This window comes from Lepisma saccharinum, chromosome 9 (assembly GCF_977018435.1).
Source record: "Lepisma saccharinum chromosome 9, izLepSacc3.1, whole genome shotgun sequence".
NCBI lineage: Eukaryota > Metazoa > Arthropoda > Insecta > Zygentoma > Lepismatidae > Lepisma > Lepisma saccharinum.
The window spans coordinates 33101420-33245598 of record NC_139237.1 but is presented as its reverse complement, the minus strand read 5'-3'; the positions used below and the strand labels follow the sequence as shown (position 1 = coordinate 33245598).

At 38.8% G+C, this 144179-nt stretch overlaps 2 protein-coding genes across 3 annotated transcripts; one reads left to right on the top strand and one right to left on the bottom strand.

The window, feature by feature from the left end:
• The first annotated feature begins 14868 nt into the window (after window positions 1-14868).
• LOC145991988 (E3 SUMO-protein ligase ZBED1-like) lies at window positions 14869-53915 on the top strand. The gene is made up of 2 exons (XM_083127978.1): window positions 14869-15147; window positions 51537-53915. Exons 1-2 carry the CDS (start codon window positions 15066-15068, stop codon window positions 53672-53674), a joined length of 2220 nt encoding a protein of 739 aa, XP_082984104.1. The 5' UTR covers window positions 14869-15065; the 3' UTR covers window positions 53675-53915.
• Window positions 53916-59438: 5523 nt separating this feature from the next.
• Window positions 59439-139363, bottom strand: NdufA3 (NADH:ubiquinone oxidoreductase subunit A3). Of its 2 annotated transcripts, XR_014442182.1 has the most exons (5): window positions 139288-139363; window positions 125107-125178; window positions 116162-116242; window positions 86178-86303; window positions 59439-60280 (listed from the first exon to the last, which is right to left on the bottom strand). XR_014442182.1 is itself a non-coding variant. In XM_083128961.1 (4 exons), exons 1-4 carry the CDS (start codon window positions 139316-139318, stop codon window positions 86260-86262), a joined length of 228 nt encoding a protein of 75 aa, XP_082985087.1. In that variant the 5' UTR covers window positions 139319-139363; the 3' UTR covers window positions 86135-86259. The 2 variants fall into 2 exon arrangements, 1 of the variants encoding a protein (XP_082985087.1); XM_083128961.1 differs by lacking the exon at window positions 59439-60280 and having other exon boundaries at window positions 86135-86303.
• Between the last annotated feature and the right edge of the window lie 4816 nt (window positions 139364-144179).

Sequence of the window (144179 nt, the reverse complement as noted above, 5' to 3'; positions counted from 1 at the left end):
TGAAAGTTTTAGAAATGTGTGAATGACGGGGGATACTGCCGAATAGGGGTATTGCTTTTTTTTTAAAAAAAAAATGGTTAGATCAATGGCACGGTATGCCAGAGACCCGGGTTTGATTCCTGGTCGAGCCTGCATTTCGCGCTGAAAATTTCTACGTGTAATTTAAATGTATGTCAATTACACTGCACACATAGTATTGTATATTTGATGTATTATCGTTAAATACTAAGTGATCGTGAATATGATCAATAACGGGCTCGAAATTTAATATAAAACATAGGGACCTGAGATCAGTATTATCACAGATAAAGTATTATTATTCTACGTGGGCCGTTCAAGTCAATCGGGGACTTTTTTTTTCCAGGTTTAAATAGACGCCTAGGCTGGAGGTTTTGTATGCAGTAGGAACTGGCAACTGTGTGCTGTTACTGGTAGGCGGCGCTCATTTCCCGCGTTTCTGCATAGATCGTTATTCAAGATGGCGGACAACAGTGTGAATGTCTACATGTAACAAGAACATACAAAAAACAAAATTTTCATACTGCAAGCCCAAATAGATATGCATGAAGCTATCGATAGTCTTGCCACAATTCTAACGGCATACATATTTCCATAGAATAATTCCGATGGGATTGGTAGTGCATCTTCATCAACTTATACTGGAAAGTACTCAAAATCAACAGGATCCAAAAGAAGAAAAACAATTGAAAGGCTTGGGTGTAAAACATGGTAAGTGGCATTTTGGTAATTTTTGAGTTACAAAGTAAAATGTATCATCTTTCAATTTTCGAGTGAAATGGCCATGCCATACAATTTGCATTGGACTCAGTGAAGCTTTGTGAAATTGGTAAACACAACACGAAAGCAAGTTATGTACTGTATAGCTTGTAATAACCTTTTTTCTTAATGAACTCGGAAATGACCAAAATGTCACCTACCATGTTTTACACTCGAGCCCTTCAATTCATAGTGAAATCAAATAAATATCGCCTAAGGAAGCTGTCGAATCATAGTACTGCTTAGTTTGCTCTGAGGACAAAGTTCTCGATGTGAGAAGGTCTATACTGTGCAAAATGGACAAAGAAAATTTTGTGTGCCTCACTGCTCATGATTTCAAACGTATATGTACACGATCCCAAGAAATAAAGTTATGATACGACACCCATCTTGGAAAATAGCGCCCGAAAACCTACCTGTTAGGGATATCTCGCCATTTACTTACGTTCTCTCCTTACATTTGACCCAATCATAAATTAGAACTTCTGCGTAAATTACGAAGGAAACCTGTAAGAAAGGCTGCAATACAAATAACTTTACCATATTTTTTCACTCTTGAACTGGAAGCAATTTTAAAATTGAGAAAAGCTGAAAATAAAATTAAATGCGCCAGAAATGAAATATTGTGAGAATTGTTTCACATTCTTTCTGATAGCTGCCCATGCATTTATTTGCATATAATTATTACTTATTTACAATTTTTATAAAAAAGCAAAGCCTGAAGAAAGTTTATTTTCCTTGCCAGAATCGATTAAATCAAGCATACAGAAACTACATTCCAGTGAATATAGGAAAATACTAATTTAATCCTCACACACTTAGTTCTCGTAATTGCCATCAGACAGGAGCTCTTCAGAATCATGCAGGATGTTTCTTACAGTTTCTACACGTATGACAAAGCATTTCAGGCTACATCTACGTATTTCATTCTACCATCCACATCTGGTGGTATAAAAATTAGATTTACAATTGATTTTTACGATAGATGGTAGGCAAAATAAATATAATTAACAATCATGCCTAATCACACCTCTGGCACTCTTACACAGTGGCGGATTCAACACATACTCTCGAAGGGGGGCAGACACCTATTACTGCGCACTCCCCCCTCGAACTTTCGGCACCCAGCACATTTCCTTCCCAAACTAAACTACGGTCCTACCATGCATGTCATAAAATCACTGTCGTATCTCAAACGTTGGAGGCTCAGGTGTGTGTCAAGATCCCCCTCCCCTCTCCATAGTATTTTTATGTGCTATGAGGACGGTTATAAATTTGAATTGTATGCTTATGATGTATTTAAGTCGGAAAATTCACATCGTGTGGCTGATGTTTATCGAAAAAGGTTTTTAATTTACAACAAAACAAGTTATGATGAATGTGCAATTAGCACATATCCAACAATCAAGATACAAGAAACAAGTAACGATATTAAATTCTGCGTAAATTGCAAAAACTAAAAACTTTCGCTTGTGCAATTTGGCATAATCAAAGTATTTCATAGCATGTTCAACGTTTGTTTATCTTTGCTAAGGAGCACTATTCCGCAGATAATATTTAATTATCTGAAGTTTCGAAACTGCGCTTTCTGCAGAGTTCACAGTCACGGGCAAAGTGAATATAATCAAACAAGAAATCCGGGCAACCCTTCTATCTTTTGTTCGTCCCGTGTCTACTGGGCCCCAATGTTTCGTTGCTCTCATCCCTCGTCATCCTTATCTCTGTTCGCCCCCTGACTCTCTTTTCTCTAATCTTTCGTCAACTTATGTCTTCCGTCGCTCCCATCCTTCGTCATTATTATCTTTGGTTGCCCATTGATTCTCGTCGACTCTTATCACCCCCCTACCATACGTCGATTTCTATCATTTCTCCGACTCTCGACTCCTTACAATTAGTTTGATCCTACGTCACACTTATTCTTCATCATCTCCATCGTCTAATCGCCTCCTTATGTTTCCATATATACTATATTTTATCGCCCTTCATCATTCATCGCCCTTATATTTCGTCGCCTCATATTTTTCGTGGCTTACTTATCATTCGTCGCTCGTATTTTAGTCACTCGTTGCACTTAACGTTAAGCTGCCTCCTCCCCATAAGGCCACAAATTAAAAATGTTATGTTATGACCGAGGACATTTTTGTATTACCCACACATACCTGAAACATAACTGTAATGTTTCAATATTTCAGGAGTTACGCCTGAAACAAGGACGTATTTAGATAGAGCAAAGGTGATCCGGACCCTCCCTCGAAAGATTTATCAAGTTCTAAAATTAAGTAATGAAAAATAAATTCTTTTAGCCTTTGTTGTATAATTTACTCTGGACTTATTTGATTTGATTTTGATTCATTTAATTTATTTTTCTTCGCGTTTTGTGCCTCTTGGCTAATTTGCGAAAATGGGGATGAGTGATGACAATATGAAATTGATGAATAGACATTCACAAACAACCAAGCACAAGCGGGATTCAAACCCGGCACCCTTGGCGTCGCAGTGCGATATGCTAACCACTCGGCCACATGGTCCGGCTCTCTGAACTTATTGGAAGACAAGGATTATATTGGGATCATACGGCTTTGCGGGGAAAGAAGGACGTATTTAGGGGGGTCCAGGGGTGCGGACCCCCACGAAGACTTACAAAGTACTAAAATTTAGTAATGAAAATATTAGCATTTGTTGCAAAATCGATGGTCATTAATTTCCTCAACTTTTTAGAACGTGAGGATTATATTGGAATCATACGGCTTTGAATGACATTACAAAGAAGATTTATGTACACTACTACTCAATATGCATTAAGCCGGACCCCGTGGCCAAGTGATTAGCGGTCCCGGGTTCGAATCCCGCTCGGGCTTGGATGTTTGTGATTTTCCACATGATTAGAAACTCAGAAACAATGTAACAATTGAAAAGTATAAAAGTGAGAAAAAGTGTGAATGGTGGGTATTTCCTTTAAAAAAAAAGTGGTTAGCATATCGCGCTGCGACGCCAAGGGTTTCGTGTTCGAATCCCGCTCGGGCTTGGTTGTTTGTGAATGTTCATTCATCAATTTCATCATTTCATCACTCATCCCCATCTTCGTAAATTTGTCAAAAAGCACAAAACGCGAAGTAAAAAAAAATAGAATCAATCAATCAATATGCATAAAATATTAATCAGAAACTTACTTTTCTCCAACTGCATGTATGATCATTTTTGTTATTCGATAAATATTCAATCTATTTGACATTAATTTCATTGCCATTATGTAAATTATTCCGATCTTAACTACAGGTAAGCTACGTAATGAATATGCGCTGTTATATCTCTATTCTGATACAGTCTTTTTACCTATTCGTATAATATTAATATAATATTAATTTATGTATTGTATTTAGTATTTATTTTACTTAATATAATTATTTTAATTTAATCATTATTATTATTTTTGTTATTATTCCTGAGACACTTGGTTCGGACCCTGCTGTATCTGTAGTAGTCTTGATCCTAAATATAGTTTCCTTCTATAACATGACGTCATCAAAGATGGCCGTCACTTGATCACAACATTGATATCACGTCCAATAATCAAGGCCATTCCACCCAACAAACTTAAAATTTTGATGAGATAGTTTGCACATATAGGATGTTTGATGTTCATTCAAAAAATGTAAATTTATTATGATTGTTGAAGGGGTTCAGAGAACCCTGATTTTCGAAATCTCCGTATACGCCTAATGTGCCTCCATTTTGAATGGCACGCATTAACTTTAAATCATTGTATCTTACTACAAGTTTGTCTTAGAACCTTAAACCATTATACTGCGAGCTACTTTCTGTTTTTATTGCGTTCCTATTATTTATTTATTTATTTATTTATTTCCTTCATCAGAGACAAACGTCTCCTTTTACAGAAGGTTTCCAAAACCAAAATCAAAATAAACATATCTAATATTATACAGTGAAACATAACACAAGTATTATTATTATTAAGCGCGTGGGCGTCCCTGATGGCGCAGTGATGGCTTCGTCGCCTTCAAATTAAGAGGTCCCGGTATTCAATAACCGGTGACGACACAGAGTTTGAGCTCATTATACGAAAGTCGCGGAGAAGCTTTATCCCACTTCGCAGATTTTGACATCTTATTGCGTTCTTACTAAACGCGCACAAATGGAATTTTTTGGCGCAAATAAACCCACATAACGAGCACACATATTGGGGACGAAGTTTGAGCTCATTATCTGAAAGTCGCGTAGAGACGTTACCCTGTTCCGCGTATATTGACATCTTATTGCGATCTTATTAAGCACGCACAAATGGAAACTTTTCGCGCAAATAAACGCACATAAGTAGCATATATGGGAGACGAAGTTTGAGCTCATTATCTGAAAGTCGCGTAGAGCGTTACAACGCTCCCCGAAGATAATTTGTGTTCTTATTGCGTTCTTATTAAGCGCGCACAAACGGAAATTTTTGGCGCACATAAACGCACATAAGGAGCACATATGGGGGACGAAGTTTGAACTCATTATCTGGAAGTCGCGGAGAGGCGTTACCCTGCTCCGCGGATTTTGACATCTTATTTCGCTCTTATTAAGCGCGCACAAATGGAAATTTTTGGCGCACATAAACGCACATAAGGAGCACATATGGGGGACGAAGTTTGAACTCATTATCTGGAAGTCGCGGAGAGGCGTTACCCTGCTCCGCGGATTTTGACATCTTATTTCGCTCTTATTAAGCGCGCACAAATGGATTTTTTTGGCGCACATAGACGCACATAAGGAGCACATATGGGGGAAGAAGTTTGAGCTCATTATCTGAAAGTCGCGAAGAGGCGTTACCCTGCTCCGCGGATTTTGACATCTTATTACGTTCTTATTAAGCGCGCACAAAAGGAAATTTTTGGCGCACATAAACGCACATAAGGAGCACATATGGGCGACGAAGTTTGAGCTCATTATCTGAAAGTAACGGAGAGGCGTTACCCTGCTCCGCGGATTTTGACATCTTATTGCGTTCTTATTAAGCGCGCCCAAATGAAAAGTTTTGGCGCACATAAACGCACATAAGGAGCACATATGGGGGACAAAGTTTGAGATCATTATCTGAAAGTCGCGGAGAGCGTTACCCTGCTCCGCGAAGCTATTTTGTGTTGTTATTGCGTTCTTATTAAGCGCGCACAAATGGAAATTTTTGGCGCACATAAACGCACATAAGGAGCACATATGAGGGAAGAAGTTTGAGCTCATTATCTGAAATTCACGGAGAGGCGTTACCCTGCTCCGCGGATTTTGACATCTTATTGCGTTCTTATTAAGCGCGCACAAATGGAAATTTTTGGCGCACATAAACGCACATAAGGGGCACATATGGGGGACAAAGTTTGAGATCATTATCTGAAAGTCGCGGAGAGCGTTACCCTGCTCCGCGAAGCTATTTTGTGTTGTTATTGCGTTCTTATTAAGCGCGCACAAATGGAAATTTTTGGCGCACATAAACGCACATAAGGAGCACATATGAGGGAAGAAGTTTGAGCTCATTATCTGAAATTCACGGAGAGGCGTTACCCTGCTCCGCGGATTTTGACATCTTATTGCGTTCTTATTAAGCGCGCACAAATGGAAATTTTTGGCGCACATAAACGCACATAAGGAGCACATATGGGGGACGAAGTTTGAACTCATTATCTGGAAGTCGCGGAGAGGCGTTACCCTGCTCCGCGGATTTTGACATCTTATTTCGCTCTTATTAAGCGCGCACAAATGGATTTTTTTGGCGCACATAGACGCACATAAGGAGCACATATGGGGGAAGAAGTTTGAGCTCATTATCTGAAAGTCGCGAAGAGGCGTTACCCTGCTCCGCGGATTTTGACATCTTATTACGTTCTTATTAAGCGCGCACAAAAGGAAATTTTTGGCGCACATAAACGCACATAAGGAGCACATATGGGGGACGAAGTTTGAGCTCATTATCTGAAAGTAACGGAGAGGCGTTACCCTGCTCCGCGGATTTTGACATCTTATTGCGTTCTTATTAAGCGCGCCCAAATGAAAAGTTTTGGCGCACATAAACGCACATAAGGAGCACATATGGGGGACAAAGTTTGAGATCATTATCTGAAAGTCGCGGAGAGCGTTACCCTGCTCCGCGAAGCTATTTTGTGTTGTTATTGCGTTCTTATTAAGCGCGCACAAATGGAAATTTTTGGCGCACATAAACGCACATAAGGAGCACATATGAGGGAAGAAGTTTGAGCTCATTATCTGAAATTCACGGAGAGGCGTTACCCTGCTCCGCGGATTTTGACATCTTATTGCGTTCTTATTAAGCGCGCACAAATGGAAATTTTTGGCGCACATAAACGCACATAAGGAGCACATATGGGCGACGAAGTTTGAGATCATTATCTGAAAGTCGCGGAGAGCGTTACCCTGCTCCGCGAAGCTATTTTGTGTTCTTATTGCGTTCTTATTAAGCGCGCACAAATGGAAATTTTTGGCGCACATAAATGCACATAAGGAGCACATATGGGGGACGAAGGAGCTCATTATCTGGAAGTCGCGGAGAGGCGTTACCCTACTCCGCGGATTTTGACATCTTATTGCGTTCTTATTAAGCGCGCACAAATGGAAATTTTTGGCGCACATAGACGCACATAAGGAGCACATATGGGGGACGAAGTTTGCGATCATTATCTGAAAGTCGCGGAGAGCGTTACCCTGCTCCGCGGATTTTGACATCTTATTGCGTTCTTATTAAGCGCGCACAAATGGAAATTTTTGGCGCACATAGACGCACATAAGGAGCACATATGAGGGAAGAAGTTTGAGCTCATTATCTGGAAGTCGCGGAGAGGCGTTACCCTGCTCCGCGGATTTTGTCATCTTATTGCATTCTTATTAAGCGCGCACAAATGGAAATTTTTGCCGCACATAAACGCACATAAGGAGCACATATGGGGGACGAAGTTTGAGATCATTATCTGAAAGTCGCGGAGAGCGTTACCCTGCTCCGCGAAGCTATTTTGTGTTCTTATTGCGTTCTTATTAAGCGAGCACAAATGGAAATTTTTGGCGCACAGAAACGCACATAAGGAGCACATATGGGGGACGAAGTTTGAGCTCATTATCTGAAAGTCGCGGAGAGGCGTTACCCTGCTCCGCGGATTTTGACATCTTATTACGTTCTTATTAAGCGCGCACAAAAGGAAATTTTTGGCGCACATAAACGCACATAAGGAGCACATATGGGGGACGAAGTTTGAGCTCATTATCTGAAAGTAACGGAGAGGCGTTACCCTGCTCCGCGGATTTTGACATCTTATTGCGTTCTTATTAAGCGCGCCCAAATGAAAAGTTTTGGCGCACATAAACGCACATAAGGAGCACATATGGGGGACAAAGTTTGAGATCATTATCTGAAAGTCGCGGAGAGCGTTACCCTGCTCCGCGAAGCTATTTTGTGTTGTTATTGCGTTCTTATTAAGCGCGCACAAATGGAAATTTTTGGCGCACATAAACGCACATAAGGAGCACATATGAGGGAAGAAGTTTGAGCTCATTATCTGAAATTCACGGAGAGGCGTTACCCTGCTCCGCGGATTTTGACATCTTATTGCGTTCTTATTAAGCGCGCACAAATGGAAATTTTTGGCGCACATAAACGCACATAAGGAGCACATATGGGCGACGAAGTTTGAGATCATTATCTGAAAGTCGCGGAGAGCGTTACCCTGCTCCGCGAAGCTATTTTGTGTTCTTATTGCGTTCTTATTAAGCGCGCACAAATGGAAATTTTTGGCGCACATAAATGCACATAAGGAGCACATATGGGGGACGAAGGAGCTCATTATCTGGAAGTCGCGGAGAGGCGTTACCCTACTCCGCGGATTTTGACATCTTATTGCGTTCTTATTAAGCGCGCACAAATGGAAATTTTTGGCGCACATAGACGCACATAAGGAGCACATATGGGGGACGAAGTTTGCGATCATTATCTGAAAGTCGCGGAGAGCGTTACCCTGCTCCGCGGATTTTGACATCTTATTGCGTTCTTATTAAGCGCGCACAAATGGAAATTTTTGGCGCACATAGACGCACATAAGGAGCACATATGAGGGAAGAAGTTTGAGCTCATTATCTGGAAGTCGCGGAGAGGCGTTACCCTGCTCCGCGGATTTTGTCATCTTATTGCATTCTTATTAAGCGCGCACAAATGGAAATTTTTGCCGCACATAAACGCACATAAGGAGCACATATGGGGGACGAAGTTTGAGATCATTATCTGAAAGTCGCGGAGAGCGTTACCCTGCTCCGCGGATTTTGACATCTTATTGCGTTCTTATTAAGCGCGCACAAACGGAAATTTTTGGCGCACATAAACGCACATAAGGAGCACATATGGGGGACGAAGTTTGCGATCATTATCTGAAAGTCGCGGAGAGCGTTACCCTGCTCCGCGGATTTTGACATCTTATTGCGTTCTTATTAAGCGCGCACAAACGGAAATTTTTGGCGCACATAAACGCACATAAGGAGCACATATTGGGGACGAAGTTTCAGTTCATGCTCTGAAAGTCGCGGAGAGGCGTTACCCTGCTCCGCGGATTTTGACATCTTATTGCGTTCTTATTAAGCGCGCACAAACGGAAATTTTTGGCGCACATAAACGCACATAAGGAGCACATATTGGGGACGAAGTTTCAGTTCATGCTCTGAAAGTCGCGGAGAGGCGTTACCCTGCTCCGCGGATTTTGACATCTTATTGCGTTCTTATTAAGCGCGCACAAATGGAAATTTTTGGCGCACATAAACGCACATAAGGAGCACATATGGGGGACGAAGTTTGAACTCATTATCTGGAAGTCGCGGAGAGGCGTTACCCTGCTCCGCGGATTTTGACATCTTATTTCGCTCTTATTAAGCGCGCACAAATGGATTTTTTTGGCGCACATAGACGCACATAAGGAGCACATATGGGGGAAGAAGTTTGAGCTCATTATCTGAAAGTCGCGAAGAGGCGTTACCCTGCTCCGCGGATTTTGACATCTTATTACGTTCTTATTAAGCGCGCACAAAAGGAAATTTTTGGCGCACATAAACGCACATAAGGAGCACATATGGGGGACGAAGTTTGAGCTCATTATCTGAAAGTAACGGAGAGGCGTTACCCTGCTCCGCGGATTTTGACATCTTATTGCGTTCTTATTAAGCGCGCCCAAATGAAAAGTTTTGGCGCACATAAACGCACATAAGGAGCACATATGGGGGACAAAGTTTGAGATCATTATCTGAAAGTCGCGGAGAGCGTTACCCTGCTCCGCGAAGCTATTTTGTGTTGTTATTGCGTTCTTATTAAGCGCGCACAAATGGAAATTTTTGGCGCACATAAACGCACATAAGGAGCACATATGAGGGAAGAAGTTTGAGCTCATTATCTGAAATTCACGGAGAGGCGTTACCCTGCTCCGCGGATTTTGACATCTTATTGCGTTCTTATTAAGCGCGCACAAATGGAAATTTTTGGCGCACATAAACGCACATAAGGAGCACATATGGGGGACGAAGTTTGAACTCATTATCTGGAAGTCGCGGAGAGGCGTTACCCTGCTCCGCGGATTTTGACATCTTATTGCGTTCTTATTAAGCGCGCCCAAATGAAAAGTTTTGGCGCACATAAACGCACATAAGGGGCACATATGGGGGACAAAGTTTGAGATCATTATCTGAAAGTCGCGGAGAGCGTTACCCTGCTCCGCGAAGCTATTTTGTGTTGTTATTGCGTTCTTATTAAGCGCGCACAAATGGAAATTTTTGGCGCACATAAACGCACATAAGGAGCACATATGAGGGAAGAAGTTTGAGCTCATTATCTGAAATTCACGGAGAGGCGTTACCCTGCTCCGCGGATTTTGACATCTTATTGCGTTCTTATTAAGCGCGCACAAATGGAAATTTTTGGCGCACATAAACGCACATAAGGAGCACATATGGGCGACGAAGTTTGAGATCATTATCTGAAAGTCGCGGAGAGCGTTACCCTGCTCCGCGAAGCTATTTTGTGTTCTTATTGCGTTCTTATTAAGCGCGCACAAATGGAAATTTTTGGCGCACATAAATGCACATAAGGAGCACATATGGGGGACGAAGGAGCTCATTATCTGGAAGTCGCGGAGAGGCGTTACCCTACTCCGCGGATTTTGACATCTTATTGCGTTCTTATTAAGCGCGCACAAATGGAAATTTTTGGCGCACATAGACGCACATAAGGAGCACATATGGGGGACGAAGTTTGCGATCATTATCTGAAAGTCGCGGAGAGCGTTACCCTGCTCCGCGGATTTTGACATCTTATTGCGTTCTTATTAAGCGCGCACAAATGGAAATTTTTGGCGCACATAGACGCACATAAGGAGCACATATGAGGGAAGAAGTTTGAGCTCATTATCTGGAAGTCGCGGAGAGGCGTTACCCTGCTCCGCGGATTTTGTCATCTTATTGCATTCTTATTAAGCGCGCACAAATGGAAATTTTTGCCGCACATAAACGCACATAAGGAGCACATATGGGGGACGAAGTTTGAGATCATTATCTGAAAGTCGCGGAGAGCGTTACCCTGCTCCGCGAAGCTATTTTGTGTTCTTATTGCGTTCTTATTAAGCGAGCACAAATGGAAATTTTTGGCGCACAGAAACGCACATAAGGAGCACATATGGGGGACGAAGTTTGAGCTCATTATCTGAAAGTCGCGGAGAGGCGTTACCCTGCTCCGCGGATTTTGACATCTTATTGCGCTCTTATTAAGCGCGCACAAATGGAATTTTTTGGCGCACATAAACGCACATAAGGAGCACATATGAGGGAAGAAGTTTGAGATCATTATCTGAAAGTCGCGGAGAGCGTTACCCTGCTCCGCGAAGCTACTTTGTGTTCGTATTGCGTTCTTATTAAGCGCGCACAAAAGGAATTTTTTGGCGCACATAAACGCACATAAGGAGCACATATGGGGGACGAAGTTTGAGCTCATTATCTGAAAGTCGCGGAGAGGCGTTACCTTGCTCCGCGGATTTTGACATCTTATTGCGTTCTTATTAAGCGCGCACAAATGGAAATGTTTGGCGCACATAAACGCACATAAGGAGCACATATGGCACGCAAAGTTTCGACCGATTCGGCGATGGTCGCGGAGGGGGGTAACGGAGCTCTTCGCAGCCCACGGTTTGAATCTCGCGTTGTCGAGTGGATTGTCCATCCCGTGCGTGAGTAACAGCTTCGTAAAAACACTCGGACACCATAGATGTTTAACCGGCCAAACAAGTTCTGATAAAAATGGCAGCCTTAAACCGTGGCTACACACTATGGCCTCTTGTTGCTAAGCCTTATTTTTCTTCCCCTCCCCCTCGTTTTGGCACCAATAGGCCCCCACTGGCCTTAATCATACACTTGTGAGGTTCTATCTATACCCCTTAAAAATATGTTGTTCACCCCCCCCCCGAAAGGAATTTCTCGATACATGCTTGCCCGGATCCCTTGATTACAAGGCGACGACGCTACCACTGTGCCATCGGAGAGACCATTCAGGAAGAATGAGATAATATTTGGAGGGGGGAGGTGGGGCCATTATAATAATAATCATATTTATTTTTCTCTTTCTTTGTCTGGTATTCTTCTTCCACTCCGTTTCTAACGTTGTTTTCCCTTCTATTTCTTCAGCACACACCAGTGGCGTAGCAGCCGTCCCGCAAACCCCGCGATGTCGGGGGGGGGGCGAGCTGTAGGGGCCCCGCTATGTTCTCTCTCTGTGTTCCTGAAATTTTATATAATCCCAGAAATTCAGCAGTTAGTGTGTCTTATTTTTAAAAAAAAATGGATTTATGAAACAGAAAGTTGGTTCCCAGTAACATATCATATGACGACGTCTGCGATAATAAGCAGTGGTGAGTTGTCTCAGCCAGAGGGGTCCTGGCAACTTGACATTATGAGTCTCCTCCGAAATTCAGAATTATGTTACTGGCTCAAAAATGACAATCGATAGGAAACTTCTCTCATCTCATACCTATATAGCTACGTGGTTTTCGTAATAGTAGTGTAGCGTAGTGAAATACAGTTGTGAATCGAGTAGAAAGATTCAGTTTCTCAACCGGCCGATGCCTTATTGTTACACAATACCTAAACAAACAAACTTCATAATTTATGACCTTTTTTATTACCAGTAATATTACGTGATATTTAAAATGTAACTTCCCACCAAATATCCTCCCCCCCCCCCAGGCCTTAGTACGAGATTGAAATAAGATCTGAGATAAATTTCCCACAACGTTCACGACTCTTATGTTTCACTTCAAAGGAGCCCAAAAATTTAGGAGGGGGAGCCCAGGGGCAATTGTCCCTTTGCCCTTAGGTCCAGTAGCCCCAATTCCGCTACGCAGGGTATACAACGTATACAGTGCTCTAAGTGCTCCAATCCCTCCAATAGGCATTTCATTGAGTGACAAATTTTCAGTGAATATAGTCCAAGACTGGAGTCCGCTGCTATTTCTTCGCAGCAGATTGCAATTAACCTTTTGATGTTAGGTTTGCCATCGACAATCTAGAGATCCAGTTCAAGCCCCGTAACTGAAATGATGTTTGCTCCAGTATATAACTCACTATTAATATTATAAGCGTAATGTGAACGGATTTTACGTTGAAACTTAGTCTGGCATAGCCAGAGGATGGCTTTTTAGGCTTAAGGTGCATCCTCCTCTAAGTCCAAAAAGAGAACTGCGCCACGCCACTGGCACACACAGACCTGCGTGCAAGAGAAGAGTGTCACCTTATTTTCGTCTCCTCCTCCAACATCTTCGATGTTCGAACGCTTCAGGCGCCAGGCTGTAGCTCGCACACTTTTGAGTTTTTGCAATAACTCTTGACACTAACTCTTACACTCGTCAGTGGCGCAACCACATGGGGCAGGGGCCATTGCCCCCCAACCTTGGATGGAAATCGATTCAAGGAGGGGCAAACATTAACGGGCAAGGGCACTTGCAGAGGGCACAGGAGGCAATTGCCCCCCTCGATTTCAAATTTTATGATAGTAAAAATACTGTTCTTAAAATTTTCTTCCTCGCTTCGCTCTCAATACCTGCTTTTCTTGGTCTTATCAAGTTCAGAGCCGTAGATAGGAGCGGCGGGAGTCGGCCCTGGGCGCCGAACGTTCTAAATGGGAAAAGTTGTGATAGAGAGAATGCTATGGCGCCCTATTAAATCAATATTGTTTTCAGTTTGTAACGAATAACCCAAAAATTGTCAAGTTTACTAAATTTAAAAATTAAAGATACTTTTGTCAACCTCTTGGGACAGAAGGGGCAAGGTTTTTACGAGTATTTTTTATGATTGCTCAAATGTAAGTTATTTAGAAAATAGTTCTTTTTGTGGATAGAAGAAGTGTCCATCCTGTCTCCCGAAGTCCCAAGTTTGATTGTGCCCTCGAAACTTAAGTCTCAAGTTTGATTTTGCCCCAGGAAGTTAAGTCCCAATTTCTATTCTGCCCCTCCCCCCTCAAAGTTAGGCCCCAAGTTATATACGCCCATGCGTCGCTCCAAATATATGTTGTACATGAAAGTTATATATGTTATATGCAAAGAAAGAATTAAATTTTAAATGCATTTATCATGCATTTTCTGTCTCTCAAAAACATAGTTTGTGTGCTTGTTTTCCATTCTTAATGTGAAATTGAACGTTTCGAAAAAAAATATTTCACATAGTTTGATCCAACTTCCAACACAAATGCTTCAGCACCGACTTCTCTCCCTTTTTTGTGTAATTTACGAGGATAATAACGTCTTTCATACTACTACTACTAATTATTATTATTGTTATTGTTATTATTATTATTATTGGTACGTTTATCCTGGTTCTTGCACCCCCAGACAAAAAATCGTGGTTACGCCTCTGGCACTCAGGTCTGTGTGTGCTAAATCCATTCAATGGGCCAATCCAACGAGTAACATCGCATCAGGTAAGGCGATGTACCAAAGGCGTTCAAGAGCACACAGCGCCACTCCATTTTTCGCGGTAGTTAACGGCATTAACACATGGCCATTCGGTCGGTTCGTGCCGGAAAGCGGTAGTGGTTGCTCGAATGTCCAACAGATGGTAGCCGCAATCGGTTTGTAAGCGAACGTCGTCTTCCGTCTGATAACGACAAAAAGCAACCAACAAACCGTGTTATTTCCCAACTGCCTGCAAAGTTGGAGCGAAAGTTGTGGCCCAGCAGCAGTTGATTGAAAAAAACTGCTTTTTGCAGGACGTCTTGAAGCATGTCGTCTCAAACTTCGTCACAACCGGAGGGAAAAGCTGACACACCGACAGCTACAAGCGAAGAGAAGTTTCAAGTAGCAGGTAATTATGTTAGCAGCATGCTCTTTGACGCGTACACGGTTACCGGTTTCTTACAAGCATGACAGAGCGTGTGTGTGCATGGCAGTGTATGATGGAGTAATTAATAGTCGTATGGGATTGTTATGAAACTAAACGTGGCATTAACATTATAACATTTTGAGCTAAATTTAAGTGCAAGATATGTATTATTGCAATTGGTAATTCCAAAATTGACTGTTAGTGTTAGTAATGCCAAGTTAGTGCGTGTTGAAACTTTTGTTCTTTTGTCAAGTGCGTGCAGTATTTGCTATTCGAAACTAGGAAAGAACTATTTGAATGTGTTTACTAGATTGTAAGCTACGGTTCCGTTGTTACTGCACGCTCTGTGGCCAAGGTCAATGTTAGCCGACTTCCCCCTCCCTCTTGCTCAACCGGAAACTCCGGCTTGTCGCTCGTTTCATCGCAGTGTTGCAAACTTGTTCGCATTTAAAAACCGCAACCTCCAGTGACTGCACCAAAAATTTGATTTCTGTTATTTTGTGTTGCGGTTGTTTTACGAGGCATTCCTACCTCTTGTGTTATTGGCGACGACGGGGATGGATGGTGAACGGATGAGTTTGGTGATGGGACAAACACGTTCATACCCGACCAGGGTTCGAACCCGAGACCTCTGGCTTGATAGTGCGTTACGCTGACAATTCTCCCATGAATAGTGAGGATACAGAACAGGGATATGTTCTGGGATTAAGTCATCAATGGCAAACAATTGGGTCAGTATCGAGAGTTGGCGTCACTAGGTTCAAATTATTGGTGCACTCTTTCATGCAAGGGAAGGAGGCAGCATATTTTCCAAACTGAAAGAAAAACACAAGTTTTTTTTTCGAATAATTTTCATGATCATTATCAAAAATAACAATATTTTCCGTCGTTTTCGCAACTAACACGATGAATTGTGGTTACGTGTGTGGATAAAATAAAGAACAAACCAAGAGGCGTATTACAAAATTTGCGATTTTATATAAGATTCCATGAGCTCTGCTGGTCGCTACGAAAACCATAACCATGGAGCCTCACGCGCGCGCACGCACATACACATCGTTGTTGATATATATATATATATAAACTTCCTAAAAAAAACGAGAATATTTTTGATACGCTTGATGGTTATAATGACAAAATACATCGAAACACACCGAAATAGTTTACAGAAAAGAAAAATAGTTGTGCATGTGAATCAATACACCTTAATTTCATAAGGAAATGTAGGATCATAACCCCTGGCGCAACAGCCCTTGAGGCAGTGTCGGATGCATAAGTTACAGTTGGGGGCGGCGAATTTAGGTCGGATACATCACCTCACTGAGAAACAATGTTACCCTACACTTGCACTGTTGTATGAAAGGAATATGTAGTACTGAGGCATTCCACGGGTGGGACAGGCGGACTACATACTCTAGATTTAACCTTTAAAATACTTTCCCAGATTTGTAGCTATAAGTAGGCAATTTTGTGTCACGGGGTGGGACAGACAAAATATGAAATTTATTTTCATTTGTCTGAATTGTCAAATGATGAAAAATAAATTATTTAAGACAAGGAGAGAAAGTAATTGACCTTTTAATAATTCTAGTTGAGTTGAAACGCATTAAAACGATCAGCTGAGAGGAGTAAAGTGAATAATGAAAGAAAACAGACATATTCTTTCATGGGATCTCGTGTTGGGTCTGCTTTTGAGACGCAGTGTTTCACTTCGAAATTTAAACTCTAGCTCCAGTTCAGATTAGCCTATCATGAAAATGAAGTGGACTTAAATCAAACTAAAAAATATATATTATATTATAAAAGACAGAACATTTGAGTCTTAAAAGAAGAAGTGCAAGAAATAATATATCTTAAAGCCTTTCAGTTGGGATGGACCTGTCGCCCTCATCGTGGATACTGGCTTAAGGACCAGCCGGCCACACTCTCACATGCATCAGCAGAGGTGGGCGTACACTTTTTTTTTTTTTTTTAGTCAGTCCTCATTTTGCCATATTTTCTAGTATCGGTATCGGAAAGTATACGGTTTGAATTTATTAACTGATACCGACCTATACTTTTCCTCGGTCTTTTCGCGGTCTCAATAAAAATGCCTCTCGACTCTTGAGCAGAGTTATCCGGGAAATTATGCGAAATTAGAAGATTCTCTTTTTTTGCACCAGTTTTGTGTGATGCAACTTAATTTTGTGATTATATAACATGTAATTTAATATTGTAATGTAATTTTAAAATATTTTAAAGCAAAAATCTTGGTCAATTGATTCATATAATTAGATTGGAATACTTACACACTATTGTTAATTAACATCTTGAATAACTTTTAATTATCGGTACGGTGGGAATCGGTGAGACTATTGCTATCGGCTGAGCCCTAATATTTTCCTACCTTTGATGTTTTTTCTTCATAAATACTGGGCCAAAGGTGGGTTATGCCCCATCACTCTCCGCATTAGGCACGACACTGACGACGAACCCATAGTCGTTGTTGTAGGTTTACCATGACTGGGTTACGATACTCATTCGTAGCTCCCCAATTTCCTCACGATGGGCCGCCAGTTTCATACACAGACCGAAATCTCTGGAGAAAATTTGTTACGCTTCCCCCCAGGAGATTCAGATCTACTGGATTTCCAGTAGGAATGTCCTAGTTGGCGCTGGACTGGCTACCCATTTGCTAGTTTTTTTGCCTCACACGATACGTGTTTCCGTACTTGTCGATAGACTTTTGTTCCCATAAGACATTGCGCAGAGCAGACAGTCTGTAAAGGTGGACGAGCAATTTGAAGAATGTTGTTACTGCTTTGTGCATTTATTAAAAATGAAAAAAGAAAAGTATGGATTAGAGATTGGCTCGAATAAAGTATGATAATCAATGCGTACCCACCAAGCTTTTAATTAACTCGGGTAGTATTATTCATGCATCACATTCGGAGGATTCATTCACACACACTCGCACCCAAATATCAAACATTTAATACACTTGTAATAACAAGAATTTTCATTTTCCGCTAATCATATTTGTCACGTACACATTTCTTCGCTTTGCATACATACATAAATATTAATGACCTGAACACGAATGCACTGCACGTCATCTATTTACTTTATTTTATCGAGAAACTAACAAAAACAGCCAACACTCGGAAACCGCAGACAAAAAACTCTCCTTTGCAAACTCACAGATTATCTTCACATGGTCAAACTTTGTTCTGATCGGCTGTTCCACAGAATCCAGTCGAAGAAAGCCAGTAGCAATTAGAACATGACCTGTTCCTCAAAACTAGTCAAGCAGCCAGCCAGGCAGCCATCGCTTCCGGTCAGGTCAACTAACTGGAAATCAAGTTCAGTCTGATTACGCCTTTATACAGGTCGACCACGGTGCGGAACTAGGAAATGTAGGATATGTACATAGCTATTTATTAGTACTGTGAAACCTGCAGATCACTAAAACATCTGGTTGTAATAAATCAAATGAGCAATATCAACTTGAACATAATAAGAATCTAGCATGCTATGTTAATTGAGCATTATCCATTGCTTTTAATTATATTTATTTTAATATTACGTTTGGAGAAAACGCTTCTTCTCTCGTCCTCTGGTGAAGAAACCCGGTGCGCTAAGGAGCTACTCCAGGTTTACCCCAAGATTTAAGCATATGTTGTGTATTCTACTTAGAAATAGCACAGCATAAGTGCAACAAAAGTAGAAGGGCCGACGAGAAGTAATTAGGTTTGATCCCCACAACCAACAAAAATAAAATTTGTTCATCTGAAGATGAGAGAAGAGAGGCAATCTCAAAACGTAATTGAATAAGCATAGTTACAACAAGAGAGAATGAGTAATGTTTAGTTAACATTGTATGCTAATAAAGAACAACAGCGGTGGCGCCGAGAGTTACGACGTCGCGGGAGGAGGTGCTACACGCACCTCGTTCCGCATGCTGCCGTGCTTCTCATCTCGCTGGATTGGTCGCTTCTCAGCTCTCCACTTCCCTTGCCAGCATTGAACGCCCGGCGTAAGAGGAGATAAGAGCTATAATATTTCGCAATTACTATTTTTAATCTGTTTTAATAATTGTTCAGAGGCAGAAACCGTAATCTCGGGGATGGTCCTCGAGTTCTTCAGTGCTTTCATTTGAAAATTTTGATTTTTCTCAACATGTCGGAGAGGGCTGTAGCCCCCTTCAGCTTCCCTCCCTACTGCGTGCGCCAGTGCTCACGGGCGAACGAAATATTTTTAGGTGGGTTCTGCTTCGGTCCTCGTGGCTGCTAGAGTTATCCCTTTCTTCGTCTTTCTGCCTACGTATTTCACTCTTTCTTTCTTCACTTGTTTTCTTCTAGTTCTCTACGTCACTTTTTCATCTTTCTTTCTTTCTCTCCTTTCTTTGTGCCTTTCCTCCTTCTCTTTCTCTCTCTCTCACTCTCTCTCTCTCTCTCTCTCAGTATTCATCTGCCTCGCATCATTCTATCCTTTCCTCTAAATCTTCATCCCTCTTCATGTGCGCGTCTCGGTGTACCCTCCATCGACGTTCTCGGGTTCGAATCCAGTCGTGAGTGCTTTGAGAGTCCTCCCTCTTTCGATATGTTTGTAGGGAACGTAAATTTGGACCAGGATTTTAAAATGCTAAAAATAAAGTGTGAAAAGGATGCGTTTTTAAGAAGTCAGAAAAGTGCTTTCGAAAAATTGTTTACGGCCTACAACAGTCTCAGAGGTTTGTTTCATTCTGTTGGCTTCTCTCATAACATGATCAAGTTACCTTAGAGTACTACTTTCAAGTGCAAACTACTTATCTGTAGTGCATGACTGTTTATAAACGTGGAGTTAGGTGGCAAAACAACCGCAGGCTGACCCTCGCCGTTCAATAAAGGAAAATTAAAATTGAAATTGAAATTTGTTTTCAGAGGGCTCGTGGCGCCGAAACAAGACCTCAACTAGCAAAATAGTTAAGAATAGCTGCTTGCCTCGACGTTCTCTACATATACGATAGATCATCCAAAATAAGATTTCAATATGAAGCCTTATAGACTTTTACTTTCTGTATCACCACCTCTAAACATGGACGTCCGCAGGATTTTCCCCCATAATAGTGATGCTTCCTCAAAAAGCACTATTTCAGTCTGAAATTTTCATGTTCCTTCAACGTATTTATAATAATTAACTGTGGCTAAAATGAAATTATGTGTGAAATATATAATTTTCAAGTGAACGTTCATTTTCCAGGGGGGCCGCGCCCCCTCCTTGCCCCCTTCCGGACGTCCATTCCCCTAAATTACAGTGTTTCACCCCCAGAAAGTAGAAAGCCGACAGTGTATAAGCCGACACTGCAGCGAAGCCGTTTTATGCTTTGTGCTCAGTGACTGCGATTGGGTTCCAGACCGGGGGTCAAGGTGCCAAAAGTAAGGGGGGGGGGGGTTAATAGCAGTATATTTCCATTTGTAGGTAAGGTTTAGCATAGGGCGAAAAGTGGGGGACAACCGCCCCACCTAATCGCCGCCACTGTATGTGTTTTATGCACAGATAGGCTAATCTGTATTGTATCAACAGTTTAAAGCTGGATCAGAACCATGTGGCTCCATCGAATGACGAACCCGGGACCCCTTGATTACAAGGCGACGACGAATTATCCCTAATGGACTGATACCTTACGTATAAGAAGTACGTCTTGAAGCTTTTCTGGCGACGAATGATAAATAAATTCTCTCGAGGTATGGGCCCCAGTTCTGGAACAGTTTTTGAAGATTTCGAGAGCTAACGTCACTCATCTTCAGGGCAAATCGAGAGTCTAGGATCGCTATCGTCTTAGTTTAACTATGGTCTGTCCTCGTCAAGTCTCGAAGCATCTCGTTTCTTTTAGACAAGACTCAGGTAGGCGGCGTGATTTGGCCATCGCCGCGAGATGCTGAGAACTAACAAATTATCAATAAACAAAATATTTAATGACTTTCCCCTCATCTTTTGTCGCGTAAAGAGGCGATCATTATATTTTAGTCTAAATTTAAAACATTTCCAGTGTTCGAAGTGGGGGCATGCTACCCTTCAGTTCAGAATACTCGCCCAAGGTATCACCAGCTAGGAATTTCCTCTGCAGATTCCTCCCTATTCCTGAGACGTCCATAACTTCTAAATAATGATATTTTCCACAGAATTTTCATGGGAGGGGTGGAGTTGTGGAATTGATTTCAACAGGGTGTAATGTCAAATTTAGCACAAAAATAACCATAAGGAATGTCCTGAAAATGTTGGTGATGGTTAAGAGGTGTGGAGGGAAGGATAAATTACTGTTTAAATTTTCAAACAACCTGCCGTGCAATATTAATTTGAATATTTTAATTAATGCTATTATTAATTATAATTGCTTTTAATTTAATTATTTTAATTCAAGCTTTATTATTATTATTTTATTATTTTTGAGACACTTTGTTCGGACCCTCCCCCCAAATATATTTCTAGATACGTGCCTGCCTGTGAAGACTTTCGTGAGGCACAGTTTGGAAAGAGCCCAGAACAGGCAGAACCGAGATGTAACCGAAATCTGCTTCACGCTTGGAAACCTTGCAGGGCAGGAGACCGTGGCTGAGAATAGCTCGTTTCCTCCGCCAGTGGAGAGTTGTCTCGAAGGGCAGCCAAACCGGTTTATTTGGTGCGCTTGGAACCGGCAACGAAAGGTCAGGTTGCAGCTTCTCTTGCGGTTTGCTTGGAATACTAATAACCCGCTTTCCTTCAACGTCGAGACTTCTTTTAACGGACGATTATTCCCGCCTCTTTGCTACCTCGTGGCTGTGCGGCGCTTTGCATTGTTGTTAAAACATTTAGCAGGGTGGGTCCCAAGCTTTGGCAATGTGAAATACTGAAGTAACTTCCGATGTATCTGCCACTTGTAAGGGTAGATTTTCGGTGTGGGCCCATGCCTCCCTCCTGTGAGCATGCAATTAACAAGAAGCTTATAGTTACGAATTTCACGACATAACATAATGCAAACAGCAGGCACGTATCCAGAGGGGGGGCTTAGGGGGCTCGAGCCCCCCCCCGAAAGTTTTAGGTTTACACTAGATAAAATGAGTTTTTTTTGTTTCTTGTGGTGTGAAAAAAAATAATGTGACAATAATTTAAGGAAAGAAATAATTATCGAGGTAAGACTGAGAATGTTCCGTAACCCTGTTATTGATAATAGCACGTATCCAAGATGGGTCACAGGGGCTCGACCCTCTCCCAAGAAAATTTTTCACTTTACGTTAGATAAAATTAGGTTTTTCGCTTCTTAAATAATGTGAAAATAATGTAAGGAGAGAGATAATTATCGAGGCAAGACGGAGCATGTTTTATACCCCTGTTATTATTAATAGCTCGAGCCCATCCCCTCAGGAAATTTTTAAATTTACACTAGATAAAATTAGATTTTTGGCGTCTTTAATAATGTGAAGATAATAAATTTATAAATCTGAGAGAAATAATTATCGAGACAAGACGGAGAGTGTTCTATAACCCTATTATTGTCAATAGCACGTATCCAAGGTGGGAATCAGGAGGCTTGAGCCCCCCTTCAGGATTTTTTTTCTGTTTACACTAGATAAAATTAGGATTTTGGCTTCTTGAATAATGTCATGATAATTTGGGAGAAATAATTATCGAGACAAGATGGAGAATGTGCTATAACCCTGTTATTGTTAATAGCACGTATCCAAGGTGGGGTTGATGTGGCTCGACCCCCCCCCCCCAGGATTTTTTTTATTTTACACTAGATAAAATTAGGTTTTTGGCTTTTTGAATAATGTGACGATGATTTAAGGAGATAGACAAGTATCGAGGCAAGACGGAGAAGGTTCTATAACCCTGTTGTTGGTAATATTGCACGTACACTTTCCTTGCGCTTTCGGTGTTGTTTCAGCGCACTTGAGGACTATGTAGAGACTTGTCAGCATTTGGAAGCTGCACAACAAAGGTAGAGCCACACGTAGGGCGATTCGTTGTAATTTCTAATCTCTCGAAGGCGGGAGAGGGTTCGTTCTTGAATGAGAGAAGGAGTCAATTACTGGCGATATTAACGAATCGTTTTATCTGCGGAACGTTCTACAAGATAATGAGGATATAAATACGCCGATTCAATTTTTCGATTGATCTGTACAAAGAATCGGTTAATGAGATTTCAGAGGTAAGTGTGACAATTCATACAGTCGATTGGTGATCAGATCAGTCAGCGTCCTCTGGTTGCTTTATAAGATATAGTGATTCGAAAATGAAGACATTGACGACAGCAGAACTTCCGGGGCCTCAGAGTAGTGCTAGCTCGGTTCGAGGGCCGAAGAGATCAAGGCCTCTCTCTCTTTCTCTCTCTCTAAAGTGAATATTTCATCAGTACCGGATATTAAAACAGAAATAAACTGCATAGATCAACTGAAAATCAAAGTTTTGAGTGATGATTTAGTTTTGCTAGAACTAAATTTCGTATATGCAGTCTGAGAATTTCATGATTTAAAAAAATACTTTTGTTTAAGCCTACTGGGTTCGAAACACATTCAAACACTTAACTACCATAAAGAGACAGCCGAAAATTTTATGAATGTCGAGAAGAGAAAGCAAGAAGATGTTGCATATGTAGACATTTTAGGCGGAAATTGCAGGCTCTACCAGGACCCAAATCAGGGCTCTGCCAACTGAGCCACCTAGTCATCCCTGACTTCAACCGATTTTTCGTTAAAATGTCTACATAGTACATGTCCTGTGTATATCAAATCGTAAGGTGTTGCCTGTATAGTGAACAAGCACAGAAAATATAGGAGAGAGAAGAAAACTGAGGAGCATTATCACCGGTTGAGGATAATTTTTTCTGTGGTCAACAAGAGCTACTACTTCAAGGTGACAATGACAGTGGCCTAATAAGGGAGATTTCACACCGTGTCGCCTGAAGATTAGGTTTGTGCGGCCTTTTGTGTCGCTACGGTGTGAAACGTTGCTGTTGATTGGCCCATTCCAATCGACATGTATCGCGTGTCCCTTCGGTCTGAAACCTTCCTAAGTCTTGAAAATCCAAGTCACAAGGATGAAAAATTAGGGCCTTGTTAAGGTTAGGTGTGAAGGCAGGCAGACGACAGCACCCTAAAGGATCATATTCAAACCTGTAGGGTCAAATGGGGTTATTACCTCACCAACCCTCCCTTGGGCACGTCACTGGAGATAAATGAGTAAGCATTTGATCATACTGGGAGACGAAACATTAGATGTGTTGGGAACGGAAGGGTTTTCATTGTGCATTAATTGTTTCGTGATCCAGCTATATTCGACAAGACTTCCTTTGTTTCGGCCGATATATAACAAGACAGCGGAAGCTGTGACAGGCATTTTTGAACATTTGTGAGTGCTAAGGTCTGAATCTGAACAATTTGGTGGGTTTTATAAGAGCTGAAAAAATGGGAGGACAAGACACGTTAGTGGTGTTCAGGCTCGAATCAGAGAGAAATATTCGAGAGCTGTCTGCGTCCAGTTCGCAACCCACAATTTGAATCTCGCATTGTCGAGTGGATTGTCCATCCCGTGTATGTGTAACAGCTTCGTAAAAACACTCAAAGATACCATAGATGTTTTTATACCTGATGAGAAGAAATGGACAAACACACATACTGAGATGGTTCCGGCACACATTATCAATGCATGGAAACAGAGGAGTCGAGTGGTAAAAAATGTTCCGATTTCACGTTCTGATTAAAATGATAGCCTTACAGTGGCAACGATTTAAGGGATAGTTGCTCCCCATTTTTTATTTTTCTGCTTCAAAATTATGGCCTCTTAATGTTAAGCCTTGGCTACCAAGAGAAAGTAAACTTTCCTTGCAACGCCTTCCGCACCCCTCCCCCCCCCGTTTTGGAACCCAATTGCCACCACTGGTCTTAAACATACAATTGTGAGGTTCTTACTATACCCCTTAAAAAATGGTGTTGAGCCCCCCCCGAAAGGAATTCCTGGATACGTGCCTGGCAAACAGGTCTGTATCGAACTGGCCAATGAATTATCTCAGCACACGCGGATACGGATATTGAGAATTATATGCGTAAGTTACAACAGTATCATCGTTTAAGAAAAAACTTGCTACACATACAGGGGTGCCCACAGGGGGAATTATGGCGCAGGTTGCGCCAACGAGATTTTTTGGGGGGATTTTTTACCTTCAAATAATATAAAATTCAACATTTATATATTTTTCCAAAATATATGTAAAAATTGTACACCTTAAATGCACCATATTTAATCCATTAGATGAAGATAAGAAAGTGTTCAAGGGTATTATCGAATGGGGGGGGGGAGAAATATTCAACTCTTACATGGTCTTAATTGACACGTGGGTTCTGGGGGGGGGGGTTCTGAATTAAACGTTGGGGGTACAGTATCCAATTATAGGTCTTAGATTATGGCGGGTATTTTAGTTAGAGGGGATTGAGCATTAAATTTAGGGGGCATGCAATTCTTGTGTATTACTATTGTGTTATACTGTTGCGAAAATTCTGGTGTGGAGACTGAGAATTATTTTTTTTGGAGGAGGCAATATCCACTCTTCAATATCAACACTAATTCTAAAATTGGAATGGAACTTTTTGTGGGAGGATTGAGTATTAAATTTAAAGGGGGAGATAGGAAGCTCATGATAAAGTGTTAAATTTTAGATTGTCAAGAAATTTCTGTAGTGGCGAGAGAGTTCGAACATTAAATTTTGGAGACTGTATTTAGCGATATGGTATCGACATGTTTCCGACCCGGACCGTGCCAAAAGAGAAACTGGAAAGAGACTAAATATCTCGGGATCCTAAGAAAGTATTGACACCCCATTAAATGAATATTTTTGAAAGCCTGCAAAGAAATGGATGAAAAAATGTTCTTGCTCGCTTCGCCTGCGTAGCGTGGATGCGTGTTTGGGCCATTACTGAAGTGAATGTGAAGTTTTATACTGTAACTGCATTACAAGACATAAATGATATTCTCGATGTTTTTTAATAACATCACTTCTTAAGATATAATTCTTTGGTTAGTTGTATACTGCTTAATTTAAAGCATGTGCATCATTTCGAACAAACACATATCGAATCATCCGCATTTCTAACTTCATGTCACAGGAAATTATTCCTTTAACAAGTTATATTTGCACTGAAAATAAAATCCGCTTAAATATTGTTATGAGTTACTAAAATATATTTATCCCAAGAAAACGTGAGCGGAAGGATGAGGTGTTATTTGAAAGAAAAACGTATTATGTTATTCCCTGAGCTTAGGCATTTCTAGCTAGGTTTCTGTAATGTCTCGTGAAACAGAATTGGTCATGCGGCTGGAGCATGTTATTTGGTTAGTCAAGGTTGAATTTTCTATATTTATCTTAATTTATTACATTTAACCAATCAATGTGCTAGCTATAAGTTTTTCGAAAATCGAACAATAAAAAAATATTGACAGTTTAACATGGTATTTCATTCAAATAAACATAATTTATGTATTCAACAAAAACATTTTGTGGGGATTATGATGAACGATTTTAGGGGCGGTCTTGAGTGATGGGCACCCCTGTTTATGGAGGAGGTGCAGATTAAGTGTGCTCAGTAAAGCTGAGAGAAAAGTTAGTTTCGGTAGACACGATGTCGTAATTAAATACTCTGTCGGGATTACGATGTGGTTTGAGGGCACGAATGATATGATTTTTGGTGTGGGGGAGAGACATGATATGATTTGGGGGGATTGCGCCATTGGCCTTGGGGGGGGGGGGGGATGGGCACCCCTGTGTTACATATAGGCAGAGCTTTCCCAACCCCCGTTTTTGTCATTTACCCTGAAGTAAATTCTCAGTAATGATAAATTCAATAAAAACAAGATGTAACATATATACTCAGGGGTGCCTACATGGGGGCGTCATGGGAATGGGGGGGGGGGACAAAATTTTATAGTTTAGCTACCAATTCTATATATCTTCACACAAAAATGGGGGCATCGTTTCCTTTGATTGTCTTGCCATTGATTTTTAGTTCTGGGTGGTAGTTTTTCTTCTACCTGTGGGTGAACGCGGCAATTGAGTTGAAATGAAACACCACCTCTTATGCCTTTAGAATCCATTTGGAAAGGGGGGGCGTGCTGTTCGCATTAATGCAAGGTTAGTCAAGGAGACAAACTACATTAAGGATAAGGTTGATTCAGTACACTAGCAAGGGCAGTGAGCCTGAGCAGTTGTGCACGTTATATGTTAGCAGACATGAAAGTGAGCCGTGCTTTTTTATATAATTTATCCAATGAAAGGATTCGAATTCCATGCGTCTTTCAATTGTTGGCATCTCGGCCAGCGGTAAACCGTTCGGTGTTTCTCTGTGGTAGTTCCGAGTCGGCTCGGAACTTCCGACATGCGGACTTCAGTTTTAGGTTTCGATGGTTTCAGGTATGATTTGTTTCGCTTGTATGTGTTTAGTGTTGCCCACGAGACGAGACGAGACATGTCCCCTCTCGTCTCGAAAACGGGACGAGACATGAGACGGGACAGGCTTTTTAAAATTCAAGACGAGACGAGACTGACCACCTATCTCGTCTCGGACGAGACGATTCGTGAAAATTCTCATCTCGTCTCGAAAAAATATAAACAAAATAAGTAATCAATTGCAAATATTTATTTATTCGGAATAAAGCACTTTCTTTAGAAACCCAAATCAGCTTCTATTACATGAAAAAGGATCTGCAAGATTCCCCGCGAAAAATCCTAATTGATGACACGTTGTCCGTAACGAATTTGCCCAGACTTTAGCCTCGTGTCCCAGCTATCTTAACTTGCAAAATCCCTACCGCAAGAGTTCTCTTCCATTCATCCTTTGCGCAAAACGATATTGTTTACTACGGCCCTGTTCCAGCCATACTGGCGACAATCGTCATAAAATTTCTCGCCCAAACAGACCCTTCTTTCATTTGCGACCCTCTTCTCAAAATTCACAGCAGCCTCGAGTGCTTGTTGCAAACTCCAAAGATTTCGCACTAAAGGTAAAGTTCCAAGTGCATATAACACAGTGCCATGGAGGCACATTTACGGGATGTGGGGGAAAGGTCATTTTGGAGGCGAAGTGATCAGCACCAGACTCCGGCCGCTTTTGCCCTCCAGGATTGCCCCCATTGATATGAGGCTGGTGAGCCCAGGAGCTGCTTTATGCGGGGACAATGCGGGAAAATTCCGACCTTTATTCACCCACCCCGGGAATCGAACCCGGGTCTCCCGTCTGGCAGTCAGAAGCCATACCCACTACACCAGCGCTTCTCTAAAAACCTAGTATAAAGCTACTGCACTTAAATACTCTACTTTGACGTAAGGAACATAAAATTGCCTGAAGTCGTATGAGTAATAAGCGACATGCGACAGCAACAAGTGCAGCTTGGAAATGAACCCTCAGTAATAAATGCAACCTTTCGAACGGAAGCAACTCGTGTTGCTTTGTTGCTTGCGTGTCGTTCGGACTGGGTCGTTTTCTAATATCGTGCATAGCGTCGCATCTGTATGTTGGTAGTGCAGTCACAGTGAAAGCTTGCTTATAGACTAAGAGAGATTTACATCGAAGCGACACACGACCCGTAACACGTGTCGCTTTAGGATTTCACCAATTGAACGCAGGGGTTTTTCAGCCTGTTCCGTGTGTCTTCTGTTCGAAAGGTTGCATTGACTGACTACTGAAAGTTCGCCTGTAACTTTGGTGTGAAATCTTCCTCACAGGAAACTTTTCGAACCGAAGCGACACAACAAGCTGCACGTCTCGCTTGTCGCTTGCACGTTGTTCTGCTTAAGCCGTTTTTTGGATGCCGTGTATCGTCGCGAGGTTTGTTATCCGCGCATGCGCGGTGAATGCTTGTTTATAAACTGAAGTGTCCCTGTCGTTCGTTGCTTCAGTGTGATACTTTCGTGTCGCTTGTCACGTTCAACAAGCCACAGAAGAGAAGCGACAAGCAACATGTTTCGCTTGGAAACGAACTCTCAGTAAACGCAACCTTCCGAACCAAAGCACCACGTGTCTCTTGTCGCTTGCGTGTCGCTCAAACTTGGTCGAGTGTAGAGTAGCCTCGATCTGTTGGTACTGCCGGTGCGTTGAATACTTTTTACATTATTATTATTATTATTGGTACGTTTATCCTGGTACTTGCCCCCTAGACAGAAATTCGTGGTTGCGCCTCTGGTTGCGATATAGCGTAATTACAGAATAAAATCAAGTAAACGAAGGTAATGTAATATTCCAGTTTTTGTAATTGTATTCAATGAAAGTGTTGTTTATTCCAAGAAATAATAAATATTAAATATACTCCGTAGTTTTGGAAAGTTGTGCAAGGGTGTGAAATGAAAAATATCAGTGCCTTTGAATAATCTGTGATCAATGTGGCTGCGTCGAATGGACCAGATTTCAGTGTTTGAAAAGCTGTTAATTATGGAAATAGAATAGTTGATGTGAACGTTCTTGATTTCTTCAAGCATCTTCAGGTGAGGAGCACAATTTTGTATTTGTTTTCATTTGCTTTCATGAAAGTTCAAGTGAATTATTAAGATACTGTAATGAATAATCTCTTACATAGCTTAAATTCTTTTGTATTCTTGAAAAAACCTTGTCACCATTATAAAATAATAAAATAATTTAGAAACTTAGAATTTGTGTTTTAAGCCACTGTATGCACCTACAGTTTAAATTGCGATCTTACCCATTAAAAATAAATCAAAACAATTAAAGGAACAAAATAACAAAGAATAAATATAAAAACAAAGAAAACATAGTCATGCAGAAAAAAATTAATTAAGCTCGTGAAAGCAGCTAATTTATATATGTTGTAAACAGTGTACAGCACGCGACTGCTCACGTAAGTGAAATAAGCGCGCGTCCCGTAAGGACAAGCACCTAAAAGGTAAAAAAGGTAAAGTGTTCCCCTGTGCATAGCACCACGCCATGAAGGCGTATAGGGGGTGTGGTGGTAACGCCCCACACTTTCTTGATCCGGACAAGCACCTAGAAAAAAGAAATTTACTATCTTCTGCCCTTCGCTCAAATTTTCTGTGTACGTCATTGTGTCAATGCGACTCGACGCCCGTCGACGTTGATCGTGATTACTGTAGTCATAAATACTATATTTTCAAAAATATTTTTCATAGAAGGTGTGCAAAATGTGGTAAACTTCGAGCGAAACGCTAAAATTCCCTTCAAATGCTAAATTTGCATTGTTTCGCTTCTTAGTTTAAATGAAAACATGTGTTAAACACTTATCAGCGGCGGCGCCAAGATTAATCATCTAGGGGTGCTGAGGGAGTGCGGAAAGAAATTAGGGGGTGCGATGTTCAAAATAAGAAAAACATTAGACACGCGTGCGACCTTTAAAAACTGGTGGGAAGGGGGGTTGGGGGGCGAGGACAGTTAATTTCCCTTGGTAGATAAAGTTTAGTATAGTGTGGGAGCAAAATTAGAAACTGCTACCCTAATCGCCGGCAGTAAATTTTTGCTCCAATGTGAGGAAGAACAAGCGGAAAATAAACCGTTTATCAACAATGCAATAAAGAACAAAGGGGGGGGGGGTGAACATAACACATTAAGTTATAGACAATTATCGAAAACCACAAACATACCACTTGAAGAAACAAAAAGAAGAGAATATTCATAACAACACTGCTGACGAGAAGAAAAAACTGTCGCCAATACAGAAAAGCATATATATATGCACTTTCTTAAAAGTGCTTGTCTGTTGCATACGTAATAACTTCAGTATCCAACATTCGGTGGTCAATATGACGACATAACAGTTGAACGCAGGGGGTGCGGAAGAAAATTGAGGGGTGCCCAAGCACCCCCTCGCGGCCTCCTCTCGTCGCCCCTGCCACTTATAAGTAAAGCCCGGATTTTTATGTAATATCAACCCCTAAAATATGTACATAAATATGTAATAAAAATGTCTGAAATATGTAAAAAATATGTAAATTCATAATGAAATATGTACTATAAATATTTATTCCAAACGTTACTTCCTATTTTTGTTACATTTTTTCCTCACAAAGGGATATGTTTATTTCAAAAAGACTTACAAAAATTGAAGTTACAATATTAAAATGCTTACATTAAGTATTTTTTATGTTCTTATAGAGCAAATATATTAACCACAATTTGAATATATTCAATATTTAATATACAATGTCACCAGGTACCATTCAAAATGTTCAGTAGTAAATTTCGTTGCCCAAATTTTTCACTCAAAAAGCACTTACAAAAATTCAGGTTACCTTTGATCTTGGGGCAGGCACTGTATTTAATTATTTAACTTACAATATGTTACCAGGTACATTTCCAAATGTTCAGAAGTAAATGTTTGTCGCCGATCAGATAATATGTTCTTGTACGCAGAGAAACTTCTCTCCACGTCACAAGGAGTAACCGGAGCGTACTTCAGGAGGTGAATGTGGTCGGGGGAAATATCATTGGGAGGGTTAACTGTTTCACCATTGAGAATGCGGCTCACTGTAAATAAGCTGACGTAACCTGGGTTTCTTTCAGTCACTGCGTCAAATTTTCTTCGAGCTTTCTCTCCCACATCTCCTCCAACAGCAGACAGTTCCTTTCTTGCATCCTCATATATATCCATGGCTTCCAGGAGAGGAAGCCCAACAGTTTCAAGTTTTTTTATGCTTGTATCAATCCAACCAAAATTGCTGTTTATGTATGCCATACCGCAAGCAAGTTTGGTGCCCTTGAAGAGATTTTGAGCAGTGCGTACCGATACAGCTGAGTCCGCCGAAAATGAGTCAAGCACAGATTTCACTTCTTCAAAATGTTCGTTGTAAAACTTACTTGCCCGGATCCAAGTGCCCCATCTAGTAAGAATAGGTTCCGGAGGAAGTGGTACACCTGGCAATTGTTCCTTGTAAACTTGCACACGTTGTGGTGCCTTCAGAAACACCTTTTTCGTGGAAGAAATAAGTTGGTTGACTTCCGGGAAATTGCCTCTCACCTCCTCAGCAATGCGTTGGAGAGCATGTGCCAAGCAAGTAAAGTGGATCAAGTTAGGATAAAACACTTTAAGTGCCGTAGCAGCTTTTAACATGTATGACGCACTGTCTGTGAACATGAGAAGAAAACTCTCTTCTTGTACGCCATCCGGATACAACAATTTAAGACTGTCATTCACAAATCGTGCTATGGTGGAATGATTAGTACGCTCTAGAACTTTGCATGCAATGAGATGTGGTGTAGATGGAGAATCAGCAATTAGCGTTCCAACAGTGAAATTACTTACATACCGTCCCAAAGCATCAGTTGTTTCGTCGATGGAAATCCACACATAGGAACTGCCTACTTCTGCCCTAATTGATTCTAAAGTTTCTTTGTAGGAATGTGGAAGATATCGATTTCGAAGGGTTGACTCGTCAGGAAGTTTACGGCCACAATATTTTTCCAGCAAATCCCGGACCTTCGGTACTTGAATTTTATACCAAGGGATGTTTGTTGCAATCATTGCTTCGCACATTTCCTTGTAAAACACACTGAATGAAGAATCCTCTTGCATCTGGGTTAGTAAAACTTGCTTCTTTTCACTCCGTAGTTGTTTGTTTTTCACATGAAGTGAAGTGCGAACATGTTGATCTAATTGAGACTTCATAGTGCACCCAACTTTTTTATCGCACACTCGACAAAAAATAACTTTACCATCCGTAGTAAATGCATCATCGACTGCTATCCAAGATCGCAACTTTTGAGATAACGAGGAGGTAGACGGAGCCATTCCAGCTTTCTACAGCTAAAACACTGTTTAAATACTGAGGCAAGCTCTTCTTAAAACTCCAATGGTTAAAAGGAAAAGGCGACGAAATATACGAAATTCTACGGTTGAGTTAACAATACTTCATTCAAGATTTGTCGCAGCCGGCTGCAAAAATCAAAACGATCACAACAATGTACGGATGAAAGGTAAGTGCCTCTCAGCGTTGTACTTGCCGCCTTCCATTGTTGGTTCTCTTCGTTCGCTGTGTGTTGCTTGCCGCTCCATGTTACAAACTGGAAACTGAAACACTGTCGAATCTGGATGTAATTGTTACGATGTGGCGAATGTAAGTACAACGAAGGCAAATCGCACTTTTAATTTACTATATTTTTTTAGACCTGGAAATGGGGAGGGGAAGTGAGAAGATACTTTTTTAACTAGTACGCCAAAAGTTCATTGGATTTTCCTTTTAACGACTGTTTTATGTAAAAAATATTTCATATCTTAGGAATATGTAACATTTAGTAAAATATGTAAAAATATGTAATATAAAACTTCACTGTGACATCTCTACTGACGTAATTCGTCAATATATTTTAATTCCACGCTTGTACATATAAAGGAAAAATATGTAATTACATAGAAATCCGGGCTTTACTTATAAGCAATTTCGGGCAACGGTTAATGATTTTCCGTGTTATTTTGACTGCAAGAAGCAAGTTTTCTACCTAAAAAAGCAATGTTTTCTCATGCGATGCATCATTTGCAGGTGGTTTCAGTTATATTTCATTCATAACATGAAAACAAGCGAGAATCAATTAGCAACAACTAATGTCATTTTCGAATTCAGCACCCCAAAATGTATAAATTATGGATAATAGGTTTGTTTCTGTAAAAAGTTAATTCCAGAACAGTGTAATTAAAAAAAGTAAGCCCCCGCTCGGCTACGCCAAACATGGGAGTGAAATCAGATAACGAAACCGAGCTTTTCGGAACATCTGGAACCGAGACCAACACAAGAATGTTTTCTATAAAATCGACCAGAATTAAATAGAAATTAATGTTTACATCCTCATCTATGTGACTTGTTGTTGCGTATTAAAAGGGGTGTAGCTCCGTCTTCTTTGGTGTGAACGTAACCTGGGCGCTCAGCGAGAAACGTGAGCGCTCAGCTACTTGACGGCCAAATAGGCGTTGCTCGGCGAACGATGCTCACTTGATCGCTGAGCGAACTTGAACCTTGCTCGCCACAGAATATAGCGTTTTTGTGTTTCGATCTCGTGAGTCAAAGCGAAGAAGAGGAAAACTATGAGGATGGCGGGTTATCGACCAATGAGGAAACGAAATATCAGTGATGATATGATTAACGACTTGCGTTGCGATCAGAGGCGCAACCACAGGGGGCAGGGGACATTTCCTCCAATCTTGGACCGAAATTAGTTCTAGGGGGCAAGGGGGGCAAACATTGACGGCCAAGTGTACCTGCAGGGCCACAACTTCAAATTTTATGCAAATAAAGAAACTTTTGGTAAAATTTTCTTGATCGCTTCGCTCGCAATGCCTGCTTTTCTTAGACTTATCAAGTTCAGAACCGTAGCTAGGGTGGCGGCGGGAGTCGACCCTGGGCACCGAACGATCTAAATGAAAATAAGTTGTAAATTGATTTATTGATTTACGCACAGAAAGGCTAATCGGGATTGAACCTACAGTTTAAAGTGAGATCCGAACCGTGCCTCCACCGGGAATCGAACCCGGGACCCCTTGATTAAAGGGCGACAACGCTACCACTGCGCCATCGGGGAGGCCCTTTAAATGCGTGAATAATTGTTTTGAGGAAAGGGAGCGTGCACATTTGAGAGACAATTTATGTAATGTTTGCTGTTGGTTTATTGTGAAATGGATGAATTGGTTGTGTAATGTATTTAAATAATATATATTGTATATAATATGTATTAAAGAAACTTTGAATACGTACACAATTTAGTGTCCACGTCGCTCCATGTTGCTAATGTGTGAAACATATATCGTGCATGAAAGTTAATGTTAATGTTAAAAAAATAATAATAATATTTGGAATGCATTTATCAAGCATTTTCTGTCTTTCAAAAATAATGTGTGTGCTAATTTTCCATTATTAATGTGAAATTGAACGTGTTGGAAAATAATTCAAATAGTTTGTTGCTATGGAGACAACTTCTACCCCCTTTTTGCATAATTTACGAGTGTAATAACGTATTTGATACTACTACTACTACTACCACTATTACTACTACTAATAATAATAATGTTGGTCCCGGGTTCGAATCCCGGCGTGGGCATTTATGTTTGTGAGTGTCCATTCATTAATTTCATCATATCATCACTCGTCCCCATCTCCACAAATTAGCCAAAAGTGGCACAAAAGCAAAGTAAAATATAGCAAATCAATAATAACAATAATAATGTTATAATAATTACATTATTATTATTATTGGTACGTTTATCCTGGTATTTGCCCCCTAGACAAAAATTCGTGGTTGCGCTTCTGGTTGCGATATAGCGTAATTACAGAATAAAATCAAGTAAACGAAGGTAATGTAATATTCCAGTTTTTGTAATTGTATTCAATGAAAGTGTTGTTTATTCCAAGAAATAATAAATATTAAATATACTCCGTAGTTTTGGAAAGTTGTGCAAGGGTGTGAAATGAAAATTTCGACAGTTTTGTTCACATCAACTATTCTACTTCCATAATTAACAGCTTTTCAAACACTGAAATCTGGTCCACTCGACGCAGCCACATTGATCACAGATTATTCAAAGGCACTGATATTTTGATCAATGAGCAGGAGCACACAGCATCAAGTAAATGATCTGTCTGCTCAACGAGCGAAAATCTTGCTCAGCAAGCATCGCTCAGATACTTGACGGGCCCTTGGTTTGATTCGGATGCTCGTAATTTTCTATCTTCACCCAGCATGGTGAGGACAATTAATAAGCTACTTGAAAGGAAGTACTAGAGGAAACCAGAAAACAGCCACAGTGGGACTCTTATGTGTTTACCATGTGTATGCGCGTCGCCAGAATTTTTTGTAAGGAGGGGGGGCTCAGGCTATTGGGAAAACTTCATAAGCAGAAATAATCTACTAATTATTATTATTATTAGCGCGGTTATAGTTGTTATTTTAGAATAACTATTATAAACTAATAAACTAATTTTATTCCAAATTATTATTATTATTATTATTATTATTATTATGATATTGCTAATGCTTTTAATGAGCTTTTTCACAAATCTTTCTCAAAAATAAGTCATGTAAATTTTAAAAATATTAATCTTCATTCATAAACTAACTTAATTGATGTACCTGTTATTTTGGAAAAGGATGTAAGCAGGGCCGCCGTTAGGAAAAACGACACCCTGTGCGAACTATATTCGCGAGGCCCATGTACCGAGTGATCAAAAAGTCACGAATCCCATAGAGGGACTATAAAAGATGTTGGAAATGGCCACCATTCAGTTCCTCACACATGTGCACCCATTTGATCACGTTCCTGAAGACCCTCTGGAGTGTATCACTTGAAATGTTGTCACAGTACGTTGAATGTTCGTCTTCGGTTCATCCAAAGTGTGTTGATGCGTTACGTAAGGCGTAGACTTCAGAAATCCCCAGAGGAAAAAGTCCGGCGGAGTGAGATCGGGAGAGCTGGGCGGCCATAGTGGATGGCTTCGTAATGATGCGCCCAGGTAACACAATAGAAAACAAATTTTACATGGGTTGCGTGACTTTTTGAACACTCTTTATTATGAAAAGTGAAAATATCGACATCATCAATTTTTCGTAAAATTCTACATAAAGCAAACATGATGATTATTATTATGTAATTACGAGGGCAAATCGGAAAGTATCGCACAATATTTTTTTGCGCAAAAAGTTTAATATGTAACAAAAACCAAACAAATCACAAATGAACTGACATCTTTGACCTACTTTTCTACATAGTCACCAAGTTTCTCAACACATTTCTCCCATCGTGGTACCAGTTTCAATATGCCCTGTTCGTAGAAGTCCGTTTGGTTGGAGTATAGCCATCTGCGGACTGCTGATTTTACTTCCGCATCTGTCGCAAAGTGTTGGCCGGCCAGGAATTTCTTCATGGAACCAAACAGATGAAAGTCCGACGGTGCCAGGTCCGGACTGTATGATGGATGCTGGAGCACCTACCACCCAAATTCGGTGAGTTTCTTACGAACATTAGCAGCAACATGGGGACGGGCATTTTCATGAAGAAGTTTGACACCATCAGCATGAATGTTGCGGCGTTTGTCACGAAGGGCACGACGCAACTTAACCAAAGTTTTAATGTAGGCTGCAGCATTCACAGTGGTCCCGTGTTCATCAAAGTCCACCAATAACACACCAAACATGTCCCAGAACACTGTCACAAGCACTTTCCTTGCATATTGAGTCACTTTGAACTTTTTTCGTACTGAGGAACCAGCATGTTTCCACTCCATAGAGGCGCCCACGACTCATCACCAGTGACAATTCCTTTCAGAAAGTCATGGCCTTCTGCGGCGTAACGCGTTAAGTGATCCATGCTTGTCATCATTCGCTGGCCCTTGTGGTGGTCTGTCAGGTTCTTAGGCACCCAGCTAGCACTAACTTTACGGAATTTCAACGTGTCGTGAACAATGTCGTACGCCACACCATAGGAAAAGTTGAACGTATGCGATAAGGTTCGCAGGTGCGCACGCCGGTCGTTCGCAATTGCTGCCTCAATGGCGCGGATATTCTGCGGAGTTGAAGCTGTAACCGGCCGCCCGGAGCGTGGCGAATCACTAAGGTTCACACGGCCCTCTTGAAAGAATGCACACCACCTGGAGACATTGCTACGGTCCAGACAGTCGTCCCCCTACACGCCACGCAAGTCCCTGTGAATTTCACTCGGTGTATGCCCTTTGGCCCACAAAAATCGAACCACACTTCGCTGCTCTTCACACGTGGACGACAGTAACATGCGCGCCATGTTTGTTTCGTAGTTCAGGCTTCTCTCGCTAGAGCTGCACAGGAAAAAAAATACCCTCTGTGGTGCAAAGTTCAAACTCTCTCGTCGTGTAATTTCAGCATTCCAGCTGCAATACCTGGGGAGGAAAAAATATTGTGCGTTACTTTCCGATCTTCCCTCGTATTATCTAATATTATACCCACGTGCGTGTTCGTAGTATCCCCTTTTATCACCAATGAAATCTAAAATTTGACTCCCTGTATAGAGGAAGGTGACATCAAGGCAAACAACTTTTCTTAATGACTTTTGCTGATTGAGACCTTGTTTCTGCGCTATAAGCCCTAGAAAAAATATAATTTGTGTTTGCAGCCATGTACCGTAAATGTATTGTTTAAAACCGACGGTCACTCACTTGAGTCTAGGCTTCTAGACTCAGGTGAAGCAGAAGCAGAACTAATCTATCATCCAGTGCAAAAGATAAAATACACTCTTCCTCGCAATTTGTTCCTACATTACCATCTGGCTAAATTTAAGATCACCTCTGCCACTGGCATTCACAGCTGCGACTATATCACTAACACTAAACACCAGGATTTGGCCATTATTTTCGTTTATCGATCGTGGCGGAATTTGAAGCAAACTGTATTTAGAGGTAGTAACAATTTTTCGAAGGCGCTCTTCTGGCATTTTAAACCCCCCCTTTCTTTCCTTTTTTATAGCCTTTTGGAATCCTGATTAAAATTTGGTAGTGTCTACTGTGACGTTCTTTTTCTGCTGTAACCTCAAAAGAGAGATGCGCGTGGCAGCAGATTCAGTCTTTTGTTTTATCGTGATTTCATCATGCTATATATGCAATTACGTCTCTAACACGTACTGTGAAGTTTTAGCGATTACGTACACAAAAATGTTTTAAGGTTAGGTAACTTAGCATTCTTCTAATAATAAACCTAACTGCTCTCGTAGTTAGGGTAGGTTCTGTTAGCATTAAAATAATATCGCTAAATGCTTTCTAAAAAAAAAAAAAGTTCTAAATTACCTGTACATTCATTCCCACTAGTCATAAACTTGCATTTTTCTCGTCTTCATCTGTTCTTAAGATTTGTAACATCCTCTAAGCAGACGAATTACGTGGCAGGAACAAATTTGACGCTTTTCTTACTGTTGACACATGCGTGGCAGCAGACTCGGCCTTAAAATTTAGGAAATTTGTCCCGTTCCCTAGACATTTCATTTCCCATAATCGCGATTCTAAACACTCGCACGCACTACTGTCCCAAATAAGAATGACAAGGAAGGTAGAGAATGATTTCATTGACTTGAAACTATTTGGCACCTTTGGCATAGTTGTAGATTTGGAAATATCGGCAAACGCCCGCCCCTTCTCTGTGAGGGTTTCTCAGGAAATAAAAATAAAATATCTCCAGATCTTTATTTCTATTCATCTGAGGGGAATATACCGACCCAAGAGCCGTTGACAGTGGCAGCGTCGTCGCCTTGTAATCAAGGGGGCCCGGGTTCGATACTCGGTGGAGGCACATAGTGGTTCGGATCCCACTTTAAACTGTAGGTCCAGTCCCGATTAGCCTTACTGTGAATAAAGTGGACTTAAAACACCAATTCAATCAATCAATTCAATCAAGAGCCGTTGACCTGCTCACCGCCTCCCTTGAGAAGTCTGTTCATGAAGCCCCTTTTGGAAATGGATAGAGCTGTAAAGTTTGACGTCAGAAGGATGAAAGGTCGCCGCAGAAAATATATGCCTGCTTAGATAGTGAACCAGGGCCGTAGCCAGGCAGGGGCCATGGGGACTCAGCCCCCTCTGAAATTTGATAAAAACTGCATTATAAAATTTGTTTGCAGCGACGAGCGTGTATGGAAGCGTAGATAGCAGATATTATTTTGCTCAAGACTTGATAAACTTAAATTCAGAGAATAAAAAGAACAAATATCACATTCGTTCATGTGATTTACGACCCGAAGTGAAAGTAGCGGGAAGTCATTAGAATATTCTCTTGGCCTCAACTACGAGTGGGAACAAGCGGTGTGTGCAAGATATTGATAAAAGAACTTTATTCGTTGCATGATATTTCTACATTTTCTGTGTCCTATATTAACTTAATAACCCCCTCCCCCCACACACATAATACTGTTAAACTTTTGAAAATGGACTTACTTTATAAAGCCCCTGCTGATAACGCGTGATCTTCCCCCCACCCTGGAGATAAATTCTGGAAGCGGGCCTGAAGTGAAATATGCTTGTGTAATTTTTTTATTACATTCGTTTGTTTCTTCTGAAAAATAAATCTGTCCGCAAGTATATGTTGAAACTACTAAAATATAATTTAGAAAACCTGACACTTATTTTCCATGTTTCCTTACGACAAGAAGTAGCGAAATCTTATTGAAGAGACAAATTTGAGGTAGGAAATTGTAAATTTGCCCTTTATTTTTTCACGAGAGTGCTACGAGCGCTGTTTAAAATCTGAAGTGCTTCGAATATTACCCTATAAGGAAGTAAATAAAGATGGACACCAATCCTGTGTTGCGAATTGCACACCTCGAAAACCCCAAATGAAAACAGAATGAATAAAAATCTTGCAAACTGAGTGCTGTGCAGTCATAAGTAAGAGGCAAATGATTGACTGTTCTCAAACGTACGTACTTTGCGTCATTGTTCTGCCCCTGTAGACAAATTGTAACGATGTGCATGAATGATGGTTAGACGAAATTGAAGAAGGAACACTCAGAAAGAAACACCCATGCCCATAAATTTATGGATACTCACAATAAAATGAAATTAAACACTGAAGCCCAGGCCAGGATTTGAACCAGGAACTTTCGGTGGGGTTGACCGCTCAGCTACCTTGACCACTAAGGTGGGCTCATGTCTTAAAAGCACAATGACTGACTTTCTTACCAGATTTTGTGGGGTTCCCACCGGGACCGGGATCTCTCGCTCCAAAGCTAGAGCGCTTACCACTAAGTTACGAGGGATATATGAATGCCCTAGATAAAATTTTCTTGCAAACTTTGTGGGATGGAGAATTTTCATTTTGAAAAAAAGGAAACTGGATGTTTAGCACACAGATTACCACGCGCCACGACTAATGTAGACAGGTAGACAAAGTCATGTATGATTTATAACCAATGTATTAACCAATTAATCGTGTAGATGATGGCCTTGTGTCTTCATCTACTCGACTATTACAAATTATGACAAGTTGTTAAACTAAATTCACAAAGTTTCGCGGGGAAACACTAACAGAGCAAACGTAATTTGCAGTTTGCTTGAATTCTGAAGAATAAATATTATGAAGATGACAGATTGTTCTAAAAAAATAGTTAGTACATCGCGCTATGACGCCAGGGGTCCCGGGTTCTAATCCCGGCCTGGGCATGAATATTTGTGAGTGTCCATTCATCAATTTCATCACATCATAACTCATCCCCATCTTCGCAAATTAGCCAAAAGTGGCACAAAAAGTGAAGTAAAATAAAGCAAATCAATCAATAAATAAATAGTTTATTAATATAAGTTTATAATAATAATAATAATAATAGTTCTTATTTATACTATACAGTTTTTATTCCAATTGTGAAATTCTAGCCCAAAACCATACCCTACATGCCCCCTTCCCATTTAAAGAAATGAAGTTGGATCCAAGATGATTGTCACCAAGATGGCGGACGTTGTCATGACATGCACCAAAAAATTTCACCCTAGGCCTAACATATTACTACCATGACCAATTGCTGCACTCCCTTTCATTTTATAAGGGGTGGTCATGGACTTTTAACTCACCCTGTACAACGCTTTACGACACCAGGGGTCCTGGGTTCAAATCATGGGCTTGGCATGGGTGTTCTTTGCGAGTGTGCCTTCATGAACTTCATCATGTCACTATTAGTTAAAAGAGGCAGAAAAGCGACGCTAAGCAACAGAAATCAAATCCAATCATCCAATATACGTATATAAAGCCCCTATCCCACCACTGACTGACTGACTGACATAAATGTTCTCCATGAAGGAAGCCCCTGAGGCCAAAAATGCCCGATTACGACCCCCCATGAAATCGTCCCAAAAGACCGAAAAAATTAAGAAATCCCTTATTTGGCCCTTTTTTAAGGGTGAAAATGACCTTTTCACGTCCTTAGCAACCGTTTCCATGGCTTTTCTCTTTTTCTTACACTGTTTCCTTCAATATATTACCTAGGTATATTTCTCACAGATCACACACAGATGAATGAACTCCTGCTTTTGAAAAGGTGCCTGAAACAAGGGTGATATCTACATAAGAAGACTCAGATACAATTACGCATATATTGTTATACTCAATGCGAAAATATCTACATCGTGCTTGTTTTAACTAAATGTTTAGGGGTATAATAAGAGGCAATCCTTTAGAGCTTGGCGTGCTTGTTGTTGTCCATGGAAACGGACGTTGCTAGGGAACTTAAAGAAAGTTTATTTTCACCGCGAAAACTACTGTAAGGGAATTATGCTAGACTTATCGAATTTCAAAACATAAGCATCAAAATTTATTGCAGAGGAGGAGAGGTAGGAATTTGATGGGAATGACGGAAAACAATTACTTTTAAATTACGTTTAAAAATGTGAAAATGACAAAAGACGTAAATACTGCTTTTCTAATATAGTGTCGCTATTCAATTCGTTTATATGAAATATCTAACTATTTTGAAACGGACAATATTTACTCAGTTTATTATTATGAAAATAGACAATAAAGTGTTGAATATTTGTACAATATTAGGGTACACACATAAAGTTAATTTCTAAACTTTTCAAATTAGCTAACTTATACACTTGTTCCCCTTCATCCAATACAACATGCAGATATTTTCAAAGTCATTAAGATCATTGAGGAACCCCATCTATAACGTGATTGCGTCCACGACGTGGCCGAAGGTTATGCATGCGAACGTACCTACATACAAGACGTGGCCACACTTAGTGGCCAAGTGGTTAGCACATCGCGCTGCGACGCCAAGGGTCCCGGGTTCGAATCCCGGTCGGGCTTGGTTGTTTGTGAATGTCCATTCATCAATTTCATCATTTCATCACTCATCCCCATCTTCGCAAATTAGCCAAGAGGCACAAAACGCGAAGTAAAAAATGTACGCGAGTCAATTCAAATATAGGTCGTCACGCTTGTTGGCCATCGTTGGTGAGGTGATAGTATGCTTCGGCCGCCTTTGCAAAACAAATCAAAACTTCGAATTTTCCATAATTCCCAGAATAATAAAACTTTAAGAAAAGGTCATGCAACATTTTTTGCAGATTCCCCCGAAGAAAAAAAAACCGTTGGAAAATTGTTTGATTTGGTTTATTTTACTTCGATTTTCTGCCGCTTTTGACTAATCGCGAAGATGAGTATGAATGACGATATGATGAAATTGATGAAGGGACACTCACAAACGCGCAGGTCCAAACCGGGATTCGAACCCTTGAACCCTGGTAGTGGCTTAAGACAGGTTTTATATGGACATGTTAGATCAAAGGATATTCCCTCTAACAAGGAAGGTTATTTATGTGTCCCCCTCCGATTTCCATGAAACTTGGAAGGTGTACAGAGGGGCCCAAAGGAAGAAATACGTGTTTTTTGTTTCGGCTAAAAAACGATTTTAGGGGGCAAAACCTCATATAATTTGAACACGCACAGCACAGAACTGTAGGATTGTCGGTACCAAACGCAGTGCAATTGTAGAGAGATGCCGAATTCATAGACACCGTTGTTCCCGGATAGGGATGGGCATAACAATAGACGGACCAGAGCAGGGTAACGGAACATCAAAATAACCGCACACAGGAATCATAACCATATCAAGCATGACCTAGATATCATATAGGTGATATCCATAGCCAAGGATACAAGAGGATAGTTCCACAGATGAATACCAGAAAGTAACACGAAACAACGTTATGGTAACCGATCTGCCAACACAAAGTAAAGACAAGCACCCATTCATCACATTGAAAACCGCTCCCATTGTTGCTTCCAGGGTGTCAATGTACATACTCGTCACAGTAATGGTACTCCTAAAAAAAAAATTGATTTAACCATAATGTTCGGTTACACCATGCACATCTGATTACTGCACTGCACCACAAACATCACATATTGGATTACAGTCACCACCAAAACGGAATGCCACCGGATTCTCAAATGGAGGTGGTACCCACTCTTATACCGTGCGTATTGGAAGACGTGTCGAAACCTGGGTGAGGACAACTGGTTATGTGTGAGTGATTGTAGTTTGATAATGTTATTGCATAGGTGGAGATTAATGTCACTGTGTAGTAACAGGACAAGATCGAAAAACAGTCGCACGAAATTTTTCCAAATCCTACATCTTTACACATCTAATGGTTGGAGAGTGCCAGTCAATCCTTTAGGTATTGTCAACAGAGTAATGTTTTTGTCCCGTGGTGCCACCTCTCGCATAACAATATCACTATGTCCACTCCACGAATCCAATAGCAGAGCACCGAAATCACCTGTGTTTGGGAAGTACACCTCCTTGAGCCATGTCTTAAAGTGATTTGTTGTCAGTTTCCCCGATGTAGAGGCTTCAATGAACACATTTGCTGGACGGAACAGTGTTCGGTTGACATAGGGTCCAAAGGTACCTTCAGGTTCCTTCAGAACAACGAAGAGAGGAGACAACACCTCTCCCGCGGCCGAAATAATTGGTTGAATGGTGTAGCTGTGTGTTGTGGATGCAACAGATTGCACGATAGTTTCCACTTTCTTCATTCCCTTAATAGCTAGGGTGCGACCACTGTGTATTTTTAAATTAAAACCACTTTGATCAGACTTAAACACATTTCCGAGAGAGTACTGTGCAATACATCATTTAACAGTATTCACAAAGCCGTCACGTTCGTTCTGAACAAGTTCCCACTTGCCAGCAGATGTGCGTGTAAATGAATTTGGTGACCTTCCGGGAAATGATGTGATGTGCTTTCTTGAATTTCCAAAGCCAAAACCCTGACGCTGTAAACCGAGGAATGTCCAATTCAGCTTTAGCTTGCAGACCCCATCTCCGAATATCAATATCATGAATCAGAACCTGTGCTTGCACGGCATCACTAAAGTTTTCTAAAACGTATTTGGAAACCTGACACAGCTTTTCTTTCCGTGTTCCTCCTGCACGTACCTGCTCTTCCCATCTTCGTAGTTGCTGTGTTGAGGTAACCTTCTTATACTGATTTTGCACGGTGGTCAGAGACAAACGTCGCTTCTGTCCAGTCCTCCAAAAGTCAACTGCTCTTCGTTTATATCCAATGGATACAGTATGTGATGAACAATGGTCGGTATAGTCTTCTTGCATGTCATCATCTGTATCTTCCAAAGCGTGTGCATACGTATCGTCTTGCTGGTCAAAGTCCAAGGAAGTAGCAAATTCAACGGGATCTTCGGTACATCTTTCAATGACGTCCTTCATAATGTCTGCGACATATGCCTCTACTGTTAAAGGAGATGGGCTACTGGCATTAAATGCCTGTATTAAAAGTGTGACCACATTCACTACATTCAACAAGGTACCTCCATACAGAACGATTGTCCTTATTTTCATCTGTGAGCCTTTATATACGGGGTCACACATACGGAATTTGGATTCATGATGTCTTATCATACATACCATCCCACTACAGCACACCTGATAATTGTGTTTAACTGTGGCCTCCTGGCACCATTTCATGTTTCCTTACTCTTATCTCCTCTGCTTGTGAGGTATCTCCTGACAGACTGCCCATAGGTGATACGTCGTGGTGGGTGCGTTGCACATGATTTGTGTCAAGCATGTATCGCGTGTTATGTAACGCATTTTGTCACGTTGTATGCTTTCGCCTGGCATATTTGCCATTCTTCGTCTCGTCGGTGATAGCTGTGTGTCCCAGTGACATGCACTTCATATCTCAAATGCTCCACTTGAGTATCTGCCAATTTTTTTTTTAGCCAAAACAAAAAAACACGTATTTCTTCCTATCTATACACCTGCCACGTTTCATGGAAATCGGAGGGGGACACAGTGGTCAGATCCCCACTTCAATTTGTCCTCATCTTGACATTAAAGGGGAGGTCTTGCCCCCTAAAACAGTTTTTTAGCCAAAAGTAAAAAACAAGTATTTCTTCCTTTGGGCCCCTCTATACACCTGTTACGTTTCATGGAAATCGGAGGGGGACACAGGGGTCAGATCCCCATTGCAATTTGTCCTCATCTTGACATTAGAGGGGAGGTTTTGCCCCCTAAAACAGTTTTTTAGCTGAAACAAATAATACGTATTTCTTCCTTTGGACCCCTCTACACACTTGCCAAGTTTCATGGAAATCGGAGGGGGACACAGGGGTCAGATCCCCACTTCAATTTGTCCTCATCTTGACATTAGAGGGGATGTTTTGCCCCGAAAAGCATTTTTTAGCCGAAACAAAAAAACACGGATTTCTTCCTTTGGGCCCCTCTATACACCTGCCAAGTTTCATGGAAATCGGAGGGGACACAGGGGTCAGATCCCCACTTCAATTTGTCCTCATCTTGACATTAGAGGGGAGTTTTTGCCCCCTAAAACCGTTTTTTTGCCGAAACAAAAAAACACGTATTTGTTCCTTTGGGCCCCTCTATACACCTTCCAAGTTTCATGGAAATCGGAGTGGGACACTTAGATAACCTGCGTTGTAAGAGTCAAGAAGAGGCAATGCTTTTTTCTAATATTAATATCCTAAAATATTAAATATTATAGTTTTAAAAATTATTCTACATGTATGTTGTTATTGTGGTGCAGATATTTATAAACATGTGGCCACAGGTGTGGGCTGAATCCATGGCAATATCTACACCCATAATAAACGCTTAACATTACAGACAGAGCAGCGACCATATTTTAGGAGTATAGAAATGGGATTTCTTTCACACTCAAAACTAATATCTAATAAATATGAAATAATAAAATATATCTTCTGAACATTTATTTATTTATTTATGACTTTGTTCATATGTTGAAGTTAAGGCTCTAATGCCTTCTCTTCCATTTAACAATTAATTACTTTATTCATTATTATGCCAATGAAAAATGAAAAAAATATAAACAAAAAATAAAATAAAACCAATAAAGTTTGTATACATGCGTACACACCATAGATTAATCATTAGTTACAGTGTTCATTATTTATTTTTAATAGCAATGAAAAATGAGAAAAGATATCTGAAAAAAATGCGGGAGTACTCTGGCTGAGATTCGAACCTGGGACCTCTGGCATCATGGCACGCTGTGATAACCACTCTGCCATGGAGACTGCCATAATTAAATATAAGGGAAATTCAATTTGTAGACATAGACACACACACATACATACATAACAGAGAAGGCAGTTTCTTGGGTTAAAAAGTCATTCATTATCAACCGTGCCAGGTGCATCCGGAGTTTTATTACTGTGGAAAGTTTGAATCAAAAGATCTAATTTTATGGCAGTTGATGTTGTCTGAACATTAGTGATATATACTGCTCCAGTTGGCCATCCAATCCTCCCCCATTAAAAAGCATGCAGTAACTAACACTTAAGTGGTGCCCTTAAATTGTTGAGACTTTTTTTAATCTCCAAAAATGTAGATTAAACAAAGAATTGAGGATATCATAGGAATTTGAAAACAAAGGAGAAATATATGTTTTTCCACCATCTTGAAATGCTTTGACCTATTTTTCTCAAATGCAATACCTGATCAGCAGGGTGCGAAATCATTAAAGACTGGTGGGGAGAGAAAGATCTTAATCTACAACCCCCCCCCCCCCAACAAACATATTTGTAAATTACATGATATACATATTTATAATGTTATTAAAAGTAAAAATAAATTACTAAATTAAAAATATATTATTATTATTATAATTACATAGAAATAAATTAATTGTTACTTTTATGTATATCAGATAATATAAAGTAGCAAACTAAGTCCTTTACTCACTGGTTAAAGATGTTAATAAATTATGAAATAGTTGAACTGGTTTTATTATGTAGACGTTTTTATTTAGTTAGACTTTATAGTTATTTTTGTCTTGCATTCTTGTTTCACTTTTATTGTGCATATTGATGTAGATTTGTTAATGATCTCTTGAGAGAGAGAAAGCATTCAACGCTCACAACCACTCTACTTTCTGTGTTTTCGATTTGAAATTAAAAGTGATTCCTTATATTTTGCTTGTTATAACAAAAACTCTCCCCCCCTGGAAATTTTTGGTGGGGGGATTTTTTATGCCAAGATTATTGGTGGGGTGAAATCCACCCGTCCCCTCCAAAATTTCATAACCTGCTGATCAGCCATCCAAGGTGTCTCTTGCTACACGATATTTAAGCTTGGAACTTTTCATGTTGCTACAGTTATTATGGTCACAAAATCCGTGTCCTTTGAAATCATTCATTCTGAAAGTACTGGGATTTTCAATTTTTTCTGCAAAAATTATGTAAGTTATGCAAAGTGGGGAAAACGAGTATCTTGTCTGTTATTTTGAAACTTTCCACCCAATTTTACTCAAATGCAATACTCTTCCAGTCATTCACAATAAGCAAAATTGCACTAACTTTATGGCATCTGTTTCGCAACATTAATGAGTTTCCATGCCCCTATTAAATAATGCATTATATGTCAAAGCTGATGACGTAACAATGCTATGAGTTGCGTATCATAAGTTTAAAAAATCTAGCTTACAGAGAGATTTGAAGATGTCAAAAATGGTCAAAAAGTGACATGTGTGTATCGTGTGTTATTACTAAGAACATCTTGAAGGAGCATGTACATCTTCGTGTTCTGCTACTCAAGATTGATGCATAAAGCGTGGCCCGGGCTCCGATTCCACCATAAGGGTATCCTAAATATTGCAATTTCCTATCAGAAAATACACTTATATACATGGTGCTGCCATACAAAACCAGCAGACTTTAACATCACATAGAACAACAACTTGTATTATGACATTCTGCTAGTTGAGGCCTTTTCCTGATGCTACAAGCCACCAAAAACATGCAGTTCTCTTTCTCTTGTGTATGCAACTATGTTACATAGATTCGGAGCACCACGGACATTTATTTTTTCTGTGTGAAAACAACAAAATATTTAGTGTGCTAGGGAGATTGTGTAAACAATAATGGCAGGTGCTTCCCTCTTAAATTTGAATACTTCTTGACAAAAGTTGTGAAACCCTTCTCTAATGCTTAAACACAAAATAGGCCATGCAACATGTGTATGTGGTGATGTAAGCATAAGGTAAGGTATAGAGGTGTTAAGTCCTACAATGTACTAAACATGATGAAACTTTATGGAAGCATTAACCTCTTTAAGTGTGGAATTTTCTGAACAAAAATATGTAGCATGTCAGCATTTATGTACTTCAAGTTTATGCAGAATGAATCTTTCTGGTGTGGAATTCTTTGAAACAAGGGTAACTCAATGTCCATGTCTCACAAACCTCATTTTTGAGCCATATTTTGATTTTGTTTTAAACACAAACTACACCACATGATAGCAGACAACTTTTCTTACATCTGACTTACATTCTCTTTCTCCTTTTTCTTTTGGGGTGTAAGGGGTGACCTTCCACGTAGTACAACCAATTGTCAACCTCACTTGCACGTAGTACACCCTGGACTGCAGACTAACGAGGCTCTGGTAACTGGCCTTATGGTCAGTATAATTCTGTGTGTTTTCCTGTATTTTGTTGATATATGTGCTGAGTGCCACTTTACAGCCTTAGCTTTTAACCAAAGTCAGAAAATTTTAAGATTTTAGTTATACGGCATTACAGTTATGTATTTGTTTATGGTAAGGGGCTGGACCCCGTATAGTGTATCGGGTGTAAAATAGCCTAAGTGCTGACGCACCCAAAATTTATGTTCAAATTCGAAATTCAAATCCTTTTTCTTTTTTAACTTTTTCTCTTCTTCTTCATATTCTTCCTCTTCTGCTTCAATTGTGCAATTGTCTGAAAGAACGTAGTCTTCTTTTTCCACATATTTCTTAATGTTTGTCGTAAAGGCTAATTTTCCTCATGGATGTAGATCAATAAGTATACATTCCAAGCCTTTCATGTTCACAATGTATGCTTAAGGCATCTAGAACCACTAACATTTGTATCTGTGTTTATATTTTATCCATAGCATGATAAAGGCATGTATGTCAGGGTTTTTTTATTTTTCAAGGGAGTATGTCATTTCAGTATGTCTGGAGCTGTATCCTTACCTTCCAAATTCCATCAACATTCATGGATGCTGGAACACTGTATCTTTGCAACTGTCAAGGTTTGGAATACACATATACCATTTTGTAGATGCAACTAAGAGAAATACCCTTGCAAACTTACCTCAGTCCCCCCCCCCCCCAGATGCATATATACAGTATTTTAATAATGAAATTTTATTTACATGGTATGCTTTTAGAATGATCTCTTACCAGATAAGGAACAGCTTAAGAACTATAGCAGAAGAACCAGAATATTTTAATGTAAGTGCTTATAGCACCTCCCAAATATTATTGTGATTAATGCAATTTCCTTGCAATGAAGGGATCAGTGGTTCAGTGTCCAATGGGAGTACATTACAGTGGTATGGGTCCCATTTTGAAGCAGTAGGCTCATTCTTAATTAACTATGTTGGCTTAAAGTGGATATAGAAGCATGTTTGCCACAGCAAAATGCCAATGCAGATTTCTTACCATCAGATGTAATAATCGAAACTATTATTTCATTTTATACATAAATAAAAATAATAATAATTTTTAATATATTAATAAAACACAGACAAAACATACTAAAATATTGATAATTCCTCGGGAGGCTGGACAAGATTTTGGCATAAAGAATGGTAAGCACTGCTGCGTTGATCAGTTGCCATCCAGATATCAAAGAATGAATATCATGACAGCACAGCTGCCAACTTGTCTTAACTTTTCCAACAGGCTTTTTACCTTTTATCATGTTTGAAATCCTTTTTCTTTTTTACTTCTTCTTCTTGCTCTTCTGCTACATTTTTTTTTACTACACCTAATTGATTTTCATGTTCTCAATGTCTTACCTGCAGTCGAATCTAGTCAAAGCAAACACAAGGCATATTAAATACACCTTCCGCACTGCAACGACACACTGCTGATGGCGAATATGTACAGTGGGATCCACTAGTAATTCTCGGCAAATTGTCCATGACTATTTTCATTAATTTTTCTCTTACATCCTGTGTGTTTTTAAGAGATGGATTTTTATGTATGCTGGTGCAGAAGTTGCCAACAGCTTGTTTTGAGTTTTCTTTTCATTCTTGAAGCTCTTATTGGATCAAATAAAGTGCACTAACATGGTGATGTACAATTTTCACTGTAATACTCATGGATCCCACTGTACACCATCCTCACTTAAGGGGTTAAAATGTTCCTGGAAGAAGCAAGTATCTGGGAGCAACCCTAGTGAGAAAAGACAGCTGGAGAGCAGTGATATGTACACATACAAATGGCAGAAATTGTGAATATGTAAGTCACTACCTTGACCCCTCCTCCCCCTTCCTTCCACATGCATTCACAGTATGTTGCAATGCAGCTTTATTACGTATTTGTGATAACCATAAATTGACAAAAATATTACTTAGATGTGTTTTTTCTATTTTCAGACATGCAAATGCAATATCCTGGACAGTGGGTCTCAATGTACCACATACCAATGAGAAGAAGAAAAGAACGAGAGAAAGTGAGTGAAGTGTGGAAGACTTTCTTTGTGAATCCTCATGAACCCAACAGTGTGGTTTGCAGATTGTGTGGGACAACTCTCAGTTATGTTGGTGGAAGCACCTCGGGAATGAGAAACCATCTTCAAAATAAGCACAGGCAAAAAATACGTTCCGAATCTCGTGCCAGTGACTATCACCCAACTGTTCCAAATGTATCCCAGTTACCTTACCATACAACAGGGTACCCATCAGACAATGCATTGGATGGACAGCCAACACATGACTCTCCATCAAGTTGCATCGATTCGCCCTCACACATGTTGCAGTTAGGTCTAGGCTCCAGAAAAGTAACGAAGGAACTGGCAATCATGTGTGCAACAGACATGTTACCACTAGATGTTGTGAGTGGAAAGGGCTTCCGGTGGTTCCTTCATCTGCTTGACTCCGGATGTCAACTTCCGGGTGAGCAAGAAGTTCAAGCTGCTGCTGCAAGTTTGTGCCAGACATTGAAGGTGAAATTGAAGCACGAATTACTACACAAACCTTGTTCCCTTTCTCTGGAATTGTGGTTTGGACCTTCGGAGGACAAGCATTGCCAGACTCATAGACAGTACCTTACTATTACGGCTCACTTTTTTACTGATATTTGGGAGAATGTTGCTCGGGTTTTAGGAACAATGCAACTACCATCAGACTTAAGTAAAATTAGTGCAGAACAATTGGTGAAAGATATCCGAGAAGTGTTATCTGAGTATGGTGTATCGGACTCTCAATTAGTGTCAGTGTTGTATGTCCCATCAAAACTTCTTGACGAGTGTATAGATATTTTGAAGTGGCCTGTGCTTAAGTGCACTATTCATACCTTCAACTCTTGCTTGAACAAAGTGCTAAACATTCCAGATATTTCTAAAATCTCAAACGCTTGCTATAATATAGTTGACTTACTAAAAGGTAGTGAGCAATTGCATTTTCAGCTTTTCAAAATTGATATTCCGGAAGATAGCCCAAGTGTTGAAAATTGCTCACATCATGTTGCTCCTGCAAAATGGAAGACATGTTTTAGTTTTCTACAAAAGATTTACGATAATAAAAATGCTATTGTGGATGCATTACCTATTAACAAGCAAAAAGAGCTTGCAGTAGTTGGTTTTTGGGAAGAATTAGAAAATATTGTTCCAGTATTTGAGCAATTAAATACAGCATCAGAAGCTCTTACTGTTGAGAAATTCCAACCATTATCCTGTGTTCTTCCCATAATTTTTAGCCTCATAAACAGATATCTGAAAGTTAATTCTAGTGATCATTTAACAGTGAAAAACATAAAGGTTATTATACAGAAGGAACTAGAAAACATGTTTAATATCAGAAGTTCTGAATTAGGACAATCATTACTTGCTTTGGCATCAGCCTTAGATCCTCGTCATAAAGCACTTCTGTTCCTAACCCTCAAGCAGAGAATAAAAACCCAAGAGACTTTACAGGAGATCATGAAGAAGAAACTGGAAAAATATGTGGAACGATCGCAGTCTCCTCCCAGTGGACCAAGCTCAGAGAACAATAATGGAGATAGGAAAAGGAAATCAACATTATGCAATGGTGAAATGACACCAAAGAAAACCAAGATGGAAGTTCTGCTGGAAGGCCTGTTTGGTTACTCAATGCAAGATGCCTCCACCGATGGGGGCAATGATCCGATGGCAGAAATGGTTCTCTACTTTGGTGAACCAGTCGCACCACTTTCACAAGAACCTACCATATGGTGGAAAATACACGAGTCCAAATATCCATACCTTGCTCAGCTGGCGAGAAAATTTTTGTGCATACCAGCATCCTCAGTGCGTCGGGAAGTAGCTTTCACAGAGGGAAGCGATATTCTCTCACGCTTAAGGTTAGCCATTCATCCTGACCATGTGCACAACCTTGTATTTCTCAATGCAAATTTGACTTCATCAGATCTTGAAGAAATGGGGTTTGAAGTGGATGGGAATGAAGACGACACAGGAACTAGTTGCGACACAAGTGAATTGGAAGTTCCAAAAAAGGAACCTTTGTACTTAGTGAATTTTGAAAAAGACACATGAGAATATTTCTTGGCTGTGAAAATCCAGTTTGTGATTCATTCGTTACAATATATAAGCGTATAATTACTTGGAATTGATAACAATTGTTCAATCCTACATTCTGCAATAACTATTGTCCACATGCCTTGCTTACATATTTTATTTTAACAAAGTTTTACACATATGGTCAAAATATATCCGCGTGTTATTTTCATGTTAAATTGACATGCTGAATTAAACTGCTCAAGTGAAGGCAATATAATACTTGTATTTTTTACACATTGCTTCAAATAACATATGTATTTTAACATTAATGTACAGATTCTACACCTATTGGTTAAGAATGCTTTTGCTGTACTCATGTCAAAATTTGTTTTTAAGTTCATTTTTATGCTGATAGGCTAATTGGACTGAACCTACAGTTTAAAGTTTGAACTAAACCACTGTGCCTTGTGTTTCCATATAAGATCAAACCTGGGACCCTTGATTGCAAAGAATAATAAGAAACACATCAGATACTGAAAGATGTAAAGAAAATATTGAAATATTTCTCTTTTTGAGATTTCCACACAATTTTCATGTGTACAATCAAGAGACAATTGCCATTGTAATGGGTAAAGTAAGAACACCGTAAAATCTGCAATTGGTATTTATTTTTGTCAGACAAGACAAATAATGATAAAAATCATCATACAATATTGAGGCATGTTTTCTTTTTATTATAAGAATTGCTCCTGCTATGATTCATTAAAATTAAAGTGGTCTAGTCAGTAGCATGTCTGACTGCTGCGTGGCAGACCCAGGTTTAATTCCTGTGGTGGGTGATCTAAGGTAGGAATTATTCTGGCCTTGTCCCCACAATAAGTGGCTCTGGGACTCACCTAGCCTCAAATCAATGGGCACCTGGAGGGTGGGGGGAAGCCAGCTGGAGCATGGTGCTGATCACATCACCTCCAAAATAATCAACATCGAGAATGTGTGGGGCCCTACTCCTAAATGCCCTAAGTGAACCTTCATGGCACAGTGCTATGTGCATGGGAAACTTTACCTTACCTTTTATGATTCATTATTAATGTGTCTCAATTCAGAGCTTCAAATCACCATCTTGGCATTAAAGGTTCAAGGTTTGAGTCATGGACATGAATGTTCCTTCATGATTGTCCATTCCTTAATTTAATCTAATCATAATTCACCCTCATCATCGTAAATTAGCTTACATGAAGAAACTGAAAAACAGTAATGCATATACAAAATATTTCAAACCTTCATGGTTTCACATATTGTGTTTTGCTTAACTCAGCTCATCAGTGAAGGACAGAAGAAGGAATTGAATATTTAACAATAATAGCTATAGTGTCAGGCTATCTTACAGCCCTCCTGTAATCCAGTTTTTCTGGTTCCACCATCAAATGTGTCATTTTGGTGAGTATCCAGGAAAGTTCTGATATTAAGAACCAATACATGATGGATTTTTTTTTTTCAGGATTGGGTGTAAGTTGAGGATTTCCTGCATTAGTTAATTGGACATTATCCATTGTGTAGTTATTTTTAAACTATACTTATTCTAACACTGTGTTTCGAGAAAGCACTTCTTCTTTCATCTTTATGTGAACAAACTTGTTTTGCGGGTAGTGGGAATCAAGCCTATGACAAATCCAGTGCCCCTCAGAATCCTGTACTAATTTTTGCTCCATTTATGTTACTGTTTCTGACTTTTGAGGAGAGTGGACTATATTTGCTTGAATTCTACACTGGGATGGCTAGTAGGGTTATAGACCATGGTTATGATGGTTGCTTCTTTGATTTTCCTTAGTTTCCAATTTGGTTCTTTTGTGTAGTACTGTTATATTGCTCCACTGAATTCTATGTGGAGTGAATCACATGCAACTCAGTGGAGCAATGTAACAGTACTATACAAAGAACCAAACTGCTCTCTCAAAACAAAACGTAGTGTTGGAATAAATATAGTTTAAAAAGGACAATGGATAGTTTCTAATTAACATTGCATGCCAATGAAGAACTATTGTCACTAATATTCAGGGAATGTCTTTTTCAATAAGTACTTAACAAAAGCAAATTTTTCCAGCTTGTACAATAGTCTGAAAGAACGTAGTTTTCTTTTTCCACATATTTCTTACATGTTTGTCGTAAAGGCTAATTTTCCTCATGGATGTAGATCAATAAGTATACATTCCAAGCCTTTCATGTTCACAATGTATTCTTAATGCATTTAGAACCACTACCATTTGTATTTATATTTTGTCCATAGTATGATAAAGGCATGTATGTCAGGGTTTTTTTATTTTTCAAGGGAGTATGTCATTTCAGTTTGTATAGAGCTGTATCCTTATCTTCTGAGTTCCGTCAACATTCATGGATGCTGGAACAGTGTATCTTTGCAACTGTCAAGGTTTAAAATATACCATTTTGTAGATGCAACCAAGAGAAATACCCTTGCAAACTTACCTCAGTCCCCCCTCCCCCTAGATGCATATATACAGTATTTTAATAATGAAGTTTTATTTACATGGTATGCTTTTAGAATTACCTCTTACCAGATAAGATACAGCTTAAGAACTATAGCACCAGAATATTTTAATGTAAGTGCTTATAGCACCTCCCAAATATTATTGTGGTTAATGCAATTTCCTTGCAATCAAGGGGTCAGTGGTTCAGTGTCCAATGGGAGTACATTACGGTGGTATGGGTCCCATTTTGAAGCAGTAGGCTCATTCTTAATTAACTATGTTGGCTTAAAGTGGATATAGAAGCATGTTTGCCACAGCAAAATGCCAATGCAGATTTCTTACTGTCAGATGTAATAATCAAAACTATTGTTTCATTTTATACATAAATAAAAATAATAATAATTTTTAATATATTAATAAAACACAGACAAAACATACTAAAATATTGATAATTCCTCGGGAGGCTGGACAAGATTTGGGCATAAAGAATGGTAAGCACTGCTGCGTTGATCAGTTGCCATCCAGATATCAAAGAATGAATATCATGACAGCACAGCTGCCAACCTGTCTTAACTTTTCCAACAGGCTTTTTACCTTTTATCATGTTTCAGCCTAAATCTTGTCCTGCCTCCTGAGAAAGCCACATGATGTGATGAAAGGTTCAGAAATGTGTCAAAAGTGAACATTACTGGTGTGAAAATATTGTGTGTGGTGTGAGTTATGTTTTATCACAATATATGATCACTGGCAATTGTTTGTTGGTGTCAGGGGTGGCTGTCCTCCTTTGTGGCCACATGGTCTAAGCTGCTATGCTTTGGACTCTGACTGCAGAATGGCATGGGTTCAGTCTCTGGGTTTTCGGCCTGTGTATAGGACCAGTAGCAACCCACCATTGTGAGACAATTGAGGAGCTACGAGTGAGTAGCGTAACCTGGTCTGGGAAATCTACAATGGCTGAGGGTTCGACATTCTGAACCCACTTCACCCCATAACCGGTTAAAGATCTCCACACCTCTAGATGGGATTGTGGGAGGGAGACTGGTAGTTGGGAGATAGATCAAGGCCCTTCCAGGGCTGTGGAGCCGTGGGTTAATATTATTTATAATGTCAGGGGTGGCTGCCATGTGTAACCACATGGCATGACATGTAATAGTTTTCACATTCTCTCAAATATTTTGTTGCTTACAGATCGTTAGTTATTCGTTTTTTTATTTTTTCTTTCACAACAATTGTGAAGTTTGCAGGCCACTGTGCAGAAATATGAAACTTGGCTCTTACAATCAGACAAACCTGATGGGGTACCCCACTCCACGTGCAAATGCTTTACATGCCTGCGAGTATTCTCTGGTGAGTCCAGGCGAGGGAAAATGAAAGAACAACATGCATGGGAGGAAGAATGGTTTCATCAACCCAAACCACGTCCCTAGCTGAAGCTGGCCTATCTTCCTGGAGAACTGTATACAATGAAGAGTTGCCAGACTTTAACATAAGGGGAAAAAGAGTTACCAGCAATTGAAAAAAAATCATTCTGTATTCCATAATTTTATTCAGTTTTGAATAGGGACGTGGCCGTGGTGGCTCAGTCGGTAACGCGTCTGACTACCATGCTCAAGGTCCCGGGTTCAATCCCCGGCTGGTTCAAATCCGGGAACTTTTCTAACGTTGGAAGCGGCCCCGGCACCCACCCAGCGTCGAATGACATGGGTACCTGGGGGAAACCCTGGGGGGTAAAGGCAGTCAGGGGCGTAATGCTGATCACATCACCCCCACTCACAACCGGATCAAGAAAGTGTGGGGCGTTACCCCCACACCCTCTATACACCTTCATGGCATGTTGCTAAGCACAGGGGAGCACTTTACCTTTTTTCATGAATAGGGACGTGAAGTTTTCATTTTAACGATAACACCAAAAAGTTGAGGAAAGCAAAAGAAAGTGTTTGTGTAGAAGGAACAGTAAAAATTAATGTAAAAATATAACCAATTCTGAATTAATAACACTGAATTTTGCTCTAAACTGCAAAAAATAACAATGAATTGCAGTAGAAAAAACATCAAAATTTAGGGAAAAATAAAACTAAAAGTTCACGACCCTACTTAATAATACAATTTCCAATGAGGAAAAATAATTTATAATCACTGAAAAAACATAATTTCTTCCTTGGTTTTTATTATACAGTGTCTCTTTTCTTCCACTTTTGGATAATTGTGACAATGGAGGTGAGTAATGATGTGATGAAATTGATGAAGGGACACTCACAAAGAACATCCCCATGCCAGGATTTGAACCCAGATCTCCCGGTGTGATAGTGCACTGCTAACCACTCCACCATGGATGTCAGCTACAGATTCTTCTTACTTGCAAAGTCTTTACACATGTGCATGCTTTTATTTTTCTGTGTATTCAGTTGAAAGTACAGTTGTATTACAACGATGTAGTCTACATCATGTAGATCTAAAATACATGTTTTGATTAGCACATTCCTAAAACTTCCTGATAATGTGGCACAATTGTCTGGCAACTTCCCTTCTTTATTTCATTACCTCTGGTAAGTTAGAAAATGCTATGGCTAAATCTGCTAGCATTCTATTCTTGTTCCATCATTCATGATGTTTGTAATACTGCTAAATAATAGGTGCTAATGCATAAAACATTATATATTCTGTCACAACAAATGTCACAATTGGCCGTTAAATCAATTAGAAATTCCTCATCTAAACTCACTTTCCTTGTCGATGGGATATCAACCCTCCAGTTGGCTCCCCAGAAGCTGCCACTGATTGGTTTAAACTACAGAGCCATTGCATAGGGCAGTCATTCCCAAAGTGTGCGCTGCGGTGCCCTGGGGCACTGTGGCTGGCTTACAGGGGCACCGTGAAATGTTCCAATATTTTCACTGAAATTACACTTAATTGTTAGTCAATGATATGAGATTGTTCCAAATATGTGCTTATTTAGTACTTTTTGCACATAAAATGTTTCTGAATTTGAAATGTGTGTTTATTTTTTAACTTAAGGAAAGCAACCAAACCACACTTACTGAGCATTGCAAGTGTTAGATATGCCTTCATTCTGACTTGGCCACCGTGGAAAATCGTGGGACACTAAGGGCACTGTGAAAGAATAAAATTTGCGAACCTCTGGCATAGGGGAAAAAATTAACACCCACAAGCAGAATGTAATGAAATAAATGAAAGCTTTATTTTCATTGGTAGGAAAATTACATGGTAAGAAAACAAGAGGAAAAATATAGAAAACTTGAATAAAAGAGTGTATTAAAAATTTGTAAAATTTTATCTTATATATCTTATATCTTATATCTTAAGAGCAGTACACACCAATCTCAGTCCATTTGAATGGTGAATTCTTGGATCACAACTTGGATGTTATTGTTTGAACACTGCATGTATGGATTTTTACTGGATTTTTGTTTTAGAATGTCTCTAAAGTATTCTGATTGGTTACTGGATAAAGTTGTTCCAGGGGTTCGGAAAGAGGACACTAATTACAGAGAATGACTTTGTGTCACCTATACACTATGATTTCTAAGGTCTCTCTGATTGGATAGTGGTAATTCTGTCATCTTGTAATGAAGAGGTCCTGGCTTCCATTCCCAATGGAGGCATATTGCACAGTGGTTGATTAAATTTTAATTATGGGCATGTCAGCACATAGCCTATTGTGCCCATCATAAAATATGGGGATAGCCTCTAAGCTAAAACCAAAACTCAATTTCTAAAACTAATACCTAGGTACGTACAATCATCAACTCCTTACCACCAACTAACATTACACTGTCATCGGTTAAAATCTGAGGCATGCAAGGACAAGCATGAGACAACACACAACCCCACAGAAGATTGTACTGGTTTTGGGTCCAGGCACCAGAGCCTTGTTAGCCTGCAAAATTACCATCTCCAGGGTGTACTGCATGGAAAAGTTGCTGACTGCACAGTACTTCAAATCTCATTTTAAACTGTATGTCTAATTCCACTAGGCCAATCTGAGTACGTCAAGAGATCACAGGATGATAGTCACTGCTTCTCACAGGTAGACAGGCTGAGGATATAATGATAAGTAATTGAGCTCTTATTTCATAGGTCTACCAGTTCATCAAATGCTGGTTGTAGATGTAAAATAATATGATGCACGTTAAAGATTCTGAAAAAGAAGAAAAAACGAAAATCATTAAGTGTGAACCAAAGTGACATAACTCCAATTTATCAAATTTACATGAGAGAGAAAATATATTCTTAGTAATATGTCTGACTCATTAAGAGTCAGTAGATTGGAGATACGTGATTCAACCTTACTGCTAAGGATTAGAAATGGAGATATGTTGATCTGACTCCAAATAAGGCTCTTCAGAGGAGTTTTTTTTTAAACAAAACTGAAAACAAGCATTTTGGAGTTACATTTCTCTGGTTCTCCAAGTAACTTTAAAATTATTTCTAATTTCGATGATTCTAAACTTTTAATTTATCAGTAAACATGCACACACTTGCATTTGGATATCAATTTCTCTGACACATGTGTCAGTGTAGTTTTCACCCTAGCATTTAATCATAATCAAGGCCAGATATGCTATCACATTCTGGTCTTGCATAGCTGTAACTTGTAATGTCTGTGGCCAGAAGATATCAGTTGTATACCCTGTCCCAGCTATCTCTGGATCAGGCGAACTAAAACTAGTCTCTGCACAAGTAGTGACGCGAGATGGCTCCACCAATGAACACGTGAGAGAGAACGGGATTGCATAAAGGAAGGGAGGAGAGACTGCAATTATCAGCCTTCACAGCAGCATGTATTGGTTTGCTCTGTCCACTCGATATCCTCCTCTTCTCTGTTGCTATGTGCTGCCTTTCTTCAGAGATAGATGGGACAGGGTATAAGTGATGCCACTGCACTCAGTCTCTGTGAACATGTCACTTCAATGACAGTTATGTTTGTGAGCACCACGATTACATGTATACCAATCACGTATCCATGTTCTTCAAATACAGTAGACTTGCGATTATCCGAGCTAATTGGGACCGAGATTACCTCGGATACGGAAAAACTCTAATAATATGGAGGTAATGTGCTAATAGGTCGTAAATGACGAAACAACACTTAAAACTGTACAGTAATTATTTATTACTAGTACAACATAAATGAGAAGATTACTTTTTCCGCTTAGAATAGGCCTACACAGACTTAACACCATCATAACAATCGGATACACCGACAATGGAACGATTACGTGCAGCGCGGACGGTGACTTCACTCCATAAACAAACAAACAGGGGGGTGCGTTATGAAGCACGATGTTTTTCAACCACTCCCTCGGTTAACCCGGGGACTCGGTTAATCGCGAGTCTACTGTATTTTTTCTGTGCCCATTGAATTCCTGTTGATTCACTATTTTCTGTTTCGATTCTCCCATAATTATTTTGATATTTGTATCCATTCACTTATTACTGCTAATATTTCCCACTATGTAAGTTTAAAGTCTGATAAGTGCAATGGATGAAGAACAGAAGATGGAAGCCTGGCTTGCTGAGCCAAGTGATCAGCGAAGAAAATAACTGGATAGAGTGTTTGATTCTCAAAGATAGTGATGTTGAGGGACCATTAAACAAAACTGAAAACTGCAATTTTGCAGTACGCTCCTCTGGTTCTCCAATTCACTTTAAAATTAATTCTAAACTTCTCAACTTTTTGATAACAGTTATGTTTGTGAGCACCATACCATACCATTCATGTATCCATGTTCTTCAAATATTTTTGAAGACTATAATTTTCTTGTTATGTAATAAATATGATACATTTTGAACTCTGATATGTATTAGGCAATAATTGTATTTATTATCAACTAGTTTTAATGGATAAAAGTAAAAAAATATTTTCAAAAAATGGTAAAAATGAAAAAAAAAAAAATCATGTGCGAGCACCATGTCAGATATATACCAATGAAGGGTTATGGATGTAGCTTATAAATATGTAAATGAGCACCCAGTGGCATAGCACATTGCTATGGGCTCCACCTCAGTGAAAAAAAAAATATCTAGAATACTGTAATGTATATACCATGGAAAATGCCAGAGGGGTGGATGGAAGAGCAATAGTTAGCTAGTCCCCCCTCTCGTGCACACGCAGTTCTAATGTTGAGTGTTTGCCATTTTATCTGAATACGAGGGTCACTATTTATATTTTGAGCCTTGGCAACACTGATTGAAGTTAGGCACGATTTGACATTTGCACGGAATCGTCTGGCAATATTGACCATAACCAGTGATCAGAACGCTACATTTTAAAAGTAGCTTCGCTACAGCTACAGCTACCCTTCCAAAATGTAACTTCGCTACAGCTACAGCTACATTTACCAAAAAGTAGCTCTCTACGCTACTCCTGTTCGCTACTCGCTACTTCGCTACTTTTTGTGCTACTTCTGCATAAAAAAATGAAAAACAACCATATGGGTATTAAAAAAATCCCCTACTATTGGTAAATAGATTCTGTTATTTATTATCATAATTCCAATCATTCGATAATTTTGATAGCAGTGTTACTTCAGTTACTTATTTTTACTATAGTTTTTGAGAATACCATACCTATGCAAGTGGCATATCAATTAAAATTTGATATATGAATATTGCAATTAGGGTGTTACCCAAATTAATTATTACAACTATACACAAATAAAATTTTGTAGGATTACGTATTTATGTTCACATCAACATATTTTTCTTGAGAATAAATATTTCATTTTTTATAGACTGATATGAAGTCAGCATTTTGAATGAAAAGTACCTGGAGCCCTTTGACTACAAAAGGGCCCCAGGTTTGATACCCAGCGGAGGCACATAGTGGTTAGGATCCAGTCTCGATCAGATTATCTATGCATAAAATGGACTCAAAACAAAAGCTAGGAAAAATGCCAAGTTGGGAGGATGAGATCCTCCATTCCCCATACGGTTCATCATTCATCATTCTTCCTCGTTCTCACAATTAGCCGAAAGTGGCAGAAAGCGACTATAGATAAGAGAATAATTAAATAAACCATTCATCCTCATTGTCATGATTGAGAGAAGTGGAAGAATAGATGAGGAGGTAAACAGAAGAGGACAAATGGGTGGTGGACTATATCAAAGCATTCGAAGATTAATATGGAACAGGGATGTACCCATGAAATGCAAGAAGGTAATATATAACACATACTATGTGCCAATAATTACGTATGGAGCAGAGACTTGGACAATGACATAGAGAGACAAAGAAAAGATGCAGGCAGTGGAGATTAAATTTTTAAGGAGTCTTTTGAAGAAGACTAGAAGGGATAGAATAAGAAATGAGGAGATCTGACAGACAGTGGGTGTAGTGAAGCTTCAGGACAGAATAGATCAGGCACAGATGAGATGGTTCGGACACATGAAGAGGATGGATGCAGAAAGACTACCAGTAAGAGCTTACAATGCACAACGAGTGGGAATAAGGCCAAGGGGGAGACCAAGATGTCGGTGGAAAGAGTAGATAGTGGAGAGTGTTAGGAGACAAGATTGGAACACCTTGGAAAGAGAGGAGTTGTGAAAGACCTGGAAAAAATGGAGAGGCTTGACTTCTATGTCGACCCAGCCAGAGGCAGGAAACAGCAAAGGATGATGATGATGATGTCATGATTAGCAAAAGTTACAGAAAAGTGACGCAAAAGTAGTAGAAATACATAAATTTGGAAACTATGTATATTAACTAACAAAAATTGTCGTTTCTGCAGGAAAGTCAATAACACGTACATACTTTTTGCAATATGATAAAATTATTGAGGAAACTGTCGTGTAAACCTGAGTGTTCTAAACGTATTGTAATTTTAAAATTTGTGAACAAATACTATCGTGAAAATAATTGTAATTCCAGAAACTCTATCATTCTTGTAACAATAATTTTTTGCTGGTGAGATCCTATATACTGACTATGATCAGTGCTGTTAACGTACTGAGCCATTTATTGCTGGCACAATTCCCTTGTGAGTGCAGTGGAAAATCTATTGCTCGTTTTTGCACTGCAAGTTGTGTCTTACACAGTAATTAATGACATTTTGGTGTCTTACACCATGAATATCCACAGGATTTGTTCCAGGGGTGATGCAAATGAAGCACTTTTTTCCAGTGGTGCAGCAAACTAGGCATGTTTCTCCCCAAAAAAGCGATCCAGCTAAAAAAAACGTAGCTGTTAGCAGGAATATATTCATATATGTCAGTTAGTTATCTGGATATCTGGATTCTTCAGATACTAATTAAATAAATTATGCAGATATCTATAATCTACAATCTAGATAATCTGTATCTCCATGTAATAGACTGTCTTTATGAACCTCCTGCAAAACTAAGGGTTATTGTCGATTTTTTCTGACGCCGTTGCCACATTCAAAATTCACCACAAAATGCTGGGAAAAAAAGTAGCTGTAGCGAAAAATGCTCTACAACAACAAGAAATTTGTAGCTTCACTATCGCTACAACTACAATTTTCAAAATGTAGCTTCGCTACAGCTACAGCTACAAATTTTGTAGCTAGTTACAGTAGCGACGCGACAAGTAGCTCGCTACTTCTGACCACTGACCATAACGTACTTCAAATGTTTTGTCAATAGCTTCATTTGTGTTGTTTATGTTGCCTTGGAGATTGCGTGACAACAATAAAATGGAATTAACTCGTGAACATTTTCGTGCGATGATTTTTTATGATTTTCGACGTGGATTATCAAGACAAGAGTGTATCGATCAACTTACTTCCACATTTGGCGATGAAGCCCCATCCTTTGCCACTGTGAAATGCTGGTATAACGAATTTAATCGTGGCCGCCATTCGCTCACCGACGAGATTCGCGAAGGTCGTCCAAAATCAGTTGTTGTTCAAGAAAACATTGATGCTATGCAAAACCTAATACTGCAAGATCGTCATGTGACATACTGTGAGATTGAGGCAACCATAGGCATTAGTTCCACCAGCATATATAAAATATTACATGATCGTTTAGCTGTGAGAAAGGTATGTTCTCGTTGGATCCCACACAATTTGACAAGAACTCAAAAAGACGCTCGCGTCAATTGGTGCAAACAAATGCTCAATAAATACAATCGTGGTGCTTCAAAAGACGTATATAAGATTGTAACAGGTGACGAATCATGGATATATGCATATGAGCCGGAACGTAAACAGCAGTCGACTGTATGGGTGTTTCAAGATGAATCCAATCCAACAAAAGTTGTTCGCGCTCGAAGCACATCGAAACAAATGGTTGCCTGTTTTTTCTGGAAAACTGGTCATGTGGCAACTGTGCCTTTAGAGGAACGTAGAACGGTCAACTCTGAATGGTACACAACAATTTGTTTGCCAGAGGTCTTTGGTCAAATACGGAAAACAAACAAATGCCGTCGGATCATTCTTCATGAAGACAATGGCAGCTGTCACACATCTCGTCTAACAACTGACTTTATGAACAGTCAAAAAATCGAATTGATGGGTCATCTGCCGTACAGTCCTGATTTGGCACCCAATGACTTCTTCTTGTTCCCGAATGTCAAGAATAAATTGCGTGGACAACGATTTTCGTCGGCGGAAGACGCCGTTGATGCGTTCAAAAACCATATTACGGAGGTGTCTCAAGAAGATTGGAAAAACTGCTTTGACAAATGGTTCGAACGAATGCAAAAGTGTATTGACCATAAAGGAGAATACTTCGAAAAACAATAAAGCAGTTTTCAATGCCAAATTCCTGTTTTTTCATTGTTAGGCTCAAAATATAAATAGTGACCCTCGTAGGAGCATAAAAGAAATAAACTTTTGCCCCAAATATCCAGCATTCACAGTTTTTGTTATCGACTTTCAGAAGCTACTACACTGATATATATATCAGGATATGAATATATTATATGTAATTAGAAGAAGATATTGGAAATATTTTATTTTACTTCAATGTAGTGACGCAGACAGGATTTTTTTTTATTTTTTTTTGGAGAGGGAGACCAATTTATTTTCTCATGGTAGACAAAACTTAGCATTAAGAGCCCCCTTTCCCCATAATTGTCGCCACTGCCACGTTTTTCTTGTTTTTTTTTAAATAGATCATCACTATAGCAAGTGCTGGTGGGAAGCAGCTATTCCCATAGTTAAGAAACATTTCATAAAGCATTCTCCTAGGTAAGATAATTTGCATAAGCATAAGCACTGTTGATATAGGCATTCTCTCTCTCTCTCTCATCCCTAAACTCGATCAAACATGCACTCAGCTAAAAATGTACACTTTGAAGACTGTAGATCATAATGAAATCATATCAGGCTGGAAAAGAAGAACTGGTTCAACAAAGTTTTTAAACAAAAGTTCGTTGGTTGTTTTTTGTTGTCCACTTTATGCACAGATAGGCTAATCAGGATTGGACCTACAGTTTAAAGTGGAATCTTAAGCAACCATTATATGCCTTCACCAGATATCAAATCCGGGACCCTAATACAAAAGTAAATGTACTTCACAAAATAATGGTCATATTTAGCTCATGCACTGTGCGACAGAAGATGTGCTACTAGCTCCTTAGGGAGAAAATTAATAGTTATACCTTGGGCCCACCTCCTACCGAGTTCCAGGACCCCTTTGAAATGTTTAACAGTTCAAAGAAAAATCAACTACCTAGGTACTTTCTAACACTATAGATAATAATCGAGAATAAAGTGTAACACTTGACAGGAGTGGTTAATGTAGGAAATTTACATTAACTCTTACAGTGAAAACACAATTTTACATTCCCAGATTTTACATTTTCCCATTTTATACATTCTATCTTGATAACTTAGCAAAGTGTTATAAAATTTTCCTCAATTTTACATTTTCCTGCATTTTAAGTTTTTCAGCCTGGTCTCCTGAAAAACATTAAATTGAGATTCCACTGTAGTTGAATATGAAAAAACTTGGAGATCCCTTAAAAATATTTGGTGGGAAGTTACATTTTAAATGCCATGCTTAAAACTAATATTACAGTAGTAGCACAAATCCATGAATTACGAAGCTTGACTATTTAGTGTGTGGCTGAAGACCTGGATTGATAACTGTAGACAATTTACCCTCTATAAGTTTACAACAAACTGTATATGAAGGTATGAGTGCCTTTTTTCTCTTATCAGTGACTATCTGCAAGTAAATTAATTCAGCATTTCGGAGAGCCCACATGTCAAAAACCTTTGAAATATCATTATTCCCAAATTTGTTAGTTGAAAATGCCCAAAGAAAAAACATCTACAACTCCATTACTGAAACAGTGGATTGTTGCAGATATGCATTTTACCACCGATGTAAAAGTAATTTTCTCTCAAGCATGGATGAAAGAGGTGAATTTATTTCTTAAAATGGTTTTATATTATAATCAATTTCTTTCTTTCATGCAAATAAACTGCATGCATATTGTTTTATTGTATATTCTTTTACAAAAAATCGCCATGGACATGATTTCAGGCTGCGCACAAAACTCACAATCTTTATTTCTCTCTCTGCCCACAGAAAAATGAAGCTTAAGCTTTGTCTGTGGGCTAGAGTTTGTAATAATAATGTTAGAGAAAGGAGGGCCAAGTATCTCCCACTGAGTAGATTACTCCATCCTCTTACCACTTCCCCTACTGACAAGCAAAAATGATTTAATTCAGTGGACTATTTACCCAGAATATGCATTTTAAGCATTAATTTAAATGTATTCATGTTTGGGGAATAAAAGACGTGGTTCATAATATTAACGTAAGTGAATCACAAACATTTACCAAGCAGATGGTGGCACAGGCCACCAAAATTAATAGAACCTCTACAAGTAAGTTTTGCGGAAAAAGTTAGTAACTCGTTTACATCTAATTATTATCAACTGTATCTTTTATTCCCCAAACATGAGTCCTGAACCTTCGTTCATGAAGGAGTTCTGAGTGAAGCAACAAGTTTTTATGATGCCTATTTAAAATATTTATTGTATAATGCCTAATTAAGTGTGTATCTTAGAGGATTTAATGCCTATAAATTCCCCCCCCCCCATAATTAATGTTTCTGACACATTTACTGTAAAACTGAAATTTAAATGTCTTCTAGATTATGATAATTTAGAACGAAACTTATCTGTACTTTGGAATACTGTTAAATATGATGACGCGGTCTCCCTCACATCCTATCAGTGAAAGGGTATAATATTAAAAGACAATTCAAACATACCAGCTTGCAGCTATGATGACATACATGGAAGAAAAAACATTACCAAACACTCCCTACTGAAAATTCTGTCTACTGTTTTTGAGAAGATCAATGTGTAGTGAAACGCCTACTGTTTTCAGTTGAACTTCACTGCTAATTCTTCCACTGTTTTTAGTAGCCCAACTGTGTATACTGTCTTAAGTGGCAGAACTGTACTGCTAAAGTTTTCAGTAACATAATTGTACAACTAACATCTTTTATTATGTTCAGTATATTGCTGTATGAAAACAGTACTATTATATACACTAAAGTTGCTGACCAAGGCAGTTTATTAAAAATTAAAAGCACTTTACACATTACATTTCTACCGTATATCAGGGTCACCCTCAGACTGAGAACTAGACAGCTTTCCTACCAGATTCTGAGACATTAGTGTGACCCAAAGAAACTTTCTGGGACACTGGGACAAGATATACCATTCTGGAACTGTCCCAGAAAATCCAGAACATGTATCAACTCTAGATTTACATTATAATGGAGCACTGAGGTCCCAAGGGGATAATAATACAATCTGAAACTGAAAATTGGTATATATTTTTTTTATCAATATCATCCCAATGATAGAAAAACCTGTGCTGAAGTGATAATGAATGCTTGTAGATGATAGTGTCCAAATTTCATCTTCATACACCTAATAATTTATTTGAAAAAGGAACATGAAGTTACGACAATTAGTTTAACATTGTTCAGAAGGGCCAGAGGTTCCCAAACTTTTTCGTTTCACGGTGCCCCTAGTGTTCAAGATTTTTCCACGGCGCTCACTTGCAATGCTCAGTTAGTGTGGTTAGGTTTCTTGCCTTAGTTAAAGATATACAAATTTCAAATTCAGAAACAATTTAAATGTAAAAAGTACTAAATAAGCAAATATTTGGAACAATATAATCATTTCAGCGGAAATAATAGAACATTTCGTGGCACCCCTGAAACCTAGCCATGGTGCCACTTTGGGAACCACAGAGATAGGCAATTGAAACTGCCCTTTAGGCACCCCCAAATAAATCAATCTGGGCAATTCTATGGAAAAAACAGTTTGGGGGAAGGTGAGGGGATGCGTGGATCAAGGAGAAAATTCAATGGGTGGGTGGATGCCTGTGCAAATTATCCCATTGGGGGGGATGCTCAGTGTTCTCCCCACTATAGCCACTGCTGCCCCCTGAGAAAAAAAATGCTGGTAGCCTTGTATATGTGTCGGTAGTTAAAAAAAGAAAATCTTTTAAAAAGTGAAGCAAGAACATCAAACACTTCCAGGATAAATCTCAACAAGAACTCAACACAATTCTCATCCATTCAAAGGAAAACCCCAAGAACATGCATTGAGAGGTAAAGGCAATATTATGAGTTACACAAAAAATATTCGGGAAGTGCGCTTAATAGACTAAATGAAATATTAAAAATTCATGGCAGTATTAATTTATATTTCTTTTTTAAAGTTTGGTTTATTCTACCAATATCCAAATAATTTTACGACACATAAAATGTTTTTTTAATTACCTGATAGAGCATTTGTATTTTGTAACTTGAAAGTCTGAGGCCATTTTAAATTGATGGTTTTGTGATTTTTTTTTAATAAATAAAATGTTTACATATCATAATATTTCTTGACAGCATTCCTGGAAATCCTTACCTGTCCAAGCAATTCTGCAAGGACACATACAAATTCTGACATTGGGTAACACAGAGCTAATTAGTAAATGATCATAAGCAGCAAGTAAAAACAATAGAAAAAACAAAGAAAAGAAGCCAGAGAGATGGGAACCTTGGCTCCGGTATCGGTGCATCTTTATTTTTTAAGGGATTCAGGTAGAGTTTCTTATTAAGTGCAAATTTATTTCGATTTTGTGCAAATAGGGGAGACCAGGGCAGCATGATTCCCTTAAGATTTGCCACTTCCTACACAACACATTTTATGGATAAAACATATTGAAACCATGCACAGATGAAGCCACATTATTTACTTCTGTAATATAAAAAAAGGTAAAGTAAAGTGTTCCCCTGTGATTGGCACCAAGCCAATCACATCACCCCACTCACAACCGGATCATGAAAGTGTGGGGCATTACCCCCACATCCACTATACTTCTGTAATATATTTTTTCAAAATTTTCCATGTTGAAAATGAAGAGGGATGGGGCAAAATTTAAGGTTATGTGAAAAGGTCAGTTTGCATCGGGCTCCGGAACAAAGTGATCCTTTGGCATAATATATATTTTTTTATGTTTTAAACTGTCCAAAAATATATTGAAAACAAAATTAATTAAATTTTGTTAATTTAAAACTAAAATTTATTTAATTCAGTGTAATTTTTATTACACAATATGGTTAAAATAACTTAAAATAAAATTCATATTTTAATTTTATATAAAAGTTTAATCTCCTCCGTTTGGATTGCCCAATTTTTTGTGAACACAGGTCACAAATATAAGCATTGTCATCTTCCTCCAATCCAGCACATTTCTCATGGGCCCATTGCTTGCATTCTTCGCACTTGGTACAAGTGATCCCCTACAGGGATCGGTTTGCCCCAACTCCATGCTGGAAATTGTCAGTCATTATAACAGCCAAAGAACACATTTAAGTAGAAGTTTTGACATGTTTATTAAAGCTTAACCAATGCTCTTTCATCATAAATTTTAATTAGTACGTTTAGTTAGCAGCAATGCAACAAACAAAATTAAATCATGTAAACTGCTTACCTTTGACATGTTTGCAATCAGAAAGTACACATTTCAAGGGGGATCGTGCTACCCCAGTCTCCTCTACTTGTATTTAAAGAAATGAGAACAAAGTTCTATGTTACAATTCTCCTTGCAAAGTAGTTGTAGAGTGGGATGCATAAGTATTACCAAGCAAATTGTCCATCACCATACTCATTCTCTTTGTTTTAACTGTGACCATTCTTTGTACATTTAAGAAGGCAGAAAAGTATAGTAAATTATTGATCTGTAGAGAGCATAGGAATGTGCCTTCCTTACACAAACTTATCCCATATTTGTCACTTTCCTCTATGCTCACATTTGCAAAAGTTACTACTTCAGATTCACTGTCCGACGGTTGTAAAACACTACGGAACATGCAATCAAGATTCTATGCACCTTGAACAATCAAAATGAGTGTATTGTAAGACACACAAATATAAAACTGTGACTGGATACACAGCAACAATTAAATCCACACTATTTACATGTTAGCATCCATGGATATTGAATCCAGGCTCTCATTTACCTGTAATTTATGAAGATGAAATAGCTTGAGAAGAAAAGTATATATGGTGTTTCAAGTTCGTATTTTTTTCATTGAGTGAGAGAATAGTTCCCATTCATTTCTAATTGTACTTGTGACTTTTTTCAGTAAAATCAGTGCTTTTTTCGAGAATAAAGTTTCTATTCTCTGGCCGTAGTACCAACCGGTGTCCATTCACAGCACAGAATACAGAATGGATATTTTGACAAAATCCTGTTTCCCTGCTGGCTGCTTCAGGGAGGAGGGATTTTATTGTTGTTCATTCTTGCCAAAGCAATAGGCCTAATTGGTTGCTTGACAGCAAGTTTCTTTGTAGGTAAACGTGGCAACAGAGGGTCACTGCCATAAAGATGGTCTCTGTGCTGGAGCCTAGGCTGTCCCCGCTATAGTTATGTTCATTTGTTACTGGGTGACAAACAATAAGCCTCAAGAATTAAATAAACTTCTCTGGAAACCACAAAAGTGTATCTTACTCATGTTTTAGGGATTAGAGATGCAGTATCAAATTAATATACTGGAAGAAAGTAATTATTTATCCATGCAAAATGTTTCTTCCTTTCTTTTTATTCCATTCATATTGGTGGCCACTGGCACAATCTTCTCAGGAAAAGAAGTATCTGTCATGTATTGTTTTGTGGCAGGCCACATGGTTATCTCTTATTGCCTTTTCATCCGTGGCTTTGCTGCTCCTTGGTACCAGCTGCTGCAACAGAGGGATCCTGATGCGGTGAGGTGTGCCTGTCCGTAGTTGATGTCTAATTCATGTGAGAAGGGCATAACGACATGTGTTTCTTTAATTTTTGTGGGCCAGGGTTGTTAAAGGTCCAGGAATTTTAAATAAATTCAATTCCTGTCCAGGAGAGAAAATCAGCAAGAGTAAATAAATGGATTCTGGACAGTAAAGAACCTTTTTATCTGCAAAGTATTTCAATTCGGTCCAGGAACCTTTTTCCCCGATCAATCTAAATATAGTCGAGGAACTTTTTTACCAGATCAATTTAAATACAGTCCAGGAACCTTTTTTGTGGATCAATTTAAATACGGTCCAGGAACTATTTTTCCAGATCAATTTAAATATGGTCCAGGAACCTTTTTTGTGGATCAATTTAAATACGGTCCAGGAACTATTTTTCCAGATCAATTTAAATATGGTCCAGGAACCTTTTTTGTGGATCAATTTAAATACGGTCCAGGAACTATTTTTCCAGATCAATTTAAATATGGTCCAGGAACCTTTTTTGTGGATCAATTTAAATACGGTCCAGGAACTATTTTTCCAGATCAATTTAAATATGGTCCAGGAACCTTTTTTGTGGATCAATTTAAATACGGTCCAGGAACTATTTTTCCAGATCAATTTAAATATGGTCCAGGAACCTTTTTTCAATGAAATAATATGGAACATGAAACAAATTGAAATTGTGAGAGAAAAAAAGTTCCGATCCTGTTGCGGAACTCCATAGAATGCATTAAAATTTATGGGTTCCTAGACCATGAACAACTCTGGTGAGAGTTATGTATCTGGTATATACCTTTCTGACTTTTATGATTGTTGTATTTCATGTGTTTGGCAGTTGCGGTGGTGGAATTTCAACACTACGACAAATACTGTATATACCTAGTTGTTAGGGTGACCAGACACATACATTCAAAAAAGAGGACAGAGCATGGCTAAAAAGGAGGACAAAACCCAAAAAAAAGAGGACACCTACCCTTAACCTTAGCTTATCCAAAAAAAAGGGGGGGGGGCTGTCTACTTCTTAGATTTTTCAACTGAATATTTTTAGAAAAAAAAATTAAAAATAAATTACAATGTTCCCTAGAGTGTTCAAAATATTTCGGTATTACATTTGTTCATAAAGACATAAAATGCAACGTAAAGGGAAAATTCACTTGGTTGGGCTATCAGGCAACTCCCCTTTTATTGGATGCATGTTATTCGTGCCATTGATAATGGCAGTGCACAAATGGTTAGTAACAATGGTATTTTATAGTAATAATTATTTATAAATAACAGCAACTACATAAACACGAAAAAAAACTTTGATCGATAAATAATATTGTTTTTGTGAGGTTCAGTGTATAAAATGTGTGTGTGACAATCATACAACAAGTGGTTATTTTTCTCATTTATGATGTTAATTTTTGTAATTATTAAAATTATTAAATAACTGTACTTATCTTGATTGATTTTGGTTGATTTTCTTTATTTTACTTCGCTTTTTGTGCCACTTTTGGCTAATTTGCAAAGATGGAGATGAGTGATGAATGGATGCACGTAGCGTGATGTGTTAACCACTCCGCCGGCATCTGTATTTATATAAACAACAAGACAAGCAGTGACGGTTTCTTGAATTTTAGTGATAAAACAAAATATGGGCTTTTGAGCCCCCTCAGGTAAGTAAGTTTTTCGTTCCGCAGGGGTACGAGATCTGACTTTCTCCAACAATTTGTTGATATTTGTGACAAAATTCTCTCAACATTTGTATTAAGTTGTCGCGGCACAGAAAATAAATATTTTGCTATATTTTGAGTAGTTCTGAATAACATTCGGCAGACTTACTTGAATGGAAATATTTAGTCTATTTCTCATTTACATTTTCTAATTCAGAATTACCACCAACAAACTGCTTTAAGATGAAAAATTAGTAAAAACTTTAACATCATCAATATAAATTCCTTTAATTTAAACCATAGATTTCCATACATTTTTTAACATCACTGTATTTCCGATTTGTTTTATTCCTTCACTTAAATCATTCAAATTCATCAACAAGACTCACAAGCAACATATATTGTTCTACCTCTTTAACAAATCCATCTTTTTCAGCACTTTCAATAATTTCCTCTTACCTTTAAACACAGAAAGCAATCTTCTAATAAATGCTCTAACATCTAACAATCATAACTAAGAGTATCTATAATTTTAAGCACACAAATGTGTTCATGCACCTCATGTAAAATAGCAAATTATGATCGTCGGTATTGATACATTGCCTGTGCAGCACATTCGCTATAGTCGATGCTGCCTCTTTCCGAAAAAGGGGCCTCTCCGATGAGGCAGTGGTAGCGTCGTCGCATTGTAATCAAGGGGCCCCGGGTTCGATACCTGGTGGAGACGCATAGTGGTTCGGATCCAACTTTAAACTGTAGGTCCAGTCCCAATTAGCCTTACTGTGCATAAGTGGACTTAAAACACCAACTCAATGGATCAATCAATCTTTCCGAAAAAGGAGGACATTTACCGATTTCTAAAATGCCCGGACCCCGGACAGACACCTAAAAAGGAGGACATGTCCGGATAAAAGAGGACGTCTGGTCACCCTACTAGTTGTGCCATAAGTTCTGTCCCCCATTCCAATAGGTGTAAGTAACACAAAATGTTGTAGTACACTAAATCCTTTATTGCCAAGTGTACATGAGGGACACAGGAACGAAACAAAACATAGTCTATTGAAAGTGGCCTCCTTTGGCCTGCACACACATCTTCAATCGTTGAGGCCACGCGTCAATCACGGCACGCACCACATCTTGGGGTATGGAAGCGGCTGCTTTCACTAAATCGGCCTTAAGCGACTCAATATTGCAGTGAGATTTCTTGCAGACCTTCTCCTCTAAGGAGTTCCAAAGGCAGTAGTCCAGTGGGTTGAGAACCGGGGTTCCAGAGGGCCAATCCTCTGCGGCTATGAAGTTGGGAACATGGTTGGCCAACCACTGCTGGTTCATCTTCGCCCTGTGTGCCGGCGCGGAGTCTTCCTGGAATGTCCAGTCTTCACCAGAAAAGCTGACTGAATCATGACTGAAGCTGGGTGGTGGCCTCGTTGGACCCTAGGAAGTTTGTCGGCAGCTTCCCGAGAACTGTGGGCATAAATCCTGTCATTTTGCCGGTTGAATTTTTCTTGTACGGTGAAAATTTTTTCATCAGTGAAAAGGATTCGCCTGTGTTTCCCGTCCGCATACCGCTGGAGTAACCTCTTGGCTCTTGTGGTTTGTATCTTCTTCAGAGCAGGTGTCAGCAGTTGTCCCGTGGTTCTTCTGTAAGCCCCAAGTTTAAGGTCCTCTTTGATGATGCGGGACATCGTCCTCTTCGGTATATCCATCTCCCGTGCCATAAGTTTCTGTTTTCGTAGAGAATTTCAACGAATTCAAGCAGCTACGGCTTTCACAGCTGCTGGCGTCCGTGAAGTGCACGGACGGCTACTTCTAGCTCTGTCATCGATAGAGGAGATATCGTTGAACCGGTTGATGCACCGATACACAAATTTTTGCGTAATTTGCAATGGCTTTAAAGATTGAAAATCTCCACCGGTGACTTGTTGCACTTATGCAACGCGATCACAGCGATCTGATTCTCCTTCCTGCCCCACTCCATGTTAACTGGACAAGTGAACGCCACAAACTAGGAACTGGTTTACGCTACAGGATGCGCACGACCTATTGTAAACACAGCTGGTCGCGGACGTCAGTCGAATGGCCAGTGTGGAGCTCATGCACTTAGGGACAGAACTTATGGCACGACTAGGTATGTCACTTATAGAAACTATCAAACCCTTACAAGTGAATCCAATTGCTGTAGGACATGTCCTCTACTACCCTCTTACTGATGACAAAACTGGTTGCTCGTTGGACCTCAAAATTACAAATGTTAACATCAATTCATTATTCCCAAAACTTCAGGAAGTGTATATCAAACTTGCAGAAACAGGATAACAGAAATTTGTTTAACTAGCAGTATGACAGATAAGTAGGGATGTGAAGTTTTTATTCTATTTTCCCCTCAATTTTGATATTATTTTTTACTGCAATTCGGTGTTATTTTTCACAGTTTAGGGTAAAATTCGGTGATATTAATTTTAAAACTGTGTTATTTTTACATGCATTTTTACTTTTTTGCTTAAGATTTTCACATTGTTTTAGTTCTGGAAAATTGAGACAAATCTTAGTTTTTAATGACAAAAAATTATGGCTTACCTTTGTGAGAAATTACCAAATTTCTTCCATTTCGAAAACTTTTTCATCTCATCAGCCACAAAATATGAAATGTTTATTGAATGATAACACCCAAATCTTTGAACACAATCATACACATGACATTTCCCTAACGATGCCAAAAAATCCCTCTGCGACCTCAAAATACTGTATTGTGTACTAGGGATGGCCAAACGGATCCGGATCTGAAAAATCCGGATCCAAAAGTTACGGATCTGGATCCGGATCCAAAAGTTCCGGATCTGGATCCGGATCCAAGAGTTTTGTATCTCAATCCCATTATAATATTACCACACCTTAAAAGGTATTATGATCTTCGATTACAAAGAAATGTTTCATTAGTTAGTCCTACAAGAATTTTTTTCAGTGTTATTCCTAAAATACTTTGCTACGCATCGGCTAACACACTCGTGCACAAATGTCAGAGGTGATTTTGTAAATGCCATTGAAACGAATATGTATTCATTCGAATGTATTGGAAATGAAAACACACATAAATGTGAGACATTCCATTCCAGGATGAAACCTTTAACACATATAACAAGATAGAAATGTTATACAAAAATTATACAATTGTTCTACAGTTACAGTTTTACAAATTAAAATAAAACATTATAATATATGCAGTGATAAATAATTACAAAGTGTAAGACTAACAAGGGAGGTTATCTAAGTGTCCCCCTCCGATTTCCATGAAATTTGGCAGTATAGTGGGGCCCAAAGGAAGAATTACGTGTTATTTTTGTTTCAGCTAAAAAACGGTTTTAGGGGGCAAAATCCCCTCAAATGTCAAGATGAGGGCAAATTGAAGTGAGGATCTGACCTCGGTAGATGCTGGAAGATATTCTAAAAAGTAGTAGTTCTACATTATAAGAAATTTAATGCTTTACAAATTTTCGGTGACCCCTGTGTCCCTCCGATTTCCATAAAACTTGGCAGGTGTATAGTGGGGCCCAATGGAAGAAATACGTGTTTTTTTTGTTTCAGCTAAAAAACGGTTTTAGGGGGCAAAACCCCCTCAAATGTCAATATGAGGACAAATTTAAGTGGACATTTGACGATGTGTCCCCCTCCGATTTCCATAAAACTTGGCAGGTGTATAGTGGGGCCCAATGGAAGAAATACATGTTTTTTTGTTTCAGCTAAAAAACAGTTTTAGGGGGCAAAACCCCCTCAAATGTCAATATGAGGACAAATTTAAGTGGACATTTGACGATGTGTCCCCCTCCGATTTCCATGAAACTTGGCAGGTGTATAGTGGGGCCCAATGGAAGAAATACATGTTTTTTCAGCTAAAAAACGGTTTTAGGGGGCAAAACCCCCTCAAATGTCAATATGAAGACAAATTTAATTGGGCATTTGACGTATGTGTCCCCCTCCGATTTCCATGAAACTTGGCAGGTGTATAGTGGGGTCCAAAGGAAGAAATACGTGGTTTTTCTTTGTTTCAGTTAAAAAACGGTTTTACAGGGCGAAACCCACTCAATTGTCAAGATGAGGACAAATTAAAGTGAGGATCTGACCCCTGTGTCCCTCCGATATCCATAAAACTTTTCAGGTGTATAGTGGGGCCCAATGAAAGAAATACGTGTTTGTTTGTTTCAGCTAAAAAACGGTTTTAGGGGGCAAAACCCCCTCAAATGTCAATATGAGGACAAATTTAAGTGGGCATTTGACGTATGTCCCCCCCTCCGATTTCCATAAAACTTTGCAGGTGTATAGTGAGCCCAATGGAAGAAATACGTGTTTTTTTTGTTTCAGCTAAAAAACGGTTTTAGGGGGCAAAACCCCCTCAAACGTCAAGATGAGGACAAATTGAAGTGAGGATCAGACCCCTGTGTCCCCCTCCGATTTCCATGATACTTGGCAAGTGTGTGTATAAACGGGCCCAAATGAAGAAATACGTGTTTTTTGTTTCGGCTAAAAAACTGTTTTAAGGGGCAAAACCCCCTCAAATGTCAATATGAGGACAAATTTAAGTGGGCATTTGACTTGTGTGTCCCCCTCCGATTTCCATGAAACTTGGCAGGTGTATAGTGGGGCCCAAATGAAGAAATATGTGTTTTTTTTTGTTTCAGCTAAAAAACGGTTTTACAGGGCGAAACCCACTCAATTGTCAAGATGAGGACAAATTGAAGTGGGGATCTGACCCCTGTGTCCCCCTCCGATTTCCATGAAACTTGGCAGGTGTGTATATAAACGGGACCAAATGAAGAAATACGTGTTTTTTTGTTTCGGCAAAAAATTTGTTCTAGGGGCAACCTCCTCTCAAATGTCAAGATGAGGACAAATTGAAGTGGGGATCTGACCACTGTGTTCCCCTCTGATTTCCATGAAACGTGGCAGGTGTATAGAGGGGCCCGAAGGAAGAAATACGTGTTTTTTTTTGTTTCAGCTAAAAACTGTTTTAGGGGGCATTATCCCCTCAAATGTCAAGATGAGGACAAATTGACGTGGGGATCATCTGACCCCTGTGTCCCCCTCCGATTCCCATGAAATTTGACAGGTGTATAGAGAGGCTCTATGCCCCCTGTTTCTTCCTATGCCATATTTACGTGGTTTCGGAGTCAGATCCCCACTTCAATTTCTCCTCATCTTGACATTTGAGGGGGGGGCTCTATACACCTGCCAAGTTTCATGGAAATCGGAGGGGGAGACTTAGACCTCTCTTGTAAGTGTATTAATTAATTACAAATCAAGCACGCGCGCATACACACTATATATATATATGTGTATGTATATTATATATATATGTATATTAGCAGGTAACAATATGTTATAAGCACATTCTTACTTTCCAAAGAAGCGCATGTGGGATGGCAAAATGGATCCGGATCTAAAAATTCCGGATCCAGATCCAAAAGTACAGGATCCGGATCCGAAAGTTCTGGATCCAGTTCCGAAAGTTCTGGATCCGGATTTGAAAGTACCGGATCCGGATCCGGATCTGAAAATTCCGGATCCTTAGGATCCAGAACAAGCCGGATCCAGATTTTGGATCCGCCAGGATCTGGATCTGCCCATCCCTATTGTGTACACACACATACACGCCCTCCCCCACCCCCATTTCCTAAACAGAACAGGTGCTTCTCCCTGAAAATTTTCCCATTCCTTAGAAATTTTCCTTCTGGGAGCAAATTCTATTTCAGGACGAGGTTAAACGCAGACAAAATGCAATAAATGAAGCATGAAAATTTCTTGGATCGAACTATCACCAGCTAGACTACAAATGAGAGATTAACGCTTCAGGTAGATTTTTTTTTTTAATCAAAGAAGTGTTATCCCCAGTTTATATTGCATATTTCGCAGTATTTTTCGCGTTAAAGTGTAAAATTTGGTGTTACTCTGAACAATGGCAGAATTAGCATAGTTTTCCGATTCCGAAACACCGAAAACTTGCCTCCTTTACCTACCAAAATACATTTTAAATACTTTATTTTGCTTTCCTCAACTTTCCGGTGTTATCGTTAAAACGAAAACTTCATGTCCCTACAGATAAGGAATTGACAATTCCAGGCTATGACTTCATATGCTTTGACTGCAATTACAGCATGCACTGGAGAGACTAAAACTGCATTCACTAATTTTTTGCAGTTTAAGAAAACTTCGACATTGATTACCTTGCAACTACAGTTGAAATTAAAAAATAACATCTTGGTATTTTTGCAATATACAGGCATAAGCATACATGTACTTGTCAATTTTAGAAGATATACTGACCAAAATGTATCCTTTAATTAATGAACTTCTTATAGCGGGATATTTCAATATTAACTTCTTACATCCTGATAATGCTGACTAATTTACATTTGGAACTCATTAAATTTCAATTAAAGCAAATACTGTACTCAACAAACCGACCAGAACAACCTCCAAGGCTAAGTCATAAATTTATCTGGTCAGCAACAAACTGTAGAATGACACATATTGTAATTGCACGTAACAAACCAGAAAGCATTAACAGAATTATATACAACAGCAATACCATGATGTTGATTATAACAAATATGTGAAGGATGTAGATAAAATGAACTGGATAAAAATATTCAATACTGAAAAATTTGGATATGAAAGTAGAATATTTCAATGCCAACTTATTTGATCTTTCTCCCTCCCCCGATGGTTAAAATTACTCAAGTCAATGGGAAAAACGATCAGTGTCCATCCTGTAATAAGAGTATTCTCTCTGATATATCCATTTCTAGACTACTGCAATGCTGTACCAAATAAATATTCAAAAACGTCAAATTGCTTGCATAATATCTCGAATATGTATTGTAGGTGACTACTGCTTACATATTGGCTTATATATGGGACATTTTTCTTACAGTTCCTGTGCAATGAAATAAGAAACAACACTGTTGATTAAACATAACTACCCTTAAAATACTTTCCCAGATTTATAGCTATAATTGAGCAATTTTGTGTCTTAGGTGGGACAGACGAAACACTGCCTCTTTACTTAAGAAATTTACTTTAATTTCTGTGAATTTTCAAATTATGAAAAACAAATTGTTTAAGATGACTGACGGTAATTGACCTTTGAATATTCTAGTGGAGTTGAAGAGAAAACTGAACAGTTAAAGAAGTAATTACCATATTTGCCGGAGAATAAGACTTTCGTGTACATTTTTGAGGAAAAATCTTTATCACTGAATTTATAATTAATTTACAGTACTTCAAATATAAAGTAATATGTAGGTAATACTTTCAACAAATAACTTAACTACGGCTGAGCCGATACCACTTTGAACTGATACCGATGTCGATACTCTCACTGATACCGATACTTGTAAATTCAAGTATAAAATAAAAATGGCTAGTTACCGGGTCATCACATCACATTCTGTTAATCACGTGAAATAACTCCCAAATTATTCTCATGTAACATTAAAACACTTTAAAATGTCTTGAGACATTTTGTATTTTTTTAATGTGAACTTCTCTGTAGCCCAGAGGATGCAAAGAAAGAGTTTTTGAAACGTTGAAAGACTTTTTAAAGTGTTGCAGTTACACCAAAATATCGGTGGATTATATATTTTTTAATTTCATGTAAACGCTATTCAGTCTTTTCATTTAGGTTAACCTGGAGAGGGAGAAAAGCGACGTAAAAATATATGCAAATACGGTTATTAAAATAACGTTTATCTAGCCGGATCTCTTTATGCAATGCTGTCCATCATTTTCTGTCATTTGCAATAGTTGCGGTATCGGTGGATACCAACAGTTACATAAGAAACTTACAAGAGACAAAACCCCAGTGCAAAGAGTGTCCCCAGAATCCTATCCTATTAAAAGTAGTAGCGTTACTTTCCCCTCCCACTCTGCTTTGAAAAGTACAAAGTTATGCCCCCATTTTGTCTTACTCCCTCCACATTTACTAAAACTCATAAATATCAGATTGTCAGGAATGTCCTCAGCAGCCTCCCAGCTTTCTGGAAGATCGACAATAGCGAAGGACTGCACCAATTCTCTAAGCTCCTCTTGGTGCAACTTTCTCTTCAGCCCTCAACGTTCCAGTTCAATCTTTGTCCTGTGCCTCGCCCAAATTGCCTCCCTTTAGCAATTGTTCTGGGAACTAACCTACACATATCTGATTTCAGTTGGAGCTCCGAACCGAAGGCCTCTCCTTGTCCATCACTCTTGGATGTCTGCAACCCGAAACATCACACACATCGGCACAAATTAAATCTGAATCCCTGGCACACACCTGTTGTTCCCGTTGGACCTTTTTCCCCTCCGCTGCAGAGTCCAGGGGCCATTCTCTGCGTCTTTTGCTCCAAACCTCAGTCTCTGCTATTTCCGGCTGTGTCCTGGCTCGACAATTGCGACCTCTCATTTGAAGCTCCCCATGGTGAGCATCATGACCCCCGGTGACACTTTTCTTCTGGGACACAAGCCTTTCCTGGCCGTTGACCTCTCGTGATTCCTCCACCCTGCTGTCATCAGGTTCTACGGCAAGAAGTCTTCTCTGGGGAATACTGCCCCCTTACACAGAATGAAAGAGTACAAGAAGAAATTGTTGAATCCACAACCCTCCCTCCCCACTTGAATGTAGATAAAACAGTGAATTGTGACCTTCACCCATCCTTCCAAAAATATCCTCAATCATCTGACCCGGAAACAGCCCAGAATGATAGTAATGCTGGTTTTAAAAATGTCCATCTTTCTTACCTCACAAGTTTGGAAATGTATGATTTACTTTATTTTCGGACAGCCTTTGCCAGGTACTTACATGTCTTCAGAGACGTTTGGTCCCAGCTTTCACTAGCCCTTGCCTTTGATCTTGTCAATCATCTGCTTCCCGGTGGCGGTTTGTCAAGCATTTCTCGGAAAAACTTCGTGCGGAACTTCTGCTAGTCCGCAACATGTTTTGAGGAAGGGTAAACAAACTTTTGAAATTGACAAATGTTGCTCGTAGTCACGGGCTAGCGATTCAAAACTAATGGTATCAGACGGTATCGGTGGACAAATTTAACCAATACTTACCGATACCGATTGATATCAATATCAGCTCAGCCGTAAACCTACTAATCTAAATAGAAAAGAATTCATTTTAATCTTCTTTGCCACACACCACAAGGAAATCGTCAAACTGATAACAGAGAAAATTTCCAGAAATGAATGTAATCAAAAACTTAGTATCGGCATAAAGACACACCCTGTTCTTCAGACTCATTTTAAAAGGAAAGAAGTGCATCTTATACTCCGGCAAGTATGGTAATTGTTTTTTGGTGTCACGGGTGGGACACAATAAAAATAAAAGGTAAATCAAAAAGTTAAAATAAACTAACAATATGTAAAATACTTCCTACATTCTAACTTACGAGGTGTGGCTACAAAAAATCCGGATTGATGTTGCTGTCGAAAAACGGCAAGCATGTCAAGGTCAAGCGGTGCATGAGTCCATAACGTGATATTTTGCCTATGGACTGTGCGATTTCCCAGGGTGTGCGGCGATCAGTTCCGCTGTAGCTTGTGGACGAAGTGAACCATACATCTGTGCTCCGTCAGAAAAATATTAAGTGTGAAAGTGGAACAGCATATTAATTTGATGTCTCTTATGAAACTGAAAATCTGCTACATAAACTTATGGTTTGTTGAAGGAAGTACATGGAGATGAGTGCTTATTACGCACGCAAGTGTTTGAGTGGTTTCAAAGGTTTAAAGAGGGATGAGAAGTGATCATGGACAACTCGCATCCTGGACGGCTTTGCAAGTAAAAAACGGAATCAAACATTGCAAATGTCAGTGAATTGATTCAAAAAGATCGTTGCTTGAGTATTTAAGCTATTGCAAAGCAACCAACATTATTACATTACAGTGCTGACGACCCTTCGTGAGCGACCAAGACGACGATGACCTGATTTGTGGAAAAGCAAGTCATGGATTCTTCATCAGGACAATGCTCCTGTCCAAACGGCATTGTCAGTCAATGTTTTTTTGACTAAGCATGGGATCCTATTGTTAGAACATCCACCCTATTTGCCAGACCTCAATCCGTGCGACTTTATTTTATTCCCAAAGGTCAAATCAGCATTAAAAGGAACTAGATTTACAACCGTAGAATCTGTGAAAACAAAAGCGACAGAGGTCATGAAATGGTTTCAGAAAATGATTTCCAGCACTGCTTCCAGCAATGGAAGATTCATATGGAGCAGTGTATCGATAGTTCAGGGGTATACTTTGAAGAGGATAATGTTCATATTGTACAAAATAACCAATAAAAGATTTTGTAGCAACAGTCCAGTTTTTTTCTAGCCGCACCTCGTAGTTATGTATAATACTTGCATTTTTATCCAAATGACAACTTTATATTGTACACCCACAAGTTAGAATAAAGTTACAGCATTGCATTTAATTTTAAATATTGAAATTCAGTGTCACTTCGATATGGAATATCCCATATATATAATTATCAAATCTAGCAACCTGTTGTATAAAATCCACCATATAAGAAGCAATTTCAAAATTTATCTCTCATTCTGCAGCACACAAGCCTATAAATCCTACTTTTCATTTGTGTCAGTAAAAAACCAAAATCTACAAGAGAATACTTTCAAAAGGAAGTAAGGAATTTCTTTCGAGCAGAGCAGAGACTATGTTTAAACCCTGTGACATAACCTGTATGCTTGTATATCTTTTTATGTATTTTATGTGTGTGCTATTTCCAGCACTTTTTTTATGATTTCTATTTATATAATATGTATAGCGATTAGTTGATCAATGGTAGTAGTCTGAGTAAATCTTAAATTTTATATTATACTATATTAATACACATCAGAAATGTAAGTTTAAACGTATTCTGTGACTTCGTTTAAGTGGCAGAACAGCCTCAAGCTGAACCCCATCCACGGAAATGAATAATTTGAATTTGTAAACTAAAGAAAGTAAATTATGCATGATTATGGTACATTATGTTGAGATACATAATTGTTCAAGTTCACTGTGCTACGTGTCTCCCACTAAAATCAAACAACAACAGCAACAACAGCATTACCACTACACCATCAGGGAGGTCCAAGATGCATAATTGTGAAGCAATAACTTGTAGTTTAGATTACTGTTAAACTCATATGAGTTAGGTTTGGTAGTTTTTGGAGCTCATGAAAATAGGTTAGGTGGTCTGATGCAGCATCATGGGCACAACAATGAAGTTCCCCATGCATACAGCACCTTGCCATGAATGCACATTTAGGAGATGTATGGAAGGCCACATACATTCTTGATCTCAACAACTTTGGATGTGATGTGATCAGCACCACTCTCCAGCCACCTTTACCGCCTGGTACCCATTTATTTGAAGCTGGGTGAACTTCAAAGCAGCTTTATGCAGGGACAAGGCCGGAAAAATTCCGACCTTCGATTACCCAGCCCAGGAATTGAACCTGGGTCTCCCACGTAGCAGTCACACCCCCTACAGACTAGAGCACTGTGGCTCTTACGAGCACAAAAATTGGGAAGTTAATTGAAAAGCAGGATGCAGTCTGGAAAGCCACAGAAAACAAGACAATTGAAAGTCAATGAGCAGACTTTGTATCACTCAATAAAAAGCTGCTTGGCCATCCAGGGTCCTCAGAGGGCTGTTCTGCCATGGACTTTAGTGTTATGTAACTATCCACTAACCAGAATACAACATAATAAAATATATTAAATCATAAAACTAATTTGGATATGCAATAAGTATGGGCAGATTGAAGAAAGAGTTAAGCAAAAGCTCATGCAAATATGAATTTCTGGTCTTTGCAATTGAAGGGCTCGAGTGTAAAACATGGCAAGTGACATTTTGGTGATTTCTGAGTTCATTAAGAAAAAAGGTTATTAGAAGCTACACTGTAGATAAATTGCTTTCGTGTTGTGTTAACCAATTTCACAAGGCTTCACTAAGTCTAATACAAATTGTATAACATGGCAATTTCACTTGAAAATTGAAAATTTTACTTTGTAACTCAAAAATTACCAAAATGTCCATGTTTTACACCTGAGCCCTTCAATTAACAAAATTACTTCACTAAATTACACTATGTAAGCATTCTCTGTACATTTTTTATTGAAATAAAGTTATTTACACTTACTGCCTTTTCATTTTTAAAAAAATCCACACATTGAGGTTTTACATCATAACATTAACTACAAATACACTAATAATTATCTATTCTATTCCTTTATGTTCTTTGCCCTTGGATCATCTGGTCGATAAACTGAAAAGAGAAAAGAAATATTCTTTATAGAATCAAATTCACACCAAGGAACAAGCAGTAGATTTCTAATTAATAAGAAATAAGCAGTTCATTACTAAAACATGTAGGAAAACATACTAGGGTTGTATGGCAGCAATGTAAATGAAGCACAAATGGCATCAATATGAACAGAAAAATTCTACCACCATTTTGTTCCATGCTTCAGATGAGCTTGGAGGCATGTTTCAGTTCTGTGTGCTGTGTTTTCTTTGATTGGCTATTCCAAATAGAAGACACTGCAAGGAATCCTCCCCCCCCCCCCTCCCCTTGTCCAAAAAGAAAGAAACAAAAAAAAAAAGAAAGAACATGGACAGAAAAGAGGTTCCTGCTGTCATAAAATTTTATTTTTAAACGGGAAAACAAGCCTCACAGATCAAAGCTAAGTTAGGTCCTGTTCTTGATGGCTCTTCTCCTTCATTTAAAACCATTCAGTCATGGATTGCTGAATTCAATTGCTTGAAGGAGGACTGAAGATGAACGTCATGAACTGGATGTCCAAATGAGGTTACAAGTTCAGAAATATTGATTCAAGAAGATTCCCACAAAACATGCAGAAAGCATATATATCTTATACAAACATATCACACACTAAAACGATGTTTCATGTGACATCTGTGCATCAACAGGGACTAACAGGAACAGAAGAAAGAAAACACTATGTTGGGAGCAGTGGTGGTGATTGGGGGGGAAGAGGGGGCTGTACTATGCTAAACCTTGTCTAGAAAGGGAAATAAACTATCCTCCAGACTCTCCAGAACACAAAATATTTAATTGTCCTACTACAAACCCCTTCATCGATCAATTGAGAGATTTCTTGCAAACCTTTGGCACCTATCAGCTCATAAGATCCAATAATTTCTACCAACTTAACCAACTAGCAGACTTAATCTGAAAAGAGGAACTCTTACGTCTCGGAACACAAATCCCTAACCATCCCCCCCCCCCCCCTGCCACCCACCCATCATACCTAACCAACAACAGAGAAGATCCGAATGCTTAAGAACACAGAGAAAAGCAGAAACAAACAAGAAGACCTAGAAGCACTCAAGGAAGCAATGCACAGAAGATCATTCAATTCATTTGGCTGGAAAGAAGAAGGAAGTAGATGACAATGAGACCAGCCGGGCTGCCTGTTAAAAGCCATCAAATTATCACAGTAAGGATTCGACCTAGAGCATACGATAATATCACTACCACTAATAGATAACACCCTGTAACACCATGCAATACTTTTTACGAGACACCCTAGTGATGCATCCTGGATTTCTCATTCCTCTGGCCTCCAGGAGGTCCTTGTCATACTGATGTTCCCCAGTACCCACTTCTCCTACTGCGATTCCAGTAAGACACACTCTCCCCCGCCCCTTAAACGTCTTGAATTTACTAATCTCCACACTTCATACTAGACCTGTACTAATTCATGGCGATGACGAACTTTTACTGATAAAAATTAACAACAAATAGAGGCTTTTAAACTTCGTACCACTCCCAATTAGTAATTTTGTCAACTTTAATTCCCTAACCTAATAACTCTTTTATCCCATTTCATATATTTTACACTAATATTAACCTCTGATTACTACCCTGTTCTCTCTAACTTTAAGATCTTAAAATTAATAATTATAGACCTAATTAACATTTTAACCCTACTAACGCTATTGTACGTATGTAAACCAATAATTATTCTGGTCTCCAAATAATCATTGGTCCTTTTTCTGGTATATTAAATTATACCATCATGTAAAAAATGGAAATAACAAATAAAGGATAAAGATCAAAGATAAACGGGGGAATTGGTAAATATTTTGCGTAACTGACGTTCTGGTATAATTTAAGGCACCGGGACAATAGCACATAACTCCGAATGTATGCGGGTGAGGAGGGCATTTTTTGGAAGTTACATGTATAACATATGTTATGACAATTCTTTAACTTACAAGCTTTTCTTCTTTATTGTGACTAAAAATCGTTTTTGTGAAGAAGAAAAATATCATATGAAAAATTAATGTGAAGGGGGGGAATGTGTATGAGAGTAAGTGAGTGAGAGAGAGGGGGGGTATAAGTATAAGGGTCCAGACAGCTATTTCAATGGCTTCAGACAAGCAGATACAATTGACCTTATGGATTCTGACCATTGTTGGTGAGCGGTGGATCATGTGTTTATGAAAATCCCTACAAGGGTTTTGGATAAAAATCAAATTTGTCCAATTTTTGGGTATTTTAAAGAATTGTGTAATTATGAAAACCTGGTCTTTTCAAATAAAAATATCCTGGGAACAAATTAATCTAGGAAGGTGAAACTGTCTTATTGCGAAGATTTAGAGTCAATAATACATTTTGTGTGGTTAAGAGAGTACTTTGAATATTTTTTTAACCTTCCACACCATAGATGTTGACATCTTAAGTTGGAAATGGTACAGTGGGATGCAAAAGTATTACCAATCAAATTGTCCATCACCATGTTTATTCTTTGTTTTAACCAAAGAGTACATCAAGAATGGAAACAAAGCATAAAATATGCTATTCACAACTTCTGCACAAGTATAAACAATAACACTGGTTAACATTTTGAGAAAAAAGTTTATGTTTTTAAATCAATAGGCATTTGTGGAAGTACGTATTTTGAATGCTGATCATGGAAACAATATTTTTTTTCCCATCACGTCAGAATTTTTCACAATTTCACCATTCTCATATTTGTCATTACATTACATTACATTTATTACACAAAGCAACAAAATAAAATTTATACAAGGGAAATTTTGGTTGTTCACAAGCCAATAGGTGATTCTGGAAATATTTTTAATTACAAGTTGCAAAAAAGCCAGCTTCTTTGCATAGATCATTTTTTTTTTCGATAAAAAGCCAGCTTTTTTGGGGAAAATGGAAATTTTGTCTCTTTACCAATTGTAGCTAACAATTTCACTTGCAGTGTTAGTTAAAGAGTTTAGAGGTTCATAATGTCATATTTTAGAATTAGCTAAAACAATTTACATAGTGTAGCAGCCAAAAGACATATTTGCCATTTCTTCTACGGGGAGTCCAAAAAGACATGCAACTGAGACTTTAAACATACATAACTTTTGTACGAAAAGTGATAGACACATGAATCTTCCATTGGGAATTAAATTTGTTCATGTGGATATTTTTTCAACATTAAACTAGAAAATTGTGCTGTACATGAACATTCAGCATGGAGAAAAAGTTACTAAGGGGTAAAAAAGTTTTTGTACAAAGTTAAAACAAACATAGATAACAAACGAGTGTGGAGTCGCTTGCAAAAATTTTCGACATGCAATGAAGATCTCTGTGGATATTTACAGAATTGTTAAAAGAGGACAAATGTTTAGGCATTTTATGCACTACAGACAATTTATGGGGTTAATTTTGGCATATTCATAAAAAGTAGGGCTGAGCCGATACCGATGTATCGGTACCTGAAAGTATCAGTTAGAATTTAACTACCCATATCAGGCAATACTTTTCCGACATATTTGTATTTCACGAAGTGAGCAAAAATGCCACAGAACATTTTCGTGGAGTGCAATTACCCTGGAAATTATGCAAAATTCGAACTTTCTTTTATTTTCGAAAAATTTTGCACGAAAAACTGTTTTATAACTACATATCATCTACCTTAATATTCTGATGTAATTCTTAAATATTTTAAAGCAAAGTTATTGGTAAATTTCTGCATATAATTGGAAAAGAATATTTACTCACCAATATTGATCAATATTTTGAACAAATTTTAATTTTTGCAATTTTCAAGCATCGGAATCGGTAGGAAACAGTAAGAGCATTGGTATCGGTTCAAAGTGGTATCAATGCAGCCCTAATAAAAAGTATGTCTACTGGCAACATTGGTCATGTCAGAGAGCAGTACCAGGTGTGCCCGACATCTGGCTATGCTATTCAATCAGTGTCCAGATGAAAGAAAATATTTTAAATTTATTGTACAAAAAGATAGGTAACTTTCTTCCCATACTAAACGTTTATGTGCAAAATGTTACGTGATTTTCTACTTTATTTTTTTATTAATATCCATATGGTCAAAATTAATACCCAATGTATGATTCAAGTGTCTATCGCTTTTTGTACAAAAGTTATGTATGGTCAAAATCTCGGTTGCATAACTTTTTGGATACACTGTAGATGTAGTTGCCTTCCCAATGGCATAGTGATAACTAAAGCCCGGATTTCTATGTAATTACATATTTTTTCCTTTATATGTACAAGCGTGGAATTAAAATATATTGACGAATTACGTCAGTAGAGATGTCACAGTGAAGTTTTATATTACATATTTTTACATATTTTACTAAATGTTACATATTCCTAAGATATGAAATATTTTTTACATAAAACAGTCCTTAAGAGGAAAATCCAATGAACTTTTCGCTTACTAGTTAAAAAAGTATCTTCTCACTTCCCCTCCCCATTTCCAGTCTAAAAAAATATACCTAGTCATATCATAAATACTGACACAAAGTTTGAGGCAGTGTGTACAACCGGTTTTCAAGGTCGCGGCCAACCTTCCTGTGCAAGAGGCTGGAGTGGGCCATTGTGAGTTGAGCTGTCATAGAGGAAGTGTGTTCGTAAAAGTGTAGCTATGCAGTGGGGCGATTACGAAAATCGTGTGGCAGTAATAGCGCTTCATAAAGTGGGTCAAACAGCCCCCATGATATTCAGAACACTTAAAAAGTTGAATATCAGCAAATCTTTCATGTATCGGACCATCAAGCGATTCACGGAGACTGGGACAGTTGATGATCGCCCAAGGCAAGGCTGCCCACGCAGCGTACGAACCAAAAAGTTAGTGCAAGCAGTGGCAGCCCGTATTCGGAGAAATCCTGTACGAAAGCAGGCAGTGCTTGCTCGTGAGCTGAACATTCCCAAAATGTCAGTGTCTCGTGTGTTAAGAAGTGACTTGGGGTTGAAGGCTTACCGGCGAAGTACAGGTCACTTCCTCAATGCACGTCTGAAAGAGCAGAGGGTGATAAAAGCAAAACGCCTCCTGCAGCGTTACGCCAACAATGGCCACAGGAAAATTCTTTTCACAGATGAAAAGATATTCAACATTGAGGAAACTTTCAATCGCCAAAATGACCGGATGTATGCGTCAACATCCCACGAAGCTCGGGAGAAAGCCCCGAAGATCCAGAGGGGTCATCATCCGGCCTCAGTCATGGTTTGGTGGGGCGTGGCGTATGATGGCACCACCAAGCTGCATTTTTGTGAAAAAGGGGTGAAAACGTCAGCCAGAGTGTACGAAAATACTGTGTTGAACTCTGTTGTGAAGCCTTTGAGTGATACTTTGTTCAGGAACCAACATTGGACCTTCCAACAGGATTCCGCACCAGCCCATAAGGCACACTCTACCCAGGAGTGGCTCAAGAGCAATGTCCCGGACTTCATTGCTCCAGCTGATTGGCCTGCTAGCAGCCCTGACCTCAACCCGTTAAGACTACAAATTGTGGTCAGTGCTTGAGGGCATGGTCTGTACGAGGAGGCATGCCAATATTGACAGTCTGAAATGGTCCCTGGTGAAGGCAGTGGCGACTTTCCCTACGGAGACAGTGCGTAATGCTGTAGATGAGTGGCCGCAGAGACTTCAGGCCTGTGTGAAGGCCAAAGGTGGCCATTTTGAAAAATGATTGGTGTTATGTGTTCGTTAGACCTGTAAGTAACCTATACAATAAGGTGGAGTGAAAATATAGGGCAATTTTTTTATTTTTTTTTCAAAAAATGAAGATGCCTGTAGTGGGAAAAGCTGTGTTATTATACAGTTAATTAACCCTAACTATTTCAGAAAAAAGAATTGATTTTTAGTGGTGCCCCAGGGTCACTGAAAATCAGCATTTACTCACCGAAAATTATAACTTTTTATTTATTTTCCTGAACTGAAATATAGAATACCCTGTTTCCTAAGTAAACAAGTGCAAAAAATAGATATTTGAATACAACCATAAAGTTGTGCTACCGAAATACATAAAATAAACTACCCAAGTACACATTAGTACCCAAAATATGTAACAATGTTAAACTTTTACACTTACATATAGCCCAATATCGTAATACTAATTACTTTTACAACTTATATTCTTTCTTAGTGTGAAATGTTTTCATCAATGCTCTTGACTTGATAGTTGAAAAGATAAATCCATATCTTTGCATTGGAGTATATACCATCACCAGAAAGTTCACAAAAGTTGTCAAATTATTTGAGGGTTTATCAGTCGATACATACAACCTTAGCAGTCTTGCAGCTGTTATTAGCCACCTAGAATGGTTTAATGGGCCTGCTTTGCGATTCGCTAATTCATCACTGCAGTGTCCATTTGTTACACTAATACACCAATTATAGAAATACCTCTGATCAGTACTTAAGTCTTCAAAGTCAACAATCCCAACAAGCTGACAAGAAGGAGGAACATTTATTGGATCGAATTGCACAAGATGTTGTTTTTCGCAAGTTTGTAGAGCTTTTCCTATTTCCCCAGAAATATATTTTGGACCAGTTGTGAATCCATCAATTTTCTGAAAGAGATGGCGCAGTGGGAGTTCATTTATATGCAGCAAACAAATAAGCCACTGGAGGGGTCTACCAAGTTCTTTTTTGAGTAAAACAATAACTCCTCCTTTGTTTCCTGTATTCACATTTGTACCATCACATCCAAAAGCTAAAAGATCATCCATACTTATTTCCTTCCTAACACAGAAGCTCAAGATCTCATTTTTTATAGTGATAGAGTGACGTGTCCTATATACTTGGAATTTGGCTCCTGGACTAAAGTCACATGCTCTTCTGTTACGACGCGACCATAATTCTTCACTCCTCTCTTCTCATTAATTCTTTTCTGGTCCTTCCTGCCATCAAAATACAATCCAGTCAGAGTATCCAAACTATCAGCAGCTGTTTTTCTGACTTTACATCTTTCCCTTCTAACCTTGCTCCCATCTATCACTTTAGAAACATCTGCATCACTAATAACACCTACATCTTGAAGAACTGCACTAGCAATTTTAGCTGCTGTCGGGGAGCGAGCCCCGTTCCGATTTGTATCCAAAAACTTTCGGTGGTTGGGTAGGTGAATTTGCAAAGGACACTCACCATATGTAAACTACATGTTTAATGACAGACACATAAATTTACATACATTACACATTCCCTGTCACACAGATGACAAGAGAGAAAACTGTAGACACAAAACGACGTCCTGCAGCCATACTTGCTGCGCACTCGAAGACAAGTGTTGCCAACACCTACTTGGCAAATATAAAGAAAAATGTCTTGGCCGCCATGTTGGATCCAAGTACATAGTGGGGGCCAACATACCGCCCACCTTGAAATATATAATTGCAAAAAAAAAAAAATACAAAAATAAAAAGTTAAATGGTACACTGAAAAAAAAAATATGAAAACCAATTTTACACATATTGTACACTATAACTATTTGAAATTATTGAATGAAAATGTTCAATTTTTCAATTTTGACAATCATTATTAAATGGCAAAAGACATAGCTTTACAACTGGTCTTTTGTAATTGCCGGTACTGGTTTTCACTGTAACAGTCCTTACGAGTCCATCAGTACCTGGATGAACGTCACATATTCTTCCAAGTTTCCATTGTTGTGGAGGAAGCTGATCATCTCTTATGAGAACCAAATCACCAACTTGAAGATTTTTCTGTTGTGTTCTCCACTTCGAACGTTGTTGCAGCTGGGTGAGATAGTCTCGAGACCAACGTTTCCAGAAATGTTGCATCAAATTTTGTGTAAGTTGCCACCGTGAAAGTCTGTTAAGTTTATATGTGGTAAGATCTCTTTCTGGAGCTGACACCAATGCATCTCCTATCAGAAAGTGTCCTGGAGTAAGAGCTTGCATATCATTTGGGTCACTGGAAATGGCTGTGAGTGGTCTCGAATTTAAACACGCTTCAATTTGTGCTAACACAGTGCACAATTCTTCAAATGTGAGCAACGTATTTCCCACAATTCTTTTAAGATGGAATTTCACTGATTTTATTCCACTTTCCCATAATCCTCCTGCATGAGGATTTAGAGGTGTGTTGAAATGCCATTGTATTCCCAAACTGCTCAGATTATTAGGTATTTCTTCATTGTGCTTGCAATTGTTCACAGTTTTTAAGATGTCTTTTAGCTCTTTGTTTGCACCAACAAACGTAGTACCACAGTCACTGTACATGTCACGTGGCTTTCCTCGCCGAGACACAAATCTTCTAAGAGCAGCTAAAAAAGCTGCAGTGGTTGCACTACTCACTACTTCAAGATGAATGGCCTTAGAGGAAAAGCAAATAAACAATGCGATGTAGCCTTTGTAACTTCGACGAGAACGACCACTCATTTCCTTAAGAATTACTGGTCCAGCGTAATCTACTCCACATTGTAAAAATGGCCTATTGACTGTTACTCTTGGTGATGGCAAGTTTCCCATTAGTTGTTTTGATGTGGTGGGATTATATCTATGGCACGTCACACATTTTTTCACTAATTGACGCACTCTGTCACGACCATGAATTATCCAAAATTTCTGGCGTAGCGTTGCAAGAACCAGTTGTGGCCCTGCATGCAAAAGAATAATGTGCTCATATGCAATAATTAACTCTGTTAATCTATGCTTTTTGGGCAGCAAAATAGGATGTTTGGCACTGTATGGAATGTTACTGTGTTTCAATCTGCCGCCCACCCTGAGAACACCTAGTTCATCAAAAAATGGATTTAAACTATGTAGGGTACTCCCTGAAGATATGGGTAAGCCATTGTTAAGAGCATTAATTTCACTGGCAAATTCACTCTGTTGCACAATTTTCACTAACACCAGAAGTGTGTCCCACAACTCTTTAGTGCTCAATGGACCATGCAGTTTGTTAGTTTTGTTGCGGGCATTGAAAACGAACCGTTTACACCAGGCCACTACACGTTGCAGTTTATTTAGAGAAGAATACCTCTCAAATAATGGGTTGTCTTGTGTTGACACAAGGCTTACAACAGACTGCTTCTGTTCTACACTCACTTCACTACATTCTTGTATGTCACATTTGTTTTCAAGCAATTGTAGCTCATGTAAAAATGGAGGCCCTTGCCACCATAAATAATGTGTCACTAAGCTGGAAGGGGTAATCCCACGACTTGCACAGTCAGCAGGATTGTCTTTACTGCTGACATGACACCACTTTATATCACCTTCCTCTTGTATTTTAGAGACCCGATTCGCCACAAAAGTTTTCCAACGACTAGGACATGAAGCTATCCACGCTAAAACTATTTTGGAGTCCGAATAGGAGGTAACAGTTGTGAAGTTAACTGGCAATGCTTTTCGCACATAAGTAATGAGGCGAACCAACAATAATGCAGCACAAAGTTCCAGTCGTGGAAGTGTTATCTTTTTCAGAGGAGCCACTCTTGTTTTTGAGGCAACAAGTTTAACCTGGACTCGTTCATCAGCACAGACACACCTAAGGTAAACAACCGCTGCATAGGCTGCTTCAGATGCATCACAAAACCCGACTAAATGAAGCTCGATACAGTATTTTGGAATGATGCAACGTTCAATTTTAATAGTTTGCAAATTTGGTAAATCACTGCAGTAACTAACCCACTTATCAACTACATTAGTTGGAAGTTCATCATCCCAGTCAAGTTCTAATTTCCACAGTTCTTGTATCAATAATTTGGCTTTCACTGTGGTAGGTGATAGCCAGCCCAAAGGATCAAACAACTTAGAGATCTCTGAGAGGAGAAGTCGCTTGGTCAACACAGAATGCACAATTGGACTCACTACATTAAAGGAGAAATGATCCAAGGAAGGACACCACTGAATCCCCAATGTCTTCTTACAGTCACTGTCATTAAATTGAAACGGCACGTTTCTTTCAAGCAATTCGCTTGGAATACTGTCTAACACCTTAGGATCATTAGAGGACCATTTGCGAAGTTCAAAACCACCTTTAAGTAGGAGTTGGGTTAGTTGATGGTACAGTTCTATAGCACCCTCCGTAGAATCACTCCCACTCAAGAAATCGTCTATGTACACATGATTAAGTAACACATTTGAAGCAAGGGGGAAATTTGCACCTTCATCTTCACGTAATTGTTGCAGACACCTCGTAGCTAAGTATGGTGCACAAGCAGTACCATAAGTGACAGTCAATAATCTGAAGTCTTGAAATGGTTCACTAGGATCCTCTCTCCACACAATTCTCTGAAAGTCTGTATCCTTTCGATTGATTTTCACTTGTCTATACATTTTTGAGATGTCAGAAGTTAAGGCTACTTGATGTATTCTGAATTGTAATATCACACTAATGATATCACTTTGTAACTTAGGGCCAATCATTAAAGTGTCATTAAGAGAAACACCTGTAGACGTTTTACAACTCCCATCAAAAACTACACGAATAGGTGAGGTCGTACTGTCTTTAAATACGGGATGATGAGGAAAATAATAGCTTTCACTAGGCACCTTATGTATTTCTTCAGGGGGGATGAGTTCCATATGTCCAAGTTCTCTATACTCAGTCATGAAAGCATTATACTGTTTACGAAGTTCAGGGGAGTGAGAAAGTCTGCGTTCTTGACTTTTAAGTCTCCTAACTGCTGTTTCTCTTGAAAACCCTAACACCACATCATTATTCTTAAATGGTAAGCTAACTACATATCGACCATTCTCTCGTTGGTGAGTAGCTATGAAATGTGCTTCACACCTTTTCTCTTCTGACGTTAAATGATTAAGGGTTGGCAATGCTTCAAGTTCCCAGAAATTTTGTACGTTAGTATTCAAATCACATGACACATGTAAAGATGAGACTGAGTTGGTATTTGCATTACCAACACTACCATCAATTTGCCCTGATAACACCCAACCGAAGACTGTTTCTAATGCTGATGGAGTACCAGGAGGTCCCACGCAGCGGCCACTTCCCAACAATAAAGGAAAAATGTCACAGCCTAGTAAAATATCTACAGGAGCACTCACGTTAAATGTAGGATCAGCCAAGGGTAAGCCCTGTATGTGTGACCAAGTGCACGCCCCTGGTGCTTGCACCCTTGGCAAATTACCTGTAATTTTCTTCACTACCACGGCCCTTACACTGTACAGTTGTGTCTTGCACTTTGACAGAAACTGAACATTGGCTATAGCATTGGCTGTGTAAACACCCCTTTCAGTTATGCCAGAAATATTTATGTTTGTGCCTTGCTTAGGTAACTGCAACCTTTGTAAACATGTTTCAGACACAAAGGACACTTCCGATGCCGAGTCTAGGAGCACACGACAAGGCTGAAAGTAACCCTGTTTGTTTTTAACATTAACAATAGCAGTACATAACAATACTTGTGGTACACCAGAGGTTTTAACTAACTTGTTTTCTGCAACATGAGACGACACTTGAGGGGGAGAGGAACTGGTCGACTGCCCATTCCTGTTAGCCTTGTCAAAATGAATTAAAGTATGGTGATATTTTCCACAGACGCGACACCCGTTTGATGTACATACTCTTAATTTGTGCTGTTCAAAACAATTAAAGCAAAGCGCCTTCTCTTTCACAAAACTGTGCCTTTGTTGCACGGACATTTGAAGAAACTCTTCACACTTGTGTAGTTTGTGTTGCTTGGTGCGGCATTTCGGGCAGAAGGAAACAGCTGATGTTACAAAGGAAGAGGTTGAAGGCTTATTATGACTCACCGGCTTCCGCCGATTGTTGTTTTCACTTGCCATTGACGACAATGCACGCGCACGCTGATCTAGGAACTGGGTCAACTCGGAAAAACTAGGCACTTCTTGCGACGTGAGAGAGAGTTCCCATTGTTTTCTTGACTCAGGATCGAGCTTTTTTGTTGTATGATAAACAAGAATCGCGTCCCAAGATTCAACAGGTATACTGAGCACCTTTAAAACACGAATGCACTCATTTGTAGTGTCGATAAGACGACGTAAACTTGTGTGCGAGTTCTCATTCACTTGCGGCTGATTCACCAGTCGCTGGACAGTGTTGCTAACTAATTCCCTCTTGTTAGAATAGCGGTTGTTGAGCAACTCCCACGCATGTTGATAGTTTTCATCTGTCACTGCTAACGATTGTATAAGCAAGGCAGCCTCGCCCTTGAGAGAAGCCTTCAAATACTGAAGTTTTTGTGCACCACTTAAGTTCGCGTTTTTATCGACACTTGCACTAAACAAATCATGAAAACTTAGCCAGTCCTCCAGCGATCCGCTGAAGGAAGGAATTTCCAATCTTGGTAGTTTCACGTCACCTACATGTTGCTGGGGTGGGTTGTCACGTGAGGATGACATCACTGATGTAAGACTTCCTGATGCCGTTAATTGTGCTGACCGAAGCTTGTAGACAATTTGATCAAGTCTGTCTTCTTCCACACCTAATTCACCTTCATATCTTTCGAAGTCACTAGCGTCCCTTGCAGCAAGATCAATTAATAATTGTTTGCAGTCACTTGATAGTTGCGTCGCTTTATCACCACACAAAGACATCGTGGCATTGTCTAAAGTCCCGGAATTGACACGATTCTCGAGACGCGTAATCTCACGTTTTAGCACTGTCTTTGCTGCGAGAATTCGCTCCATTTTTACGCGTTCACGAACCGCGAACCGACCGAAAATTGGCAAACCGGATTGCACTACACGCTGGTAACGAAAGATGCTTGTTTAGGCCAGCACCACGCCTTGATGACGTCAGTTTCTTTGTTCGCGTCTCGCGGGCGAGGAACTAACGAACGGAAAATACGAAAAGTGTGATAAGAAGTTCTGTGTAGAGACTGTCTTTGTCACACAAATGCACACTCACAGTCACAGTTCACAAATATGCATGTAGAAAAACACAAAGTCACTAGAATCACTTTCACAGAATGTCACAAATCCGGCCCGAAGGACCATGTCGGGGAGCGAGCCCCATTCCGATTTGTATCCAAAAACTTTCGGTGGTTGGGTAGGTGAATTTGCAAAGGACACTCACCATATGTAAACTACATGTTTAATGACAGACACATAAATTTACATACATTACACATTCCCTGTCACACAGATGACAAGAGAGAAAACTGTAGACACAAAACGACGTCCTGCAGCCATACTTGCTGCGCACTCGAAGACAAGTGTTGCCAACACCTACTTGGCAAATATAAAGAAAAATGTCTTGGCCGCCATGTTGGATCCAAGTACATAGTGGGGGCCAACAGCTGCACTTCTGTCAGATATGCGATGTCTGTCACACTCTCTAGCAAAATTGTTAAGAGGCAACCACATTTGAGTTTCCTTTGAGGTTAATGACTAATTCGCTGAAGTGGAGGGCATTTCCGATTTGGTTTTAAGTACTTTACTCGTGTCGCTGTCAGTATCTCAACCTTCTTCCTCCTTGATGGACTTGATTGAGTCTACTTGATTGACTACTAGTAGCAGCATTGACACTACAGCTTGACAAATGTTTCTGAAGTCTTGCTTCTTCCATAGCTTTTCTTGCTTGCTTCTTCTGCAATTCTTTGGATTTTTTTTAAATCAGTTTTTCCAATGAACATTTCTCTCGTTCTTTGATCCAAAAGAAATTCTCTTTCTTGAATAGGTACTTTTCTTCTCTCCAGAACAAACACAGGTTGAAAAGTCTTTACACTTGCAACACAATATATCAAATAATGTAGAGTTAGCATGTGTGCAATACAATGCAATTTTTTCTTCTAGTTTTCTTCATTTTATCTACGCTTAAAGGGCTTTAAGAGATTTTGATAGTGTTCGTGAAGTTTTTTCACTTTTGCAACGACTTGCTGATGTGACACTGATGGCAATGAAGCTTTCATCAAAATTCCTACCACTTGGTGAGAAACACTTTCACTAATTTCTGAAACATGAGGTTCACGAGTTTTTCTCATTTTGCTTTTAAAGGCGGATATGAAGATATAATTTCATCACATCCAGAATTCTCCATGTATCTTTCAATATGCTAAAATAAGTGGAAATATGAAAACTTCTGAGGCCTTGGGGCACCAGAAGAAATTGACCGAGAGAGCTATTTTTTTTTTATTTGACTATCTGATACCAAAATTCAACTTTCTTGACTACAGGCATTTCGAAATTAAAAAAGAAAAAAAATCTTCATGTATCTTTCAATATGCTAAAATATGTGGAAATATGAAAACTTCTGAGGCCTTGGGGCACCAGAAGAAATTGACCTAGAGAGATAATTTTTTTTTTATTTGACTATCTGATACCAAAATTCAACTTTCTTGACTACAGGCATTTCGAAATTAAAAAAGAAAAAAAATCTTCATGTATCTTTCAATATGCTAAAATAAGTGGAAATATGAAAACTTCTGAGGCCTTGGGGCACCAGAAGAAATTGACCGAGAGAGCTAATTTTTTTTATTTGACTATCTGATACCAAAATTCAACTTTCTTGACTACAGGCATTTCGAAATTAAAAAAGAAAAAAAGTCTTCATGTATCTTTCAATATGCTAAAATAAGTGGAAATATGAAAACTTCGAAGGCCTTGGGGCACCAGAAGAAATTGACCTGATTTTTTTTATTTGACTATCTGACACCAAAATGCAACTTTTCTGACTACAGGCATTTCGAAATTCAAGAAAAAATTTTTTCACTCCACCCTACTGTACAATCAGGACATTAAAGTATCTTTAACACTTTCGTTGTAATTCACTTTCAATGTTGTGTCAGTATTTATGATATGACTAGGTAGTAACTTAAAAGTGTGATTTGCCTTCGTTGTACGTACATAGCAGTTCGTTGATTCGCCGCATCGTAACAATTACATCAAGATTCGACAGTGTTTCAGTTTCCAGTTTGTAACATGGAGCGGCAAGCAACATACAGCGAATGAAGAGAACCAACAATGGAAGGCAGCAAGTACAATGCTGAGAGGCACTTACCTTTCATCCGTACATTGTTGTGATCGTTTTGATTTTTGCAGCCGGCGGCGACAAATCTTGAATGAAGTATTGTTAACTCAACCGTAGAATTTCGTATATATATATATATATATGTATATATATATATATATATATATATATATTTCGTCGCCTTTTCATTTTAACCATTGGAGTTTTAAGAAGAGCTTGCCTCAGTATTTAAACAGTGTTTTAGCTGTAGAAAGCTGGAATGGCTCCGCCTACCTCCTCGTTATCTCAAAAGTTGCGATCTTGGATAGCAGTCGATGATGCATTTACTACGGATGGTAAAGTTATTTTTTGTCGAGTGTGCGATAAAAAAGTTGGGTGCACTATGAAGTCTCAATTAGATCAACATGTTCGCACTTCACTTCATGTGAAAAACAAACAACTACGGAGTGAAAAGAAGCAAGTTTTACTAACCCAGATGCAAGAGGATTCTTCATTCAGTGTGTTTTACAAGGAAATGTGTGAAGCAATGATTGCAGCAAACATCCCTTGGTATAAAATTCAAGTACCAAAGTTCCGGGATTTTCTGGAAAAATATTGTGGCCGTAAACTTCCTGACGAGTCAACCCTTCAAAAGCGATATCTTCCACATTCCTACAAAGAAGCTTTAGAATCAATTAGGGCAGAAGTAGGCAGTTCCTATGTGTGGATTTCCATCGACGAAACAACTGATGCTTTGGGACGGTATGTAAGTAATTTCATTGTTGGAACGCTAATTGCTGATTCTCCATATACACCACATCTCATTGCATGCAAAGTTCTAGAACGTACTAATCATTCCACCATAGCACGATTTGTGAATGACAGTCTTAAATTGTTGTATCCGGATGGCGTACAAGAAGAGAGAGTTCTTCTCATGTTCACAGACAGTGCGTCATACATGTTAAAAGCTGCTATGGCACTTAAAGTGTTTTATCCTAACTTGATCCACTTTACTTGCTTGGCACATGCTCTCCAACGCATTGCTGAGGAGGTGAGAGGCAATTTCCCGGAAGTCAACCAACATATTTCTTCCACGAAAAAGGTGTTTCTGAAGGCACCACAACGTGTGCAAGTTTACAAGGAACAATTGCCAGGTGTACCACTTCCTCCGGAACCTATTCTTACTAGATGGGGCACTTGGATCTGGGCAAGTAAGTTTTACAACAAACATTTTGAAGAAGTGAAATCTGTGCTTGACTCATTTTCGGCGGACTCAGCTGTATCGGTACGCACTGCTCAAAATCTCTTCAAGGACACCAAACTTGCTTGCGATATGGCATACATAAACAGCAATTTTGGTTGGATTGATACAAGCATAAAAAAAACTTGAAACTGTTGGGCTTCCTCTCCTGGAAGCCATGGATATATATGAGGATGCAAGAAAGAAACTGTCTGCTGTTGGAGGAGATGTGGGAGAGAAAGCTCGAAGAAAATTTGACGCAGTGACTGAAAGAAACCCAGGTTACGTCAGCTTATTTACAGTGAGCCGCATTCTCAATGGTGAAACAGTTAACCCTCCCAATGATATTTCTCCCGACCACATTCACCTCCTGAAGTACGCTCCGGTTACTCCTTGTGACGTGGAGAGAAGTTTCTCTGCGTACAAGAACATATTATCTGATCGGCGACAAACATTTACTTCTGAACATTTGGAAATGTACCTGGCAGTGGCGTGCCCAGGGGGGGGTTGGTGGGGGTTGAAACCCCCCCCATTGGTTTCGTCATTTAAAAAAAAATTCAAAGCAGAAATACATTTTATTTCATAAATTGCCAATATTGTAAAATGTTTACATTTGGCAATGAGAAATGTATTGCTTCTTCAATTACTTTTGATAATATTGGAGTTGAGTTACAGCAATGCACAAGCATTCATTCATTCCTTAGTCACTGAAAAGGAAGGAGAATTTCCTTCTCAGTATGGTCAAGAAAAGAGCCGCAACCCTTGGAATGCGAACTGGAGGAATCCCTCCTCCCCTTTCTTTCACCCACGATGACCCTCTTAGGAGAATGACCCTCCCTTTCCTGTTACGACAGTGCTGCTAACTTCCCTTTTCTTTCTTTCCCCTTCTTATACCATTTATACCAGCAGAGCAAAGTTCTGTGAGATTTGAATCACTACAATTAGTAGCAAAGTAAGTCAAAATCTTATTTCGCACCTGGATGCATATTTATTTCAAAATATCAATAATTATAATAATAATAATAATTGTTGCAGGCAGTAGTGAGGCATGGTTTTACGAAGTAGGCAATCGATGTTTTGTACAATAGCATGCCGGGAGGAAGGGAGGGATGCGTTATATAGCGCAACTGGCCCAGTCAGTTTCATAAACAAAATAAAAGCAATTAATATGCCAAAATATTATACGTTTTACTATTGTGCTCTTTACAAATTAGATATTTTTTTCGCAACCAATTTCCAGCCTTCAGTTTATTGAATTTTCTTGTAACATGTGTGAAAGATCTCGCTTGAATTTGTGCGTAAATAATTTAGCAGTTGCCAACACTACTGACACTGACACTACTGGTTGCTGTCAACACTGGTGACGTAATTTGAGCTGGACCAAGCTGGATGCATGGTTCAGACATTCGACCGCCCGGTATCTTTCTCCCAAGTCCTGGTGTTCACTGGGGTTGTAGCGAGTTGCAGTCTGCAAGGTAGCAAGTCGAAGTGGTCGTGTTGTGTGTTACGTTTCTGCATGTGTAATAGATTTTTGAGGTGGAACTAAAGATGGATAGAAAAAAGAGGAGAAATACATTATTAGATTATTTCAAAAAGAAACAAAAAATGGAAGTTGAAGCTTCACCTTCCACAAATAGAACGTCAGAAAAGGTCGATTTAAGTTCAGAGGAATTCCATCCGAATTGCGAGAGTGAAACGTGCGAACTTTCAGACTCTTCATATTCAACAAGAAGGCATAACAGAAGATATTGCAAACCTTGTTGCAAAATTATGTCAAGGAACTGTCGAGGTAAGTGACGTTCATTATTTGATAGCAGATATATCCATAGGCGGATTTAGAATTGTTTTTCTGGGTTGGCACAGCATGTGCTGTAAGCATACAATCGTGTGTGTGCAGGGGAGGGGTGTGCCCGCGTGTGTATGTCTGGAAGACGTGTGTAGGATGTCACCCTATATCACCAATAAACTTTCGCAGGGCGAGAGAACATTATGATGAACAAGTTTCCTCAATGATTTCAGGGGCCTCACCGATGGTGGTGTAATCAAAGAGGTCCTGGGTTTGATCCCCTGTGAAGGTGCATTGCACAGTGGTACGTATCCCGATTAACGTATCTGAATATAAAATGGACTTTAAAATCATTTACTTTTTGTTTTGTTCACGAACCCTCGAAAAACGATATTACCTATCTTATAGATCCACCAAGGTATTTGAAACCCTGGCGTCGGAGCAGTGGCACTAATGTCGCTAGTGTATATGTATGCAACCACATTATAAAATCACGGTTGGCATGGACAGTTTTATTATTTTGTAGGAAAGGGATAAAGTTTGTATTACGACACGGGATAGACTAGATAGGCATCCTATTAACTGTAAATATTCCTTACAAATCTTCTGAATATTTCTCTTGTACAAACGCAACAAATACAATAAGTAATATATGTGTGCAGTAATAAATTCATTTTCTGAAAGCATCTTTTCTGGCATCAGTGGTCGAAGTAGGGGATGCTGCCTTCAGTTAAGAAAGTTTCACAAATCATACCCCCAATTAGAATAATTTTCATATTGAGCATCCTCCACCTACTGTATTGTCTCCATGTTGATCCATACAAGGATGTACCCCCTCGTATTTCCAAAATCGATCAAACATCCCCTCCCTTTTCGGCTACGAATTTGCATTTCGAGCACTGTCTGGCAAGATTTTGTCGGGCTCAGTGACAGATCCTGTGGTGCGGTACTGGGCTTCGGAGCGGAAGGGGGGAGTGGCCCCTTCAACAGTTGGTTTCGCAGTTCCATAACGTTAACATTATACAAAATTCCTCTCCATAGACCTAATATGAAAATGAATATGACACATTAATGACACTGTAGTAGAAAATGTTAATTACTGAAGGGGTTCGTATTTGTTTGTCGACTGTCAAACAAATGTTTTGACCAATAATATAATAATACAATGCCAAAAATGTACACAATATTTAGCAAAAACCATCTCCACAACAAGTACAATGTTGATTGAATTGATGTTTTAAATCCACTTTATGCACAGTAAGGCTAATCGGGACTGGGCCTAAAGTTTAAAGTGAGATCCAAACCACTATTAGCCTCCACCGGGTATTGAACCCGGGACACCTTGATTACAAGGCGACGACGCTCACACTGAAATGAAACTGTGGTATCGTCATCTTACAGCAATGCAAAGACGTCTAGTAAATGCTCTTGAAGCAATTGATATGTGCAGTGAAGTAATATTTCCCTGGGTAAACACACGTTTGCTCATATTATGTACAATCCCGGTAACAACAACATCAAATGAGAAATCATTCTCAACTTTGAGGCACTTGAAGACCTATCTTCGAAATACCATTTGCGAAGAAAGATTAAATGGGTTAGCTGCTCTGAACATTCACCGTGATATAAAAGTTACTTGTGACGACATACTGTCAGAACTCGCACAGAAACCTCGATGCCTAAATTTCAGAATTTAAATTGTTGAACTGTGGTACCTTATTTATTACTGTCTTTAAGACATCAAGTAGTCTTAATCTCTTTAATGTTGTTACAATGTTGAGTGCACATACTTTTTGTTTAAAAATTATATTTGAGGAATTAAATATAAAATATTAATAATTTGGAAATATTCAAGCAGGTGCTTTTATATGATGCAATAAAAACATGAAGCATCCATAGCAAATACATTGATTGCGTTCATTGGGGTAAAATCCAAGTATATTAATTATCTAATTTATTACAAGAAATTTGACCTGTGAACTGGAAAATGTGTTAGATTCATAACCCCCCCCCTTACGAAAATCCTGGGCACGCGCCTGGTACCTGGTAACATATTGTAAGTTAAATAATTAAATACAGTGCCTGCCCCAAGATCAAAGGTAACCTGAATTTTTGTAAGTGCTTTTTGAGTGAAAAATTTGGGCAATGAAAATTTACTACTGAACATTTTGAATGGTACCTGGTGACATTGTATATTAAATATTGAATATATTCAAATTGTGGTTAATATTTTTGCTCTATAAGAACATAAAAAATACTTAATGTAAGCATTGTAATATTGTAACTTCAATTTTTGTAAGCCTTTTTGAAATAAACATATCCCTTTGTGAGGAAAAAATGTAACAAAAATAGGAAGTAATGTTTGGAATAAATATTTATAGTACATATTTCATTATGAATTTACATATTTTTTACATATTTCAGACATTTTTATTACATATTTATGTACATATTTTAGGGGTTGATATTACATAAAAATCCGAGCTTTAGTGATAACACAGTTGTCTTGTCATCAATGTATACTAGGTTTGATCCTCGGTGGAGACATATTGCATAAACATTCGGTTTCGATTTTAAAACTGTAGGCCCAATCCTGATTAGACTACCTGAGCATAAAATGAACTTAAAAACAAACTTTCACAAGTTTTGTGTCCCTGATGCCACAATAATTTAAGCAAATGTATTGTATGTTTCAGGACAATTAAAAACTTTAATATTCATAATATGTATGCATAACTGCATGTGTGTATACTGCATTTAATACTTATAATTGCGAGTACTGTTCTTGGAAAATGGCCTGATACATATAAAAGAACGATAAAATAAATGTTGAAATTTAAAAAAAATATATACTGTTTTGTATTCATAACAATGTTTATCTACATGTCTAACTGTACTATGCTATTAACATGTAAAGGGACTTTTCGCTCACCCTGTAGTTAATAAAACAACTATATCATTGAGGGTACATTTGATGTGTGTTAAAAGACGTAACAATATTTTCTTCCTTTCTTCTTACTTTATATGCATGTTTCCATGTCAAATTCAAACATTCAAAATTATGTTATTATACTATTAGCATGGGCGTAACTTGGCAGGGGCAAGGGGACACTTGCCCCCAAAATTTTCAGGTTTATTAAAATTTATAAGTTAAGGGTACCTGAGGAGCAAAGTAATAGAGTAATATTTGTAATTTCGCAAACGTCACAGTTATTTAGCAAATAATCCTGGATGCTGTTTTTATGGGATGGAAAACTTTTTTGAGTCTCTTCCCCCCAAAGTTAAGACCCAGATTTGATTCTGTCCCCCCTTCAAAATTAGGCTAAAGTTTAATTCTGCCCCCTCAAAATTAGGTCCAGTTTAATTCTGCCCCCTCAAAATTGGGCCTAGTTTAATCCTGCCCCGTCAAAGTTCATGACTATTAGATTCTATTTACAAAATAAATACAAAACTACTCTGAGTAATGTGAGTATATCAGGGTGGCTACAAACAAGTAGAAATAAAATTCCCTGACTTTTCCAGGTTTTCCAGGACAAAATTTACATTTTTCCCTGACAATTACAAACTAAACTAAATCGATGTTTTTGCAAATAGAAATAATAAACTCACACAGATCCACGTATGGTTTTGTTAAGTACAAATATTATCTTCTATGAAATTGACTTAATTTCTCTATTCTCTATGATTAGAATTCAAACTGCAAAATAGTGAATTTGGAAAATTATTACAATTCACAAGCTAGGGAAGGATTACGGAATTTTGTCATATGCAGTAAGTTTAAAATAAAATACTTGATTATTTTTAAAGTTACGACTAAATGAGATAAGAGTGAAGAGTGAATGACTAAGAAATACAATTTGTAATTTATCAGTCTCCTTATACATTCTCGGTATTATATGTTGATATTTCCACTGAGGTTTGGAACCCTCTGCTTGCAAGAACCATGAGTGCGGACTCATTTTTCGATGCATAAAGCTACTTCTCTTTTCTCTGTAAAGCAAACAACTTAACTCTTGCATATAAGTGAAACAATTGAATTGTACAAAAGAAAGTGTCATATTTCCTTACATTATCAATGGGATTTCTGCTTCAGTACAGTATATCCAAGTGAAGTACTGTGAAACTGACAACATGCAGTTATACCATTACTGCTGATGAAAAGGGTATGTAGGTACAACCTTAGTGACAATGAAGTTCGACCAGTCACAAGTATAGGAGTGCGTTGTGAAAGAAGGAGAACACATGCATATGCTGAACATATTTTATTCAGCAGGCTACATGGAACAAAGGAAAACATAAATTTCCGCTGCAACGCAGCAATGTATGGTGTCCACACAAAATAAAACATTTTCGTCCATCTACACGTGACATTGAAGTTTGACCACTGTTAGAGGGGATCCTGTTTACCATGGTGTGACGCCGCCCCGTCGGCGAATAACTGTGGCAATGCGTCGGGGCATGCTGCGGACGAGTCGTTCAAGGCATTCCACATCGATGTGGTGCCATTCCTCCTGCAGGCAGGCGATAAGAGCAGCCACTGTTGTGGGTCCCCTCTGTTGCACACGTCGCTTAAGAACACGCCACACATTCTCAATGGGCGAGAGGTCGGTACTCGATGGTAGCCATGGCAGAGTTCGCACGTGATGGCGAGTCAACCATTCTCTTGTCAGCCACGCTGTATGAGGCCTGGCATTGTCGTGTTGAAAGATGAGACGCCACCTGTGGAACAGGTGCCTTCGCACTGTGGGAAGATGCCGCTCCAGTATGCGTGTATAGGCGTGTGCATTCATAATGCCCTCACAGACGTGTAGTGGGCCAACCCCAGATGCCGTCATGCATCCCCATACTGACGCAGGTTTCTGTACCCGACGTGCATAACATTTTGCTTCATTCTGTTCCTCCTTCCGACAAATGACTGTTTTCCGTATTTTCCCGTACACAACATTGAAAATGGATTCGTCCGTCCACAAAACCCTGTTCCACTGCCGAAATGTCCATCCCCGGTACATTCGTGCCCACCGTAGTCGATTACCTTTGTTCAACATGGAAAGGAAGGGTTTACGTTTCGCCTTGTACACTCGGTAACCGCATCGCTGTAGGTAACGGAGAATGGTTCTGGTTGACACTTCAATGTGAAAGCGTTCTCGAGCCCACAGTCGTAATTCGGCCACAGAAACATGATTGTTGGTCTGGATATAGGGCCTAAATATCCGTAGGTCACGCACGCTCAGCAGGCGTTTTCGACCGGGGGCCTTACCTGGCTCTGTAGTACCCGTATTTTGGTGGTGTTTGATGATGCAGTGGACGGTTGACTTGGGTAAGTTCAGTTGGCGCCCTATTTCCCGTTCACTGAGTCCATCCCGTTGCAACTCCACCACTCTTCTCCTCACGGTGTTGTCAATAGGTTTGCCCCTGGCCATGGTGATGATGCACTGCGGTTCCTCCTTGCACAGAACGCGCTTATATACGGCGGACTCCCTTATCGTGTCCGTGACGTCATGCTTCCGTCGAATGCGCCACTATCTGGAATTTCCCGTATGGGTCTGGTGCCTGGTCAAAGTTCAATGTCACGCGTATAGTTCCACGTTTTCGTTCTTTACGTGACCTTGGGTGCAACATGCTGGGATCACGATTCTTGCCTGCTCACACGCCTCCTCTTACACACATGCGTCACTTCTGCGGGTCACCCATTCCACCGCCTATGCCTCTGTGCATTTAATCACGTATTCCTTTCTGGTCGAACTTCATTGTCACCAAGGTTGTATTAGAAATTTAACACAAGGCATTTATAGAATTGCATTGTATAGGTACCTGATTTAGCTAACCACACATTAAAACAGGAACACTCTAATAATAAAAGTTTCTGAAAGATCATATACGAGGGGAATTCTGAAAAAAGCTCCAACGATGCCTATACGCAGCACTAGTGGTCTGAGAGCGACACACACACATGCAGGCAGGAAGAAGTGGCATGTAACTGTAATCTGGTACAGTTGCAATGCAGCCGTTTTAGGACAGTTCTAGGTTAAAGATTGCAGCTCTCATACAGTCTCCCACCGACTGCGATATAGCCTACATTTCACGCACAGAATTTGGCACAGAGCCACCAGCTATCGTGTGAGGTGTGCAGACCGGACGTCGTGAGTGATATAGTATGGTCAGACGATGGTGCAGACAATTCACGGAAGGCCAATCGAATGTGCACAACCCCATACAGCTGAGTACACACGGGCTCTTTGCATCACTTCAGGTGAGATATCTTGGACCACTCCCTGTACAGCCCTGTCCTTGAATGTACAGACTTTCATCTCTTTGTTTAACTGAAGAGGTTTCTGGCAGGGCAAGGATTTGACAGCTACACTGCGGTAGAGATAGTTCCAGTCTTTGCTGTCAGACACATATATTCCATGGGCATACAACATTTAGTGCCATGCTACGACAAATGCCAGAACAACGGTGGTGATTATCCCGAAAATTAGGTTAGGACTCACTGTTACTAATGCAATAAATTAGAACTGATATTCATGTTTTATTTATGCCTAATCGGCAGGGACCTTGATATTTTGTTATTTTTTTAAAAATTGGTGCATTTTCTTATTTTTTACTTTTTACTATACGGTGTTATTTTTCCCAAAATTCACATTTTCATTTTAGCGCATTTTCTGGCAAATATCTGAAATTATACCTTCATGGTGTTTTTAAACTACTGTTTCAAATTGTAAGTCGCATGGCTTACGCCTCTTTGTGAGAGTTTGATATCTTGAAAGTTATTTTGGGAAAGTTATTTTCCATACCTCTTTTTTAATTTTAAGGTAAGGATTTTAGATAATAGAATTTTCCCCGTATATTCTGAAGGGTGCATAATGACCATAAGTGGCGACGCACCCATAAAATTAAAATCAATCAATTTCACGTGACAGATACCGATATATTATGGCACCAAAAATTGGCATTATCTTTTTTTGACTTGTTAGTGTTACGTTTCCCAAAATTCGCGTTTTTGTTTTAGACCATAAATCTGCCAAATATACCGAAACTTAATACTCCATTGTGCTTTTAAACTATTATTTTAAATTGTAGGTCACATGGTCTACGTATTTTCGTGACTTGAGGAAGTAAAAGTAAAGTGCTCCCCTGCACTTTTCCATGAAGGTGTATAATAGGGGTGTGGAGTTAGGGCCCCACACTTTCTTGATCATGGCTGAAGGTAGGGTAATGTGATCAGCACCATGCTCCTGGCTACCTTTATCGCTCAAAGTTTCCTCAAGGTACCAGCTACATATGATGCTGGGTGGGCGCCGGAGCAGTTTGAATAGGTGGAAAACATCCCGGTTCTCCCCCGCAGGGGATCGACCCCGGGTCTCTCACATAGTAGTCACATGCCGCCCTAAGGAATGAGTTCCATTATTACTCGCTCAACAAATGCCGATGTTGCGCACTTAGCTTGGTAATTCAAAACATATCTCGTGCGAGAAATACGAAGATGTGGCTCCCGTGTGACGATAGATACGCACTCGATCTCCTGTTAGAACCCTGCCACTTTGCTCAGTGATGCAAATGGTTTTGATAGAAATTGAAAAAGTAGTGGGAAATACATGATTTAATGTGGCTGTCAGAATTATTCCATGTATGTATAACTCTATAGTTTACTCTTGAGTAAAATGTTGGAAAACTTGCATGTTCTATGTACACAAACATGGCCTAGAAAAGACAAGAATGTTGGATTTCATGGAATTTTTTCGTTGTTTTAGGACATTTCTTTTAAAAATATTGCTAAAAACGCCAACAATTGGCATTTTATGCCAAATTCGCATTATTTCGATATTTCGAATGGGCGAAAAATGTGTCCAGACATCACTGCACATTCATAAACACAACTTCGCAGCAATTATCATTTTTCACGGTTTTGGCGTTTGCGAAAAATCAATGTACCTACTAATTGGAAATTACTTTCTGGCCACCCCTCGTATAAATCAGTAGATGGAAAGTGAAAATTTAGCAGAGCTGGCAGAGAAAAGTCAATTCTTAAAGAATGTCATTGCTTTTATGATTGAATGATTTGAGTAAATATTATATTAAAATATTTACGTATTTATTATTAGTATTTTATTTAATAATATTGGACATTAACCTTACTCAGTGAGAGATTAATGACCATCTCTCATGAGTTTAAACAGACAGGACAGAGAGTGGCGTTAATTTCATTGCAATACTAGTGTTGAAGTAAATTTGAGATTGGGAGCATGCACTTGCCAATTTTTATAACGTTCATCAATGCAGATTTATGTTTCACTTTTTCGTGATAGTATTCAATATATATCCCATTTGGTTGGATTCTTCTTGATATGTAAGAATAGTGCAATGTCATTGTAAACGTATGTTAACTTGTGCGAAACCAGTAATACGTCAGGATGATGAAAGAAAACCTTCGTAAGCAGAAGAGTAATAAAATTCCAGCAGCATATTTGCAGTCTAAAGCTCTTCTTGTTTATGCATGCGATTTTTGTTGAATGTTGCAGTCCATGCTATTTCTGTCGCATGTTGTAGTGAGGTACTTTGTCGGGTGGCTATTCGACAAAAATCGTATGTATCAATGGAACATATTTGTTTCCATGTTCCTATAGTTTGCCCAACAAAATGCCTTACTATGAAGTCCGACAACTATCGGACGGCGCCACCCGCTCTTATCCCCTCAATCTGTTGACAAGTCCCTTTACTACTCCCATATGGAGAAGAAAAAATGATAATTCAATGCATTTTCCACGTAATATTTAGAGGCTTAACCTTTACTCCCCCGATGATACCATATGGTATCATCAGAGTAAGGTCGTACTCGCCCGATGATATCATATGGTATCATGGTGTTGATTACGAAATGAATGTGCTTTTTGGACCTTCATACTCTTATGTTTGGGTGGAAACTCTGACACAGGTCTGGAGCAAGCCTGGGAAATTCATATTGATGACCAACCTCCCCCCTCTCCGCAACATATCCATGCCACATTTCCGAACAGAGTTTCACATTTTGGCTCATTATTCAACTTTTATGGCACCCAGGAACATGAAACATATTTCAATCTCTTTGGAAACGTCCATTCTTTGAAGAGAATACTAAGGTTTGCGCCTTCTCTCCAAAATAGCGGGAGAAGAGGGGGCAAACTACATTTTTTTTCTTCATTGAAATTTGGTGGTCGTGCCCCCAAACCCCCCTTCCTCAGTTCGGATTTCTGAATTGTACACCTTTGCATGCTATGATGTTTTAGCTGAAAAACAAAACTTATCCGAAGTAGATTGCTCCCATAGTGCCCGAGGTATAACAATTTTCCTCCAAAAATGAAAATTACCTATTTTTCGTAAAAAAAATATTTTAAAAATCACATTTTGGCTTATTATTCAACTTGTATGGCACCCAAGAACATGAAACATGTTACGTTCTCTTGATAAATGTCCATTATTTGAAAAGAATACTAAAGTTTGCGCCTTATTTCCAAATAGCAGGAGAAGAGAGGGCAAACTCCACATTTTTGTTTTTTTTTCATTGAAATTCGGGGGTTGCGCCCCCAAACCCCCTTCCTCCGTTCGGCGTTCTGAATTGTACACGGTTGCATGCTCTGATGTTTTAGCTGCAAAACAAAACTTATCCGAAGTAGATTGCTCCCATAGTGCCAGAGTTATAACAATTTCCTGAGCAATATGCAAATTACCTATTTTTCGTAAAAAAACAGTTTCACATTTTGGCTTATTATTCAACTTGTATGGCACCCAAGAACATGAAACATGTTTCCTTCTCTTTGGATATGTCCATTCTTTGAAGAGAATACTAAGGTTTGCGCCCTCTTGGCAAAATAGCGGGAGAAGAGGGGCCAAACTCGAGATTTTTGTTGTTTCTTTCATTGAAATTCGGGGGTCGTGCCCCCAAACCCCTCTTTCTCGGTCCAGCGTTCTGGATTGTACACGGTTGCATGCTCTGATGTTCTAGCTGCAAAACAAAACTTATCCGAAGTATATTGCTCCCATAGTACCAGAGTTATAACAGTTTTCCTCCAAAAATGCAAATGACCTATTTTTCGTAAAAAAAAGTCACATTTTGGCTTATTATTCAACTTGTATGGAAGCCAAGAACATAAAATATGTTAATATGTGCCACATTCTTTGAAAAGAGTACTAAATTTCGCGCCCTCTCCCCATAATAGCGGGGGAAGAAGGGGTAAACTCCAGATTTTTATGTTTTTTCCATTGATATTCGGGGGTTGTGCCCCCAAACCCCTTTCCTCGGTTCTGCGGTCTGATTTGTACACGGCTGCATGCGCTGATGTTTTAGCTGTAAAACAAAAGTTATCCGAAGTAGATTGCTCTCATAGTGCCCGAGTTATAACAATTTTGCTCCAAAGAGTGTTCGAATCTAAAATTCCCGCCGAGAAGCCAGGCCGAGAGAAATTTCTCTCTCTCTCTCCTCCTGCCATCACTGGTTTCTGGCGCCATTGTTGTGTTGCACATAAAAGGAGCCTAAAAGTTGAGGCCGAAACTTACGAACGAGATTTCTTGTTCCTGTGCAGAGATCCATAACGATATCTTTAAATAAATAAAGAAAGAAAAATTAAAAATGTCAATGAAGACGAAATTCCCTGACATTTCCCTGACTTTTTTTAACACCTCAAATTCCCTGACTTTTCCCGGTTTTCCAGGTTTTCCAGGTCTGTCGCCACCCTGGTATATACATACTATGTACATATATTTAATAAGCCTACTGAAATAAGAAGGTAACACTTGGATAAAACCACCCATTCAAAAAAGCTGTCATTCTTGCAACTACTGCTTATGTCTAGCAATGAATTCCAGGTAGAAAGTTGTATTTTAAATTTAGATATGAGTGTCTTATTGTGAAACAAGAAAAATGAAGTAATGTATTTTCATCGATTCTAAACACTTTGGGGAAAAAAGTCTAACCAAAAAAGCCGCAGGGAAAACACTTTTTTATTCCGACCATTTCCAACTCTATTTTTAATGCTGATCACACACATGACATTCATTTTTCCCCCCTCACGTCAGGTTCTTTCATAATTTCACAAGCAAAATTCTCATCACATTTATTATACAACACAACAAAATAAATCTATACAAGGGAAATTTCAGTTGTTTACAAACAAATAGGTGATTCTGGAAGTATTTCGAACTCACATCACGGAAATGACATCAATTCTTCCCATCACGTCAGGTCAGCATTTTTCTCCACATCACTAAGTTCAATCACCATATTATAACATTGAGTATTGGACATTTTGTGAAGAAAATTTTCATGAGGGATTTCGAAAATAAAATTATATAATAGAAGTCCATACAATTTTTCACGCCAATGTGTCATGTGAAGGTGGATCAAATGCACACAATTCTGCATTATTTACGGTTCAAAATTGGAGGATTTGTATTGTAGAAAATCAATATTTTACTACCATCTACACAGAGCCATCTATTGGGGAATAATAGAACTACACATTTTATTGTGAAATTAAGGCAGTTTTTTTTTTTTTTTTGGAAAAAAAAGACATGATGGGTAAAATGGATTTCATTTTTGGAATCAGCATCCTAAAATTATTCAGACAAATCAGTCATCTGCGAGACATCAAAACCCATGTCGACAAGTGTAATTCTTTTCTTAAAATATGTAGGACCATAAGAGAAAAATTAATGAAAATAGTCTTGGACAATTTCCCAAGCAATACTTGTGCAACCCACTGCACCAATATATTGGCTGCTCTACAAAGAATTGAGTACCTGCCCAACTGTCACGTTAAGAGAAAAAATCTTTGAAGAAAAGAAACATGCATTGAATAAAGCAAATATAATTACTTTCATTATTAAAATTTAATATCACAGAAACAAGAATTGCATCTATAGTAAGTAAATAAATAATAATAATAAACGCTGACCTGTATAATGTGTTTTGTATCTTTTATTGTCTCCATCCTTAGCATAATAGTTGTAGCAACCATAAACACCCATACCAACACCTAGAATGAAAATAAAATTCAGGTTCAATTTGTCTAAAAGCATTACAACACCAGGGATCCCGGTGTTAGTTAAAGTGGCAGAAAAATTAGGCCAAATAACAAAAATCAATTCTTAAAAAAAAAAAAAAAAAATAACGAACCCTCAAATTCAAAGAGGTAACCTACATCAAATTGACTTAGATGATAACACTACATACTATTTTGTATCCTTATATTTGGACAAACATATTTTTATACTCTGTCCTGGTTATCTCTGGAGCATGGCCATTCATAGCGCCAGAGAGGGGGGGGGGATCTAGTGGGCATAGTAAAGCAATACATGCTGCTGCGAAGGCTGGTAACAGCAGTCGCTCCCCCCTCCATGCAATCCTATTCCCTCTCACATGTTCACTACTTGCACAGAGACTTGTTTTTGTTTGCTTGCATGACAGAGTATAGCATGAGAAGATTAAACTAGATAAGTTTGAAATGAATGTCATCATATCACCATGTACCAGGTAACCAAGAAAGTTTATGCGGTTTTAGTACAAAGAAGAAAAGGTCCAAAACAAATGTGTTTACCTTATATTTATTCTGCAAAATATCCACCATTCGCTTCTACAACCTTCTCCCATCTTTGTACAAGCCTGTATATGCCATGTTTGAAAAAGTCTTTGTGTAGGGCCGCAAAAAACTGCACCACCGCATTTTCAACCTCCTCGCGAGTTTGGAAATGTCGATTGCGCATATGGTTGTCCATAGACAAAAAAAGATGGTAGTCTGATGGAGCGATGTCGGGTGAATACGCTGGATGTGGCAGAAGTTCCCAGCCAAGAGAAGAAATCACCTCCAGGGTCATCTTTGCTGTATGCGGTTTAGCGTTGTCTTGGTGGAAAAGAACACGCTTCCTATTCACTAATGCAGATTGTTTTTTTGCAAGCTGTTCGGCCACTCTTTGCAATTGGACGGAGTACACCTCTTTGTTGATGGTTTTACCACTTTCCAAGAACTAATAATGCACAATCCCAGCCGTAGTCCACCAGACACACAGCATCACCTTCCGCTGATGAAGTGCAGGTTTTGCAGTTAAAGGTATGGTGTCATTTGACGATAGCCAATGGTATGAGCATTTCTTGTTATCGTACATTACTCATTTGTCATCACATGTCAAAATGCGGTCCAAAATTGGACAGTTGTTCCTAGTGAGCAAGGAACCGCAAATGTTCAGTCGTTGGAGACGGTTCACAGCAGTCAGCTCATGCAGGACCCACTTACTCAGTTTCCATTTATTTGCCAAGCTCATGCAAGTGCACACGAATTGTTTCAGCACTTACCGCAAATCGTTGAGCGAGTTCTTGACACGTTTGACTTGAATCCTCTTCAATTGCTGCCTTCAGTTGGTCCACATCGAGAGATTTCGGTCTGCCCGATCGAGGTTTGTCTGCCAGAGTCTCATCGCCACTCGAGAAGGTCTGAAACCACTTTTGCGCTGTCCCTTCACTAATTGTACCTTCTCCAAACGCTGCACATATTTTTCTTGCTGCTTCCGCTCCTTTTGTGCCCAACTTGTACTCATACAGTAAACATGCCCTGATTACTGCATTCGACACAGCCATGGTTCACTGCGAATACTTGCTCCCGAACTATCGACTGCGACCTGTTATCTACGTTAGCCGATGTGCCAAGGAATGAGCTTTCCGCCAATCACACATACATGTACCCCTGGCGGCTGAACTGCGTACTACCCCACGAAAACTACGGGCAGTTGTAAAAACCGCATGAACTTTCTTGGTTACCTGGTACTTACTATACACTTACGGCAACCATATGCATGGCCGTAGGCAGGAAAAGATTTCGGGGGGGGGGGGGGGGGGTTCACTCATAATTGTTCCCATGCGTATCGCAAGAAATTTGAATAATAGAAATAATAACAATAATAATTAAAATTTCATTATAAATAACTAATTGATACAAACGTATTATTATTATTATTATTATTATTATTATTATTATTATTATTATTACTGTCCTTATATCCTTGAGGAGACTTTTCTACTCTATCCATCAGAACTGTGAATATGCAGCACAAATGTTTTTATTATTATTTTTACGTTTCATGCAGTATGTACTGAGATGCACAGTTATTATATTTTGTTATTAAGTTTTAGGTACCTCAAGAAAAAGCTTTAAAAGTAAGAGAAATTTTAGTCATAAAGTTTATGTTGTTTGAGCATTCACATAAAACTAAATTTTTGGATTTTTGAAAACTGTGGAACCAGTTATTCTTTGGTTTGATTTGATTTAGTTTATTTTACTTCGCGTTTTGTGCCTCTTGGCTAATTTGCGAAGATGGGGATGAGTGATGAAATGATGAAATTGATGAATGGACATTCACAAACAACCAAGCCCGACCGGGATTCGAACCCGGGACCCTTGGCGTCGCAGCGCGATGTGCTAACCACTCGGCCACAGGGTCGGGCAGTTATTATTTGGATTAAATGGTAAAACATAACATGGTGCCTGTATTGTAACCTCAATTTTTCGATCTAACGTCATTTTTCTTTGGTTATTCTGTTTGAGTACTAACTGGACATTATTTTCGTTATTAACAATAAAACTAACAAACGTTCTGCTATTTTGTAACTTGCAATAAACGATGTCAATTCGGGGTGAGGGGGTTCTATGGACCAGTTCGCACTTTCCGACGCTCATATTGTTCCTATATTTACCAAACAACATTATATACAACCACTACACACTATACAAGTATGTCCTTTATAGGACCGCATATAGGTTAAATGTATGTACTATATCGACCGCTGGGTGAAGAGTAGTGAATGTAATGCGCTACGAAGGTGGATATCCTAGGTTTGAACTCTTATAAAGGGGTTTTTAAACCCTTATCGAACAGGGAATTTAAAAGTTGGAACGGGAATTTTGGGACAATCACAAGGGAATTTTCGGTCTGATCCAGGAACAGCACTGGAAAGAGGCCAACAGAAGTGAAAATGATGGGGTCGCGGGTGGGCTGCTATTCTGAGAATTAAACCCGTTTCGCTCAAATTGAAGAATTCAAAATGTTTGAAAATTCTAGCTCGATCATTTCAGAATTGTCTCGCTGTTGTATTTTTGTGAAACTGCAAATATTTTTTTGAAAATGTGTCAAATTTTGGTTTCTAAACTTCCATTAATCCAATATGCCAGAAGTTTCGGGGGGGGTTGAACCCTAAACCCCCCCCTCTAAATACGGCCATGACCATATGTCCCGTCGATATGATTAAATAACACTATTTGTCATGTTTTATAAAAGTCTAGAAGTTAGTTGAAAGCAAAGCCTAAATTATTTTTAAAAAATGCTAAAAAGTGCTTTAAAATGTGATAAATGTTAAAAAATTAAAATTTTGAACTGGCATCATAGCATCACTGTGGCAAAACAGCTGGACTGTGGTGAAGAATAAAGTTGTTTTGAAAAAGACTGGTTCTTCTGGTAATTACTTCTGGCATTTCTCAACTTCAGCATAGCACTAACATTAAAATTTGATCAGAAAGGGCCAGAAACACAATGTAAGTCATACCAAGATTATAAAATTAATACCTTTTGACAATGGGAAATCATATTTTATTTATTGTTTATGATGTATCATTTATGTGATCCACAATTTGATAAACAATAATACGTTAATAACAATATTTTTATAATTAGGCTTAGCTGTTTTCCTAGAACATTTTTTACTTGGAGTTCTAAATGTAACATAGGTTTCAGTGATTGAATGGTAACAGCAGGAGGGGATGAACTGACCTCCTTGAGATGTCCCGTTTTGGGTCAAAAATAATATGGCCACACTAAATATGCTAATGCTAAGAGGTAAAGTTATCCTCTGTGTATTGCACAGTGTCATGAAGGCACATTCTTGATCTTGGCCATACAGAAGTTGAGAAACCCACCCTCAAGCGCATACAATCAAATATTTTAATCTGGCTAATCATATATGTAAAATATCACCCTATTAGTTTCACCCCACAATCATTTATTTCATTTTCCCATATTAAAGTATTTGTAAGATAGACTAAATTACATCTTGGCATGGAGATGATGACTGTGTTCACTGAAGTTTCAACTTCACTTCCAATATTTTAGGCCTAACACCACAGACAACTGATAGTTCGAGCAGGGAACGGATTTATATGTAGTAAAAATGTGTTAAATATTTTCACCAAAATATGCAGTTAAATATGGACTTACAATTTTAAAAATTAATATTTTTAATAGCATGACAGAACACGAGCTACACAAAGTACAGTATGCTTAAATTGACATTAATTGTAAAACAACACAAAATGTGTTTTCAATTTCTGTTTCCAAAACAGTGAACAACAAAATTTTGTTGTAAATGTCGAACGTGAATTTCCTACTGTTATTTATATTGACTAAAACTGTGTTCAATATCGCATGAAATAATGGGGGTGTACAGGGTGTACACATATGAATATTGGAGTTTTAAACTTGTATATTTTCTATGCTATACACATTACAAATGTGAACCATATATGAAATGAAAGAGTAACTCAGCAGGTTTTCAAAACCTACATTACAAGTGTTCAATGTGGGCACCATTCGTGATACGGCACACATCCAGGAGGTAGTCCATTTCTTGCCACACTAAACTTAGCAAGTCTGATGTAATCGACCCGACCACTGCAACAATCCTGCATCTCAACTCAGATAGGATGGCAGGTAGCGGTGTTCACTTTTCCACTTAGATGAAATGTGGATTCATCGCTGAAAATCCCACGACTAAGAAAATCGTCATCTTCTTGATTAAGAATTTGTGTGTAGAAGTTCCTACAATCTGCAGACTTTAGGGCCTGTAACAGCTGCAGACGGTACGGTCTCATTTGGAGTCTTTTCCTTAACACTTTCCACACTGTCATTGTTGGCATTGCTAGTTCTTGACTCGCTAACTGCACAACTTTTCTAGGACTGCGAGTGAAAGCAGTTCTGACGCTTTCCACCTTCTCGTCTGATACACGTGGCCATCCGGAACTTTTACTTTACACAAGCATCCTGTTGTCTTAAACTGGTTATACCACCTACGAATGTTGTTGTCAGATGGGGGGGTCACTTCCAAATCTTCGCCACTACGCCCATTGAACTACCTTGCGAGTTCCAACACACAAAAAGACTTATGCTCGGGAGTCGCCATCTTTACAAATGGCTCCGCCAAGCGGCAGAGTTAGGAAACAAATTTTGAGCATGCGTAGAATCGAAACTTGGTGAGTTACGGTTTCATTTCATATATGGTTCATATTTGTAATGTGTATAGCATACAAAATATACAAGTTTAAAATTCTGATATTCATTTGTGTACACCCGGTATTTAAAATTTGTCAGTTACTCGCAAGAAATTCAGCCAACTCTTTTGGTCACATGGGCACATGTAGTTATTGCACGAATATGGAGTATATATGTTGAGAAATGTTCTGAAATATGGAAATAATATGTTAAAATAACTAAAATATGTAAATATACGAGCCAAAACCTAATACATGGAAAAATATGGAAAATAACAACTGAATTTTTCAAGTCTACATGTCACGATGCGCAAACATAATGCAAACTATAACTGATTTCAGCTTCATACATAAATATGTACTTACATATAAATCCATTCTCTGGTGATAAGTGTACCACCGGGGTTTTAGTGTATGCTCCTCGAGTGTAATTTGCTCACGACAACATGGCAAGCAAGAAGCTCTCAATTCCCTACACAATCTAGCATCATTTGTGTGAACAATTCAAAGCTCGAGTGAAAAGCTCTTGCTGCGGTGCCACATGGGTGATCTAAGGTCGGAATTTTTTCCCTGTATAAAGTGGCTCTGGAGCTCACCCAGCCAAAAATCAATGGGTACCTGGGAAGTAAATGCAGCCGGAGTGTAGTGCTGATCACATCACCTCCAAAATGGCCAAGATCAAGATCGTGTGGGGCCATAAACGTGTCCTTTTTTTACCTAGTTCTTTTCAAAATATAACATCACAATAGCAATATTGGTACATTCTGTAATAATAATAATAAAATGCAAGTATGCATGATAAATATGAGACCATGGACTAAATATTCACATCTTTGGAGATCTTTGGTCATATGATATGCAGCCTGCAAGAAACAACACATATTGAATGAGGAAGATATAAAGTTGGGCTCAAGTGACATTGCTACCGATATATCGGTATCAATTGACACCAGTAGCATCAGTATAAGAAAGTATCGGTATCAGTAAAGAGCAGTATTTTTCCAGCAGTGCCTGCAAAAATGCCATGCAACACACTCGTGGAGTCTAAATATCTTGGAATTAATGCAAAATGCAAAATATTCGTTATTTTTGCAATATTGCAGGTAGAAATGTTATTTGTAACTGAATGATTATCTCATATCTCTCTTTAGCTCTAATGTCTGATGACACTATACTGATAACCAGATTGAAGTATCGATACAACATAGCCATAGTAGAAGGTCACTTGAAGAATTCTATTCAAATCAAAACCCACACTTTCCATCCCATCTCCTCCATTTTATTACTATTTACTTTCTCCTCTCGCTTTATATCCTTCCTGAATCTATTCTCCCATTCCTAAAGAGAACACCTTGGTTCAAAGGCAAAGTTAACATTATAATGCACTTGCAGCAACAAGGATCATTTGAACATATTTCATCAGCAATCAACTTTGGTGTTTAACCCTCTATCAGTCATGCAAAAAAATGTTCATTTTCTCAGAAACAATGAGGTTTGCAGTTTTAAGCTTCTTAGCTCTTTGTTTGAATACAGATAACCACAGTCTCCATCTGGTGGCCCTTTGTGCCTCGGCTTAGTAGGTTGTTTGTATCTTATAATACAGAGCAACAGATTTTGTTTAGGTTAATGGCAGCACAGTCTGTTTGAGGAATGGACTGTTAGGATCTGGAAAAATGCTCAATTATTTCTTTCCATGCTCTGCAACAGTGTTCGGTGAATGCAATGAATATCAACGATATCATCGGTGATGAAGGTATGTCTGTGATTGCGATGAATGGCAGAGCGACACATATTCAGGGTGAGTCAAAATTTATCATGGTAGTAATATGTTAGGCCTAGGGGGAAACTTTTCGGTGCATGTCACGACGTCCGCCATCTTGGATCCAACTTCATTTCTTTAAATGAGGGGGCCATGTAGGGTATGGTTTTGGGCTAGAATTTCACCAGGAATTCAGTGGTGAAGTCAGATTTATGAAAACTTTAATGATAAGGAAGTTATGGGCATATGAAAGTGATAATTACGTATCATTTGCAGGTGCTGAACCATGCCATTGACTAAGGCCGATCATCAAGCTGTGAGGGGAGGGGGGGGGGCAGAAGTGCCCCTGCTGTAGCTCGTAATTTCAATGAACGGAACCCTTCACGGAACCTAGTGTCACATGTTGCAGTGTCCCAATTGCTGACTAGGTTTGAAGAGAGCAGTACAGTCTAGGACAGGCCATGATCTGGTGGGCCTAGAACTGTCACTGACAAAGGAACAGCTAGCATCGTTTGCCAAGTCAGCACACATCAAATGTCTGTGCAATGTGGTGTCAGTCAGAGTTCCATTTCCAGGGTGTTAAAGATGGTTAAGTGGCACCCGTACAAGCTGCAGATGCAGCACCATCTCTCCGAGGACGACCTGGATAGGAGAATGCAGTTTATTGAATGGGCTGTGGAGCAAATTTGCCAGGACCCACACTTTCCACTGCATATTCTGTATTCTGATGAAGCAAATTTTTATGTGAATGGGGAAGTGAAGAAACACAACATGCGATATTGGTTCTCCGAGAACCTGTTGTGGATAGATCCGAGCAATATGGTTGGTGCTGGTAAGGTCATGGTGTGGGCCAGGATCTGGGGGACACGTATCATTGGCCCATTCTTCATTCATGACAATTTACATGCAGAGGGGTACTTGCAGTTGTTACAATAACCAATTTTTTTCCATCAGTTTTGACGGACATGGCAGCTTCGCCTGATATTTTCAGCAGGATGGGGCACCACCTCATTATGGGCAACAGGTTCGTCACTATCTGGACCTCCAGTTCACTGGTCGATAGATTGGTCTACGTGGGTCAGTGGAATGGCCTCCCTGATCATCAGATTTGACCTGTTTACCTGTGGGGTCATGTGAAGTCAATCGTGTGTGCCGAAAAGATTCGGAATGTGGGTTACTTGGAGCAACGGATACTGGAAGTCTGTGCACAAATCACACCTGAGATATTGCTCCATGTACACAGAGCACGGGAGAACCATCTCAACATGTACATAGCACAAGGAGGACAGCATATTGAACACATTGTGTAACTTTCATATGCCTATAACTTCTTTATCATTAAAGTTCTCAAAAATCTGACTTCACCACTGAATTCCTGGTGAAATTCTAGCCCAAAACCATACTCCACATGGCCTCCTTCCCATTTAAAGAAATGAAGTTGGATCCAAGATGGCGGACATTGTTGTGACATGCACCAAAAAGTTTCCCCCTAGGCCTAACATATTACTGCTACGACCAATTGCTGCAATCTACACTCCCTTTCATTTTATAAGGGGAGGTTAGGGACTTTTGACTCACACTATAAATAAATTTTTGTAAGATGACAATATGTGGTACTAAATAAATGTTTTTAAGCTGCTTAAGAATCATTACATACAGGACTAAAATAAAATAAGGTGAAAAATTAAAAAGTAATCATGAATAGGCCTATATCAGTAAAACTCTACTTGTATCTCACAGATGCAACACAATCAATTGTTATTTTACCAGATGCAAGCGATGAAGAGTTATGAACTACAGAGAACCACCATTGTAATATTGGAAAGCTATTTACCTGCAATTGCTAAAAATGTAGACCCAACTACTTCTGGAATTTCATTCCAGCCTCGCTTGAACAGTGCCACCACTGAAATAAGGAAAAATAAATCAAGTTTTAAAATTTAAATAAAAAATAAATAACACAATATGTTCTAGTATAAAATGTGATATCCGATTTCAAAATAATTTTGGGAAATGTCATCTCTCTCATAGAAAAAATAATACGAACAGGAAATTTAAAAAGTGTCAGTGACATAGTAACATTAGAAGTCTCATAATATTACATCAAATATGAGCATTGTAGTGATAGTAAAAAATGATAATTTTATAAATTAAGCATTGCATCCCTTTCTTTTATTCTATGGGATTACAGAGTGGATTTTAAAATTCTTTCTGTTTTCTGTTTTTCATATTCAACATAGTATCTCTGTCAGTGACATGAAATTACACATGAGCAACCTTCATAAAATACAACATATAAAAGACTTCCGCTGATATGAGGCCAACATGGTGAAATGTTGAAAGCATTTAGGGAAATAATTATAATGCTAAGAGCCCTAAATCTAGCCTGCCTAACCTAACTACGAAAACATTTAGAGATGTTATTTGAATACTAAGACTTGTCTAACTGAACTATGAAACCCCTTTGCACCACAAACATGTGACCTAGATGGCAGCAGCAGTACATAACTGATACTCTGAAGTATGTGTTAACAGACATAAATAGAAATCAAACCATAAAAAAAAAAAAAAAAATGCCTCTGCACCATGGTCAAATCGAAATTAAACAATTGGAACTTGGGCCAGGCCATCTAGTATTATTAGAATTAAGACAAAGAATTAGTGGCCCAGGTTCAGATTGTGTGATTGTGACATCATCATGATACACAAACACTTTTATACATGAACTGAATTCTCACATAGATGTACATGTCTCTTAGCACATACCTACAGAACACTTTTTTTCTGATTACTTACTTCCTCTTTTGTCCATGAGGATTTTTCAACCAGGTTTGGCAGGGAAGGCAACAGGGGTGGGCACGGGTGGGCAAGCGCCCACCTAAAAATTCCTGTGCCCACCCGATTGCCCACCCAATCAAATTCAATAAGTACATATTCTTGGAGATAGCTATATGAATGATTCGATAAATAAATGTATGCTGGTGTTCATAACATGTGTGAAATGTTCACGTATTATCATCCCATAAAAAGCCAATTTTGTTATTAGAAAGTGAAAGTAATTACTAGAGCTATTGAAACAAAAACTGTGATTAAAAGCAGTTAGTAGGCTTAGGAGGCTCAAAATTATGCAGGGTATGATAAAGATTAGATCAGAATTTAGGCTGAACTTGAGGACTGCAGCTCCGGGCCTCCACATACGTATATAAATCGCGGCCTGGGTATGGTTAAAATAATCTCCAAATAAACAAATAAAAACATCATCTTAGCGTTACTTCCTCCGGCAACACAATACATTATTTCGCCTTTTTAATTATTATTAGAATAATTTAATCAAGAAGACTTAGATGGGCAGGCCATGTGACACGAATGGCAGAGGAAAGGATAGTTTACAGAATTCTTGTTGGGAAACCTGATGGTAAGAGAACAGTAAGAAGGCCAAGACGAGGATGGATGGATAACGTTGAGATGGACATATCGGCAAGGATGAGAAAGATTGGATTGATCTTGCCCCGAATAGGGACAGATGGAAAGCTTGTGTTGATGCAGCCATAAACCTTCGGGTCTAAGTATGCTAGAGAGTATAATATAGTTTTAATTAGATCTGCATTGAAATTCCAGTAGTGTTCCCTTTTTTATTTCATTACAATTTTTATATACCTGTTATCTTGAAATATGAATATGGTATGCGAAATATCAACTTTATATTCATTCTACTAATAAGAAGGAATCACAATAATCACTACAATACTGAAGTGAATAAATTTTAGTAAACCAGTTATATATGGAAAGAGCTACAGAATTATTCAATCACTAATGAGTGGCTTATCCTATTTAGAAATTATCGTCCCACACATAAATTTTGCCACATGAAACAGCCGAAAATGTCAACAGAATCTGTTGATGCAGTTGAAGTAAAGAAAACAAGTTGTCACGAAGTATCCAGAATACTATTTTGTTAGTTTGTTATTAAGCCCATATTTATGCTCAGATAGGCTAATCGGGACTAAACCTACAGTTTAACGTGTAGTCCGAACCAGTGTGCATTGTGCTCCCACCAGGGGAGGGGGGAGTCGAACACGGGACCTCTTCATTAAAATGCGACAGCGTTATGCCATTGGGGAAAAATATACAGAAAGAACTCGCACCAAACGTGGCATTATATCACCACAGAAGATGTGTCCATTTTAAGAGGGTGATTGCCTGATACAAATATTTGAGATTTTCGGAAAACAACGTCATTGTTCATGGAATTAGCTGCCTTGATCCACTAATGAAATGCTGTGCAATTGAAACTTCCACCTCAACTTTCTAAGAGCTACGGACTAATGAAACTCCATTTTTGGAAGAGTAAGTTCTGGTTGATTTGTTTCATTTAAAGTCATTTTTCTGCTAATTTTGATAATGACGATGATAAGGTTCAATGATGATTAGATGAAAGTAACGAAGGGACAAAAACAAACACGTGCTGACACTCAAAATACAAACCTTCATAAATTATTACTTTGACAGTGGTTCCAGGAGCCAGGGACTCCTTGCCCTGAAAGAATAAAGTTTCCAGGGTATGCTGCATAGGATAGAGGTTGACATTCTAGTGTGTTTGAAATGGTCACACCATACAACCCAAGTCATCTATGAAAAATAGATGAATTATTACTGGTACGGTGATCAACTTCGATGAATTCCTTGTGTCCTAAATCATTTTGCTACCTCAAAAAATATGTTCATGTAACCATACGTGTATTCCTTCTCCCGCATTAGTAACATGACAGATCAGAAAACAAATAGCAACTTAGCTAATAATCTCTTCAATTCTGAACAGATTTTTCAATCTTACTTGTTTATATGAGTGATGATATGAGTGATATTTTGTGAAAATAGCCTTTCATTAGCCTAGGAATACTTCCATGGACAATGAACAAATAATTTGTTTTCCGTGTGCTTTAAATCATTCCTAATAAGACGTTCCAAACATTCAGTGGCGGCGATGAGGAGGACCGGGAAGTGTGGGATGCAGTTCCCCCTGCCACATTTTGCCACTTTTTGCCCCCGCACTATAGCCTCTTTATGTTAAGCCTTTTCTACCAAGAAAAATATATTGTCCTTGACCCTCAAATGTTGGCACCCAATCGCCGCTACTGCAAACATTCAGACAGATTTCTCAGTTGTATAAACCTTGTAAGCTAAGAAAAGTGACCCCCAAGGAGTAAGAATACTCTTTCAGTCAAAAACTCATACGATGAAAATACTATGCTCAGGAACATGCATTTAAATTACGAGAAACTTCACGATTGTCTACTATCGCACTTTCTATCATTATCGCCGAATACATAAAATCAAGTATGTGCCTTGTATTTGCAACACAAGCTTAAACCTAATTCACATTTATTTCACTATGTTAATAAGCTTGAAAGAATGTGATTAGAATGTATGGCTGGGGTATAGCTTTGCATGGGTAAACACTTCGTTGAAATAATTGTGTCCATCAGAGACAAAGCGAAAGGAAATGGAACAAGATGCGACAATAGATTAGAAAAGATAAAGAGGAAAACAAGAAATGGAAAGGGAAAAGAAGTAAGAGGAAAATCGGGAGTGTAAGAGAGAGGGGGATACATACGTCTTACATACACATATATACTAGAGCATTCCCTGACATTCGCTACAAGACTCGGCGGCAAGCGGACCGGCGTCAGCGCTTGTCTTTCCCAGTGAACGGGTCCACGACAGTCGCATGCTACAGTCTGTTGTTTTTTTTCGCTCTCCCTGCCTTCGCTCCCTTTCCCTTTCTGTTGACGTTGCAGACTGACGCCAGTATAATCCTCCCTCGGAAGTTGTGTTGTGTCGTGTCCGTGTGTTGAAGATTGTGGCTTAATATGGCACAACAAAAGTTTATATTACAACAAAGGATTTATCTTGTCGAGTTTTACTTCGGAAAGAGGAATTGTGGAGAAGTGTGACAACGTTTTGCAACGAAATTTCCTGGTGTTCCCGTTCCACATAGGACCACTATATTCAACCTCGTAAAAAGTTTAGAGTAACAGGGTCAGTTCGGAATAAAAGTGGAAAGAAAAATGGGGAAATCTAAAAATAAAGTATACAAAGGCAATCCGCACACCATCCGTGAGTTAAAAGAGAGTATTGTACGTGAAATCGGGAGAATTACAGTAGACGAACTTGCACGTGTAAACGCCAATTTCCTTCGGAGATGCCAGGAATGCGTTGCAACAGAGGGACATCATTTTCAACACCTTCTGTAGTCAAGGTTAGTACACAATATGAAAACTGTAATTTTAATAGCTGACTCTAGCGACTGTTGCGGACCCCGTTCACCGGGAAAGACATGCACTGATGCCGAGCCGCTTGCCGCCGAGTCTCGTAGAGAATGTCAGGGAATGCTCTGTATATATGGTCTTACATTTATATTGCCCACCCTAACTTATCAATAAGGAGCTTCTGCCCACCCGGTCGAAAATTTCTGGCGCCGTCCCTGAGGTTTGTGTGATCTCAACATTATAATTACTCCTGGTGATTATTTTTACATTTTAAGTAGGTTAGGAATGGCAGGTTTGATCATGATAGAATTTCCAGACTTTTTCTGGAGGTGTATACAGCATTTTGTATACAAAAAGAGCACCTCAGACAGTAGTGACTTATAAGCACAGTCACTTGCACAACCTACTTTTCATGACATAATTCCCTAAAAATGAATACTTTCTTCACCTTTAAAATTAACAAATTATCTTCTCTGAACTTAATCCTTACTTCCACAATCATTTTCTAGTATTCTCCATGTCTTCCTTGCCATCCTGTGCAACTTTTCAACCAATCAAATGATCACAACCATTACTTACTGTTTGTCACTTCAACTGCCTAGAAGGAAGTTCTCGTCACGTCCTTAAATTTTTACTGTGTGGTGTAATATTAACCATTTAACCCTAGAACACTACCGTACGTAAAACTTACGTATGCTTTGTGCTCAAATCCCTCCCCTACCTCCCACCCACTCACCCCTCCACCTAGCAGTGCCTCAAGCAGATTGTCGGACATAAGGCAGCACTGTGGTAAGAAGGGTGCACTGCTGATCGTCTTGATTTGGTTTGTTATGTTGTGCACTGTACGTCAATTAACGTAGCTGTAGTAAAACGAGAAAAATCTTTCACATAATTTTGGCATTTGTGAATTTGATTTGGATACTTAGGTTTTGCAAACAAAAGTTTAGAATCATGCACTATTTTCTTGTAAGACTTTAAAATTACATTCATTCATCATTTACAACATTATGAATATTATTATTGTTTGCTTTTCATGGTTTGATCTTTTCGCCTTCATTCTTAATGTACGAACGAGCTTGTCAATCAAGACCTTCTCTTAAAATATTCTATGTTTAATAAAACTATTTTTATACATTTTAAAATGAAGATAAAACTGCAATATAAGGAAAAATAAACCAAATAATGTTCACAAAGAATTATAATTTGTTTTCATGATGTAGAGGTTGTTTTAAAAATAGATTCCCTCATGTACGTAAAATTTACGTAGTGATAGTTACACTGTAATATTGGAACACACAGTGTTCTAGGGTTAAACTTTCTCAAGGATTTTTACACCCGTTTTCTAACTCTCGGGTACGGATTTTAGACAAGGGAGATTTCCCTCCATGTACATTGAAGGGTGCAAAATGGCCATATGTGATGATGCATCCCAAAAATTTTAACTCATTCAATCATTTATTAGTGTCTGAGAAGTGGAAAACCCTATAACAATATCCTAATTATATGCATTTCTTCTGTATATTCTTTGGGAAAGTGTTAAGTCTAACATGTTTTCAAAGTCATTGACAGATGCTCAGAATGAGTCTTCTTGCAATTCATCAAACTGTGCAGGTCCCTCCCCCACCCCCTCCCCTGTAAAGGCCATACTGCAAGGAATATTTATTTCATTTTCGTGCATCAGTTGTTAGGTTACACAGTTAGTTTGAACTGCTATTTCAATTTAGCTTATAAATCAATGAAAATACATGAAGTAACCAAAACATTATGCAACTCACACATATACAGCATGTAACATTGTTATTCGTACACATAGAATTTCCAAGGAAAAAAATGTCATATCTACTAGTAAATATAACTATTTTCATATGTACCTAGAAATTAATGTTAATGAAGGTTTCACCAACAAATGTCAATAAAAATGTATGTTCAAAGTGTATAAACAGAGCATATAATTTGTGTGAAAAGAGAAAAACACGCTGTTTCATGCAACATTGTTATTCGTACAGGCAAGAGTTTCAATCTTCCTTGCATACAGTGCCACCGCTATTCGGGCGATTTTGTGCAGTTTGCAACTTCGTAACATGTTTGAACATGCAGGCACGCTCCCCGTCAAGCAGAATGCTGGCGTAGGTATTGTTGTAGGCCTATCGTCTATCTATCAGCGTGTTCGAAATAGGCAAGGTGAAGGAACTTAGATCAGAACTGAAGGATGTTATTATAAATTTGGCCCTTAGAGGTTATTCGTTAAGAAAAATTGAACAAACAGTCAATAAATCACACTCCACAGTTCAATACATAGTAAACAAATTTAGAGAGGAAGGTTCAACACAGAATGTGGCGAGAAAACCAAAAGAGAGACAGTTGAATAATCATGATGAATGCTTTATTTTAAAAAGAGTGCGAGAAAACCCACAACTAAGTGTTCTTCAGTTACGACCGTTAGTAGAAAATGTTGCCGGCAAGATGATGTCATGATGATGTCAAACTGTCCGACGTGCCTTGTGGAAGCATAGATATCATGGCAGAATACCACGAAAGAGGCCTTATGTAAATAAGGTGAATCACAGGAATATACTTTCATTCACGAAAGAGCACATCCACAAGGACCAGGAATTTTGGGATATTATCATATGGTCAGACGAGTTCAAGATTAATATATACGGGTTAGATGGGATACATATGGTCTGGAGATAATCAAATAAAGATAATGATCACATTAACACAGTTCCAACAGTTAAACACGGCGGTGGGTCATTAATGATTTGGGGCTGTATGTCATCCAAAGGTGTTGGTACCATCCAGTTTATTGATGGTATCATGGATGCATATGTCTATTTGGACATACTGAAGAACAATGTAAAGCAGAGTGCCCAAAAAATGGACATGCCGCCTATCTACAGATTCCAACAAGACAATGATAGTAAGCATAAGGTGGGAGTTAACATGAATTGGCTAATATGGAATGTGCCGAAACTACTACAAACACCAGCTCAAAAGTCCAGACTTAAATCCCATTGAGCATTTATGGGCAATTTTGAAGACGCGAGTTCATAAAGCAGGCGTCAAGTCCAAACAAGAGTTGAATACTGTTGTGCAAGACGAGTGGAATTAAATAAGCTCTGAAACATGTCGGAAACTGGTTAATTTTATGAAGAACAGGTGTCAAAGCAGTAATTAAAGCCAAAGGATACGCATCAAAGTATTAGAACTGTCAGTCAATTTGCTCTGAATAGACTTTTTTCTTTTATATTATCAAGTGTACAAATAGAAAAGTTGTACAAAACATGGCATGTTTCTCTTTCAGTTTCATTTAATTTATTATTGTCATGGGTTATACACAATTTGGGTAAGATTTTATGTTAATAATGATATTAGTTATTGAATTGTAAAGAAACAATTTCAAAAGAGTGTATTTCCTTTCAGTTATTAAAGCATTTTCTTTGAAAATCCGTGTGTACGAATAAGAATGTTACATACTGTATCTTCATGCAAAATAATCTAACAGTTATCTTTAATTGTTGTTTTATTTTATCTGCGATGTTTCTTTCTGGTTTCCCAGAACTTTTTCAAGCTACACCAAAATATACATACAACAACACAACCTCACATTGCTAGTTGAGAAAAAAGTTGATCTCAAAAGTTCTGGGAAGCCAGAACGAAATGTCGCAGATAAAATAAAATACCACTAAATATAACTGTTACATTATTTTCCATCCACAAAAAGTGGTTATGCGAACCTTTAAGAAGAACATATACGTTCATTCGCACTTTTTTTTCTTTTTTAGTGTGCACACAACTGGATTTACAAATAACTAGTATTGTATCAACTGTATACGGAAGTGAAAAACAATTCTCAAGCAAACATGAAGTAAGTAATAGCAGTAACAGTTTCATACATTGGAGACACATTTCTTCAATTTTACACAAGAAACTACTTACAGAAATGAGTTTCTCCAAGGTTTACAACGTTCATCGAGGTATATTCTTTCATCGTGGAATATATTTGACCGGAAAATCATGTATTTTTCAAGAGAAATATCTCACCGCGCAAAATTGCCATTGCTTTCAAATGCTTGCCCTATGACAACCGGATGCTGCATACATTTGATGATGTAAGCCCCTGTCAGTGTTTCAACCCCACCTTTTTTTTTTACTATGCTTGCCTAACGTAACCAAACCTAACCTAACCTTATCGGAAATGGTTCGTGGGGCTATCGGTCAGCTACCTTGCATAATGGTTTGTGGGGCTATCCATGTATGGTTCGTGTGAGCTTCCCATGCATAATGTATAATTTCCACTGGTGACAAACACCATAGTAGGTATTTTTCGGTGAAAAACGTTGAAACACTGCATTCCAGCAACGTGAGTCAACATGTGTCACCCATATTGTGTGCTCTGGAAGCGAAGAAAGGAATAAAAAAAAAAGCACTCAGAATGTGAAAAATTGAGTTTGTTTTCATGTAAAAAGCATAATGGCACCTTCAACTATGTTCCGCAATACACAATTGGTAAGTACGAACCATGCGAAACACAAAATATGCGATTTTAATTTAATGTGTCTCCAATCTATGAAACTGGTACCAAAAAAACTTATGCGGACCATACTTTGGGATCAAATATCTCAGTTATTTGTTGCTTCTGCACCTTGAAACACATTTTATATTACATAAAACAATGAAATCTATCATTTCAAGAAATCGATATAATTCTCGAGGGAATGCAGTCAGTCAAGGGCCCCAAAATTTCCAAATGATTAATTTTTTAGAGACATATTGAAGCTAACAAGCAGCGCAGAAAGAAAGAAATATCTTAAACACACACATGATTTGTAATACATTCTACCACCTGCCACTCTGCTAATACAAGTTTCCACTCTAAATAAATTTCTGATACTTTAAAATTATTACATGCTTATGATAGGATATGAATTGGTAACAGAAATTAGTTTTTCAAAGTTTCATAGGAAAAAGACGAATTATCGCAGAATTGTGGAAATGATTGGCTACTGGTTTACCAGCCTTTGGACAGATTTCTTCATTTCTACAGAAGAAACTACTTACCGTAATGAGTTCCTGTAGTATTCTCTAACATCGGGAAGGTGTTTTGTGTGAAATTCAGGTACGTTTTCCGTATCCTGGAAACGGATTTCTTCAAATTCTCATTTGGGAGCAGGTGACTCCGGCCAATTTCTAACATTCCATTAACAGGGAGTCTATAGAGAAAGCCGGGAACCCGGAGTGGAGGTGGGTCCGCGTTAGCGGTTGGGAGTGGTAGGTCAATTACCCCGGAGCCCGGAATCGGTGGGAAATTTGGACTCAAAAATTTCAAACGAAAATCCCGATTCCGGGATGGATGGTCCCAAAAACCATTCACGGAATGTTCCACAAAGCAGATAGGTAAGTAAGTACGAATGTCAAAAATTAACGAAACTAAGAAGTTATAGGTGTCTGAAGGATAGTAAACTTTTACATATCAGTTAAAGAAGACGCAAAAGCTACCTTATACAAGCTTCCACGCTTCCCATTGACAAGGAACTTTTCATTCATATTATAAAGAAAATGTACCGCAGAAGAGTGGAAATGATTGTGAAAATAAATGTGAAGCTTCTCGAAAGTAATTAGCATTGTGTGCCTTTCAGAAAAGTCTTATTTATGCATGAAAATAAGATGTAAAAGGTACATTATGCAAACATCCTCATTTCCCATTTGACAATGCATTCCATAGACTAAGCCATTGGTTTTCCACATGAGGCTCGAAGGGGTGCTGTGATTGAGACACTCTTAACCAAAGTATGAAAATGTTTAGACGTTATTTTAATGCAAAGAGCTCTTAATCTAACTAATAAAGGCATTTATTGATGATATTGGCAATTGGAAACTACATAATACCTCACCGCATGGTAAAGAGACAGATTCAGAAATCCCCTTGCTACCCTAGATGGCAGCAGCAGTCAGTAACTAAGGCGACAATAAATGAATGGCTGCTGTCAAGACGAGTATTGTATCAACTGTATACGGAAGTGAAAAACTATTCTCAAGCAAACATGAAGTAAGTAATAGCGGTAACAGTTTCATACATCGGAGACACATTTCTTCAATTTTACACAAGAAACTACTTACAGAAATGAGTTTCTCCAAGGTTTGCAATGTTCATCGAGATATTTTCTTTCATCGTGGAATATATTTAACCGGGAAATCATGTATTTTTCAAGAGAAATATCTCACCGATGCACAATTGTCATTGCTGTCATTTGCTTGCCCTACGACAACCAGATGCTGCATACGTAAGCCCCTGTTTTTACTATGCTTGCCTTACGTAACCAAACCTAACCTTATCAGAAATGGTTCATGGGGCTATCCGTGTATGGTTCGTGGGGCTATCAGTCAGCTACCTGTGCATAATGTATAATTTCCACCAGTGACGAACACAATAGTAGGTATTTGGTAAAACTGCAGCATATGGCCTGCTTAGGAGGAACGTGGTTCATATTTTTTTAGTAATGTTTTGTAGTTAGTAATCAGGAAAAGTAAGTTTGAAGGTGCGGAATTGTTTTTACTTGTAAAAAAAACGAGAAATATGTATCCAGGTTGGGTGCTCTTGGAAGGAAAAAGTGACATGGTGGTGCACATTCCAGCACAAATTTAGAGAAAGCAAAAAATGCCTACGTTGTTAGTTAGTTAGGTTTAGTTCTCTTAGCCTGAATAATAATTTGTCATTGTATTTATGCTAATGAAACCTAACCTAACCTTGTAGGCATTCCTAGTTGAAATAATGAAAGAAACTGTGCATAAACAATATGGACGCAAACGAATAGAGAAATGCATTGCTTTTAGTAGCAGGAAAAACATTTTTCAATGCTATTGGAACCCAACCTAACAGGCCTAACCTAACCTTGTAAGCATTCCTAGTCTGAAATGATGACAGAAACTGCGTGTGTGGGTGGAATCTGGAGCGACAAATCAACTCGAATTCCGCAAAACGAAAGGCCTCACTTATTGCACAACACTTGAGCAACCTTGTATTCTGACGTCACGGGGAAAAAGCATTTTTATTGTAGGCTAGCTTGGTTTAGTTGTCTTAGCCCAAAGAATAATTTTTCATTGTATTTATGCTAATGGAACCTAACCTAACAGGCCTAACCTAACCTCATACGCATTCCTCATCTGACGTCGGAACACAAGGTAGCAAAACTCTTGTGCGGAGAGGAAGACCCAGAAACAAATGACAGCAACTGTGCGTAAACAATATAGATGCGAACGAATGGAGAAATGCATTACTTTTAGTAGCAGGAAAAACATTTTTTACGTGCAATAATATAATAGTAATCGGAAAAGTAACACTGGAAAATGGAAATAGAAGGTACGTACTTTCAGGTGATATAAATTTGGTTCGTCTATTTAGAGGAAAAAAGCAGCCCATGTTCTGCAGTGAGACCATTGTGTGTTCCGGAAGCAAAGAAAGGAATAAAAAAAGCACTCAGAATGTGAAAAATTGCACTTGTTTTCATGTAAAAAGCATAATGGCACCTTGAACTATGTTCTGCAATACACAATTGGTAAGTACGAACCATGCGAAACCCAAAATATATGCGATTTGAATGGGTCTCCGATCTATGAAACTGTTACCAGTAAAAGCTAAAACTTCGAAGTGTGTGTTAACAAAATAACGAAACCATGTAAAAAAAAAAAAAGAAGTGTGCGTAGAATGATGAAATCTCAATAAAACAAAAAGAACTTGGGCCCATGAATTTTCCAAATGTTAAAGGGATGGTTCTCCTATACCGAACCCGTAAATTAAGGAATAAATAAACAAAGAAAATTTTGAAATGGTAGGTATAGGAGTTTTGGTAAAATTATAGTATAGGGGTGACGGATTTCTTAAAATTTACAGGAGAAAGTACTTACGGAAATCATTTTCTGTAGCGTTGTGGAAGTTCGTGAATGTAGATTTGATCCATTTTAATGCAAATACATGTTGTTTTCTGAGAAAATCTCTGTCCGACATGCTGTTTCTGCTGCCGCCATTTGCTTTCTGCACGAGAGCACAATATTCCGTGTGTTATAGGACGTAATCCCATAGTCAGTGTTTCCATGTTTTCACTAGAACATGACATGTCGAGTATTTTTATTTTTTTAAATTTATTTTTTAACTATCCTTGCCTAACCTAACTTAACCTTACGGAAAATGGTTTTTGGGGCTAACGTGAATGGTTTTTGGGGCTAACATGAATGGTTTTTGGGGCTAACATCAATGGTTTGTGGGGCTAACGTCAATAGTTTGTGAGGCTAACGTCAATAGTTTGTGAGGCTAACATCAATGGTTTGTGAGGCTAACGTCAATGGTTTGAGAGGTATTAGCATTATTTCAAATTTGGTCACGAAAGTAGGTATTTTCCGGTGAACGAAGTTGCAACACTGCATAAATCGACAAAACACTCGCACAACGTGCGATGAACCAGTACACTGTCGCCATAATGTGTGTTACAGAATCGAAATAACAAGTAACAGTAAGTACTCGTAAATGTAAGAAAAAGACATTATCTTAGTTAGAAATGTATTATTTCACCTTAGGAAATGTTCCGCATTCCAAAATAGTACGTTAGCAATGTAAAAAAGTGCGAAAGGTAACAGTTTACTATGGGGGTGACGGATTTCTTCAAATTTACAGGAGAAAGTACTTATGGAAATTATTTCATGGAAGTTCGTGAATGTTGTTTTGATCTATTTGTATGTGAATACATGTCGTTTTCTTAGAAAATCTCTGTCCGACACGCTGTTTCTGCTGCCGCCATTTGCTTTCTGCACAAGAGCACAATGTTCCGTGTATTAGATGACGTAATCCCCGTAGTCAGTGTATAAAACTCGCAGTGTTTTCACTAGAACATGACGTGTCAAGTATTTTTAATTTCTTTTTTTAACTATGCTTGCCTAACCTTACGGAAAATGGTTTATGGGGCTAACGTCAATGGTTTGCGAGGTATTAGCATTATTTCAAATCTGGTCACGAAAGTAGGTATTTTCCGGTGAACGAGGTTGCAACACTGCATAAATCGACAAAACATTCGCACAACGCGCGATGAACCAGTACACTATCGCCATATTGTGTGTTACAGAATCGAAATAACAAGTAACATTAAGTACTCGTAAATGTAAGAAATAAACATTATCTTAGTGAGAAATGCATTATTTCACCTTAGGAAATGTTCCGCATTCCAAAATGGTACGTTAGCAATGTAAAAAAAGTGCGAAATAAATGATTTATAGGTGTCACCCCCATAGTAAACTAGTACCAACTTTGGTATTCGTCCTATGAATTTCGTTATTTTGGGTAATGTTATATATTATTAATGAAAATAAGACTGATAACCAATATCTTTACTCGTGTAGACTTAAATTTGCTTACCGGTATGGAATGAAGCATTAGTTACTTTGATTGACTGGCGTACACAATTCAGGGACTAAACTACTGGTGAGGTTCAAGAAACGGGATTCCTTCAGTATAAGGAGAATAAGAATGTATCATCAACAGTCATTTACTATGTGATATATTACGTATATTAAAATATATGCAACATAGAGAATTAGCAAAACGGAAATTGGGTACAGGAAAATATTAAATATAACAAGGCGCATTACATAATATGAATATAAGAAATATAAGTTCACCGGAACCCTGTGTTGGAATCTCAAAATCTTGTAATGAATATTTTGGTTGTGAAGGGGAGTAAGTGAATATTCGAACTTACAGCCTCTTTGCCGTGTAACAGAAGCCATCATCACAGAGGTCTCCAGCTGGTGTGAAAAGTTAACGAAGAGTATATTTGTCCACCATCAGGTTAGTTTGTATCATTGGCTCCTACCACTTTCAATATAAACAGTATTTGGCCAACGGTTCTGTTGAATGGTGCTGTCAATTTATTTATTTTATTTGGGCCGAGTCTGCTGCCAATCGCGTGTCAGCAGTAAGAATAAACGTCAAATTTGCTGCTGCCACGTAATTCGTCTGCTAAGAGGATGTTACAAATCTTAAGAACAGATGAAGACGAGAAAAATGCAAGTTTATGACTAGTGGGAATGAATGTACAGATAATTTAGAACCTTTTTTTTAAAAAGCATTTATGATTTAACGATATTATTTTAATGCTTACAGAACCTAACCTAACTAGTCTTTATGTTTATTATTAGAAGAATGCTTAAAACATTTTTGTGTAAGTAATCGCTAAAACTTCACAGTATCTGTTACAGACTTAATGGACATTTCCACTTTGACATGTAAAACGTTTTAAATCCATTCATTTTACAGATAATGACACAAACATGAGATGTGCAAAATATCTCGGGGATATTTGTTTCGGTTCTCGAGAAACACGCCTTCAAACACCGCTGAAATTTACCTCCTACGTCACGGATTTGAAAACGTCCTCTCCACTGACAAGAGGTCCTCTGACGTCATCACTTAGAAATGCGTGCAGGCGGGGCTTCTGCTCGTCCCGTCAACTTAGCATGAGCCGCGGAAGCGACAGAAAATTCAATTGTTACTGTGTAAAACAAGTATCTTACAACTTCCAGTGCAAAAATCTGTGCTCCATTTCTTGGAGATGAATTATGCCCTAGTAGTATAGTAGTCAGGCGCGGTTGGCCCTATAGCGCACAGGATCAGTGAACCCCCAGTAATATACGTTAATCACCTCGAGAATGAACAATGAACAATGTCTTTAAATTTTCACATTATTTCGCTAAAAATTCTACACAATAAGTCATGTATTTATGCCCGTAACACGGCGAACTCTCTTGCTGAGAAGAAGAAACCGCGAATCGGCCGCCCTGATACAGACCCTCAGTTGAACCCCCACAGGACAGCTCGTGCCATTGTGAAAGCTTCGTGCGGGAGCAGAAGCGCGAGGAGGGTATAGGACAAAATACATGGGAGATGAGATTTGCAGAACCTATGTTCAACCCAACGGTCATGCGCAGTTCGTTCTCTCGCAGAAGGCGCGGGACAAGGCTCCTTTCTCGCTGCTTCCTCCCTTCCAGTGTTGCTGCGTGCGGTTCAAGTTTGAAGCGCACACATTACATATTCAATCTTCTCTTGTATAATTTTTGCACCGAACTTCTTGGAATAAATGCAAGATTGTGTCAGAGATGGATGAGCGGAAACAAATAGAAGCTGGAATTAGATGCGATGAATTAAAATAAAGGAGATACATTACAAAAATACCTTGTGCATGCATTCAGAGGTTTTTCCTTAAAGGTGGAAACACTTCGGGTTCGCGAAAGAGAAAGAATGGCGCGAAGACGTGACTCGCTGTCGCTCGGTGTCAAAGTCTCAAGTTTTTTAGTTTTTGAAGTGCTTGGATACTTGTTGGAAAGTATTAAGTGATGCTGCGAGTGAAACGAGGGATGGACTTTACCTAGGTTATGTCATTTGATGCAGTGTAGGCGTTGCTGTCCGCGCAGGTAAGAAATGACCGATAGAAATGCACATAATTAACGTAAACAAACTTCCTTGTCCACTGAAAAAAAGCGTGTGCTGGTCGACCAGCCCCAAATTTGAACAAACCTGTCGCGTATAAATGAAAGGGTCTCAGGTTCGATTTCTAGTATGCGCATGCCATTAGTTGCCATTTCCCTTTAACAAATGTAGGACCAGTTCTGATTAGTCAGCATGGACGTCCGGAAGGGGAAAAGGGGGCCGCCCCCCCATGGAAATTGAATGTAAACCAAAAATTATATATTACACGCATATAATTTAATTTCAGTCACAGTAATTTTTGGTAATTATTATAAAAGCGTTGCAGTAACTTTAGACTGAAGGAGTGTTTTTTGCTCCTCGTGGGGAAAAAATATATTACTTGCCCCTACTTGAGGATGTCCATGATATTCCAACAAAACTCAACTTTTTTCATAAAGGCACAATTTATTGTAGTTTCAGCCCTAAATTTATTCGCACACCCCTACAACAAAACCTTATACTCCCAGATAAAAAGAATTCTTGACAAAGCTTTTAAACCCTCCCCCATCCTTTTGTTGGGCGAAGGAAGTATATTTTGCGGAAAGTGAATATATGTCACATCACTTCAGTGAACCCCCGGGTAAATAATGCACGAGCCGCGCCTGATAGTAGTATTTACTATAATTCAGCCACTCGGTGGAGGGTTTTCCCATTAGGGTGACAAAGCAAACCTTGTAACAGTCAATGGTTGAACACGTGAACAGCCTTGTTCATTGCGAATACATAGGTTAGTTCTAACTGGCAAGAACTTAATGTTATAGGAATGCCTTTTCTGGAATTACAATTATTTTCGTCATAATATTTTCTTCACAAATTTTAAGATAATACTTTTAGAACACACTGGTTTACACGCCAATTTCTGCAATATAAGAGGTGATATAGTATAAAAAGGTACGGTAAGTTTTTAAATTTCCTACAGTAAATGACAGTTTTTTTCAGTTAATATCTATTGCAAATTTTTGTATTTAGCCTACTTTTACGTCGCTTTTCCGTTCACTTTGTTTAACCGCAACGATGAGAACGCATGGTTAATTTATTATGTATCATCTCTTAACATCACATTTCTTCCCACTTTTGGCCAATCGCTACAATGAAGATTAATAACTACAAGCAGTATTCGAAGTCGGGGTGCAGGAGTACACCCCCCCCCACACACACACTACCACCAACTGCACAATCTAAGTATCACCCAACCAGCCACGATAAGATAGGAACTTTTTCTTCTGTCCCATCTCATTTCGAAATCATTCACTTGTCCCATCTCCTTTTATGAGACGAGACGGAACATGCCTCGTCTCGTGAACAACACTAACATTAACAATAGAAGCATCCTCCTAACTGTCCCCAAAGTCTCGAGCACACATCCTCCCATGTAACAATTTCCAGTTCAATGAAATGTCACTCACAAGGAAACAGTCATGCCCAGGTCGAGTTAAACCTGGAACATGCGACGCGACTTCCTCAGATAAATCATGAATTTTGTGTATAATAATTACAACGCCAGTTCATTCCTGGTAATTCTGAACCTGCAGTTTGGTTTGCATATATAAGCAGAATAATATTTAGTTTTTGAGGGCTGTACCGTCGAACGAGGAACAAAAAAATATTAAGAAAGTTTTTTTTATGTATTTATAATGATAAGCCTTTGCATACGTTGTTAATTCTATATTTTTCTAGACTTGAGACGAGAACGAGAATTGCCCTCCAAAACCCGAGACGGATGTTTATAAATTGAGACGAGACTGTCAATGATACATTTACAAATAAACACGAGACAGACATTTACTACTCTCAACGAGAACGAGACCAAGGCTGCCATGTCTCGTCTCGATAGGATCCTTAGTGGTGAAGTTGTGAACCAACCAATTAATGCGTTCGGGTTAACGAGATGAGGCGGCTTTTTTCGCAGTACAAAATTCAAAATAATTATATCGTACCATTTCAGTATATGTATTTCATTTCAGTGTATGGAGTCACACTACTTATTAGTATTGATACTTTTCTGTTCATCTTGTGTCACTACGTTTTTAAGAACCAAATTTCTTTAATATGATTCGAGGGGGAGAAAATTACTGATTTGACAGTCTCAATGTAGTTTCTTATCGCAGAAATTCCGAAACTATCAGGAAATTGCAGATATTGGTCTGCAGTCCCATCTGGTGTGTGGAATTACGAAATTTCCTTCCCATCCGTATCCCGTCCTATACGTCTCTAATTTAAGAGAATGAAATAAGTCCGAAGGAATTTTTTTATGAACAAGCGGATAGAATAAGGAAACTGGTAATTTTAGTATGCCCTTTATATACGCCCATGGTTATACACATTATTTCCTTGTAATAATTATACATAAACTAAGTATAGATATGTGCTGTGCAACTAATGTAATCTTCTCAGTGTATATTTTCTCTTATCTGCACAAAAATATTTGATCATAATTTGCGCAACAGAAATGGAACACAAACTTAAATTGCATTATGGAAAAGAAAGTTAAATAGGCTTTATAAATAAACTGAAGAATGTGAAAATTCATATTTTGCACTACATAGGTTACGGTAAATATCGATAAATTTAAGTTTAAAAAATATTTTTGAGTGTCTGGTCAGCAACCAATTTTATAAGCAATATTTTTCGCATGGCCTGAGAACACACAAGCAGCTGAACCCTTTCATTTATTTTGCACATGAGCAGCAGGGATATTTCATAGAAGAATGATCATTACAAAGCATAGCTTTCCTTTCTCCTATCGCTCCTTCTTCCATTATTTAAATCGGTACAGATTTGTGAAACTGCTGCACGTGTTCGCTCACCGTGGGCTACCCATCCGGAACTGGACGCTCGAAGCAGACGACAAGCGAGCTCTCCCTAAGGAGTGACGTAGTAACATGGCGGCGGCGTGTTTTCAGCGCAACGCTAGCCTCGCAACTTTGGAAGTCTCGTTTCTGCCTTAAACTGGACGCAGAGAAACGCGAAAACTTGCAGGGGTCATTTTTCCAGGGTGTAGTTTTTAAAATTGTTGTAAAAAAATTGAGTGGAAATGTCCATTGCATACATAGCATAATGAAGTCACAATAAAACATAGATCGAGTCTCCTGCAACGCGTGTATCTCTTTTGGGTTACAGCAGAAA

Excerpts from the sequence above, each read along its gene's own strand:
- NdufA3 (XM_083128961.1), bottom strand. The coding sequence starts at position 139,318 with ATGATGGCTTCTGTTACACGGCAAAGAGGCT. Across the intron at positions 116,243-125,106 it reads TACATTTTTAGCAATTGCAG|GTGTTGGTATGGGTGTTTAT; the intron begins GTAAATAGCTTT and ends TTTTCATTCTAG. Across the intron at positions 86,304-116,161 it reads ATACAAAACACATTATACAG|TTTATCGACCAGATGATCCA; the intron begins GTCAGCGTTTAT and ends TTCTCTTTTCAG.
- LOC145991988 (XM_083127978.1), top strand. The coding sequence starts at position 15,066 with ATGTCGTCTCAAACTTCGTCACAACCGGAGGGAAAAGCTGACACACCG. Across the intron at positions 15,148-51,536 it reads AGAGAAGTTTCAAGTAGCAG|ACATGCAAATGCAATATCCT; the intron begins GTAATTATGTTA and ends TTCTATTTTCAG.